At 37.6% G+C, this 144,179-nt stretch overlaps 1 protein-coding gene across 2 annotated transcripts; it reads right to left on the bottom strand.

The window, feature by feature from the left end:
• Nucleotides 1-50,931: 50,931 nt before the first annotated feature.
• On the bottom strand, nucleotides 50,932-134,190 carry PLOD2 (procollagen-lysine,2-oxoglutarate 5-dioxygenase 2). Of its 2 annotated transcripts, XM_049785861.1 has the most exons (20): nucleotides 133,859-134,190; nucleotides 95,492-95,583; nucleotides 93,808-93,944; nucleotides 86,136-86,299; nucleotides 80,734-80,846; nucleotides 78,285-78,348; nucleotides 76,771-76,868; nucleotides 69,409-69,510; nucleotides 65,756-65,881; nucleotides 63,688-63,809; nucleotides 62,592-62,696; nucleotides 62,102-62,227; nucleotides 60,120-60,261; nucleotides 58,911-58,973; nucleotides 57,625-57,738; nucleotides 54,818-54,883; nucleotides 52,978-53,082; nucleotides 51,646-51,792; nucleotides 51,407-51,532; nucleotides 50,932-51,231 (listed from the first exon to the last, which is right to left on the bottom strand). In XM_049785861.1, the coding sequence occupies exons 1-20, from the start codon at nucleotides 133,965-133,967 to the stop codon at nucleotides 51,076-51,078; spliced, it is 2,277 nt and encodes a 758-aa protein (XP_049641818.1). In that variant the 5' UTR covers nucleotides 133,968-134,190; the 3' UTR covers nucleotides 50,932-51,075. The 2 variants fall into 2 exon arrangements, with proteins under 2 accessions (XP_049641818.1, XP_049641819.1); XM_049785862.1 differs by lacking the exon at nucleotides 58,911-58,973.
• Between the last annotated feature and the right edge of the window lie 9,989 nt (nucleotides 134,191-144,179).

Below are 144,179 nucleotides of genomic sequence, written 5' to 3'. Positions count from 1 at the left end.
CTGAACTGAGTTACATGTTTGTCTTATTCTTTTTCTAACATACTTAACATACTGAAAACATTCACCTGGATAAACTCTTTGTTCTAAATCTATGTTGAAACTTCAAGGAAAATTCAAATTGAGCTCTGGGAAACACATCCCAGAAGATAAACAATCTGAATGAAAAGAATTCATATATATTTTTTTATTTTCATTTTTATCTTTTTATTGTTCATCCCATACACAAAGGCATGTCTTCTACCATAAAGTCCTGGTATAAGAATCCTTATCTCTTAATGCAGAACCAAAAGCAACAGGCTAGGCATGAAAATATCCTATCCAGAACAATTTGAACAATTCTAGCCTCTAGAATCAAGAAAAAAATCACAGAATACAGCCTGCTCCTACAGGACAGCAACAGTTTGACTTTGAGTGACAGGATAATTTACATCAATTTACAAATTAACTACTAGTCTGACAAACATAAAATCATTCAGTATTCGATGTGGTGATATTATTAAATAACTATCATCTGGTAGTATGTTTAAATTAGTTAATTTGTTTCCGTTCATTAATTTTTAAATTCATCATTTCTATATGTTCTTTGCAAAAACACTGTGGCAAGGATTTTTCCCACAGCTCAACATTGCCCTCCTATGGACTGAATGTCATAAAATGTGGAAACCACATTTCAGTGGCACAGATACTTATTGGGGGAAAAACATTAAGGACATAACTGGAAGTACTCAGAAGTACTCAGACCTTTCAAATGGCTCTGTGCTCAGAAGTCACTGCTATCACTGTGGGACCAGAGCTCAAAGACAGGTCAGTTTTATGAAAGGATAAAAACCTTACCAGCATCCCTTCACCATGCACAACTCCCAAAATTCTAAAAGGCAGTTTTATTACTAAGCTGCCTTCATCTTACTTGACCTCTTCCCTCCATAGTTTATTTTGTACTTTGGAGAATTGCCAACCTTAGACTAAGATGTAGGCCTGTGGATCAGCAATTATTTGAGGAAAAAAAAAAGCAACCTCTTGAAATGCCACTTAGTTAACTGTACTTAAATAATTCTTGGCAGATAAAAGCCAAGAGTATTGTCACGGGGCATCTGTTATCACCTAAGTTGAAAAATTATAGAAATTGATAGATTTTTTTTTAGAAATGAGGGAAACTCTTTGACTTAGAGAACTTTTTGCAAGTTCTTACAGCAGATAGAGTATTTGCCATACACTTGGCCAACCTAGATTCGATCCCTGGCAACACATATGGGTCCCTGAGCACATAGCCAGAAGTAAGCCAAAAGTACTGCAGGGTATGGCCCAATACCTATATCTATATCTATATCTATATCTATATCTATATCTATATCTATATCTATCTATCTATCTATCTATCTATCTATGTATATATATGTATATATATGTATGTATATACATTTACATAGAGAGAGGAATATATATACCCATAAAACCTATATTTAGGGAGAAAAAATATATAGGTTGCATATATATATATACATAAAAGCAAGTATATATACATATGTATATATAAGTACATACATACATATGTATATATACTTGCTTTTATAGTGCTGGCTGTTAGAAATAACTCAGTCCTACTAAGAATTTAACTAGACCTCTGAACTGCCTATGGAAAAGTCAAACACAAAAGATAATGCAAAATAAAGAAAGCAGGGGTTACATAAAATTATTTTTATAAGCTGCTACAAATTCATTGTCCTCTTAAGACTGCAAATTAAAAAAATGTGTGTATGCAGAGTTTGGTAATAAATGAGTAACTAGCTTGAGAGCAGTGATTTCCAGACAACTGTTCTGTAATAATTACACAAATAATAAGTTACTTTAAATTCTATGAGCTTCAGCTTCCTCATGTGTAAACTAGTATTCTTTCTATTTTGTAAATTTGAAGATATAAATGAGAAATAAATGGGTACTATTCCTTACGAAGCACATAAACTTTATAGAGAAGCGTAACTTTATAAAAAGTGACTAATAAATAAGCATATTGTTACCTTTGATTTTAAAGCCTGACATACCCTTTCACATATAAAATTTTTTTTTATTTTTTGGGAGTTTTGGGGCCACACTCAGTGGTACTCAGGGGTTACTCCCGGATCTGTACTCAGGAATCATTACTGGTGGGGTTGGTGGACCATACGGAATTACACGGTGTGGCATTCTATACTATATATTGAACTTGGGTCAGCCACGTACAAAGTAAATGCTCTGCCATCTGGACTGTGACTCTAGCTCCTATATTTACTTTTACTTTATTAAATACAGGGCTTTTATTGGGTGGTCTTCATGTTCAGTGATATGACTTTCCAAATTCTTATAGACAAAAACAAGAAGATCTACCTAGCTTAAGAAAGATTAAGAAATCAAATGGGAGTATGCATCAAATTCGTCATCTTAAGATCACCTTTCGAGATCATAAACTTTCATGAAGGCCTTCTTATAAAACTCATATTCTAAAAAGCATATGCTGAGTAAAATGAATTAGAGAGGTAGAGATATACATAGAATGCCTATTATATCATTATATGTTATATCGTGTATACTGTATCTACATATGTGTACATATTATATATACTTATTTGTGGAATAAAAAATAGTAATGCAGGAAGGGAATGGGGGTGGAGGGAGGACAAACTTGGTGATGGAAATTCCCCTGATTCAATGATACTATGAACCTAAAATACTACTGTGAAAGATATGTAAGCCAATATGGTCAAAATAAAAATTAAAAAAATGTATATTAATAATACCCCAAAACAAAATATATGAGGACCAGGAGGATTGATCTATGGTAGGAAGAGCTCTTGCCACAAAGAAGAGTGCAATTAGGCCAGAGAAAGGACAACTCAGACAATGATAGTTGGCAATGATCACTCTTGATAAGAACTCGATGCTGAAAGGAGGTAAAGTGGTATGCATGTTACACCTTCAGTAACCATATTTCAAACCAAGTTTAAAAAGAAAATAAGGAAGAGTGAGAGAGAGAAAAGAAAATTGTCTTTCATTAGAGCCAAGCAGGGGAGAAGCACCTGGGATTGGGAGCAAGGAAACTGGAGATATTAGTAGCAGAAAATGTGCAATGATGAAGGGATGGATTTTGGATACTCTAACTAAAACTCAATCATGAACAACTATGTAACTATCTCATGGTGATTCAAAATAAATAAAAAATAATAAAGACAAGTCCAGAATTGAACACAATTTTAACAACCTTCCACTATAGTGCCTTCTAATCACCACTAAAATGTTTATCCAAAATAAAATGGTGAGAGCCATTGGGAAGGGATGTTAGAGAAATTAATGTAAAATCTTTATATCCAAATCAAAGTTGCTTTGGGAATATTTTCTGGAAATGTCATATTTGCCCTTTAGGTTCTCAGTTGCCAGTATAGATAGCTTAGCTATTTAATCTAACAAACTTCCTTGGGACTAAAAATTTGCAATCGTGTTATTTTCAAAGATATCAGTTATACCATATATATCCTCTTGCACATCCAAAATGCTTAGGTAAATCAAGTACTAACTGCCAATAAACATGGTAAAAGAGATTATGATTTACTATTCTCCAGTGAAAAAGGTAGCAAGTAAATCTGAAGGAAGAGAAAACATAGAAAGTTACCTACAGAATTTACACAGGTTCATTAACATTAATATTTGCAGGTAGTATTCATCTTCTAAAACAGTGCTTCCTCAAGTAATTTGTACTGTCCCCTGAGAGGGTTCTGGAAAGATCTGGTGGTAGTGTGAGGTATACGTTGGAAAACTTTCTGTTTGCTCACTTTTAGAAGGTAGGTTTCCTGAAGGGCACTATATAATTTAATCTCTGAAAAAAAATGGACAATTGGCTAAATTTGGGGATCTCTCTAATTTACTCTGTCAAGAAAACAAGGATAATAAAAATCAAGTCTAAAAAAAAGGTTTGAAATAATAAGTTGTTTTGATTAATCCTAATTTGTAATTTTAAGTTATTCATGTATTCTATATATCAATTCACTACAACAAACATAATATTTGAATATTTTACTAGTTTAAAAAGGGATTACCACAAAGAGTAGTTTCCCTATTTAAGATTAAACATATGGTCAGTGTGTAAACCCAAAAAGACAGACCAAAGATGCCATCAATATAAAAATCAAAGGTGTCCATCTGGTTCCAGAAGTTGAGCCCTTCCCACTTCATAATAAAACCTTTCCAAATTAGGGTGCATATATGTATATATGTATATAAGCATATGGTTTTATCTTAAAATATACCACAGATCAAAGACACATTTAAGATACTTTTAAGTAAGACTTCTTAAAATGTTTCATACAGTGTAAAGCTTTGTGCTGAGATTATCAAATTTTACCTTATTGAGAAATGAGACAATTAAAAATCATGTCTTCAGCTTGAGGAAGTGGTACCAAGAAGTTAGTTGGCTTCCTTTGAATGGGACGATTCTACTAAAGCAAGTTGGATCTGCTCCTGAGTCGCAAGACCTAGGTGCTGGAGATGGTGGTATTCAGTTTCTGTATATGTGCCACCAGAGACCCATCTGCTCTCTTTGATACTAGAAGGCAGCTTTTAATTCCTAGAAGGGAGTCTCACAACTAGCATCTCTAGAAATCCGTAAATGGAAGTTGTATCTTGAAACTAACTGAGGGTTGGAAATGTCAGAAAAGAGTTAATGGCACTTTTTTGTTTGTTTGTTTATGATACTCAAATAGATAGAACTCTTCCTGTATTTAGTGTCAGAGATGAGAGTTACTTATCTGAACTTTTGGTTTGGTCTTGGAAAAATTACATCAACTCTTAGAAAACCAGTCAATCTATTCTGAACACCCAACCTCAATTCCCACTTCCCAAAAGAGCCTCTGTAACAGAATTCTAGAAGACTTGAAAAGTGGAGGCAGCAGGGGCTCCTGCAGGTGTGTGTGTGTGTGTGTGTGTGTGTGTGTGTGTGTGTGTGTGTGTGTGTGTGTGTATGTGTTAATTTTAGAAAAGTTTCCAAGAGCAAAAAGTTAAAGGAGGCATTTATTATGGTAATCAAGTTTGTTCAAAAGCAAACTAATACATATGAGAAATCAGTTTTCCCAAGGCTTTGGAAGATAGGTTTTTTAAATTAAAAAAAAAAACCCTCCAAATTCTATCATAAAATGAATCCATTTATATGTAAATGGGTTAGTAAAAAAACAATTATTGGTGTCAGAATAATAATGATTTGTCAATGCTGACCAGGAAATATTTTATATTAAAATTTGCCTACTTCTAGGGAGCTTAAACACATTACTTTAAAAATGCAAATTTGGGGGGTATAGGGGATATTACAAAGCATGTTTTACATGCTGTCAACCCTGGTTCAATTAATAACACCATATAAACTCTCCTAAGCTCTAAGAGGAGTGAGACCTAAACTTAGAGCAAGAAGTAAGCCCTGACACTGTTGGCATGGCCCCATCAAATTTTTTTAACCAAGCTTCTATCCCTGATAGGAACATGAAAACTATCTCAGCCTGGCATCTTTTGTTTCGGCCACATATCTAATAATGCAGAAGGCAGAGAGAGAGGTTGAACAGAGAAATTAGTATGGGGGAGGGGTAAAATGGGTACATGACCCTCATTAACTCTTTTCCTTCCTATACTTCCTATAGTCCTATAGCCCTACATAGGTGCCTCTCAGGAAAATACAATCAAAATTACAAAGAGCATCATGTTACACGATACAGGAAAAGATGGGTATTAAAATGCCTGGAAACTATCAGTGCTCGTAGAAATAGGAATATGGGGAAAAGGTAACTTTAATTCATTGCTAGTAGGTCTAGCCTAGTTCAGCTTTATGAAAGACTGGTATAGGGAATCTTTTTAAAACTTAAATACAAAAATTCCATATGACTTAGTGATTCAACTTTTGGGGATTTACTCCATCCCACAAAAGCACTAATTCACAAGGATCACAAGAATCTAGGCATCCTATGTTCCTGGCAGCATTATTAATTATAGCCAATATATAAAAATCACCCCATTTTGGAGGCTTACTCCCTAGCTTTGGGGGGGGGGGTGCTGGGAGGCTTGGCAGTCCTGCAGCCATTCCGCTATTTCTCCCCTGGACTCTAAGCCTCGCCTGAGTGCCACCTCGGGTGGCCTGCTGTGGGCTCCAGGTGGGCTCTATTAGGGGTCCCCAGGCTTCCCCCCTCCCTACTCTAGGGGGGAGGAGCAGAGGGAGGGGCCGGGCAGATAGCTGGCTTCTGATGCCTTGATTCTAGAGGCCAGCTCTTCGCAGGTATGGGTTAGGGGACACCCCATTCCGGAGGCTTACTCCCTGGCTTGGGGGTGTTGGGAGGCTTGGAAGGCCCCAGCCATTCCCCTATTTCTCCCCTACTCCAGGCCTTCCCTGGTTGCCGGCCCAGGTGGACTCTATAGTGGTCCTCACGCTTTTCCCCTTTCTCTCCCTACACTAAGGGGGGGGGGCACATGGGATGTATGGCGGGCCGATGCAGCACTGGTGTATGTCGGGACATTATGTCATGACATTCACTGGTATTTTTTTTCTCATTAGTCTCAATTTCAAAAACCACGCGGGGTACCATATATATTTAAAATAAAATGGGAGGATGAACTCTCAGGCTGGGAAGAGACCAGTTTGGGTGGGGGTACCATATTTGAATATTTTAGATATATTCCCTCAACCACTATAACTGTTATTGAATATTCCCTTAAACCAATGGTCCTCAAACTAAGGCCTGTAGGCCACATATTTTATTTATTCCCATTTTGTTTTTTCACTTCTAAATAAGATATATGCAGTGTGCATAGAAATCTGTTCATCATTTTTGTTTTTACTATAATCTGGCCCTCCAACAGTCTGAAGGACAGTGAACTGGCCCCCTGTTTAAAAAGGTTTGAGGACCCCTGCCTTAAACAGTGACAATTGTGTCCACTATCTTAAGTTAGATTGTTTATTTTCCCCACTTTTTATCTTTTTTTTCTCTTTGTGAACTGTTCAATAAGGAATTTTGGTGAAAGAGTCCCTCAGTTTAATGCTTATGTTTGAACCAGGTCACGAGGATTATTGGACTTGTTCTTGTGGCCCCCTTATGCACTGATAGCGTGAGGTGGCATTATTTCTTGTTTGCATGGGCACATTAAAATGGAAAATGCTATACATACAAATAAATTCTTATCTAATAGAGATAGGAACACACAAATCCTGTGGTGCAATGAGACCTTACACCTGAACATTGGTATGATGACCTGGCACAGGCCTCAGAGGTTTGGGCATTCTTCATTCACCCCTGAACCAGGGAAGCCAGCTATGAAACATCCAAAGTTGTCTATGACATCACCTGGAAGCAATTCTCTACCAGGGAAGACCCTACTGCTGCTCTGACATTGATTTACTCAAAAGAGTCTTCCCTTAACACTGAGAAGATTTAAACAACAACAATGACCTGCATAATGGACAGAGCTTTCTGCATTGCCCTTTAATTGTAAGTTGAAATTAGACGATGCTACACACCATCCTGACTTCAATGTAGGATATACAGATTCCAGGAACTTCAATACAGAAACATGATACCAACAATAGAGACTGTGTGAAAATTAAAACTGTATTGGCACTACAGACAATGACCTGTTTGGACAAACTAGTTTTCCTGGAGTCTATAATTGGACTTATGTCAGGAAACCTCAGGGGTAAAGTCTCCTTGTATTTAGGTCAATGTTTTTTCTTTCCATGTCCCCCATACTTTGGTGGGCCTATGCAAACAATAATTGCCACTCTAACACTGTTTTTACAGTGCTCCTTTGACTCTAAACCTTTAAGAAACCACTTGTAAAACCATCTGGAACTGCTCTTTTGTTTTTGTTTAGTTTAAATTTTCATTCTTGAATATGTCTGTTGGTGTTTTTTTGCCATTTATTCCATTAAGTTTTGAATGGCTGTGAGATTCTAAAACAATGTTTATTTCCTCTGGATGATTCAATTTAGTTATATAAAATTGTGCATACTAATCTAAAAGAAAAAAAAAGATTGCTCAAGGAAAAACAGCAAACAGACTGTCTCCTACTTTCCTAGTTGTTTTCCATTCCTGTTTTTCAGATGGGTTTTCTGCAGTCCAGAGGGGAAGGTAGTACTGTATTTCTGTTCTGTGGTGATGAGGCTGAAGTCTAGGAAGTGGTTTCCTCATAAAAATTAGTCCAGACATTCTGGATGGGGAGAGAGAGAGGGAGAAGAGGGAGAAGAGGAGAGGAGAGAGTAGGGGAGTGGAGGAGAGGAGAGAAAAGAAAAAATGTATGTCCGAGAGACAGGCAGGGGAGAAGGCATAAAGGAGAATGGGAGAGAAATTGGAGACACTAGTCGTGGGAAATGTGCACTGGTAAAGGGTATTGTATATTGTATGACTTTAACTTTGGAAAAACAACACATGTATTATGAACAATCTTATAGCCATGTGTTTAAATAAAGTAATTAATAAAAAAAGTCACCCAAATGCCACAATGGATAAGTAGATAAAGAAAGTGTGATCTGGGGTCAAGGTGGTGGTGCAAGCAGTAGGACATCTGCCTTGCATGCACTAACCTAGGATGGACCACAGTTTGATCCCCCAGCATCTCATATTTTCCCCCAAGCCAGGAGTGATTTCTGAGAGCATAGCCAGGAATAATCCCTGAGTGTCACCAGGTGTAGCTGAAAACTCAAAATAAATAAATAAATAAATGAATAAAGTGTGATATAATATGTAATGAGATTCTAATCAGCTATCAAAAATAATAAACTCTTGCATCCTGCTTCAAACTGGAAGAAACTGGAGGGTGTCAGAAAAAATTAAATGAGTCAGAAGAGAAGGACAAGAGTTAATCTCACTAAAAGGTGAAGTACAAAGAAACAAAGCAATGAAGACAACCCTCATATTCAATCATTGTCAGAAATTTGAACTGAGGCTATTAAGGTGGAAGGGAGATTGGATCAGGGACACTAAGGGAGGGATTCAAACACTGGGGAGATGTGTGATGTAGTAGCACTCTGAGCATCGGACAGTAGTGAAACTATTGTCAACCATGGTACCTCAATCAAAATAATGTCCTACAGGTAAAAGGAAACATAAAGAAACTAAAAGAAATAGAAAAAGGAATAGGAATTGATGTTGGGAATGAAGAAAGGTGAAGAAATGAATGGGAAAAGCAAAGAATAAAGGAGATAGTCTAGGGAGCTTCTCATCTGTCTTGAAGCATCAGGTCATATTAGGAGTGAAACCTGATTAAAATAAAAACTATTACATTGTTTTATAATTTCATACTTGGGCTAGAGTATTATAGTGGGAGGGCCAGGAGTAAATCCTGAGCACTGCGATGTGTCTCTCCATAACCACAAAAAATAAAAATAAGATAAAATGTCATACTTAGTTAATTCAAATTACAAAGTACTTTTTTTCACATCACTTAGGAGTACCCTCCTCACTAGCATATGGGGTCTGCCAAAGCCACACCTGGTAATGTTTGGGGAACCACAATCCACCTATGCACCCCAGTGTCACTCACTTTTATCCAAAAGAGTCTAAACCCCATTTATTTTAAGAATAGCTACTTGATTATGAGGTTGACAAAAAAAGAAGAAGTAATGACATCAAAGGAAAATGTGGGGAGATGTGTGGTATAGACTGTCATTCATTTTCAAGGAAAATCTGGAGAAAAGAAGCTTCTGGTTATATTAATTAAGTCTGGTCTTGTACTAAGGTTTTCCAACATAGCTACCCAGCTGCAAAAAATGGCAACATAAGTAAAATATCAGGTTTGGTTTGACCACTGTGAATTGAAGGTTTGGTGGTGGCTTTTTTTTTTTTTAAGATGAAAGAAAAGCACTGGAATGATGGCAAACCAAGAATTTTTCAGGGCACAGACCAAAATGATGTGAGCTAAATCTACAAAGTCCAGAGACATGCGTGTGGACAGAGGCTAGTGATACAATGGTAATGTCCCACATCACAGAGATGGACAACATTTTTGAGCTCCAAACTGGCTTTTCCTGGTAGAAAAGGCTTGTATGCCTCATTTTCTCATTTCTCATGAGAAATGAAAACTCTATTTTTTTTTCATGCACACCTCTCCCATTGGTTTAGATTCAAATGTCTCTCTGATTCCACTGATCCAGTGATTTCCAATGGCTTCTCAATCTTAAATATCTATCAGAATAAACTGAATCAGACATACAGTCCTCTTTGTGATGCGTAAGAGCCATTTTCACCTCAGGTCATTGTACCCTAAAAAGACTGCAGTCTTTTGACCCCCAAGAGTGTGCATTTCTTCCGATCTGTGAGTCTCAACAAAACACATAAAAAGCACCACCAAACTGAAACTGTCACAAAGGAAATGCAAGGCAGAACCCCACTATACTTAGTGAATGAATATTTTAGTGCTAAAGACTCAACTCGTATGAGCCACCTATATAGCTTTTCCAATAAGGACTTTAGATAAGAAATACTGAGGATGTCCAATGAAGTCAAAGATACCATGGAATGGATTGAGGCAACAAGGGTCAAGAGAATATGAGAGTAGAAATGAGAAAACTTCAGACAAAAATGAACGAACTGAAAAACTTGGTAGATGAAATTAAACACTCACTTGAAGGCCTCACCAGCAGAGTAACAGTTGCTGAGGCTATAATCCATAAACTTAAAGATGAGATGGAAAGTATTTCCAGACAACAGTAGAAGATGAAAAACAATCTTAAACAGATGATGGAAAATATTCTCAAAATAAACAAACCTATGACAATATAACTTTGGGATAAATTCAACTAAAACAACTTAAGAATCATTGGGGTACCAGAGAGTCAAAAATAAAAACCCTATGAAGAAGCAATAGTCTAAGACATCATTACTTAGAAGTTCCCAGAACTGATTAGTGCTTGTGCCTACATCCTGGATGCCCTATGAGTACCAGATAAAAGAGAACCAAAGAAAAATATACTCCTAGGTACAACCTATTCATAATGATGAAAAACATAGCTATGGAATACTGAAAATGGAAATAAGAAAAAGAAAATTTTATACAAAGGAGCATCCTTAAGATTTACAGCAGGTTTATCACAGGCTCAGACTTATCTTTAGGCTCAAAAGCAGTGATGAGATATAGTAAAAACACTCAATGAAATTAAAAACCTTACCAAAAATATTTCACCAAGCTAGACTCTCATTCCAGTATGAAGGAACTACATACAGCTTCATAGATAAATAACAGCTCAGGAGTGTTACAAAACAAACTCAAAACAAACTTTAAAAATATTAAAGGTGGTACTATAAGGTAAAACAATCACTACAAATACACCAAACTTCTAAAAAGAGATGACAAAAAATATAAAAATAATAAAAATCATGTTCTCAATGTTAATGGAACAATGTAGAGACATGGAGTGGAAAAAAAGAAAAAGATAAAATTGAATTCAACATTCTTCTACCTGAAAGAAACACAATTGAATAATCAGAGAAAATACAAATTCAAAGTCAAAGGTTGAGAGATAAACATTCAAACAAACAACTCTCTTTAAAAGGCTCAGGTGACAATACTAATATCAGCTGACATAGACTTCAATTTCAAAGGGTTATAAGAGACAGGGAGGATCATTTTTTTAATAATCAAGGCACAGGCATATCAGGAAGAAATCATACTCCTAAAAATATATACACCCAATGAAAGGCCAACAAAATATTTAAAACAGCTGCTAAAAATTTGAAGAAAATCATCAATAGCAATACAATAGTAGATGAAAGTTTTTAATATATCAACAGGCTAAAACTTAACAAGGATATACTAGCTTTGAATGAAGAAATGAAAAAGAGTGGTTAAATAAATATATAGAGATTTTTATTCCCCAAAAGTCGAATATGCATTCTTCTCAAGTGTACATGGGACATTCTTCAAGATAGACTACCTGCTGGCACAGAAAACATACCTCTGTAAAATCAAAAGTATAGAAATTGTTTCAACTACCTTCTTATACAATTATTTACAGAAAATAGAAGAGAATCACAAACAGAAACTTAAAATAACTCTAACACCTGGAAGTTAAACAGCGTCTAGCTTTGCAAGAATTCTTCAGGAAGAAAGGAAGTACATAAATAACATACACATAAATAACAACTACACAGGTTAAGAAATTCAAAGATAATAAACAAAATGAGCTAAAAGCAGGAAGAAAGAAGGAAATACTAAAACATAAAGCTGAAATTAATGAACTGAAACACAAAATTAATTCAAATTATCAATGAAAGCTATAGCTGTTCTTTGATAAAATAAACAAGATCAATAACTTTAGCAATACTCACTAAAATAGAAAACCCTAATAAACCAAATCAAAAAAAGAAAGAGAGATGTCACCACAAACATTACATAACTACAAAGGTAACAAGAGATTATGTTGAGAATCCATATGCCACAAAGCTAGAGAACCTAAAAGAAATAAAGAAGTTCTTGGACTCTAATATCCTCCCAAGAATGAACCAAGATGATTTGAACAAACCTCACTATTGAAATTATAATGTTGCCCCAAATCAAAAGCACAGGTCCAGATGGATTCACTTGTAAAATATTTTAAAATATTTAAAGAGGACAAACTGTCAATCCTTTTCAAGCTCTTCCAGGAAATCGAAGAAACAGAAACACTCCCAAACAGTTTTTATGAAGTTAACCTCACCCTGATACCAAAAGCAGACAGAGATACCATAAATAAAAGAAGTGCAAGCCAATATTGAAGAATATAAATGCAAAGATCCTCAACAAATTGCTATCAAATAGAATCCAATAATTTATCAAAAAGGTCATACACCATGACCCTGGAATGCATCCCAGGAATACAATGATAGTTTAACATATGCAAGTCAATCAATACAATACACCATATTAATAAATAAATATATATGATCATATCAATAGGTGCAGAGAATAAATTGATAAGATCCAGCACCCATTATGATAAAATCTCTCAACAAGATGGGAATTAAATTTGACTCAACATAGTCAAAGCCACAAACCATATTTGCCCATGGCAAATATACTCATTGGGGAAAAAAATGAAAGCCTTTTCTCAAAGATCAGGCACATGATAAGTTTGTCCCCTAACTTTGACATCACCACTAAAGAAGTTCCTTAGTTACAACCAGTAAATCAATATAATTACAATACTGTTCTCTAGAATCCAAAGATTAATTTGGAGTTCTACATTCTATAGGTTTGGACAAATGGCATATTATAACACCAGTACCCAGAGTATGATCACTGAGCTGTTATCCCTGTCTTCCTCTAATCCCTGGAACTCACTACTAATATATTTTCACCGCCAACATAGTTTTGTCTTTTCCAGATTACATTCCAGTTTCCAGCATTTCAGACTGGCTCTTTTAAATGTATTTAAGTTCCTCCATGTCATTTCATGGCTTGAAAATTCATTTCCTTTTTAGCACTTAATAACAATATTCTTTTGGCAAGATGAAATACACTTTATTTATCCACACGCCTACCTAAGCCATTTTATGTACTTCCAAAATTTAGCATTTATGAATAATCCAGCTATCAACATTCATGTTCAGATTTTTGTGTTTGAATATGAATTTTCACTTCTTGGGTAATTACCAAAGAGCAGAGTTGGATATTATGATGAGAGGGTGTTTTACTTTTGTGGAAAACCACCAACCCCTTTTCCAAAGTGGCTGCACTAGTTTGCCTTATTCCAGAAATGAGGAAAATGATATCTACATAGTCTCAAGCATCTGTTGGTATCAGAGTTCTACATTTTGGTCATTCACATAGATATGCAGTGGAATCTAACTGAGAACAAGAATTTTGAATGAGGACCAAAGCATTAGTGTAGTGGGGACAGCATTCTCGTGCATGTGCCTGACCTGGGTTCCACTACCAGTATCACATAAGGTTCCCCCCAAGAACCTCCAGGAGGGATTCCTTAGCACAGAGTCAGGAATAACTCCAAACATTACTGTTCAGGATGGGAAAGAAGGGAGGGAGGGAGGAAGGAAGGGAGGAAGGAAGGAAGGAAGGAAGAAGGAAGGAAGGAAGGAAGGAAGGAAGGAAGGAAGGAAGGAAGGAAGGAAGGAAGGAAGGAAGGAAGGAAGGAAGGAAGGAAGGAAGGAAGGAAGGAAGGAAGGAAGGAAGGAAGGAAGGGAGGGAGGAAGGGAGGGAGGGAGGGAGAGAGGGAGGGAGGGAGGGAGGGAAGGAGGGAGGGAGGGAAGGAGGGAGGGAGGGAGGAAAAGGAAGGGAGGGAGGGAGGGAGGGAGGAAAAGGAAGGAAGGAAAGGAAGGGAAGGAGGGGAAGGGAGAAGGGAAAGGAGGGGATGGAAGGTAGGAGGGAAAGGAGGGGGAGTGAAGGAGGGGAAGAGGGAAAAGAGAGAAGGGAGTGAAGGACGGAGAGAGGAAGGAAAGTAAGACGGTTTAGGGCAAGAGGAGACAGGTCAGGGCAGAACAGGAAATGGAAGCAGCTATGGATATAAGAGAATGAGGGAGCATGGGAAGAAGTAAGTACAGGACATGCATTATATCACTTGCTACAAGAGTTCCAACTTCATCTGAACGTTCAAAGATGAGATTCTGCAGAAGAGAAGGGTTTGGCAAAGTTGACCAAGTTACTCATAAAGGAGAGACCACTTAGGCTGCAGTCTTCTTTCCCCTGCTAAGTGGTCTCTGACTCAGGCAAATAATCTCACACACTTACTGCACCTCTCACTTTGGCAGTCGCTTTGCCTGTGTGCTTCTCTCTCCTTGGCAGCTTGGTTGAAAAGTCTCCAGATTCACTCTAGCTCCATGGCCAATGTTGCTCTGGTCCATCAAGTAAATTTCTCAAATCTGGGAGGCAAGTTAAAAAAAGAAGTTAAGCACTCGGGTTTTAAAGAGGTTTTAAGCACTGAAATGAAGTAACTGGAATCTTTGCTTCATGCTGGGCCTAATGTTTTGGAATCTATGTCTTTTTTTTTCTATTAACCATTTCTAATGGTTGCTGCTGAACTGAATATAAAAACTGCTCCCTAAGTAAGGATTTCATAAAGATTTTAGTTTTTTGTTTGATTACAGTTGATTTTTTTCAATATTCTGATTTAACTTTGCAGGTAAAACTTGAAGTCAAAAAGTCCAGAAACATCAACTCTCAGGTAGTCAGAAACTTTTAATAGGTTACATAAAATAAAAATGATCAAAAATCAAAGGTGGATCCGGAGAGATAGCACAGCGGTGTTTGCCTTGCAAGCAGCCGATCCAGAACCTAAGGTGGTTGGTTCAAATCCCGGTGTCCCATATGGTCCCCCGTGCCTGCCAGGAGCTATTTCTGAGCAGACAGCCAGAAGTAATCCCTGAGCACTGCTGGGTGTAACCCAAAAACAAAAACAAAAAAAAAAAACAAAGGTAAATGTGGAGCAATAGTGCAGTAGATATGGCATTTGCCTTTCACGTAATTGACTGAGTTGGTACCTGAATCTTATATGGTTCTTTGAGCCCACCAGGATTAATTTTTGAAAACAGAGCCAGGGGTAAACCCTAGTATTTCTGCATGTGGTCCACCCCCATAAAAAATAGTCAGAAGAAGAAAGTGAAGGAGATAACATTTGAGAGGAAGAACTCAGAGAGCAAGAATTAACAGTAAGAATACATATTTCAGGAGTGATCATATTTTATTCAATTACAAATTGGACTCATTTGCAGGAAAAAGCAAGTTTTAAGACAGCATTTGAAAAGTAATTATGCAAAATAAGTAGAAAAGCATCTACAATTTATAACACCTTTTATGTCAAAACACATTCTTAGGATCACCCAGTGTGTAGGCTACAAGTGTAGACTTTATATGACTCTCAAGGCACTGTCTGCGTGGAATTCTAGAAATGCCTGTCCATTCATAATTAAGAATTATGAAAATGATGGTAGTAGAAAGCCTGTCTAGAGTACAGGCCTGTGTGGGGTGGAGAGGAGGAACACTTGGGAGATTGGTGATGGGAATGTTGCATGAAGGGTTTTTGAAAAAAAGAAAAAGAATTATAAAGATGATGGGTTATATTTACATGACTGCTTGCAACCCAAGATGTTTACCATTGAAATGCATTCAGAGCATTGAGAAGAACACTATTTTATACGAGGAAAGGGAAGCCCTTAACCACCAATGCTCCTGCACCCTTTTTCACTTGGGAGTTAGTTAATGTGGTTCTTGCCTTCAGTTATCTCCTTTAAAGTTTTGATAAAAAGCTACATGGAACTATGTAAAAATGGAAAATTCTTTCATGTGATTTCAACCAAAATAATTTAATTAAACATGGTCCATATGCTTTATATTTTTGTAAACCTAGTCTTCAGAGTCCCCTAGTTATGGACAGCTTTAATTAGCAGACAATGACACATTTATGTTAAATATTTACTACTAAACTCAAGAAAGAAAAGGAAAAAAAGGCCAAAGTAACATGGAAATTTGGACCTAAAATTTTTTTCTGCCAGATTTGTAAACGAACAACTTTCTAATAACCAAATTTGTTTTCTTGGAATGTCATAATAAAGACAAAATAATTTAGGAATGTATTTTAAAATAAAGAATACCTTTTATCATACTTCTCTTGCAAAGTCCTATCCCTACCCCTTTTCTTTCTCAGTGAAATGAGTCAAGGTGGGAAAGGATGAGGGTGCAGGGAGATAATTAGAACTTTTTATTCAAAATATTAGAACTGTTCTATCTTTGAGACACTTGCTCTTGCCCCATCCTTAAATCTTTCAACCATTAGATTCGTGGGCACTAGTTTCATCCGTTAATAACACTCCTGGGGTAGAGGGGAGGACAAAGGGATCAGACATCTAACTCATGAGCTAAATATCATTTTTATGTCAGATTCCCACATCCATCCTCTCTTAGGAGACCATAAGTTTATATATATAACAACCTTGAAGAGACCACAATCCCAGCACATCCAAATGGGGTTGTTATTGTCCCTTAAACAAAACATGCTTGTCTCTGTAGCAATAACTACCATTCAACGAGTAGCCAAGGACAGAAACCTATTGTGTTGTTTCCTGTTGTTGTCTTCCTGCTCACTCGTCTGCCTATATCCAATTAAGTATTTCTGCTTTAGTCTTTATTCTTATTGGACTCTAATCTGCCCAATTGTTTCAACACATATTAAAGAAGGCTGTGATACAGCTACCGAATTATTGCAATGCTGTATTATTTCCAGGGCAAGAATGGAACTTTCAAAATATGTTGAGGATTTCTGAGGGTCAATTATGGTTATAATTATGTTCAGTAGTATAGGTCTATATCCATTGCTCAGGTAAGAATGTATTAGGGACCATCATGGCTACATCGGACAATGTTCATATAATGTAAGGGGCTGAATGTATATATTCTAGTTCTTTGAATTATTCCCTAGACTAGTGGTCGGCAACCTGCGGTTCGCGAGCCACATGTGGCTCTTTACACTTTTAATTTGGCTCTTCTGTGTGCCGGGTGGCCGCTCCAGGAGTCAGGACTCTGCTCCTAGCCTCTGTCAGTGTGCGCCCTGTGCGGCTTTCAAAATAAATTTTAATCGTGGTTTTGGCGAGATTTGGCTCAGTTGAAAAAAAAGGTTGCCGAGAGCATAAAAACCGGCTATCCTTTGCAAAAGCTGGCTCCCTGTGTGTGACACCAGGCGGGGAAAATCCGCGAAAGTACACCGGCCCAGTGGGGCTCAGCTGTGAAAGACTGTGAGTGTGACCTGTCTATGTCTGTCTACTGTCCTCTTGCGTGAAACTCTTGCGAGTGGGGAAAAAAGAGCCTCCAGAAACCTCGCTCGCCCAGACGCCATTTTCAGGGAGGGACTTCAGAGCATAAAAACCGGCTATCCTTTGCAAAAGCTGGCTCCCTGTGTGTGACACCAGGCGGGGAAAATCCGCGAAAGTACACCGGCCCAGTGGGGCTCAGCTGTGAAAGACTGTGAGTGTGACCTGTCTATGTCTGTCTACTGTCCTCTTGCGTGAAACTCTTGCGAGTGGGGCAAAAAGAGGCTCAGAGGAGCACGGCCGCTCCGCTTCGCTACGCGGCCGTGCACTCTTTCTAAGGAAAGAACTCCATTGCAACAAGAAGGAAAAATCACACTAAGAACGGCGCTATATCACAGAAGCAAACATTTCTCTCTGGACTGTCTTCTCTGTTGCATGCTCGGGCCTAAGATTTGACCCAGTGTGAGGCTTCATCCACGGAGGACTCCTCTCCCTTAGAGGCAAGTCAGCCCATCCAGAAAGGGAGGAGCCAGAGGAGTGTGCTGCCTACATCATATAGACAATGAATACCACTACAACACGTAGAAAAACCCACAATACAAATGTGACAATGGGGAAACAGCGCAGGCCAGCATCAGACATAGAGAATGAAGATGACAATTCTGAGGACCAGATAATGACTGAACAACTAATCAACCTCTCAGATAAGGACTTTAGACTAGCAATATGGAAGGTGCTCAACAGACTCCAAGAAACCATGGATCGAGTTGAACAGAACACTAATAAGAACCAAGAAAATATGAAGGCAGAAATGACAAAACTCCAAACTGAAATAACATGTCAACTAACAGGCCTGAAAAACTCAGTAAACGAAGTGAATGACAAAATGGATAAGCTCTGGGACAGGGTATCAGAAGCTGAGAATAGACTTGGTGCTGTGGAAGATGAGATACATAACAATTCCATACAGCAGGAGAGATTGGACAAAAAACTTAAAGCAAATGAGCAGACAATGGAAAAATTAGTCAAAGAATGGGAACAGACGAAAATAGAAGTCTATGATAAGATCAACAGAAACAACTAAAGAATCATTGGAGTCCCAGAGACCCAGGAAGAAAATTTCCAGGAAGAATCAATGGTCAAGAACATCATTAAAGAGAAACTTCCAGAGCTAAAGAATATATGTGATCAAATCCTGCATGCCCGAAGAGTACCAACCAAAAGAGACCCCAGAAAAACCACCCCAAGACACATCCTAGTCACAATGACAAATCCCACAGATAGAGACAGAATTCTGAAAACAGCAAGATCAAAAGGGGAAATCATGTTCAAGCAAGCTTCCCTGAGATTTACAGCAGACCTGTCACCAGAAACGCTCAATGCCAGAAAGCAGTGGTGGGATATTGTGACAAGACTGAATGAAATGAATGCTTCACCCAGAATACTATACCCAGCAAAACTCACTTTCCGGTTTGATGGAAGAATACATGGTTTCACAGACAAAAAACAGCTCAGAAACTTCATAGACACAAAACCAGTCTTAAGAGAAAAACTGAAAGACCTAATCTAAGACAAGACTACCCAAAAGACACACCAAATTTTGAAATAAAGATGGCGTTAAATCCCAGGACAATTCTTTCTCTCAACGTCAATGGACTAAATGCACCAGTTAAGAGACACAGAGTGGCTAAATGGATCAAAAAACTCAATCCAACCTTCTGCTGCCTACAAGAAACGCACCTGAATAGTCAGAACAAACATAGACTCAAAATAAAAGGCTGGAGAAAAGTTATCCAAGCAAACAACACCCATAAAAAAGCTGGAGAGGCCATACTAATATCAGATAATGCAAACATTATACTCAGGAAGGTTGTAAGGGACAAAGACGGACATTTTATATTAATCAAGGGGTACGTAGAGCAGGAAGAATTCACTCTCCTAAACATATATGCACCGAATGAGGGGCCAGCAAAATATTTAATACAACTGCTGACAAATCTGAAAAATAATATCAACAACAACACAATAATTGTGGGGGACCTTAACATGGCTTTGTCAACACTGGACAGGTCAACCAGACTGAAACCCAACAAGAATATACTAGACCTGAGGAGAGAAATGGAAGAAAAAGGCCTAGTGGATATATATAGGACACTCCATCCCCAGAAACCTGGATACACATTCTTCTCCAATGTACATGGGACATTCTCCAGGATAGACTACATGCTGGCACATAAAACATACCTCCATAAGATCAAGAGGATAGAAATTTTGCAGACTACCTTCGCTGACCACAAGGCTCTGAAATTATTTGTGAACTCCAAAGGGACTCAGAAGAAACACTTTAACACCTGGAAGTTAAACAGCCTCATGCTCAATAACCAGTGGGTCCGAGATGAAATCAAGGAGGAAATAAAAAGGTTCCTGGAAACAAATGACAATAAAGACACAAACTCTCAGAACTTATGGGACACAGCAAAAGCAGTACTGAGAGGAAAATTTATAGCTTTGCAAGCACACATCAGGAAGGAAGAAGGAGCTTACCTGAGTAGCTTAATGACACAGCTAATAGAACTAGAAAATGCTCAACAAAAGGACCCAAGAACAGGAAGACAGAAGGAAATAACAAAGCTGAGAGCAGAAATCAACGAAGTGGAAACTCAAAAAACAATCCGAAAGATCAACGAAAGCAGAAGTTGGTTCTTTGAAAAAATAAACAAGATTGATAGACCACTGGCAAACCTAACAAAGAAAGAGAGAGAGAGAAACTTGATAACTCGTATCAGGAATGAAAAAGGAGAGATCACTACTGATATGACAGAGATTCAAAGGGTAATCAGAAACTACTTTGAAAAACTCTACGCCACTAAAAATGAGAACCTGGAAGAAATGGATAAATTCTTGGACTCTTATAATCTTCCACGGTTGAAGGAAGAGGATGTAGCATATCTAAACACCCCCATCACCATTGATGAAATTAAAACAGTAATCAAATGTCTGCCGAAAAACAAAAGCCCAGGTCCAGATGGATTCACTAATGAATTCTATCAAACTTTCCAAGAGGAACTACTGCCAATCTTGGCAAGACTCTTTCATGAAATTGAACAAACAGAAACACTCCCAAATAGCTTTTATGAAGCCAACATCACCTTGATACCTAAACCAGACAGAGACGCTACCAAAAAAGAAAATTACAGACCAATATCACTGATGAATGCAGATGCAAAGATCCTCAACAAAATCCTGGCAAATAGGATTCAATGCCTCATTAAGAAGATCATCCACTACGATCAAGTAGGTTTCATCCCAGGAATGCAAGGCTGGTTTAACATCCGTAAATCTATCAACATAATACACAACATCAATAACAAGAAAAATAAAAACCACATGATCATATCAATAGATGCAGAGAAAGCATTTGATAAGGTCCAACACCCATTCTTGATCAAAACTCTCAGCAAGATGGGAATGGAGGGAACCTTTCTCAATATAGTGAAGGCCATCTACCACAAGCCAGTGGCAAATATTATCCTCAATGGAGAAAAACTGAAAGCCTTCCCTCTAAATTCTGGCACAAGACAAGGCTGTCCTCTCTCACCACTCCTATTCAACATAGCACTGGAAGTACTTGCTATAGCGATTAGGCAAGAAAAGGATATCAAGGGAATCCAGATAGGAAAGGAAGAAGTCAAGCTCTCACTGTTTGCAGATGACATGATACTCTACTTAGAAAACCCTAAAGACTCTATCAAAAAGCTTCTAGAAACAATAGACTCATATAGCAAGGTGGCAGGCTACAAAATTAACACACAAAAATCAATGGCCTTTCTATACACCAACAGTAATAAAGAAGAAATGGACATTAAGAAAACAACCCCATTCACAATAGTACCACACAAACTCAAATATCTTGGAATCAACTTGACTAAATATGTGAAGGACCTATACAAAGAAAACTATAAAACTCTGCTCCAAGAAATAAGAGAGGACACACGGAAATGGAAACACATACCCTGCTCATGGATTGGCAGGATTAACATCATCAAAATGTCAATACTCCCCAAGGCATTATACAGATTTAATGCCATCCCTCTAAAGATACCCATGACATTCTTCAAAGAAGTGGATCAGACACTTTTGAAATTCATTTGGAACAATAAACACCCTCGAATAGCTAAAGCAATCATTGGGAAAAAGAATATGGGAGGAATTACTTTTCCCAACTTTAAACTGTACTACAAAGCAACAGTTATCAAAACAGCATGGTATTGGAATAAGGATAGGTCCTCAGATCAGTGGAATAGGCTTGAATACTCAGAAAATGTTCCCCAGAGATACAACCATCTAATTTTTGATAAAGGAGCAGGAAATCCTAAATGGAGCAGGGAAAGCCTCTTCAACAAGTGGTGTTGGCACAATTGGATAGCCACTTGCAAAAAATTAAACTTAGACCCCCAGCTAACATCATGTACAAAGGTAAAATCCAAATGGATTAAAGACCTCGATATCAGCCCCAAAACCATAAGATATATAGAACAGCACATAGGCAAAACACTCCAGGACATTACAGGCATCTTCAAGGAGGAAACTGCACTCTCCAAGCAAGTGAAAGCAGAGATTAACAGATGGGAATATATTAAGCTGAGAAGCTTCTGCACCTCAAAGGAAATAGTGCCCAGGATACAAGAGCCCCCCACTGAGTGGGAGAAACTATTCACCCAATACCCATCAGATAAGGGGCTAATCTCCAAAATATACAAGGCACTGACAGAACTTTACAAGAAAAAAACATCTAACCCCATCAAAAAATGGGGAGAAGAAATGAACAGACACTTTGACAAAGAAGAAATACGCATGGCCAAAAGACACATGAAAAAATGTTCCACATCACTAATCATCAGGGAGATGCAAATCAAAACAACGATGAGATACCACCTCACACCCCAGAGAATGGCACACATCACAAAGAATGAGAATAAACAGTGTTGGCGGGGATGTGGAGAGAAAGGAACTCTTATCCACTGCTGGTGGGAATGCTGTCTAGTTCAACCTTTATGGAAAGCGATATGGAGATTCCTCCAAAAACTGGAAATCGAGCTCCCATACGATCCAGCTATACCACTCCTAGGAATATACCCTAGGAACACAAAAATACAATACAAAAACCCCTTCCTTACACCTATATTCATTGCAGCTCTATTTACCATAGCAAGACTCTGGAAACAACCAAGATGCCCTTCAACAGACGAATGGCTAAAGAAACTGTGGTACATATACACAATGGAATATTATGCAGCTGTCAGGAGAGATGAAGTCATGAAATTTTCCTATACATGGATGTACATGGAATCTATTATGCTGAGTGAAATAAGTCAGAGAGAGAGAGAAAAACGCAGAATGGTCTCACTCATCTATGGGTTTTAAGAAAAATGAAAGACACCCTTGTAATAATAATTTTCAGACACAAAAGAGAAAAGAGCTGGAAGTTCCAGCTCACCTCAGGAAGCTCACCACAAAGCGTGATGAGTTTAGTTAGAGAAATAACTACATTTTGAACTGTCCTAATATTGAGAATGTATGAGGGAAATGTAGAGCCTGTTTAGGGTACAGGCGGGGGTTGGGTGGGGAGGAGGGTGATTTGGGACTTGGGTGATGGGAATGTTGCACTGGTGATGGGTGGTGTTCCTTTTATGACTGAAACCCAAACACAATCATGTATGTAATCAAGGTGTTTAAATAAAAAAAAAATTAAAAAAAAAAAAAAGAAAAAAAAAGGTTGCCGACCACTGCGCCTAGACCAAGATATGCATGTTTCATTAGCATGTCATTCCTTCTTTCCTTCTTTCCCTCTTTTCCTCCCTCCTTCCCTTTCTCCCTTTTTATTTTTTGGTTATTGTTAAAGTCACGAATATATTTTTATAGGCAGATTGACCATTAACAATGTACATGGACCATGCCTATCTGGTCAACTGTGTCAATATTTCTATTGCTCTTAATGTCCAATTAAGATCAGCATGTCTCCTCCTGAGTCCTGTCAAAGAACTTCCAATCTCCTAATCTTCTCCCCACTGCATTCACTCCCTCTTCCAGGCTGACATGCTAATCCTTGAGAACTCAGCTTCTGTATCACTTGCTTTGGAAGCTTTTCTTGGCCTTCCCTATGTTTTTTGCACATTCCACAGATCTCTATATCAAGACTCAATGTTTTTCCATTTCTTTATTTATCCAAGATTTGATTTAGGTTCATTACATAACAAGTGCTATATAAGATCTTCTAAGTATAACTCTGAGCCAGACAAGTTCCTATCCTCATGGGTTCTATTCAGCAAAGGCTATCAACTCAACAAATGCATGCTTGTATAAAAGACATCTTTTTAACAGGAATGGAGCAGGTTGTAAAGATAGCATTGCACAGGATCCTGAAGAAAACTTGGGTTCAGGCCAATATGGAAAGTGAGAGACATAGGGAAAAGTAAGTAGTATGAGTTTCTGAGGAAGAAAATGTCAGATAAAGAAAAACACAGTATAGAAAGACACTAAGACATTTGTGAACTGGGCATAATGCAGGTGAGAGGAGAACCAGGGAGGCAAGTATCCACAAATAAAAATTAAGAGGATTGGGGCCAGAGAGATAACATGGAGGTAAGGTGTTTGCCTAGCATGCAGAAGGTCGGTGGTTTGAATCCCGGCATCCAATATGGTCCCCCGAGCCTGCCAGGAGTTATTTCTGACCGTAGAGCCAGGAGGAACCCCTGAGCGCTGCCGGATGTGACCCAAAAACCAAAAAACAAAAACAAAAACAAAAACAAAGGAAGAGGATCAAGAAGAACACAGAGAACTGGACAGGAAAATGGACAGAAAAACTGGACAGGATGGCACTGACAGCCCTCATCCAGACTTGGAATTCTGACCTAAACTAACAGACAAGGAAAAGTTTGGACAGAGAAGAGATACAGGTGATCTGACTTTTAACCATTACTCTGTCTTCTGTTTAGAGAAGAAGCTGTAAGTAAAAATTAAAAAAACAACAATTATTTGGTAGTCTATTGCAGAAAATACTCCTGACAAGGGATGTTGGTGACTTAAATTGCATTACATTAAACCTTACATTGAACGTCAAGTCAAGAGCATTTGCTGGTGCATATACAAATCAGATGTCAAAGAGCAGGGTCAAATGATATTCTATATATGTTTTGTCTGAGCAATGGGCAGATGAGATAAATGATCCTGAGATGGAAAGATTATGGCAGGAGTTTTACTCTATTATGGGGCCACAGAAATAATACAGTGGGTAGGGCATTTGCCTTGCACAGGCCAAAGGTTTTATTTTTGGCATCCCACGTAGTCCCCAAACACTAACAGAGTGTAGAGCTAAGAGTGAGCCCTGAGCACTGTCAATTGTGACCATCAAAACAAACAAAAATAATTCAGTTTATTATGTGGTATGTTTGAATTGCCCATTGAAGGGTCAAATGTGAAGTTAAGCGTCTATAATGAAGTTTTTGGGGGCTTTGTACTTTTCTCATTCCTGATGCTTTTTTGCCCAAGAATCACAGCACTGGAAAGCACTAATCCTTGGATTCAGGATATAGTTGATTTTTAATTGTTGGTAATGGCACATTACGACACATTTACCTCTGACCAAATTTTCACAACCCCCATATTTGGTTACACACTCTAATAAGGGTTCCCAACCTACAGTTTAAGAAGCTAGAATATAAAATTCCATTTGTTCATATAAAGCATAGTAAATGTAGTTTACAAGTGGCTTAATCCTGTTCTGAAATTAATGAGCATAAGGATCTGTGTTATGATTACTGTTATTTTTGTTTTTGTCATTCATGATTTCATATATATATATATATATATATATATATATCTGTACTATATATACCTGTCACTGAAAAAAAGTTCAATAAAAAATTCATACTTTTTTCTAAATATCAGACTACAATAGTTCTGATACTTTTGTTATTTCAAATTTGCAATTCCCTGTCCCTTTTCTGCATGGCAGGAATCTGCAGAAGGTGCTGAGATCAAGCAGGGCACTGCATGTAAAATAATCCACAAAGCAAACTCCCTCTGGTGTCTGAGTTCTTTTGAACTGATTTAACAAAATGTGATTGACCAGGTGGCTTATACACAGCAAATGTATTCCTTACCCTCTGAAGGTTGGGGCTTCTGAGATCAGGTGTCAGCAGAATTCTTATAGAAAGAACTATCTTGTGCTGCATAGATGGCTGTAGCTGTATTTTCCAAGTGCAATGTTCTCACATAGTAGAGGGGGAAGGCTTTGAACTAACTAGTTCTTCAAAAGAATTTTTATTCCACTCCAGAATCTTCCAACTGCTTAATCAAATTTTCTCTCCCAAATCCCACCTCCTAATAATTTTTTTTGTTTGTTTGTTTGTTTTTTTTTTGTTTTTGGTCCACACCCGGCGGTGCTCAGGGGTTCCTCCTGGCTGTCTGCTCAGAAATAGCTCCTGGCAGGCATGGGGGACCATATGGGACACCTGGATTCGAACCAACCACCTTTGGTCCTGGATCGGCTGCTTGCAAGGCAAATGCCGCTGTGCTATCTCTCCGGGCCCACCTCCTAATAATTTTAATGTCGAGTTTCAACAGACACATTTTAGTGACCCAGTTTCTGTCTGTACCATTCAATTAGAGATTTTCTAGAAACTTTGTGCCTGCATTCTGGTAGCCTGTCTACCCAGCCTCTGAATGCTAATTTTATTTATTTAAACAACTTTATTACATACATGATTGTGTTTGGGTTTCAGTCATGTAATGAACACCACCCATCACCAGTGCAAAGAAATGTCTGAAATAAACTCAAACTTAAAGTGCTTTAACACTTTTCATCTGCTGCTGTGAAGAGCAACTAAAAACTTGCAACTCTTACCAGTTTGCTTTTCCACATGGGCACCTTCTGAAACTGCGTGAAGTAGAGCTCAGTAGACTCAAGTAGCTACTTTGCATATAGGAAACCTGGGTTCAATCCCCATTGCTGCATATTATCAACTTGAGCACTATTAGGAGTAGACCATGAGATCTAGTGAGTGTTGGCCCCTGAGCAAAATATTGTTACATTAACTTTCCAAAGAAAATACCACCTTTTCTTAATGTATTTGAATACCAAAAGTCTAAAAGCCCAGATTTTTGTTCATAATATATGAAGAATTTTACTGGGATCTCAGTTATCTCAGCAGTTTTTCATATTCCATTCTTTCCTAAATATTGGCTTTTCATGCAGCGATCAGTTATTTCAGGAGCACATGGTGCTCTTCCTAAGAAAAATTGGAGCAATTGCCCAGCCTAACTACAGGAAGCAAAGAATGTGAAAGGCATATAGTCAAGAGCAAATTTACATAAGCCCATAAACTGAGATTTGGGGACAATTTGATGATGAAGGAAACAAGGCAGCAAAACTTATTATGCAGAATTTATGTTTTTCATGCTATAGAATTTTTTTTAATTTTTACATGCAGTATCATTAATGTTTTAGCCCTGTTTAGAACAAAAACAATAAATTATGTAAACTGATTAAACAGAAAATAAACTGGACTATTTGCAAACTACTCTCAGATAGTGTCCATAAAATATTGTTCTATGAAATATACAGAACATCACTCAGGAACAAGATGAGATATTTGGGGGGGAGTCAGACTCTTGATATAGCCAGACCTGAACATATGACCTTTATGTCCTTGTGGGCAAGCTTGGATTCCTCTTCCCTATGCTTTCTTTAACTAGGGCTTGTAAACTGGCAAGTAATCATAGTTTATGCTCTCAAAATGTTTGGGTGGAAAACCAAGAGTTGTCTGCGTGGCATAAACTGCAAGCACAAAGGGCTGATGAATTTCTCCCAGGACAACTGGTGGTGAGTGAGAACCATAATTAGAACTGGATTATAATGTGATAAAATGCATAATGATGATCTTTTCAAAAGTTGGTTTTTGATGCAAGTTAGATCTTTGGCAAATGTAAACGCCTCTACTTATTACCTTTCAGAGGAATAAAAATGGTTAGGTCTGTGGCCCAAGAGTAAAATACATTCTTTGGAAACATGACACATAAATTCAATCCACAACAATAGAGAAAAATTGGGGTAATTATTACCTTTAAAGGGACGCAAATAACCCATAACTGGCAATTCAGTAAACTTGGTCTAGAATGACTTCTCTCTGAGTATATCTCAGTTTTTAAACTGATGTATAACTTAACTTCTATATGTTGCTTCCAAGATGCCAAATTCTACCAGGAATAATGTTATACTGTTATCATTTCCTTTTATAATAATATACATTCTGCTCATACATTTTGTTTTCATAAACTTATTAACACAAAAATCAAAGGGGAAAGAAAGAAATCATGTTGAAGTGTGCCCCATTTTGACTTCTATAGATAAGTAATAGAGAGAGGTCCAAAACTAGAATGGGATGTGGAATCATACCAGGATTTATAAAACACATTCTAAATACCTTAATTTTTTGATACAATAAAAAATTCAATGCAAGCACACAGCTGAATCTTCAGGATAATGCAATTCTCAGAGTATTAGTCTTCAACCTCTTACGTTTAGATATCATGATTTGGAAAACAAAGCTACAAAGTAATACTTGGAAGTAACTTCAGAATATTATCTATAGTTCTATTATTTTGTGTTATGTTTATAGATTTCTATAAAACCTCATATTCTACCCAAATCTTTCCTCTGCAAATCCTCTTGACTTTTTGTCTACAAGTCTTACAGTTTGACAGGCAAATAACTGGAGGATGAATAAAGGTTTGCAAAGCTTAATCTACTGATACTAATGTTTAAATTGCCATATCAGTTGTCCTAAAATGTGCTTCTAGTACAGTGAATAGACCAGCTTCCAATGATATAGTGAGAGCTCAAACTATCCATCAGTCACAGATAAATCTACTTCAGGAAGTCTACTTGGGGAAACTGGTTCACTTTGTGCAGCACAGGGTTCATGATCTTCTGTAGTATTGTATAAAGAGGAGATATCTGATATGGAAAAAGTTTTCAGTGTCCATGTAGGTATTCAAAGGTCAGTGGACTACCATCACCCTAAACATAAGGTAAAATTTACAATTCACAAAATACTTTCAAATATGTCAGATCATTTCTATAAACATGCTAGGAGATGAAATTAACTTTGAAGAAAAGTGACAGAAATTTGCAGAAATTAAGTAAAGATCAAGTAATACCCTATATGAGCTTTTGTCTGTGTTCAGTCTTGCAACTAAAAGGAGACGATGCCTTTTGCAGAATGTATGAGGCACCCTTATGCCAACTTTAGGTCAAAGGAATAAACAAGTGGTTGGGAAGAAAATTAGAAGCCAAAGAATAAACAAGTTGATAAGGAGTTTGTTTTATACATCTTATACTTATATGTCTTTGCCTGAGTTGGCATGAATCCAAGAAGATTACACAGACCATAATACACACACACACACAGAAATTCCTCTTCTTTTAGGTCTCCTCTGGGAGAACAGCCCATGGTTCATTGCCAGTGCCCAAGGATCCAAGGATGTGGTTTTACTGGAGGTCTGTGGTGTCAGGGATGACCAGGCAACTGTGCAGTACTTAAAAGTCTCTAGGACTCAACCCAACAATTAAAAATACATGAAGCTGGACCAAAATAGTAGTATTGTTGGCAAGGTATTTGTTTTGCATACAGCAATCTGGGTTCCCTGGAACCCCATTGTGATCTCTTGAGCACCACCAGGAATGGATGGTTTCTGAGTGAAAAAGCATGCGTATGTCCTGAATATTGCAAGCTGTGCTCACCCCCAAAATACACAAAACAAAAATAGATAAAACAAGACCAACAAGTAAATTTACTCTAAACTTGGAGTTTTTAGCTATCTCTTCTCAAGAAAATAAAAGCAAACACAATTATAACAACATGAAAAAATAGAGAAATCACCAGATTGACATTAAAGAGCATTCCATCATACAACCTCATTTGGGCGTTATGTGTGTAGAACATTCAGCTTAACTGATGTGTCATAGTACAAGTTTTAACCAGGCTTAAAAAATAAATATACAAATGTGGCCAGTACAGCACATAGGGCATTTGCCTTGCATGTGGCCAACTTAGGTTAGAACTTCTAACTGCTATATGTTCCACTAATCTCTCCAATTATTTGGCAATGCATCAGTTAACTCTTTGAATTGCCAGCATTATTTTTAATGTGTGTAATTAAACTTTTGAAAATCTTTGCCACTTCAACACACACCTCCAGGAGGGGACTTTGATTTTTTCACAAAAATTCCAAATGTAATTCTCTACTCTTAATCTGGGTTCAGCTTCATGCCTTCCTCTGGCTGAAGAATAAGGATGAAGTGATGAATTGCTAATTACTAGCCTAGAACCCAAGGAAGGTCTCAAAATGAGCCTCTTAGAGAATCTAGTGCTGTCTGGAAGAAAACAGATTGGGTTGAACTTTCTATTCTCCAGCTGGCAAGTAGACCTAGAGATCTAATCCATGAGAATTGTGAGAAAAGTCACTGCATTTTGGAAGTGATTTGATAAATCTTTTGAATGGAAAGACTACGTGGTATTCAACTTTTAGCATCTGTTGGAATCTAGTCCTTTAGTGAGACTCAAAATACATAGAAAGAGGAGTTGCTTAATTAACACAACTAGTAGAACTTTTGCCTCACATGCAATAGATCTGAGTTTGATCTCTAGCATCTTCTATGGTTCTCATAGGCTGCCTGGAGTAATTTCTGAGCTCAAAGCCAGAAAGAAGCCCTGATCACCACTGGATGGTCATAAAACAAACACACAAAAATATATCTATGAAGGCTTTGTATATAAAAGGAACAAGTTATATCCTGTTGGAGCAAATAGAGTTTCTCTCCATGTACTCAAAATAAAATGATTAATAGTTCTAATCAGAAAGTCAAACCAAAGTAAGCATCCACAGTAATTTATATGATCTACCCTGGGGTCCGTAAGCACAGACAGCATTCGTTAGAACAGAGTTGAAAGCAGCAAAATTGAATCTCAAGGTGGTATGTTGGAGAAGGCAAAACGATGACTAACTGCAGAGAGGAGAATGTTTTTGTGACACTATAAAGAGTCTTCTTCCTATACATATCACCAATGCATTTCTCTTGACTCATCAAGAGAACTTAATAATTCATTCGGTGTGCACTACAGTCAAGAGAAATCTATGCTAGGCAACTTCTCATTCTTGAATCTAATTTTTTCCTTATCTCTGTTTTAATGACATTAACAGTTTCTCTGGGCTCATTTAAATTCTTTAAGTGAGAAGGACAAATATTATGAAGAACATTTTCTTTCTTTCTTTCTTTTTTTTTTTTTTTTTTTTTTGTGGTTTTTGGGTCATACCCAGCAGTGCTCAGGGGTTATTCCTGGCTCCAGGCTCAGAAATTGCTCCTGGCAAACACGGGGGACCATATGGGACGCCAGGATTCGAACCGATGATCTCCTGCATGAAAGGCAAAGGCCTTACCTCCATACTATCTCTCTGGCCCCATGAAGAACATTTTCATCATGATCTTGGGCCTTCAAACTTGCTCATCATAGTGAGCATCAACAATATCGAAGCAGGAATGGAGTCACAAAAGAAGTGCTATTTCTTGCTTGTAAATAAAAGATCAATAGTCTTGTCATTGATAAAAATTGAATTTATCTTTTTGTGAGGTACATACACAACAATGCTTTCACCAGATGACCAGAAAAGATGATCCCTGCCATCAATGCATTGAATTCTACAACTCTTTTTTTTTTTGGTTTTTGGGCCACACCCAGCGATGCTAAGGGGTGACTCCTGGCTGTCTGCTCAGAAATAGCTCCTGGCAGGCACAGGGGACCATATGGGACACTGGGATTCGAACCAACCACCTTTGGTCTTGGATCGGCTGCTTGCAAGGCAAACGCCGCTGTGCTATCTCTCCAGGCCCTGAATTCTACAACTCTTAATACTGTGACTAATTTCAGATGTACCAGATTGAAACCTCACTCATTTAACATTAGAGTCTAAGGAATAAAAAGTAGTGTTATTTGAATATGCCTTAAAACCTAGTATCATAAATAAGAAAGAGGATTAAAGTTCATTTTATTTGGGAAGGCCTGTGTAAAATAAATCCCCAAAGTTGTGAGAGTGCTCCAGGCACCATATATCTACCCCCCACATAGACAAGTCTGAAAAAGCAGAGTGAAGGATTAATAAACCAAGCCAGTTAGGAGAGAATCAAGAAGCCCATAGCTTTTTATCTTGTCATCTCTTTGCCTCAGCCAAAAGCCAGAATTGCTCTTTAATAACCCATTTCCAATTCATCAGGAGGGGGAAGGTCAAGAGAGAGACAAAAGTACCTATCTATTCAGGTGGACTTTTACATATCAAAAGAGATTTAATAGAAAGAGGGAGATGAGGGAATGCCTCTGTTTTGAGTTAATAGTTGGGTGTCACTTTACAGTCTTGCATTAAAAAACATTGGGGCCAGAGAGATAGCATGGATGTAAGGCATTCGCCTTGCATGCAGAAGAATGGTGGTCCGAATCCCGGCATCCCATATGGTCCCCCGAGCCTGCCAGGAGCGATTTCTGAGCGTAGAGCCAGAGTGTACACCCTGAGCACTGCCAGGTGTGACCAAAAACCAAAAAAATAAAACATTTCCTATACATGGATGTACACGGAATCCATTATGCTGAGTGAAATAAGTCAGAGAGAGAGAGAAAAACGCAGAATGGTCTCACTCATCTATAGGTTTTAAGAAAAATGAAAGACATTCTTGCAATAATAATTTTTAGACACAAAAGAGAAAAGAGCTGGAAGTTCCAGCTCACCTCAGGAAGCTCACCACAAAGAGTGATGAGTTTAGTTAGAGAAATAACTACATTTTGAACTGTCCTAATAATGAGAATGTATGAGGGAAATGGAGAGCCTGTTTAGAGTACAGGCGGGGGTCGGGTGGGGAGGAGGGAGACTTGGGACATTGGTGATGGGAATGTTGCACTGGTGATGGGTCGTGTTCTTTACATGACTGAAACCCAAACACAATCATGTATGTAATCAAAGTGTTTAAATAAAAATAAAAAAAATTAAAAAAAACATTCTGATATCCCATACAAACTTTACCCTCTGTTTGTGGTGATTACCAAGATTATTTTTGAGGGTATGTATCAGTCCATGAAGACCATATGGGGTGAAGACAATAAAATCCTGTTGACTATGTTCAAGATAAGTGTTATACCTGCTGTATTATCTCTCTAGCTTTGAAATTACCCAGATTTCTTTAAGGGGTAACTATAGAATGCTTTATATAACAGTGCAATATTAATCAAATTGTGGTAGGCATTAAATATAATTATATAAGGAATGTTACATTGAAATGTATTTATTTAATTTAATCATGTTTGTTTTCAGGGTGCTTAAATAAAGATATTATTAAAAAAGAAAAATAACCATTTATAATATATTCTAAATGTTGGAGGCTGGAAGAGAGTATTCAGGTAGTGTGCTTGCACACAGCCAATCCAGGCTCAATCTCTTGCACCCCATATGGTCTTCTGAACTCCACTAGAAGAATCTCTGAGTACAGACAGGAGTAAACCCTGAACACAGCTGGGTGTGACCTAAAAACAAAAGAAATAAAAAAAACAAAAACACTGTATGGTCATAAATAGTAATTTTAATGTTTTAGCTTTTTGAATAGATTAAAAATTACACTTGAAGAGCCCGAGAGATAGTTCAATAGGCTGAGCATTTATAAAATATGCTTTCTATGTGGGAGGTCTGAGTTTAACCTCTAGCACTTTATAGTTCCTGAGCATAGAACCTGTAATAACCTCAGTGCATCACCAAGTGTAGTTCCAAAACAAAAACAGAATTATGTTTTAAATTCTGGGATCACTACTATCAGAGATTATCAAACTGGAAGGAGCCCAAAGTCTAAAATTTTGAATTAAATGTAAAAATGCACTTATAAAACAGATGAAAAAATCTTTTTTAAGAGCAAAAATCATTTGGTTACACATTATATGTACCAAATCACTTTGGAAAAGGTGAGTCTGTGAGCATTCCCTCCAGAGACTGAACCAGAGCATAGAAATTTTGAAAGCTTGTCCCTTGACATTCTCTGAAATGTGGTCTAGATCAGATGCCTCAAATTTTTTCCACTCACAACTCTTTTTGGTCTGAGAAATTTTCACACAACCCCAGGTGTTTGATGCAAACCAAACACACTGACATAAAAAAAAACTTAAGTTACCCTATGGAGTCATAATCCACAGTGGATGAAACTACTGTGTAAAAAAAGGAGAGAAGGGCAAGGATGTAGTGATGACAAGTTGACGAGATGATTATAAAACCTTACAGGCTTTTCTGGGGAGCAGAGTAAGAAAAATTCCAATACATCATCAGCATTGCTAATACATGGAAAAGGTATTCGGCGCCACTGTGTGCCTCCAAGAGGAAATCAAGAAGGAAGAAATTAGGAGAGCAACAATGATAAGACATTGTATTAAAAAAGGAGTTTGTCAGCTCTTGAAAAGATATGAGAACAGCTTGAAGCTTCCTGACATTTCCTTGTGCTTTAGTGTTTGAGGAGTAAATGCAGAAGTAATAGCTGAGCTAGGGAACTCAAGTCCTATTGGCCTTCTTGTTTGAAAGCCTCCAAACCCCAGTGGCTCACCATTCAAAGCTTTACTTTTCTGTCGTCGTCTTTGTCTGCTGTGGGTTTGGCATCTTCAAAGGAAAACTCCAGACCAAGTGATGATTCAAAATGCAGACATCTGCTTCAGGGAGTTCTCTATATCCTTTCTGTTCCACAGGTCGCAGGCCAAAAGCAGACAGAGCCCCACGGATTTACAAGCGGGTGAGAAAGTAGCTATTGGAGAAAAGTTCAGGTAACACTACAACTGAATACTTTGCTTCTGGGCTTCTGCAACTGAGAGCAGATACCAATAACTAATATCACAAGCAGACAGTCTCTGCTTGTTCTACCTTCATTTAAACTCTTACAAAATAAAGTGGAAAATTTGGCGAAAACTTTGCAAGAAAGATCTGCTGGAGGATGGAACTGAAAAACAGTGTGATGACTTTCCAAAATAGAATCATCTAAATTCTCTACAACCCAGCAAATGTGCCAAACTAGTAGATAAAAATCCTTCTACTTAAAGGCAGTTTAGGATATGAATATGGTGTTAATGGTGATTGCTCAGATTATTTCTTTGAAATCTAACTTGATTTTACCTCCTAATTCTCCTAGTTCTTTCCTAACACTTTATTATTTTACACACTTGAGTTTAGTTCCCTTCTAAATATTTTAGACCTACCAAATCCCTATCAGTGCTATACTGCTAAATTATTTATGTGAAAATATTTCTCAAGTCTCTTTTATACAAACGATATTTGACACACAAGTTAAGAAGTTTTGGGGTTTGGTTTTTTTCTTTTGGATATCACCCAAGTTAAACATTTCCTAAGCAACTCGTTTCTGATGAAATGTTCAAGTTTTAATTCTATTATTCACCACAGTTCAAGGCTGGCACTTAAAGGATGTGAAAATGGTGTTTGCTTAAAATCAACAAGTTACATTTAGGGAGCAAGTCGATCTGTAGCCATGACAACGCAGCAGTTCCAGTGAAAATACATATCAAGGACATATTCTCCTTGGCATTTGAAAATGTTTGCACATGTTTTGATTTTAGAACTATTTTTCAGGAAGAGGGAGAATGTCAAGCTTTGCATATATATAGCATATATAACAGAGTACTTTTGCTTTTATTTTTGTTTTTCAGCCACACCTGCTGATACTCAGGGTTACTCCTGGCTTTACTCTCACTCCTGGCTCAAGGAACCACATGGGACCCTACAGATCGAACCCAGTTCAGTCCTGGGTCAGCCACTTGCAAGGCAAACACCCTACTGCTGTGTTATTGCTCCGGCCCTGACAGAGTATTTTTAAAAGCATTTTGCCAAAACCAAATTTGTTCCATTCAAAATATCAACTAAAATTCTAACACTCGTGGTCACTAGGCAGGTTACTCAGAAACTGACCACTCCCTGTCTCAGAGACAGAATTTAACCCAGAATATTAAGTTTAACATTGCTGACAAATTTTTTTCTGCCATTTCATTACCTACTTTGTCCCTACAAAACTCAGACTTCATTTCATTCTTCCAGAGTACCTGTGGCCTTACTTTTTTATTTTAAAATAATAGAATTCCAGACCCTTGTTCCAGGTCCTACTTTGATTCAAATACAATAAAATTCCAGACATAAAACCAAATCCACATTCTCAATCACAAAAAAGAACCTCTGTATCTTTTTTTTTATTTATTTAAACACCTTGATTACATACATGATTGTGTTTGGGTTTCAGTCATGTAAAGAACACCACCCATCACCAGTGCAACATTCCCATCACCAATGTCCCAAGTCTCCCTCCTCCCCACCCGACCCCCTCCTGTACTCTAAACAGGTTCTCAATTTCCCTCATACATTCTCATTATTAGGACAGTTCAAAATGTAGTTATTTATCCAGCTAAACTCATCACTCTTTGTGATGAGCTTCCTGAGGTGAGCTGGAACTTCCAGCTCTTTTCTCTTTTGTGTCTGAAAGTTATTATTGCAAGAATGTCTTTCATTTTTCTTAAAACCCATAAATGTGTGAGACCATTCTGCGTTTTTCTCTCTCTCTCTGACTTATTTCACTCAGCATAATAGATTCCATGTACATCCATGTATAGGAAAATTTCATGACTTCATCTCTCCTGACAGCTGCATAATATTCCATTGTGTATATGTACCACAGTTTCTTTAGCCATTCGTCTGTTGAAGGGCATCTTGGTTGTTTCCAGAGTCTTGCTATGGTAAGTAGTGCTGCAATGAATATAGGTGTAAGGAAGGGGCTTTTGTATTGTATTTTTGTGTTTCTAGGGTATATTCCTAGGAGTGGTATAGCTGGATCGTATGGGAGCTCGATTTCCAGTTTTGGAGGAATCTCCATATCGCTTTCCATAAAGGTTGAACTAGACGTCATTCCCACCAGCAGTGGATAAGAGTTAGAACCTCTGTATCTTGTGCTGCTTTTGGTGGGAGCAGGAATGACAGACACCAGGGAAACTAGAACTGACAAGAAGGTTTTCTATTATATGGTCAAATTATACAATACAGTGTCTGGGGTGGAGTGGGGGAGATCTATAAGATGAAGAAAACCTCAAGCCAGGAAACCTTCATTTATATCCTGACAGAGGCAGGATAGCTGAGGTTCTCATCCACATGCATGTGGCCATGGTCACATAGAAAGCCAAATGTGGAAATTTTCACATGGAAAAATCATGGAAAGAAAAAAGGAGAGGAAGAGGCTGGGTCACAGTCCTAGAGGCCCAGTGAAGATTATAGAGCAACAGGTCTCAGCACCAGGATATAGTTCAGAGGGTTCCAATTATATATTTCAGGCTAAGAACATGTGTACTAGGCAGAGAAGTTAGGGACAAGACCAGGACATTGTAATTCTGGATAGGACAGCTGACACAACAAAGGGCCAGGATGTTGCAAATCAGACAGGGCATCAAGGCAATGATTTCTGTTTCCATTTTCTATAGTATGGAACAAAGTACATAGAATTAAGACTTCAAATCACATCTTTCTCTCTCTTGGTTTTGAAGAATGACTGCTTGAGCCAGGAGATCCTTACTGGAGGCCTCATTATGTTGATGCAGGGAGGAATTACTGGCAACAACAGTTATCTGAGGGTTCAGCTGGGCGACTATAGGACACTAATTTATTCATCTGGTACCCACCACCAGATGAGGTCTATGTCAGCTTTTGACCTGAGGTGGACTTGCAACAAAATGGATTCCAAAATATTTGGTGTAGTGTATCCAGAGTTGAAAGCCATAAGTTATCTCCTGATTCAGTCTGGAAATTCTAGGACCACACTTCCTCTGGATTATGGAAGACACCCCCAGAACCACTCTGGAAAGAAACTGCAGAGATAAGAAATTTGACAATCTTGGTTCCTAGGTGATCGATCATCTCAGGAGACTGGCTATCAAAATTCCAACTCATTTAGGGTTTTAAAAATACAGCAGTACTTTTTCTTTATCTCTATTGTTAGTTCATTAATGGCTAGCTGTTTTGGGGTAAGAAGAAAATGAACAAATCTACTCCAGAATTGATAAAGAATTCTAGAATCCAATCACAGGGACATGGCACAAAAATGAGCAAAGAAGGAGAAAGGCATGAGACATTCTATAGCAAATTATTAGCTTACCGTTCATGTGGCAGAGTAGGTTTGAATCCCTGGCACCCCTTATATAGTCTGAGTATGACCAAGAATGATTCGTGAACAAAAAGTAAGATGAGAGTACATGGGGTGTGGCAAAAATCTAAACTAAAACAATAACAATAATTAAAAAAAACCAAAGCAAGGAGTGGATCTACATGGATGAATGTTCAACATTTGCCAAGGGGAGAGCTGGTGTAAATTAGAATTACTACAGTAGTGCTCCCAACCACAACTTCAGCAGGAATAAAGAGTCCTTAACCCACAACTTGCCACACAGAAAATGAGCTTCTCACTTTTTAGGAGTCACCAAACTTCTATCCACTGAATCCTGTTCTCAATGGCCCTATGCTGATTCAATAGAAAAAAAAAAAGGTACTATAATTTATCTTTCCATGCTACAAAGCTATTTTGTAAAAGTGTATGTTTGCACAATCATACCCTATGGAATTTTTCTAATGTTGTGTACTCTGTTTTCTTATCTATTCAATAGTAATAGTTGTCTTAATATAATTAAAGAGTTCTAGTGTTGATAGGGGGATGGTGAGGCCTTTCTGGGCTCGACCTGGCTCCTGCAGCCCCTACGGTCTGGCAGGTCTGTATGTTGCAGGGTGAGGGTAGAGAGACTCAGAAAGCAGTCAGATGAAGTTCCAGGAGTCAGCCAGCTTTATTTCACAGTCCTTACCACCATGTATGTATGTACCTCCTCACATGACCTCTTATACTAAGCCTTTTCCTAGCAGCTACTCACTACTCCTTCTGACTCTCTCCGCCTCTGCTTTCAGCTGCTTTTCCAGGCTTCCTCACTGGCTTCCAGGGCTGACTAACTCCCTATGGTGATGCTACTGCTGCTGCTTCTTTGATGATGCTCAAGTGATAATGCTGAATCTGATGCTGAATCTCTGATGATGATGCCTCTCCTACACTACTCTAACTCTCCTTCTTATTCCCTCTTTCTCCACCCATTCCAGGTGTGGGCAGTTCTAATCATTCAGGTGGGATAAATAAGAAGCTGGGGGAGGAGATATCCACATAACTGTTTTATTTGTTTTAATAAAGCCTGACACTTTTACTATTTTGGAGATTTTACTATCAGTGTAGATTTACACTTTTCAGTGAACATAGATTAACAAATGAGACAAAAAGAACAAAGTATTTCCACAGAATGAACTGAAATACATCAATTATTTAAGGACAAGAGATGGTAATCCTCCCTATTTTTAAAAATTTTTTTTTGTGACCAAAGTGAATTACGAATCTTTCACAGTAATATTTAAGGTACAGAGTGACAATGAATCAGGAGCATGCCAACCATAATAGTTGTCCTCCTTCCACCCCTGTTCCCAGCATGCATCCCGTATCTTCCACCTTTGCCCCCCGAACTGCTACTATAACTGGTTCCCTCTGTGTATAGCTTGTTGTAGATCGGATATCAATTATGTTGTCATTGACTTTGGGTTTGTTGTTTAAGTTTGATCATTTTTTTAATTTCTACTCAATGTTCATACAACTGCTTGATCCTGGTACCATCCATTTCTCCTCTCAATTTATGAGGCAGAACAAGATGTTTCAAGTTATGTGGTTCTATTTAAAAAGAAAAAAAAGAAAGAAAAACTGGGAAGAGTCTGTCTAGGGGTTATAACTATCAATTTAAAAAAAGAAAGGGAAAAAAGAAGAAAAACCTAACAACAACAAACAAACAAACAACAAACAAAACAAAAGATCAAACAAAAAACAAAAACAGCAACTACAAAAAAGGCACCACAGCACAAAGACAACAACCAAACAATAACCACCATGAGAACGAAAAAGATAAAAATAATAATTAAAATAAAAAATAAAAAAAGAAAGAGGGCTGGTGTGGCAGGTAGTTCTATATATGAGGTAGAAGATTGCCATATTATGTGTGTTTCACCCTCAGCCTGATCTGTATTTTTTTCATGCACTACTCTGCTTTAAACTTGTTCACCTGGGTTTGGAGAAATGGTATATGGAGTTATTTACAGTCATTGATACATATTTATACTTTATCTGGGAACACCAATGACTTCTGAAAGAGCCAAAGCTGTTTTAATCGTCATGCTGCAATGTTGTTCTGTCATGGGCATCCCCCAATTCATAAAAATGGATAATTACCCCACTTACACCAGTAAAACTTCTCAATCATTTTACAAAGAATGGCAAATCAAACATATCACTGGAAAACCCTATAATCCATAGGGACAAGCTATATTGAAAGAGCTTACAGAACCCTCAAAAATAAATTATTAACTTATAGGAAATGGGATGTGTAAAGATAGACATTTTATGCTTAACATAATTTTCTCTAAACTTTCTGAATTTAACTCAGAAGAGCCCCTACTCAGCTTCAGAAAGACATTTTCAGGAGATGCTCATGTGCAATAATAACAATAATAATAATACAATGAATTGGCGCCTAGATATAGCACTTTTGCCTTAAAAGTGACTGACCCTGCCCTGGGTTCGATTCTTGGCATCCCATATGGTTTCCCAATCCTACCAGGACCAATTTCTGAGTGCAGAGCTGGGAGTAACCCCTGAGCACTGCTAGATATGATCCAAAATACCTCCAACACTTAATTTACCTATTTGGGTAAAATTTGATAATGGATGGATTGCTACTAATCACATTTGAGGAAATGATATGCTTATGTTTCCACAGATGGTAACCCTGCATGGAGGTATGGCGTTTGCCTTGCATGCAGAAGGACAGTCGTTCGAATCCTGGCATCCCATATGGTCCCCTGAGCTTGCAGGGATGATTTCTGAGCATAGAGCCAGGAGTAATCACCGAGCACCACTGGGTGTGACCCCAAAACAAACAAAAAAGTCACAAAACAAGCTTGACAGAGACACAAGCACTTTAATGAGTATCATTGCTACACTTTCCAAGATCAATTTAAATCCACAGGTCAATGTCTTATCTGTCATCAAGAATCTCAGACATTTGAAATCTTCACTCATTTATCTTTGCTTTTGACATCTACAGAGAAATGAGCACTGCAAAATTACCTTGTTATATCTTTTTTTTTTTTTTTGAGGGGATTACACCCAGCAGTGCTCAGGGTTACTCCTAGCTCTATGCTCAGAAATTGCTCCTGGCAGGTTCAGGGGACCCTATGGGATGCCGGGATTTAAACCACCGTTCTTCTGCATGCAAGGCAAATGCTTTCCTCCATGCTATCTCTCTGGCCCCACCTTGTTATTTTTCAAGGAACAAAAGTTTATACACAATAATAGGATTTATTGCAGCCACTACAACACACAGAAGGATTCTCTAGAAAGGACTGAAATTTGGAAATTACCACCTGTGTTTGTAATACATCTAAAATGCTTTTTCCTATGATAAGATGAAAAACGTACAAACCCATGTGAACTTTCCTTAAGAAAACTTTGACTTGTCACAGTACACTATGGATTCTAGGAAAACCCCGAAGAGTACAACGTATTCTCTGTTTTGAACCATTCTGATGAAATGAAAGAGGGTCATTACACAACCTATTGTAAAAATACAGCAAGAAAACATTGGTTTAAATTTGATTATCAAGAAGTTTCAGAAATCTTCAATACATCTATGAAATCTTCAGAGCCATATGTTCTTTTTCATACTTCAAAGAGACCTGCAGCAACTGATACAGCTCTTTATATTAACCAGATGTTCAACTAAACGTTTTCTATAGATGCCTCTAATAGTGTTCTCATGTTTTTACTCACAGAAGTAGTGGTAGAATGCATTGGGAAAAACATGGACTCCCACTATAATGCTCACTATGAGAATGTTTTAGCATCATAATTTCTAATCTATTATGTTTATAGTAACTTTTTAATGCTTTTGTTTAGAATGATCCTTGAAGATATAGTTTGGTTACCCTAATTTCACATTGTAGTGGTATATTCCATTGGACTCCGAATACAGTGCTCATTATGATAATGTCTTAACACATATTTTAAATTATTCATCTTAAAGTTTGATTATACTTGCTTGTAGGATCTAATGTCTCCACAGATATCCTCAAATCAGGCATATGAATGTCATGTACTCTTGCTACAGTGTTCAGTCATTGAGTATGTTTTTTTTTCTGTATTTTTGTGTGTGTGTGTGTTCCTAGGGTATATCCCTAGAAATGGTGTAGCTGGATCATATGGGAGCTCAAATTCCAGTTTTTTGAGGCATCTCCATAATGTTTGCATTGAGTATGTTTTTGCATTTTATTTTAATTAATACTATTTTTCTACTATATCATATGGCTTTGTTCACAGTTTGCCTTCAGGAAATGAGCCTAGATGTTCAAGACATGAAATACAATATTCCAAGGTATAGACTCTTTTTAGAGTGCTTATCACCATATAACTTAGTATTCTAGCCTAGAATATTATGATTGTTTTAATAATGTTTTCTGCACATTCTAAATCATGAAGCCTTTTTCATCAAACATCTATTCTATCAACATTGATTACTCCAAGAAATTGGAAAACTTTTCCACTTGACATGCTGACTACATTTTGAAACACTTTGACCCTTTCCACCTGGCTCAATTTTTTCTATGACTAGATATTTCTTATCCATCTATGTGAGAATGTAAGCTTGTGTTTGGTGCTCAACTATATATATATATATATATATATATATATATATATATATATATATATGTTTAGTGTCCATCAGTATGTATGTATGTCTGTTTATGTTGTTTATAACCCTTCCTTCTTGTTTATAGCCATTTCTTCTGGGAAGAGGATGATACAACAAATGCTGCTGCTGTATTCTCGGCAGCCTCCTTTTCTCCCACTTCCCTTCCTAAAACCACACAACTGTTTTTGCCTTTTAAGAAAGTCTTAGCTCTAGAACATTTCCTGTTCCAAGACTGCTGTGAGCCATTTTTCAGACTCCACAAGACCACCTTGCTGGCTGAAGATGTGATCCATAATTTATTTTCCTTCAGACTATTTCAAAAGACTATAAGGGGATAAGTATACCATCTTTTGTATATTTCTTAGGCGTATTTCCTCAATATGTATAATTCTTTATGGTAAATTTATTATATAAATGTAGTTTCCCCCTTCTCTTTTGGATTTGCTAGTAGGAATTCATAGTCGATAGTATAGATAGCATCCTTTGAGTTTTTGATAGAACTAGGTTTTAGGGAATTGTTTTGTTATTATTTCCCTTTAGGCTCCAATAGTATACTGTGGCACTATCTTTTTGCATGGCACATTAAATTGGGGGAAATTGCAGATATAGAGAGGAGTTACTATGCATTAGGGATGCGAACTTCAAAATCTTTGTTACAGGAGGGCCTTCCACCCTGAACATTCTCCATAGTGTTCTTGCTCGGATATTGGCCAATAACCCCTGAAACTTGAGTTTGATATTTGGATCCAGCATGGGTTTCTGCACCTACACCAGGAATAGAACTTCTTTTATTGTTTGCTTGTTTTTTAGGCCACACCTGGTGATCCTTAGGGGTTACTCCTGGCTATACGCTCCGAAATCGCTCCTGGCTTGGGGGACCATATGAGACTCTGGGAGATCGAACCGCGGTTCACCCTAGGCTAGTGCCAGCAAGGCAGGCACCTTACCACTATGAGCCACTGCTCTGCCACTGGTAGAAGAATTAACTACTACCAGGACAGGACCTAGAACAGTCTTGACACCTACTTGCCCCCAGGTGGGTTCATATGCCATTCTAATAACGCCTTGAAAATCAGCAATGACTTGCTTTCAAGGCAGATAATTTCCCTGCCTCGCCACAAAACAGAGATGATACAGAGGTGCATCAAGACATCCTGACTTTAACATAGGATCTGTACAAACAAAACATCTCTAATAAAACCTGAATGCAACACCAGTGATTGAGACAACCTTTCTTGGAACCATGAAGAAAGACTTGGGGTTAGACAAATTAGTATGCCTGGAGCCTATTGTTGGTCTTATGGCAGGATGCTTCCTGGGTAGGAACACCCAGTTTTTAAGCCAAAGGTTTTTTTCTATTTTTCCCAACTTTTGCTGTGATGATACAAAAAAACTGCCAGCCCTTTTATATTTTAGAAGCATCCACCTTTTTCTTAGAATCAGGAAGCATGAATTATTTTGTTTTATCTCATATTTCTGCATCTGTCTATAAATTCAAGAAGAAATTTAACTAATCATCTTAATACACACCCTGTTTTAACATCCAGAGCACATACCCCACTTTTGTTAATCCCATTCCTCTGTCTTTCTTAAACACAGAAACACACATCCTGTTGTAATCCCCTCTCACATCCTTCCAGATTGGCTGATAGAGTTCAAACCTTACTCTCCCCTAAGATAAATATCCCTTTTCCACCTAAAATAAACAGTTACTTTCCCAAAGTGGCTGGTGGATGCTTGTTTGTGAGTGCTCTACTCTCCTGAGATACAACTTCACCAGTGACTTCTACATCCAGCGACTCTAATCTCACCGGTGACTGACCTCATCAGTGACTTGTACATCTTGGGATCTGATCTTACCAGTTTTATTTACACAACTCTGCTTAAATCCTTGCAAATGTTCTCCTGTAAGCTGCCAGAAGTAAGACTAGGTATGGCCCCAAAACCAACAAATAAGATACATTTTGCTGAAAAATTAATTCCTGAAAAAAATTGCCTAATCTATAACATTTATGTGATGTTAAGAAAACATTGAAAGTATGAGGTTTTTTTTTTTAAAGTGCTTGCTTTTTCGTTGAAATGTATGACTGTTATTTATATTGACCAGAAGGTGGGGCTATGATATTAACATTGGCAAGATTTATAAAATACAGACAAATTTTATTTATGTATTTGAAAATAATAAAACTAAGACAAAAATTATTTAATGTCGGTTAGTAATATAGTGTCACTTAAAAGCAGGCTCTCTTATGAAAAGAGAATTATCTATTCCTGCTCAATGTAAGTAAAATATACCTTACCTTGTCCATTACTCATTCACAAAAGTTGGTGTTCTTTCTGAAATATAATATCCAGAATAGATGCAAACTTATCTATGACCATGACATTTCCTTATATATTCTGAACTTTCAGCCGCATGCAAGGTAAACGCCTTACTGCGGTGCTATCACTCTGGTCCAGATTCTATACTTTCTTTTTATTTAAAGACAGCATTGCAGTCCTAGAGAAAAAAAATATTGAACTTAAGTCCTCGATGTGAAAACTAAAAGTATTCTTCAATTAAATAAAAAGTTACTCAGGAAAGTATTATATTTTTCCCTCCTTATCCTTTTAGTAAGTCTAATATTTTCCTTTGTATGAAAATTATTTGAAACCAATAATTTTTCTTTGTGGATGGCATGATATTTCATCTGTTCAAACTATTGCTTTAATTTATATATGTTTAGTTGTTTTGTTAACAATGAAGAAATTCCTTTAATTTTTAAGGTTACTAATATTCAGGTGTTTTTAGTCAAACATGTTTCACTAAGGACAGATTAACATGCCAAACTTTAGCATTAGCACCTCAGAAATCAGTAAAGAAACTACATGAACTTTTCTATATCAATACAGAATAAAACAAAAGTGGTTTATAATTAAAATAAAAATAAAAATGTTTAGGAATATTTACAGAATTTCCTAATTCCTGATTCATCTTATATTCATGCAATTTTTTTCACTTTTTTAATATTTATAAATAAATATTTGCTTTTTTAATTTAATTTTAATTTTTTGTTTCTAGGTCACACTCAGTGATGCTCAGGGGTTACTTCTGGTCTTGCATTCAGTGATCCCTTCTGGCTGGGGGTCTGTATGAGAGGCTGAACTTTGAACTCAGTTTGTCCATGTACAAGGCAAGTGCACTGATTCCTAAGCATTTGCATTTTAAGCATGTCTACATGTCGAGGTTTTTACTTTTCCAATTGCTTCTTAAGCATTCTGTCTTCAAATTTAATTTTAAAATTCATCACTTTCCCTTAAACAGTTTTAGACATCTCACTATTCACTTCCCCCAAAGGCTTCTTTTTAACAAAGAGTTATTCTAATGCCTGTAGTTGGAAATTCTAAAAGAGCACAGACACCCCTATTCATAAAGACTGCTTTCATGAAGACTAAAAGACTGAATTTTTTCCTGTCAACATCAGAAGAGGTATTTACTGGGACAGACTCTCAACTGTGACTGAGAAACTCATAACTTGAAATACCCCATTGAATACTCCACTCCATATTGGAAATTAATGACAGGTCCCCTAAATCATCAAACACACAAGATAGGTTTTAGGGCTCAGCAAGCAAATATGTTCACAGGGAAAAGAGAGTGAGGGACTAAACAGAGAGGTTATATTTCAAGGAGTCAATTCTTGTATATTGTTCTCTATGTTGATTCTTTTTACTCCTCTTTGGTTTTTGGATCATTTCTGGAGATGCTCTGGGGCAACTACTTGCAGTGCTCAGGAGATCATATGAGATGCAAGGATTGAACCTAGGTTGTCTGCATGGAAGGTAAATTTCCTCCCCCACTGAACTATCTAGGCTGCTCCCCTCATGTTGATTCTTTAAAGAAGAATCTGATCTCCCAGCTAAGCTATCAACACAGATACATCACTCACATTTCTCAAACATTGAAGCAAAGTAGAGAAAATGAATATACTCAACTACTAATATACACTGCAAAAAAATAATCACATGAGTGCCACGTACATTTAGAATCAAGAAAAATTACTACCTCCATGAGTACAGGCAGGGGTTGGGTGAGGAGGAGGGAGATTTGGGTCACTGGTGATGGGAATGTTGCACTGGTGGTGGGTGGTGTTCTTTACATGATTGAAACCCAAACACAATCATGTATGTAATCAAGGTGTTTAAATAAAATATATATTAAAAAATGAGTGCTAAAACTTTTTTGTGCCATATGTATACATGCATATACACATTACTTAGTATATATGACTTTTTAAAATTAGGAAATTCTATCCTTCCAGCAAATTAAACAATTAATATATATTTTTATAGAAAAAAATTTAGTTCCTAAACAAATGACAAAGAACAATAATTTGACCTAGCTATTCCAAATCTGGGTATCTGATGGAAGAAAAATCTTTTTCTCAAAAAGTACCTGAACTTCTGTTGCAGAATATCTCTATGTAACCTCTGGTAACAGAATTATTGCTATATTTACCATTGTTAAGACATGGGTTATTGACTTTCTATGCCAGGAAAACAAAGGAAGTGTAGCATTATATTTATACAAATATATAAACTTATATAGATATACATAGCATACACATGTGTATTATCAAATACACATATTTAACCATACACATGTGTATGTGGTTAAATATTATTGTCATTAAAAACCCTGACATTCGTAATGAAATGAATGAGTGATTAGAGTATTGATCACTGGAAATTAGTCAGTTGGAAAAAAGAGAAAAGTTGCATTTCGTCATTTCTAAGTGGAATTTCAAAATAAACAAAACACAAATGGAACATATTTGTGACTGGTGAGATTTGATGTCTCAAGCTGCAACTTTCTCATCCATCCAATCCTGCCTATTTTCCATCTTCAAAATTTTCTAACCTACCTATGGGAATTTTCCAGCTTCCCTCAATAATTATAAATTATTCCTTTTATACAAGTATTTCATATGAATTTTTTTTGTTTGTTTTTTTTTCGGGCCACACCTGTTTGATGCTCAGGGGTTACTCCTGGCTACGCGCTCAGAAATTGCCCCTGGCTTGGGGGACCATATGGGACACCAGGGGATCGAACTGTGGTCCTTTCCTTGGCTAGCTCTTGCAAGGCAGACACCTTACCTCTAGTGCCACCTCACCATCCCCATTTCATATGAATTTTGGTCATTCTGGGGAAAGGTGAAGAAAGGTAATATCCTCAATTAGCTGCCTTGATCCAAGCTTTTTTTTTTTGGGGGGGGGGCACCTCCTGTGATGCACAGGGGTTAGTCCTGGCTGTGCACTCAGTAATCGCTACTGGCTTGGGGAACCATAAGGGATGCCAAGGGATTGAACTGCGGTCAGTTCTAGGTTAGTGCATGAAAGGCAAACACCCTACCACTTGTGCCACCACTCTGGCTGCTTGGTCCAAGTTTTTAAAAACTGGTAAAAGATTAAAAATAAACAAAAAGTAGAAGTTGTTAGAAATCATGTTAGAAATCTTTTCCACAAGGGACATTAAGCTAATTTATAGCAGAATATTGATTCCATAAACAGAGTTGTTCTGATAACGGGCAACTGATGTCAAAAGCAACTGTAAAATTTCTGGAATACGAAAAAGGTAATTGAAACACTACAACAATACAGAAAAAATCAAATTAAATATCCAGTGAGCACTACAGCAATAAAGACAAGTGCCACACAATAGTCTCGGTTCTGAACTCATATCATGCCGGAGTGCAAAAAGAGAAAGATAAGATAAAATAAAGTGAAATAAAATAATATTGGAGACATCAACTTCAATCTCTACAGCAAAATAAAGATGTCAAAAAATTGATCAATCGATAAATATGTGAAAAAATGATTGTTTTGTGCTTTTGTTTTCCTTTTCCCCCTTGCATAGGCACAATAACTATTGAGGATATTATAGAGGAAATTCCCTTGGTTTAGGAGATACATGGTTTCTCCACCCCTGAAGTATACTCATGTCCTCTCTCACACTGAGGTTGAAAGCCTCTAGGATTCCGCCCATTTTCAGCATATTTGACTTCTTTTTTTTATTTATTTTTTCCTATTTTGTACCCCATTCTATTGCTTTTCTTTCCTTCAAACAAAACCACATAACTCGATTTATCTAGCTCTGCCTTTTAAATAGAGGGGGAAACAAGGGAGGGTGCCAGGACCAAACAGATATATGATCACTAATAGTAAGCTAGACAAAGAGGGGACCGCCTACTCTAGCAGCCTGGGGGGTGATGGTGGAGTATATGGGTTGCAGAAAGCGAACTGGGATGGGGAGAGGACAAATTTGGTGATGGGTATTCCCCTGATTCAATGTTAATATGTATCTAAAGTACTACTGTGAAAGATATATAAGTCATTCTGATCAAAATAAAAATTAAAAAAATATTTGAAATACTATTACTGAAGGGTATTAATATAACTCACAAACCATTACTATAATCTGTCCTTCACCAAGTTGGTGAATAACAGAGTTTTAATTTAGGCTTTAAATGCCACCAAAGAGCAGGAAAGAGACAGAAACCAGTTATCTTCTTTCTTTAGACCGTTTCCCATGATACTCATTGTTATATGCTATTCACATCAGGCATCAAAGCTGGCACAGGGCCTGGCTTATAGTAGGAACTTAAAAAATCACCCTTGCATGCATCTATATCAAATAAATATGTAGGGCCTATGTCCACACTTGGAAAATAACTTAGGTCAATTCCCTGAGACTACAGTCATTATTATTCAACTGGTAATTTCATAGAATTTGACTGATACTATAAGTATATTTACAGGTAAGCCAGATAAAATAAATTACTATCATTATACCCAAGCATTCTTTCAGACCACTCTATCATACAATCATACAACCTTCTTTTTTGTTTGTTTGTTTGTTTTTTGATTTTGTTTCTGGGCCACACTTGGTGACGCTCAGGGGTTACTCCTGGCCATGCGCTCAGAAATCACCCCTGGCTTGGGGGGCCATATGGGATGCTGGGGGATCAAACCACGGTCTACCCAAGGTTAGCATGCAAGGCAAATGCCCTACCACTTGTGCCACTGCTCCACCCCCCCATCATGCAATCTTCTACAGCAAACAAATACGAGTATAACAGAAATGTATTTAAATTATTTTATTTCTCATAGTTTTCTAACACATGGTGTTAGAACAATGAATTTTGGCACCATGACTTAAAGTTTTTCAAGTTTAACCTTAAATTAGAAACAGTAGCTACAGTAAAGATGTTTGATTTTCACTCAGAGATAATGAGAAGAGCCAATCATGTTTTATTTTCTTCCCTGTGGGGATAAGTTTTTGAAGTGGGATAAAGAAGCCGTAATTGAGAATAATAAGTCAGATAAGTGGGGAGCCAGAGATCGAATAACTCTCCCCCAAGGCAAAATAAATAGAGCAGTACTGGGCAGAAAAGAAGACTATGCACCAACTTTATTTTTCAAATATAAAATTCAAGTACTCAAAAGTCTGTACTTTTCTTCATCATAAAACGTTATAGCTAAAGTAGAAATTTTCTTTTCTTCATTATTTCCTAAATTTTCTAAAGAGCCAAAACCTTATCTGGTAAAAGGGCAATCAGTAATCTTGACAAGAGATCTAAAAGAAGGAAGCTTGAAAAGCTTTCCAAGTCTAGTATCTACAGACTATAATCCACCTGGAAAAATTCATTTGCAGAACACAGGGTTTGATTTCAAATACAAATATAAAACTATCTAACAATCCAAAAAAAGTCTAAAATTAGATATGTGCTTCAGTTATTCTCTATACTCACTTTTTTTTTTAAAGGAAAATAAGGTTCTTTGTTCCCTCAGTAACTACTACAAAAAAGTACCAGTGTGGTTAGTCAAAAAACCACTCACACTCTGTTGCATAAAAAGTCAGACTAAACCCCAATTTTCAAACATTTTATAAAACCAGCCAGGTTTTATGGATATCAATTTTGTCTAGGTCTTAATAAATAAAACAACTCCAGCCTCTGTTAAATAAGAAAATATCATTATTTTCCAAGTGAACATTTGCACCTGAATATTTTATCAACTGAAACACAATGCAGAATTTCCATTGTTCTCCAAAACATAGCAAAGAAATAAATATTGGCTTGAACTTCTTTTCCTTCTTCCATCTGCATTTTAAGGCTCAGAGCAGATATTAGAAATAATTCTTTTTAAATAAGAAGTTTTTTGTTCCATATTTGGCCCAAGAGCGGACATTTAAGAAACCATTTTTTTTTTATAAAATGTTTTTTTTTTTCCTGAATCTTTGGCCCAAAGTGAAGTTCTTCTATTGAAGTTATTTAAATATTCTTCCCATCTTTTCATATCCAACTTCAAAGTCATGTTTATGGCAGCCATCTATTTCAGGAGAAAATCCAGTTTCGCAAACAGTGAATAGCTCAGGGGTCTATAAAAGACACAGCAATGTACCGGGTTCCATTCTTCACAGGAAGCCCTTCATGTAAATGAGTGAGTCTCCCTGGATGCATGAAGCTCCAGCCTTTCCTCGGTGATTCAATGGAACAATTGTACCTTAGAAATTTGCAGCCACCTCCCTAAAAAAGATGGAAGAAATATATACGTCAGCCAATGATGTTTGATTTTTTTTTAATTGTACCAAAATTCTATGAGCCCAGACAGTGAACCTAAAAACAGAGAAGGAAAGCTAAATCCTTTTCCTAGTGATATCTTCTTTTGAGGAAAGTGGAAAATGCTAAAAGCCACAATGACCTGGAAGTCTTCTCCCACGTTATTGAGGGCGATGTTGATAGTAAAAGTAGAAGCATCGTGATGAGGACGAAGAGAACGCTGCCGTTCAGGGGAGTATTTCACGACAAAGTTCAATAATGCAAATCCCTGCAAAAGCCAAGACAACCAAATGTATGTGCTGATCATACAGATCAAACAGATAAAACTGGGCATTAGTGTAAAGATGGGTGGAAGGCAGGAAAAAATGTGAGAGCAACTACCTTAGTGTAATATCCTGCAAAGACCTTCAATGTGACTGGTGCAATGAACTCCCGGATGAAGTGAAGCCATACAGTCTCCAAGCCAATTTGCTTCATGTGGATATCATCAGTTGGGACATTTTCATAACCACCAGATATGCGGCTATCCTAGAAACAGCAGTCATAAAGTCACAAAGTACGCTCTAAATATAAATGGAGCCCATTTATAAATGGCAATGCCCATTTATATCATCTCTTGGAGTTCTTTTCAGCCAGCAGAACATTGTAAACCATCAAAAGAGCAGTTGCTAAATTTGGGTATACCATCTGCTTTAACTGTAGGCAATCAGAGAAACTTAGGTCAGTATAGCTTTCTAAATCTACCAAGTAGTATATCAGTCAGCAGAATCCCCCCTAACTTAATGAACACGTTGGCACTGGTTCCTACTACTGGTGACTCACACTTCAGATGTGGTTTAATTAACATTAATTGCATTATATGCAGGCACCATATACATAGGAGCCCTGATATCAGGGAAATAAATTTGATTTACAAAGGCCTTCCTACATCCTTCCTCATATCGTGACTCTTCTCTAAAGTGGGTTTAGTTTTAGCTTCTTTCACCAAACAGAAGATCCATTTATCTACTCTGTAGACTCCCTACCACTGAAAACTTTTGCTCCTGCTAAGTTCCATAGTCCATATTACGACATCTGAAGTCCTTCTAGGATTATTTCTGATGATCCTACAACCTGAAGCCATCAAGGACCTCCTCATATTTTGAACTCTTCCTCTCCATGTTGCTAAAATCCAAAGCATTTGACTTCACTTCCATAAAATTTTGAAACAGGCATACATGGTGATCTCCCAAGAGATCATTAATGCTAAATGTGAAAGCCAAACAGATATATAGCCATGATGCTGTAACAAATTCCTCCTTATTACATTGACACACACACACTCACGCACACACAAACACACACAGATTTGGTAGTTGCCTAGAAAAGCTTTGGCTTTTCAAATCAGGTCAATGTAAAAACACAGAAGATAAAGATAGCTTTGGAGAGAGAAATATTACCCAATACCATCTTACCTTGACAGTCTGGATATTCTGTCCCCTAAAGACCACTGCCAGTGGCAATACATACATAAATGAGAACATGAGAAGAGGCTCAAAGAGAGAAACTATGAATGATTAGTGGCAGAATCAGAGTTCTGACTACCAGTCAGACCTGATGAGATATCTAAGCTTCAGAGATGGCTGGCAATAGGCCCTGTTCCTTTTAGCCTTTATATCTCAACTTCTCCAAGGCTACAAAGACAATTTTGATATTTGTGAGAAAACAACTTACATGGTGCTTTCCCCCAGACCATTTGCCATAGTGTTCCATTTCTTGTACCAACTCATCACAGGCTTTTTCAGAGAATATGGGGAACCAAAAGACATCAGGACATGGCTAGAAAAGAGGACATACCATTAAGAGAACCAGCATTCAGTATCTTTAGTAGACACTTTAAAGAGAAAAGGCGGGCCCGGAGAGATAGCACAGTGGCGTTTGCCTTGCAAGCAGCCGATCCAGGACCAAAGGTGGTTGGTTTGAATCCCGGTGTCCCATATGGTCCCCCGTGCCTACCAGGAGCTATTTCTGAGCAGACAGCCAGGAGTAATCCCTGAGCAACACCCGGTGTGGCCCAAAAAACAAACAAAAGAAACCAAAACAAATAAAGAGAAAAGGCAAGAATAGTCCATGTTCATCTTGCTGTGGCATTTACTGAGTAGATCTGCCTCTAGGCATGTCTGTTTAAATTATTCGCAGTGTGACTGGCCATTAAAACAAAGAGTTACAGCATCTACAATAACACACTTCAGGGTCTGAAAGGACTCCATCAGCATGTATGATCTACAACACTCTAAGAGGCTAGAAAGAAGTAGGCCATAGTTCAATTGGCAGTAGTTATACTACTTTCTCAAAATATATCACATAATCTCAGAAGTGAGAACACTTTGCATTCCCTGAAACAGAGCATTAGCAATAGTTCAATGCCGAAATGTTTAGAACAAAATTTGATTTTCTTTCTATGGAAACTCTGAGGAGAGACATTATATATCCAGCAGTGCTCAGGCGCTACTCCTGGATCTATGTTTAGAAGTGAATCCTGGCAGACTCAAGGCATATATATGATGCCACATGTAAGGCTTATACCCTGTATTATCTGGCCTATTTCTTTCAAATATAAACTCACTGAACGAGGTATTTATCAGGGATCTACTTCATTTTCAGTGGTTTGAGAAAGTACATTTAAAAGCATATTTAAAAGACATGATATGAGTCTTTAAATATAAGAATCTGATACCAACAATAGCTAAAGTGTGAAAAAGTTTCACCAGGACCTTGAGAATGACTGGAGTTGGACGGACTGGTATGCCTGGAACTCAGAGTCTGTCTTATGCCAATAAACTTCTAGGGTGAGGCCTTTTTGTAAACAGGTCAAGGAGTTTTTCTCCATTTTCCCATTTTTCTGGACCTATGCAAACAATGGCGATTCCCACTATCACACCTTTACTATATATTTTTTTTTACTCTTATCCTTTAAGGAAAAAAAAATACAATTTACTGAACTTAAAAACAAATAACTGTAGTAGAATGCCTGTCTCGAATACAGGCAGGGGATGGGAAGGGGGAGAGGGTAATGTTACACAGGTGAAGGGGGGTGTTCTGGTTATGACTGTAACCCAAATATGGTCATGTTACTTAAATAAAAATATATTTAAAAAAGCAAAAAATAAAAAAAATTTAAAAAGTTAAAAAAAAGATATGATCTGATAATTACTATTAATCTCAGGTTATCCATTTTTGGGAGGTGTTTTTGCCACACCCAGTGATGCTCGGGGGTTACTCCTAGCTCTGTACTCAGAAATTGCTCCTGGATTGAGGACCATATGGGACACCATGGTTCTTCCTGGGTTAGCCGCATGCAAGGCAAAAGGCTCTACCATTGCGCCATTGCTCCAGCCCCTCAGGTTATAAATTTTTTGCACACATCCTTAAGAGTGTGAAACCGGTAAGAAAACCACAAGAATGATATTCTTTTACAAATTTTACAAATTTCAACAGACTCTGCTCATACATTATATGCTCCCTTCAAAAATTAGAGCAAAAATAATCCATTTCTCATAGTATTCATACAAACCTGTTCAACTATATTTTCAGTGAAGATCTTTGAATACTCTTGGTTTATATACTTTTCTTTCCAGTCCTATCCAAAAATATAGAATAAGATTAAAGACAATTTTTGATAAAAACTTTAATGAGCATGTGATATCGGTAATTTTACAGATAGCTCAATGTATAAGTGACTAGGTAGCATATAGTTTTCTCAGGAATTTCAGAAATTGCAGTTAAATTGTAGCTTGTCTCTTAATTGTTGCCTAATTTGGTGTATGTCTATTTCTGTCTATGAAAAATCAAAAATATTTTTAATTCTAGGGACACTTTTGTTGCACTCAGAGTTGACTCCTGGCTCTGTGCTCAGAGAGTATTCCTAGTGGTATCTAGGGGACCAAATATGGTGCTGAAAATCAAACTTGTGCCAACACATGCAAGACCTTACCTGCTATCTTATTCATTCAGCTCCTGAATTATATTTTCGGGGTATATTTCAGAGTTGCCCTACAATTTGAGGTTTTTACATATCTGCTATTACTTAGCTTATATCTCTTTGATAGAGAAGACAATTGTCAAATTGTTTAATAAATTTCATGTATACATAAGGATCAAATTGCTATATATAACATGTAATTATTTCCTATTGATTAGTCATCTGTTGTCTAAATAAGAGGGGGAAATGGAAACAAATAATCATCTTTTAACATGTCAGAATCTTTATGTAATAATCTAATAATTTTTTGTCTTTTGAATTTTTTGTTTGTTTTATTATATTTGGGCCACATTGGCTGTGCTCAGGATTCCTTCCTATCTTTGTACTCAGGAATCACTCCTGGTGGTGCTTAGGGTACCATATGTGGGTACCAGGGATCAAAATCTGATCAGCCACATACAAGGCATGTACTCTCCCCCACTCTACTATCACAATAAACCTGAAATTTATTTTTGGATTTATGAGAAACCCTAAAGTTTTATATTAGCTAAGGTACCAACATAACTTTTAATTTTAGGTCACCTTTTCTTTCTTTCTTTTTTTTTGGTTTTTGGGCCACACCCGGCGGTGCTCAGGGGTTGCTCCTGGCTGTCTGCTCAGAAATAGCTCCTGGCAGGCACGGGGGACCATATGTGACACCGGGATTCGAACCAGCCACCTTTGGTTCTGGATCGGCTGCTTGCAAGGCAAGCGCCCCTGTGCTATCTCTCCGGGCCCTTAGGTCACCTTTTCAATAAAGTGTGCCTTAGCTATTTGCTGGAGTTCCTGGTAACAGGCACAATCATGCAATAGTTGCTAGGGTTCATCCTTCCTGAGTGAATCAATCAAGCTAATTTACCAAAAATTAAGTAAAGTTTACTTCTGATCATTTTTATTCTAAATTTAATTCTTACAGAAATATCCAAAATTTAGGACTTTTTTAAATGTTAATATTATTTAGGAAATGTCATAACTGCACATCTTCAAGATTCCAAAAAATAAAGTGACAAAAAATAAGAAAAGAAGTAAATTATGTAAGGCCCCCCAAAATTAAGTGATCTGAATCTCACCAGTAAAAGCCCAAATTTCAATTTCACTCTTGTTTGAGAAGAGATGCAATAAAATAAACATGAATTCTTTAGAAATACAAGTTAAAACAGTATTTTCCTACACAGCAGAGGATTCAGAAATAAAATTTACTAAGCCTGATATCAACTATTCCTAGAAATTAAAAGAGAATTTTAAACAGAGGAATAAAGAAAATTATTCAAGAAAGTATTTTCTCTTGGATAAATGTGTAAAATTAACCACAGAAAAAGGCCCTAGTGTGACTGAGTTAATTACTTTATGATTCAAATCATTAAGAAAATAAATATTTTGGGTTGTACAATTATGAAAAAATGTTCTTAAGACCTTCATTATAAACTGGATCCAATTCAAATTTCTCTCTGGTTTTCCCTGACAGACATTCATAAAACTATAATTAAAACATACAGGGGCCGGGCGGTGGCGCTAGAGGTAAGGTGCCTGCCTTGCCTGCGCTAGCCTTGGACGGACCGCGGTTCGATCCCCCGGTGTCCCATATGGTCCCCCAAGCCAGGAGCGACTTCTGAGCGCATAGCCAGGAGTAACCCCTGAGCATCACTGGGTGTGGCCCAAAAACCAAAAAAAAAAAAAAAAAAAAAACATACAGAAAATTATATATAAAATTATATACACAATTATATACATATAATATATTATATATAATATATAATTCTATAAATATATAAAATTATATATAAGCTAAAATATATTTCCCCAAACACATTTCTTGAATTTCCTTCCTCAATTATCAACAAGGAATATTGGCATAGGTGTGCTACTTGCAAGTCATTTTAAATCTTGCCAAATTTTCATATTATAAATCAAATGAACTGAAATCAACTTAAAAGTTATAGGAAAATATTTTGTGCTGCTTTCTCTTTTTCTTTCTGCATAGGCACAGTAATATTGGGGAATTAGTGGAGGGTACCAAGACTAAACTGTTGTATGATCACTAAGTGGTAATAAAAATGATCAGACTTAGGCACCAAACCCTAAGCCAGTACGGCAGAATTGATGCCCAATTTACAACAAGCTAGACATGGAGGGACCACTTATACTAGCAGCCTGAGGGGTAAGGGAGGGGTATAGGGGATGCAAGCTGGGAACGGGGGTGGAGGGAGGACAACTCTGGTGGTGGGAATTCCCCTGATTCAATGTCAATATGTATCTAAATATTACTCTGAAAGATTTGTAATCCACTTTGGTCAAAATAAAAATTATTATAATAAAAGTTATAGAAGAATAAATGATAAAGATTAATATAAAATACATACCACAGGATTTTCAAAAATCTGCCAGAGATCATTGTTATAGTGAGAAATATTGTAATTAGCCGTTGATAATAGTCTTCCAAATTCATGTCTATTTGAAATATACATGAATATACCCTAAAGGTCAAAAGACAACAGTGTCAAACATCTTAGAAGTGAGTACCCAAAATACATACAACTGTGTGAAAAATATATAAATGAAATGGCTTTCAACTTTTATTCTTCATTCATGCATTTCTTATTTCTCGCAAATAACATGCATGGCTTAAAATAAAAGAAACCAAATCTTGATTAATTGTGAATTCAGACACCACAGAAAACTAATTGATAGCACTGACACTCAACTGAAAATGAGAGGAGGAATTGGGACTGTTTGTATTTCTGATCCTAGAGGTAGGCAGCAGGTATGACATTCCTGTTTAAAAGCAGAAATAGTTTTGAGACACAAAAGTGCAAGCAACTGTACCTCTTTTGAGCTTCTTTCCCTTTCAAAGAATGATGCACATTTTCATAAGAATCAAAATATTAATTTTAGGTCATTGATCTATTATGTTTATTTTTCTGATATTTAAAAACTGAAGACAAAAATAACTAATGGATTATACTGCTACTATAATCAGTCCCATCTCTTTACCCCACACCATATAACTGTGGCAAATACCATTAATATTAGGTCACTTATTTCTGTATTAGGTCACTTATACCTGTTTTAAAGGTAAAGGGTTAGTTATTTTCTTTTAAAATTAAAAGCACCAAAATCTCATTTTAATTCAAGATACAATCTACAGTTTACTACTACCTTGTCTTTCCTTAAAATAAATAAATAAATAAATAAATAAATAAATAAATAAATAAATAAATAAAATATCTATGCCAGGGAACTAGCTCAATTGGTAAAATATCAACTTTCATATCTAGCTGGGTGAATTCCCAACTTAGACACTAAGCTATACTATACCATCCTTGAATGATGGCAATAGTCCTGATAGACCCAAGCACTGTAAAACATGACCCCTAATTTTAAAAATTTAGATTGAGTAAGAGACAGAATTGAGTTTAATCTTCTCATTTGTCAACCATCATCCCAAAGAACCAAGAGTTGCTGACCACTAAATGCACCCTCCCACACATCAAATATATACACAGGTAAATAGTTTAATAACCAATGAATATCAAAATCTTACCCAGCCAAATAGAAAGAGACTTAAAGAAACTTTACTGGTAGGCAAATTACCACGTCTCATATTTATCTATAATAACAAAATGAAAAAAAGAAATAAAAATAACACCTTTGGGGGGCTGAGCATTTGGAATGTTTCCGGAGTAGGGGAGTCTTTTTCCCTTTGTAAAGTCTAAAATAAAGAGAAGCATTGGGTAAGTTGACCTGTACACCCACTTTCTCAGGTAATCTTAGGTAAACAAAAAAACAGCAGCCTTTGATCAAAAGCTGACATTCCAAAAAAAAAAAAATCCTTCACAAATAACATGCAAAACAAGCAAAGCTTATAGCACACACAAAGAAGAAACTTTAGCCCTTTCTTTCTCTCTCTTTCTCTTTCTCTCCTTTTTTTTTTCCTTCTGGTCAAACATAAATCCAAGCTCATTCCTTAGCAGAACTCTCATTAGACACAAAATTAAGACAAAGGGAAATAAAAACATGTGAAAGGCCATTCCGGGATGCGCTGTTGAGAAATTAGCTGGAGCACAAGTTGTAATCACAGGTATTGAGGCTGTTCAATGCAATGTGCACATATAGGGAAAACAAATATGTTTAAACAATACATGCCTTATTAAACAAAGAGAAAAAATACTTGCCAACTCTTCTGGTTAGTCCTGAAATCCCACTTGCTAACACAAACGAGAATAAAATAGCCTAATCATTTATAAAACAAAATCATGAAAATATTTTCAATCCAATGGACACAGTGCGAAAGTATTCTGCAGTCACAATTCAAGTTTTACCAAGACTTTCATACTCTAATTTACTTTGCAGATGAGTACAGTATCATTAACTATTCACATATGTTAGATAGGCTAATATTGCTCAATCCATGTGGTTCAATGTGATGAATAATTTGTTTTAAAGGGGTGGAGTTGATAGTGATTCAAAACATATGTGCTCTAATTTCAAAAAAGTGTATTCTTAAAATATTTCACCAGGACATAGCCTAACTGAACTTATTAATGTCAGATTTTCATTACAAAATTTCATTTGAAATTTTAGAGAAATTCTTAAAAATGCAAAGCTGATTTACAACAAATCACAATGTTAACTATGAGTGAGCCTAACCATCAAAGATAAACTTTTTTTTCTATTGTTTCTATAAGTAAATATTCACCAATTCCTAATTACGCACACATTTTTGACATAAAACCAAAAAAATTGGCTAGTACTTTACAAATTAGAAAGAAAAAAGGCATCAAAACACATTGACATGTCACTGGGAAAGCAAGCCATTTGGTGAGTGCCTCCAAATGAACCCCCAATTATATCCTACCATTTCTCTAGCATTTCGACACAGAGCCATATCAGGATCCAACTTATCACGAACAAAATAGTTCCTTTCATTCATTTCTGACCGTAGAGTCTTCCCTTGAATTAAGTACACATTAGCCATGTACGGTACATTCCATATTCCTCTGCAAGTAAAGACAAGACAACCAAAATACCAAAAATGATAATGCCTAAAGTTCTATTGATTCTTATATAATAAGGACTTTTTAATTAAAGAAGCTTCAAAGCTAACCTAATAAATCTATCCTGGTATTACCACCACAGAAGTTTGTGGAATGATGAGACATCTCCTGCTCTAAGAACAAACTGCTAACTTATTCATTAGTAGGACCCTAAAATGTAGCGTAAACTCTCCAAAAATATCTGCTCTTGGGGAGGTGGCCCAAAGGGTGGAGTAGATGCTTTGCTTGCAGGATCTCTCGGGTATGATCTTTGCTAGCACCTGGTCCCACATGCACAAATGGGTGTTCCCTGAACCTTCCCTCAAAAATAAAAATTCTCTCTTGAAATTCAATAACCTATTAAATGTGTTTTAAAAAGTAAGATATTAAGAAATAAAATTGGACATATTTGAGGTACTATAGAGATTTGGGGCCATCCCCAAAAGTGTTCAGGCTTCATTCCTGGTTCTATACTCAAGATTACCCGTGGCGGGGCCAAAGTAACCATATGCATTACTAGAAATTAAACTTAGGTCAGTAGCATGCACAGTAAATGCCTGTCCCACTGTCCATCATTCCACCCTCTTTCTCCTCTTGATGTGATTTGTTTCCTAAAACAATGTAAAGAAAGTCTCACCGAAAGGATGTGTGAGTTGCTTTCAGAGAGTAGAAAGGGCTCCATGCTTATCAAGGAAATGGAGATAGATATTTGAAGGATACAGTACACTACCTTGCTGGATATGTCTCAAGGGAAATGAGTCATCAAAATATACAACATGTCAGAAATGAATCTCAGTGCATGCAGTTTCTGTTTTGATGGGGAATAGAGACATAGGCATACATCGGGAACATTCCTTCAGATAGCTTTGGAAACTGAAGTGCATTTTAGTAATTCAAGATAAAAAATCTCCCCTACATTTCTTTTATTAATTTTGTGAATAAATTTAATTTAAGGAGGTAATACTAGCTTACAAAATTGTCATTTTAGGGGTAGTATGTTGCACCACATTCACCATCAAAGTACCAATATTACTTCTTTCCATCACACTATAAATAAAACAGTCATACAAGCCATTTGGGACAGAAAAAATAACCTATGCCCAAAGTAATCTCTCTTTGTCTCTGTTTCCTTCCTCATCCCTCCCTAATTTGCTATTCTCTAAACAAAACTATTGTACTTGAAAAGTAAATCAACTGCTGGAGCAGAGATGGTACAGGGTGCAGCCAACCCCAGTTGATCCTTAGCACTACCTAAATACTTTCATGTACATACAACTCAAAATCAACATCCCAAAGTCAATATATTTATATAAAATAAATATCAATATTGCAAAATTTTATAATTAACACATTCTTTACAAACTAGACATGGGAGCTAAATACTGATAAAACAATTGATTTCTCTTCAAAGCACAATATTAGTTTTCCATACTGAAAATTCATGCAAGAAGAATTAATGGAAGATTTTGGTGACTGATAAAAATTTTGTTTACTTTAATTTGTAATTTTGTTCACTTATAACTTTTTTTTTTTTTTTTGGTTTTTGGGCCACACCCGGTAATGCGCAGGGGTTACTCCTGGCTATGCGCTCAGAAGTCGCTCCTGGCTTGGGGGACCATATGGGACGCCGGGGGATCGAACCGCGGTCCGTCTCCTAGGCTAGCGCAGGTAAGGCAGGCGCCTTACCTCCAGCGCCACCGCCCGGCCCCTCACTTATAACTTTTTAATAATGAAAATGATCTTAAAAAGAGCATGTGATTATAATATGGTATATGACACATAAAGATTAAATCAAGTAACTTACACTCTATTTCCCTGAACAATATCCACATAATCTTCAGATCGAGCATAGTAACCATCAGGACTCAACGCTCCCCAGAAGTTGGACCATAGCTTCCCATGACGTGTTACAAGAGGAGCAATAATCTTCCTAGCAACAATGAAAACAATCAGGTAACTATTTTTAAAAGACCGCAGGGCTATGAATTCTGCGCTTAACAGAACAGAGGAATAGAGTGAAATATAAGTAAAAACATAGGCCAAATATAATGAGCAAATATACCACATCTGTGATCATAATTAATACTGTGATTATAACTAATCTTTCTTATTGCCATCTTGTTTCTTGATTTGACTCCCATAAAAGAAAATAAGTCAATTACAATGGAAATTTTATAAGGAGGAAAACAGAGTATTCTTAATTGACTAGTATACAAGCAAAAAACTCCACACAGATGCAAAGTAAATGGTTATCACTTTAAGCAAAAAAAATTGACATAAATCTTCCATAGTACCTGTTTTGTTCAATCAACAGTTTTAGAGTCCTTGGATTTGTCAAAACCACATCTGCATCCACACTAAAGTAATAGTCACAGTTTTCATCTTGACGACAAAAATCCCTGACATTGAAAATAAGAAATAAAAAAAATAAATATAGGCTGGTTGACAGCTGTTTCCATAAAGTTTGCATCTAAAATAAGGTTTCACTATCAAAGTTTATTGGTGTTTTTCTAATCAAAACATTAAAGTAATGTCTAAAGGATGACTGCTAACTTCAAAATGGTAAATTTCCCAACACGTATTCATAGATTTACAGTAATTCTTAAGTCTAGTAAAAACAAATATTCACACTATCCACTATCAAACTGGTTATCAGAGAGGAAGGTGAGCAAAAAATGAGAGTAAATTAGTTTTGAATAAAGGTGTTAAGAGAACACCAATAATTGCATCATGGATCCATTACTAGTTACATTTGTTCAGCTTTCCTGGCATCTGTCTATCTGCCCCACCTCTGCTGGCAGTGTTTATCACTTTGGGTCCTGAGTTTCCACAGCCCCATCCAAAAATATGAGAAAATGTTAACTCAATACGCTTCTTAGAAGCAGCTCAACCCACAGTGCTGCATATTGTATTAACATTTACTTAGCAAATAGTTGGTTTTGCCATTACTGAAATTTTAGTAGCATAGCTGAAGTTACACTAAAGAGGTTTTACAAAGAACCTCTATCATTTCTTCTGAGGATTACATAATATTCCTGACAAGTAGATACTGGAAATTAATACCTCCCTCAGTACAAATGTCCCTATACAATCTTCAGACAGGAAACATGGGACTACTCTTTCACCAGTCACCCTAATGATGAGTCTAAGCATTATAAAATATCTGTCTGATGCTAAATTAATCATCTGGTAAAATAGATTACCTCTGAGATGTTAAACACTGTAAGTTTTCTGGTGAAAATACACATAAATATAAAGGGTAAAAATAGTCACACATAAATACGCTCCAATATACTCATGACACAAAAGTTGAGAAACCCAATTCTAAAGGAAACTGGTGGGATTTTTTTTTAGTGTTTTTAGTTAAAAATGTTTAAAGTTAACACATACATTCCCATGTTTCTAGCTTCAGCTTGATTTAGATTTTCTTCTGGTCCCACTATTTTTATAGTACTGATGGCAGGTTTAGCTTTATCAACAAATACTTTGATATCCTTTTCATGATAAACTTCCTGTGACATATTAAAGAAAAGTTAGGAAGTAAGAGAAGGTAATAAAGAATTCATAAGAGTAGCCACACAAAGTTGTGAACCATACATTCAATTACATACTCAATTGCATACTTAATTACAGGCAAAATGATAATAATATCTAACATGATATATGTGTTTATATATTAAATAATCACACAAGAAACCTAGAAGTAGGTAAAAACTATTTTTAAATAGAAATTACTTCAAATTTCTTTCAAAATCTATTTCTCTACAGGCTCTGCATAAATAATCAAATATTCTAACAAAACAAATGACTTGTGGCATAAGAATCTTAACACACTTGTAAAACATTCATTAAAAAGTCTAGCCAACCAAACAGACATTAATTGAAGCCTTTAATGCTTACATTTTACAAATTCTTGAATACCAGAGGAGAAAATTAATGATTACAAAGAAAGCTATGGGAATGTTTCATAAAACTGCACTGACAAGGAAATATACTGAAAAATTCATCAACAAAGTCATGAGAATGAGCACTGCTAGAATGTAGACAAGATGACCCATTTCCAACAGCAAGGCACTTCTGAGCTGCTTCTATAAATTAATTTATCTTTTGCAGTACTGGGATCTAGGCAAGAGTCCCACACTTGCAAGGGAAGCTCTTGGACAATGAGTCAAATCTCTAGCCCCTCAAATCTTTTTGCACATGAAACCTCTCTATGTATTTCTGAAAATGTCACAGATTCTAAAAATGACAACACATGGGGCTGGGGAGATAGTATAGAAGCTATGGGGCTAGCCTTGCACACAGATGACCTGGGTTTGATCCCTGGCACACTATGCAGACTCAGCATACTGAGAGTAATTCCTGAGCACAGAGCCAGGAGTAAGTACTGAACATTATCAGGTGTGGTCCAAAACCAAACTGGAAAAGATAAAAAAAATGACAGCAAATAAAAGTCACAGAGTTAATTTTAAATAATAGAGGAGAACAGAAAAGCTATCACCAAGGGGGTTGAGTTCCCCTAAAAAGGGGGACAAATATAAATGAGTGATAAAAAAGATGTCACACATAAAAATAAAAACACTGAAATGAAGTACAGATAGCTCAACATTTTACAAAATAAATATTCCATAATTCACCCTCTCTGTAAGTGACATTAGCACATTTTCTGCAAATGAGAGACTTTCCTCTGGCAAAGGCTGATTAAGACCTTTAGGAAGGAAGAGAATGGTAAACAAAAGGACAAGTTAACAATGTATATGAATGAGGGAACTGGAAAGCCTGTCTAGAGTACAGGTGGGGGTTGGGGGGGTAGAAGGAGATTTGGTGGTGGGAATGTTGCACTGGTGAAGTGGGGTGTTCTTTACATGACTGAAAACTAATCACAATCATGTTGTAATCAAGGTATTAAAATAAAGATATTATAAAAAAGGACAAGTTTAGAAGAGAAAGAATGGTCTTCAGTTACTGAGTTTTCCCAAAGGATGCTAAATATGAATGGATCTTATGTAGGAAGCATCTGGGAGACTGAGAAATTTTGAAGACAGGCATCCTAACCAAACTCTCTTGGGAAGATATGTCATTATGTAATTAAAACAATGCTCTTTCTGGAAGCTATTTCAAGTTCAATGCTTTTCCTTATCATAAGCTGCAAAGGATTTCAGTAAGCACTATCTAGGCAAAAGAAAGTAAGACCTCTGACAACACTTCAATATATATAAAAACATTAGTTAGAAAAATCGCTAATGTTAACCATTTCTAGTCTAGAAATAATAGTTCCCTGTGGCTCACCCCAATATAACAATATAACAATAGCTGTTACACTCTAAAACCTTTAGTCATACTAAAACCCGAACCATTCAGCGTATTTTTAGCTCAATGGATCTTATTTTTAGTCATAAGTAATTTGAAAGAAAAAAACATGGCTTTTACATATAATATTCATTGCTCAAAGACTTACCTTATTGTGAATAAATAATTTAAGGGCTTCTTTTGGGTAATCCAGAGCCAACAATAAGTCTAAAAACCGAGGCAGAAAAGGAGTTGGCTGCTCAATGAAAACTCCTATTGTCACTTTTGGATAGACCTTTGTTTCACGGCAAAACAAACAAACAAACAAACAAACAAAAATCACATCATGAGCAGCACAGTAGAACTTCAAATTCTACTCAGAGTAATAAATTTGAATTCTATTGTCTTAATCAGTACAATGTCAAATAAACTAGTGTATCATTTCAAAGCATGCTACCACATGTGAGATGCCCAAAGGCATTCTCTAACATGTGATATGAAATTCTATCGATTCCATCAATTCCAAAGATTTTCTGCAACCACATAATTGTATGATGATGGGTATGAAGAGGAAATACAACAATTCTATTATGCAAATATAATAAAAGCTACTGTTCACTTTAAATATGCAATATAATATATTTATATTTATATATTTAATATATGCATATATTATATATATGATATATATTATATATAATATATAAAAAAAGCTACTGTTCACTTTTTTAGTGCTCACTTTAACATTCAATACATCTTCCAAGATGGTCCTTAAACAAATTTCCTTTGGATTTAATCAAATGTGACAACTTCATCTGAGAACCCAAAATGCTAATTGTGTTTCCGTATCTGATTGATTGATTCCTTAGTTTAGTGCTTAATCAATCGGTAGGAAAGATACAGCATTCACAGTATACCTAAGCCATTATTTCTATACTTGGATATTCCCTTAATCTCATTTTAGTGACAAGACTTTATATTGTCCAGCTGAAATAGAATAAAAGCTATCCCCAATATCTATTTTATATGTTTTCTTAAATCCACTTTGGGTATATTTTAGGAAATAGTTCATTACAACTTCTAAAAAATCATTTTGTCAATTCTATAATCAGGACCACTTAGGAACAAGTGATAATGTTTTGACTTGAACATACAAATGTTTCCACAAGTTAGTATAAATAAAGTATCAAGTAGTCATATTATCATCAGAATATATGAAAAACTTCTTTATAAAATCTTATCAAACCAAGTCTTAAAATCTAAAGTCGAAAGGACTTTAAAAAGTACCATAAATAGTAAAGCCTGAAGTACATGGTTCTTTCATCTTCATTCATACTTTATATAGGAATCTACACTTTCTTCCGTTATCTGGATTATTGCACAACCATATTCTATTGCACTGCTATACCAATTCTCTTGTGCACAAATTGACTCAACAGTAATTTCATTTTATAATGAGAAAAATTGCAGACATCTAAAAAAAAAAGTATCTCACTGATAGAATTCTCAATTTTTTTGTTTGATTTTGGTCAACACCCCCACAGTGTTCTAGGGATAGTCTAGGTTCTGAACTAACAAATTATTCCTGGCAGGCTTGGGTGGCCATATGGGATGCCAGGGATCGAACCTGGGTTGGCTGCATGCAAGGCAAACTCCTTACTCACTGTGCTATTGTCTGGCATCATAAAGTCAATTTTTAAAAGGGAAAATAAGTGAGAAGTGGATCATAACCTTTCCTTATTAAATGAGATGATATATTTCATTTAAATGTCACAGTAACCATAAATGATATTATTTTTAAACTTACATATGAGGAAATGGGAATTTGAAGAAGCCAAATAACCCACAATGCATAAATTAGTAGGCAAAGAGTAGGGTTTCGATATGCAGTGTCAAAGTATAAAGTATATGCCATGCTATTAACAAAGTTTATTTTTATAAACCAATGATAACAAAGCAACAGTTAACAATTATTTAAAGCTTGGAATTTTATGTATTTATATAGACATATAATTCATACAATGAAAATAGCATTTATATGTACAATTTCAGGGCAGAAGCAATTGTACAGTAGGCTGGGCACTTGCCTTGCACACAACCAACCCAGCTTGGGTTCCTGTCACCACTCCTGTGGTGGGACAGTTCTCTTAACCCTGCCAATAGTGATCCCTCAGTACAGAGGCAGGAGTAAGACCTGAACACAATCTGTGTGAACCAAAATATCTCCCACCCAAAATAAATGTTATTTAACCAAACAAACCTTCTGATATATATATATATATATGTTATTTTTATTATTATTTTTTAAAATCTTGCCCTTGGTTTACCATTTAAAATTTGGTAGTATGTGATGTCAACTATTACCCACATATTTTTAACTTTCATATTTTTTCTGTAATTATAACATACAAAATGACTACAAAATTTAACTAAGATTTACATGATAGAATAGTTTCCTTTTGAGCATTTTTTAAGCAGGCTGTGAGAAAAAGAAATTTAAGGATCAAGTGATTTATTTCTCTCACACACAGACACATAAGAAAATAAATGTTTATATCTTTTCACTAAGAAGTTTATGTAAATATAACCAAATAGATAAAAAAGTATTTACACTGCCTCCAGGAGACAGCATTACTTTATTTAAACAGGATTGGGATGAACTCTTAAACCTCACAATACAACTTCATTCAGAAATATTTTGGCAATCTTTTCAGAAAGGAAACACTGAGTTTGCTATTTCAGAGACTGGCCACAAAGTCTTATTTTTCAAATAAAATAGGGCTCTATTCAAGAGGTACTGAATGTATGCAGAAGCTAATCTTTATACTTTTCTCAAAGGATAAACAGAAAAAATTTAATTCAAGAGCCTTATTGTCTTTCTGTGAGGATATTTTCTCTGGTATACATCTAGGGGTTGCCTGAAGTGCAGTACTGAGAAATTTACTTTGGTTACTCTTGTTGCTGCCTATCTTACATGATATATCTAATCAATAAACCTATCATGAATACAGAAAACAATTGGCCTTACTGAGAGTACCATCCAGAGAACACAACTATGTATATACACAATAGTCTTCCAAGTTATTAGTGCAAATTATGTAAGTTATTCTAAGACATCTTAAAATTTCCTTGATAGAGGACAGATAATGGGCTGAAAAATGTTTTATAAATGAATAATATCTATTTTCCAATTGCTTCTTTGTATAAATATCAATAAAAATGATTTACTTTATATTGTTAACTTTCCAAAGAATAAATGTTAAACTCTGGTATAAGATATTGATACAGGACACACCTGGCATATACTAATACATGTCATGTATGTGAAATTATACAGTGGTAATTCAAATCCCATCTCCAACACTTGAAAAAATGTATGTGTCCTTAAATATATCTGCAATTCAAATTACTCATTTGAAAAACTGTCCAAAGTAATACCTACTTAAGTGATTTTTGTGAAATGTCAGACTTATTCTATAAAAATACTGCAAATAGTTGTTCATTCTAGCACACTTGAAAATCAAACACAGTTGAATTTAAATTAGACTGATACACTACAATTATATTTTTCCTCCAGTGGTCAAGTCAGTAGACTAAAAATAAAAGAAATACAACCTAGGAAGTCCCTAGGGGGTTCATTATTACCTAGTTCAATTTCAAAAATAGTACAGAAATAGCATAATATGTCACTTTACACAATTATCTACCATATAATAGATATTAAAAATAATTATATATTTTCCCCTTTTTAATAAATCACTGAAATTTATGAGAAAATGTACTTATATTAACTATATTTCAGGGACAGTCAATTCCACTTACTTGTACTGCAGACAAGTCAATTGTATCCAACTCACAGAAAGTGCAGCCCTTATCCTGGGTCCATGTATTTGGTACATAGTTTCCAAAGTAATTCAGGAGAATCTAGTCAATAAGGAAAAATATTAACAAAAATAACCCATTCCCATCAATGTACCATAATAATATACACATCTAAGACACAGTATGTTTTCTACATATATATATTTTAAATAATCTTCCTAATATTGATCACCTAGAAGTAAACGCTTGTTTAACTCTGTCCAAACTATGGCATAGGGTGCAGTTTGTAAAGAAATGCCCCCAAACTGCATAGTAACTCATATGTCTTTTTATTTCATTCTGAAGAAATAGAACCAGAAGTGTTACAATGAAAGAAATATTTGGCACAAAGGAACTATGCTATTTATTAGTTGAACACAATATAAAGGAGAATAGTAGTATGTGAATTTAGTCCTAAGATCAATATGCAGATAGATCAGAGACTTCACTTAGATAGACTGGTATGTCAACACAGTTTACCATCATCAACACACTGAACGAATACTATAGCATAAGTGCTATCACCAAAAAGCACTCAACACTTAAGAGAACTGTGATTTATCAATTTGCCTTTGAGCAATGACTCAGGTCACAAACTTCAGAACAAGAAGACATATTAGTTTTGGTTTTTTTTTTTATTGTTGTTGTTTTGTTTTGTTTTTAGTTTTTGGGCCACACCCAGCAGCACTCAAGGGTTACTCAGCTCTGTGCTCAGAAGTTACTCCAGGAAGGCTCAGGGGATCATATGAGATGCTGGGGATTGAACTCAGTTCTGTCCCAGGTTAGCCACGTGCAAGACAAACACCCTACCACTATGCTATTACTCCAGCCTCAGAAAGACATATTAAAATAGATCTCCTGGACTGCAATGATAAGTACAGTGGGTAAGACATAGCCAACTTGGGTTTGAATCCTGGCACCTTATATGGTCCCCCAAGCACTGCCAGAAATAATTCCTGAGCACAGTTCCAGATGTAACTCAGCATTGCTGGGTGGCCCACCAAGAAAAAATAAAATAAAATATAATGATAGTAATAATAATAAACACATACATCTTGTGAATAATTGGTCTAGCATAATTTTACCAGACTCCTCCCAAATACCTGGGATTCCACCCAAATGCTTCTATTATATTCAATTGAAATAAATTCTGTTGAAATAAGTACAATATTACTCACAATAGGAAAATATTGTGCTATGCAGTCTATAAAGGTAATCTCATTTGGTTTATACTGACAAATAATTCATTAATATGCCTTAGATAATTCATGAAACAAATTCACAAGGTAGGAACTATGAAATAAAGCATTCACTAATATTTCAAGGACCAATGTAGTCATTTTGTTATGCCTCTAAAAACTACAATTTACTGTTATTTTATTACAAAGAGAAATATTCTTCATTTTCTAAACAATATATGTCTTGAAGATTCACAACTCTATTCCAGCCAAAGAATTATTTTGGGGTGATCAGGCATAACATGGATTTCTATCCTTCTTAAGACATATATTGTAATATTTTTAATGATCAAATTAAAAATATTAATTTTATCTTCTCTATTTCCTATGTTTTTCTTGTTTTGTTTTGTTTTGTTTTTGGGCCACACCTGGTGATGCTCAGAGTTTACTCCTGGCTATGTGCACAGAAATCACTCCTGGCTTGGGAGACTATGTGGGACGCTGGGGATTGAATTGAGATCTGTCCTGGGTTAGCCACATGCAAGGCAAATACCCTACCTACCTCTGTCCTACCACTCTGACCCCTCTACTTCCTATGTTTTACCTCAATTTGATATCTGGAGATACTTAAGATATTGTAAAAACATTATTTGGACCAGAAATGTCCTTACATTTTATGTCAATGTGATTTCCATTGACACCTGCTATATCTTACATCATTTCTTTCTACTAAAAACCTCCCGTCTTTGGATCACCAAGTACACAAACAGAAACTTTCAAATCCCCATCCCTACCCAAACAGAATTGTGTCTGTTTTCTTCATTAAAAGCTGGAGACATTTATGCTGGCAGCTTCAGAAAGTAAAAGAAACTGTTTTTGTAATTAAGCTGTTCTGGGCATCTCCGAGCTACTAGGTAACAGTATTTTCTTGATCCTTCTTTCACAAAATCAAAATATTTCCAAGTATGATGTCACTGCTTTGGCAGGCTAACTTTTCCAGCCAATTTTTACAGCCAACTTCTACCATTTTTTCTTTCCTTACTTGGTCCCCAAATCATCTAATTATTTCAAATCATAAAAGGTTAAGTTATATATGTAAAATTAGGGGTCACTAATTTTTTGCAGTCTAGAGTCTCAGAAATGATTTATTTTCATATGCAAATAAAACAACTTAATCTATTTCTCTTCTGTTTGCATAAAAGTATCATCTATTTGATAATGTGTACTCGATAATTAAAAGAAAATGTGGGGTAATAAAGTAAGTCCTCTGTGTTACTAACAATAAATGAGCTTCAACTTAAAGAAAAAAAATATAGAATGAAACTATTTCAAATACATACCATTGTAAATAAAAAGTTTAAAAACAATTATAAGGTGGAAAATATGACTGTATCCAGAGAAGTAGTACAGCAAATAGGGTGCTTATCTTATAAGCAACAGACATAGGTTCAATCCCTAGCACTCCATATGGAATCCTGAGCACCATCAAAAGGAATCCCTGAGGGGCTGGAGAGATAGCATGAAGGTAAGGTGTTTGCCTTGCATGCAGAAGGAAAGTGGTTCGAATCCCGGCATCCCATGTGGTCCCCTGAGCCTACCAGGAGCGATTTCTGAGAGTAGAGCCAGGAGTAGCCCCTGAGTGCTGCCGGAGTGGCCAAAAAACAAACAAACAAACAAACAAAAAGTAATCCCTGAGTGCAAACATAGAAAAAGCCCTCAATAATAACTAAACTGAGTGTGGTCCAAAAGGCTTACAAATAAATGCCATTTATAGAGATGTCTGATAGAACATTCATATTGAAAGCAGGCTTGCTCTCTCAGGCTCAAGTTCTCTCTTGAACATGTGTCTTTCTCTGTTTCTTTGCTTGCTGGCTTCTCTCCATTCTGGAGAAGCCCATGTTCTCTCTTTCTTTCTCCTTGTGTCTTTCCAAGTAAATTTTACTAAAAAATGATCTTGCTTCATTAAGAAAAAATACTGAAGGGCCAGAGTGGGGGTGCAAGCGGTAAGGCGTCTGACTTGCCCATGCTAGCCTAGGATGGACCACAATTTGATCCCTGGCGTCCCATATGGTCCCCCAAGCTAGGAGTGATTTCTGAGCACATAGCCAGGAGTAACCCTGATCATCACCAGGTGTGGCCCCCCAAAAAAACAAACAAAAAATACTGAGAGCAGTTATAAATGAAAAAAATTGAAAATGGGGTAGGTTCTTATGTGACTTTTTTGGGGGGTCCACACCCAGTGACACTCAGGGTTTACTCCTGGCACTCAGAAATCACTCCTGGCTTGGGGGACCATATGGGATGCTGGTGATCTAACAGAGGTTCGTCCTGGGTCATCTGCATGCAAGGCAAATGCCCTACTGTTAAGGTATTGTTCCAGCCCCTCTTATGTGATTTTCAAGATTATATTTTAAAAATAGTTTTTTTCAAATAGTATGAGATTAGAAAGCAATAACTAATAAAATATAAACTCTAGGAAGTATCTTTTTGTCCTGGCCACAATGGTAGAAAATCAACTCTAAGAAAACTGGAAACACAAGGGGAGGTTAAATAATGTGCTACCCAGCAACTACAGAATCACTTAGAGACACATGAGAAAGAATATATCACATATCAGACACTCTGGATACACAAAAGCAGTGCTAAGAAGAATGAAGCAATGGAGCCAGTGAGGTGGCGTTAGAGGTAAGGTATCTACCTTGCAAGCGCTAGCCAAGGAAGGACCTCAGTTTGATCCCCTGGTATCCCATATGATCCCTCCAAGCCAGGGGCAATTTCCGAGCACTTAGCCAGGAGTAACCCCTGAGCATCAAATGGGTGTGGCCCAAAAAACAAAAACAAACAAACAAACAAAAAATGAAGAATGAAGCAATGTAGGCTTACTTTCAAAAATAAGAACAATTACAATTAACCAGCTTTGGTGGTGGAAATTCCACTGATTCAATGTCAATATGCACAAAATATTACTGTGAAAGATCCACTTTGGCCAAAACAAAAATATTATTATGATAATAAAATAAAAAAGAAAATTAAAAAAAAATTAAAAAGAAGAGTCAGCAAAGCCTCCTCACTGCTCCCCTCAAAAAAAAAAAATTGAGCAGGTTCCTAATGATTTCTGTTTTCTGTTTTCAGGCCATACCTGGCTGCGCTGCTGTGCTTAGGGATTCCCCTGGCTCTGCACTCAAGAATCACAGCTGGTAGGCTCAGGGCTTAGGGGACCATACTGGATACCAGGATACAGACTGGATCAGCAATAGGCAAGGCTGTACTATCACTCCAGTTCTGTCTCCTATGATCTTAACATGCCAGAGAGTGAACTCCTAGAAGCATCTATTTCAGTGATTAAGGATATAAATTCAGGATCCTCTACTTTTGAGGTCTTTGTAATTATCACTTAATCAGCAATACCTTGGGAATGTGGCATGAGGACCATAATGAAACTGCTGGACATCAGAACTTTACTCCACTAGATTTTTAGGACCAATTTCCCTCTTAAGGACAGCAACAGGCAATTAGAACACCACAGTACTAAGAGAAAATAGTATAGTACTCAGTTATATTAATAACTAGAATATCAGGGCTCAAGAGATAGTACATCAGGTAGAGTATTTGCCTTGCACCAGCTGACCTGGGTTTGATCCCCAGCATTCCATATTGTCCCCAAGCACCACCAAGAATGATTTCTAATTAAAAAAAGAGAGTAGCCTCTGAGCACCACCAGGTGTGGCCCAAAGAATAATATAAAAATAATAACAATAAAGTAGAACATCCCACTGTACCGCTGTATTGTCAGGTACTGGGACTATGAATAGAGCCTTTGGTATGCAATGACATGTAAGAATACAGCAACATACAACAGCTGTCCACCCCTTGGAGAATGTTATAGTGACCTTCAGGATTTTGATGAGCAGATAAGCAACCACTTATCACTTACAAGAACGATGCCCATTCTGTTTATAGATCCTGACACTCAACCACGATTAGAACAACAGATTCTATATACAGCAGGACCCTCAGAAAACCAAATCAAAGGGCCAGAAATAGTTCTGGGAATTCCCAGGTTGAGGCCCAGTCAAGAAGAGAGATGAAAGTAGGCCAATTCATTTCTGTTCAGCATATGTACTGTGGGGGAAGAAGGATCAGCTATTAGAAAAACACTCTCTAGGAGACAAAGCAACAAGACAGTCAGCAAGGCATACGCCCAGCATTTGGCTGACCTCAGTTTGGTCTCGGCACCATATGGTCCCCCAAACACTGTTGGGTGCAGCCTGGATTCTGATCACCACCAGATGTGGCCCTAGATATCCCCAAAGTACCACTAGGGTGGCCCATCTGGGTATGAGCAGCATCATATCCTCTGGCCCAGATGTCAAGAATCATTGGGAATGATCCCTGGATTTACTGAGCCACATCTGCAAGGTTGTTTAAAATATAATAAAATAAAATACACTTTAAGGGCTTGCAAAAGACAAAACTGACACCTAAATGATAAGCAGCTCTTAGTAGGTGAAGATAAATGGGCATTTCACAATGAGTGAAATGAACAGCATAGAAGACTCGCAAACGCATGAAACATGATATTTTTGCAAAGCTGGAAGGCATTCTGTACAGCAGGAAGTGAGGGAGAGAAGATGAGAAATGGGTGTGAGTGGGCAGATCTAGTGTTGGGGAGTGCAAAATTGCTTGGTCTAGCCAAGGTATGACAGAGCAGAAACAAAATTTTAAAAGATCCTGATAAGGCAAGTGGAGAATCTAGAACTTCAGGGCTAAGGGCATGAAGGAGGTAGAAAATGTAACACATGTCACTCAGCAAAATACACTGGTTCCATATTGTGTGGACTCTTGTTGCTAATGAGCAAAGGAAGATATATCAGGCACTGAGAAAAACAAACAAAAACACCACACACAAAACTCAGGAAGAAAGGCCCTTCAATCGTGGAGCCATATCATAATTCAATTCTGTCTGGCTATAAAAAGGACAGTGTGGAAGGTCATGAGTTCTTTTTGTAGTAGACTTCTTTTTTGTAGTAGATCATAGACTGATCTACTAGGTGGGTATCAGATGTGCAGGAGAGCAGCAGAAATTCAGATCAAGTATTTGATAATCATCTGCATTAAGGTTTGTTGACATGGAAGCAAATCAAATCACACAAAAATGCATATAGGAAAATACAGTCATGAATCATTTAACAGTATGAATTACTTCTACCTTTAGCCTATACACAGTGTTCAAATTTAAAGTTGTATAAAGAATCTGGAGAGTCAAATCAATGGTTCCTGCATTACTCTCCATCTGTACGTACACAGATGGTGGAAGACTGAAAACACTGACAGCCCTGGTTACAACTGTCAGTCTATGGACTTGTATGTAAGGCAGCTGCTGGTGTACAAGTGTGAAAAGTCAAAGGACACTCGGTGATGGTGTGTACTTTGCATTCAAGAAGCCCAGACTCAATCCCCAGCACCACAAGTCCCCTGAGCATGTCCAGGAGGGATACTTTTAAAAGCTTAGCATATAGATTTACTGTATATATCAGCAGATTAACATATATTTGTACACATAAATATTGTATTTATTTATATCTATATTCATCTACATTAATTCAGTTCAAAATCCATTTTAATTAGATAACAGGAATACAAAATTTCCTATGAATTTTGCAGTCAATAACACTTTCAGTAAACTCAATACTATATATGTATATGTATTTTTTCCATCAAAAATGTTATCAGACCATCAAAGTCTTGGTTAACTATAAGTCATCAGCCTTAGTATAAAAACAAATATAAGTTTGTCAAGTTATCTTAGAAATCAGATGAGAGGCTGGGTAAAAAAAGAAATCAATGAATCAGGTCAAATTTAACCCCTCTTTACCCTCCATAATTCCTCTTTAGAGATTCCCCTTTATTAGGAAAATGTGTTTCAATTTAAAGTTAGATGTTACTATTAAACACCAGAGAGAATAAAATAGCTGAGGTCAAATGATCAGTTTGATTTATCCAAATGAACTCTAAAATGATGAGTAAAAGATTAAACCAGAAACTTAACACCAAATTAAGCTTCTTACAGGTGGCTGGGAAGACACTGGACATTTGCTTCAAGTCTGGCTCTGAGAAACAAGGGAGCAGCATGATTACAACTCACCTTGGTGGGTCCATTGCCATTAAGCATCACGGGGAGTGTTTCATAAAATGTATTCTTCACTCTGGCTTTACCATTTTCAAATTTCAAAACGACTTCATCTGGGTTACAAAGGAAAAGCAGGCTTTAAGAATTTAGAGTATGTGATTATCCAGTTGAACATCCATGCATTGGAGCCAAAAACCTGCTCAGGTATGTTATTCCTCAGGCTCAGTTGCTCTGAGAAACTTTGCTGCTCAAAGATCTGTAAGCATCCCACACTCTACATACCCTACATCGGCCAAGGGACTGAGAAATGAAGCCAGAGAGAGGAGCTCTGGTGATTGCGGGCAGCATCTTTGTTAGCCACCCTGACCTTATGCAGCAATGTGATTCTGGATGAATCACTGTCTCCATTTACTCATCCGTAAAAATGGAGCTGCTATGAGCATCTATGAGAGTTATTATGAAGATAGGAACAATACAGGTATGTGGGTTTGAGGAGGCATTAGCGAGGCTTTGAATCATCACTACCTTCAAGTATTCTCAGTTCTCTAAAGCAGGTGTAACACAAATTCCAGAAACTCACAGGCCACAAGAGGGCAAAAGACCTGGCTTTTGTCAGGTTTTTCCTGTTTCTCATACTTTCTGAACTAAATTCTTTACATTCTGAGAACCTTTTTCCTGTATAAACTTGAAGAATACACTGAAATACCATTTGTTTGTGTGTAGGTTTTAAAGCATGACTATACAATTGAGTGTTGATCAAAGTTACAGGTTTTGGCTCACAATATGCACATGGTTAAGGCTCTAATACGTAAAGCATAAGTATAGGCACAATCCCTAAAAGGTAATTTGTTAAATTCTAAGTTACCTGAGATAAAAAAAATATTTAACAGTATCAAGGTAGGGGCTGGAGTGTTAGCACAGCAGGTAGGGTGTTTGCCTTGAATGTGGCCAACCTAGGTTCAATCTCTGACATCAAATACGGTCCCCCAAATCTGCCAAGTGTAATTTCTGACTGCAGAGCCAGAAATAACTTGAGTGCCACCAGTTGTGCCCCCCAGCCAAAAAAAAAGTAAAAGAAATTCTAGTTTGGGGACTGAAGCAATAGTAGAGCAGGTAGGGTGTCTTGCTTTGTATGTGGCAGACCTGAGTTGGATCCCTGGCATCCATAATCACCAGGAGTGAATCCTAAGGACCTCTGGTGTGGTTAAAAAAAATTTCAAAAACAATCAAGCTAAACTTGATTTCAGTATATTTTTATATATTTTTTTTGTTTGTTTGTTTGGTTTGGTTTTGGAGCAACACACGGTGACACTCAGGGGTTACTCCTGGCTATGCACTCAGAAATCACTCCTGGCTCGGAGGACCATATGGGATGTTGGGGTCAGCCACATGTAAGGCAAACGCATTCCCACTGCGCTATCGCTCCGGCCCCATGTCAGTATATTTTTAAAATTGTAATTTACCTTAGTTACAACCTCAGAATGTGATTCATTGTAGGCTTGAGCAATCTATTACTATAGAAAACATACCTACAGCTCCATTTAAGGTCTGGAATATCTTGCATTTATGATCCAAAGTGATATTGATAGCTTCCTGAAAATGAAATAAAGTGAAGAGTAAATATGGCAAACAAACCTAGCAAATTCTATAGTTTGGGGAGGAAATCAGAAGACTCACTATGCAAACCCTTCTAAGAATATTCTGCAGAAAAGCAGAAAGAAAGTCCCGATAGAGTGATAGAGAACAAAGTCAATGCTAAACATTCATGCTGCTGTCTGAAGAGCTCCACTTCTCCACTTCTAGATTAGTTGTAACTAGGGAATGGTTAGCAGAAGAAAACCAATCATTTCCAACCTAGAGATTGTCACTTCCCACCCAGGGCTTAAGTATGCCCTTTTCCCACTGGTGTATGGCTCAGGAAAGTTTGGGGTAGCTTCTCCTTCATCCAGGTCAGATTAGTAATGATGGAATATAGGCAGAACAAACAACCTTTATGGGTAGCTACTAAAGGTGAAATAAGTTTACCCATGTGACATCTTTTATAGGTCAAGAATCAATCAGTTTCACTCTAAAGCTGTACCTGCCTTGGACCTTTAAAGATCATCATGCAGCAGCTCTTTCAGCTAGATTTCCTTCTCATAATAATATCCCTAAGACTGTCTTTTCATGTCTTGTGGAAGAAATGTTTATGTTCTCCCCACCATCATAGGCTAAACCCCTAACATGCAGTGTCCTATTATTTGTAGATAAAACTTGGGGAGTTAATTAGGGTTAAACTGAAGTCTATGAGAACTGAGGCCTTCAAAATGCATTAGTGCCCTTAGAATAACTCTCTTCTCCCCTCATCACTATATGAAGACACATCAAGATCGCTGTCATGTATGAAGTAATAGAAACAGCTTTCAACATGGGTCAGAACATAGGGTGCTTGCCTTGCAAGAGGCCAACTTGGATTCAATCCCCAGCATTCTATATTTTGCCAAGCCAGTCAGGAATGATCACAGAATATATTCAAGAGTAGACTCTGAGCTTTACCAAGTATGACCCAAAACTCAAAAGAAAAATTCAAAATAAATAAATAAAAAAAGCAACCCTGCTGTAAACCTATACTGGCCTTGTATCCTGCAGAGAAGTAAGAAACAGTGTTCTCTTTAAAATCTCTGCTTGTCATCTTTTCATCACAGGTGAAAATCTTACACTTATAGAGAAACTAAATCAAATTTCTGCAACTAAAATTATTATAAGTCAAGCAGTGATATTTCAGAGGTAATCTCCTGAAGCAGAAAAACAACCAAATAAAATTCTGAGTGCTTTCTGAGGTGAATTACACTCAGAAGGAACAAGATCAAGATTGGGGTTGTCCAGTTTACACACAGCCCAAAGATTTTTTTTTTCTTCTTTGAGATAAAAGACCACATCCTCAGGTTTTGCTGTGTTACATGCATGAGGAACAATTACAATATAGAGATAAAGAATCATAACATTTTTTATTTTTGGTTTTTGGGTCACACCCAGCAGTGCTCAGCAGTTACTCCTGGATCTATGCTCAGAAATCGCTCCTGGCAGGCTCAGGGTACCATATGGGATGCCAGGATTCAAACTACAGTCCTTCTGCATGCAAGGCAAATGCCTTACCTCCATGCTATCTTTCTGGCTCAGAAGCATAACATTTTAAGAATTAAAGTTGTTCAGTATTTTCTTTGGAAAATATTTAAATGACTAAAGTATGACTAATCTAAGAAAAAGAAGCAAGCAATGATATCTTCGAGCTCACAGTTAAATGTGCTTAAAACAATATTTTTGCTGTTGTTTTGTTTTGGAGCCACATTAGCAATTTACAGAGGTTTCTTTTGGCTGAATGTTGATCAGGGATCAAAGCAAGATTGAGTACAAAGTAATTCCTCCATATCCCATATCAGCTCTCTGGGCTCTCTCCCATAAATTCTTGTTTCCTAAGTACAATATCCACAAACAGTTCAATAAATTTTATAATAGTATTTATTACATACTCAATTTAGCCTCTTATGCTCAAATAATTAGAGCATCAGCCTTACTTGGATTCAAAGTTATAGAAAGTCATAGAACTTTTTTATTTTATTTTTGTTCATGGTAGCACTAAAGTCAATATCAGGAATGTTTTCTCTAGGGTCTTTATGATAAACTATTATCCGTAACATTTCCTGTCACTTAAAAAAAAGATGTTTTCAATAGAGTATACAGATTTTAAATAAAAACACATAAAAGAAAAAAGTATTTCCTTGGGCTGTTATGTGGCTGTAAAGATTTTGGCTAAATTAAAGTATGAAAAGGCATTTTATGAGGCATCTAGAAAGGCTAATTTAAAAGATCTGATACAACTTAATGGCCCGTTATTTATTATATTGTCTGTTAAGTGCCAGAAAGATGTATGCAATAGTTAAAGCCCTAGAAGCCATTTTGAACAAGGAGGTTACACAGAAAATAGCAACTATTACATACCCTCTTCAGTGGATCAATGTAAATTTTAGTGTAAAATAACTGATCATCATCATTATCCTGCAGATTCCACTGCTGAACTATGCGGTTGATGTGCGATGCATAACCAATAAATCCTGCATTACAACAGAGAATATTTAGTATTCAAAGATCCAAACCCATGTACCAAAGTTTCAAACTATGCATCTATGATTAATTCTATTGATAAAAGAATTATGAAGTCATTAGGCCTAATTCTCAGGATAAAATTTCATAGTCCACTACAAGAATATTAGGAGTTATTGAATGGTATGTTTTATGTATAAATTACAGTAGATTTATTTTTTGCTATGAAAAAAAAATCAAAGAATCTTCAAATTAACACAAGATGAAAACAATATTTTCCAAAGCACCTAGAGGGAAAGAAAGTTACTAAAACTAAATAAATACATACATATAAATAAATAAATAAATAAATAAATAAATAAATAAATAAATATTCTCTGTAGAATAGTCACTATCTTTATAAAAAAAAGGAAAGAAAATTTCTTACAATGGTTTTTATGTCAGGGTCAGAGATGCTAACGTAATCAATGGAATGTTGGATTTGTTACTGACTACAAACATTCCCAAGACATTCTTTTATCTAGGGCATTTTAGAACTTTCATTTTACTTGACCTATCATTAGTGTGCCTGTTCCATTTCCTGGCTAGTCATTATTTGTCATAGTCTGAAGAAAGTCTAAAATTGGATTGCTCTCCTTGGCCATAGAACACAAGCATTAAATTTGCAACAGCAGTTGTCTAGAAAAGACACAAACAGTATCATTTTTTCCCTTGTTCAATTCTTACTCTGAATTTCAGAAAGCAGCCAAGTTGTTATGTTACAATGACCAACAGTACATTTTAAAAGAAACCAAAACCACTGCTGTGAATTGAAAGGAAAAGTTAACCTTTATTTTCAACTATATATCAGTTATTTAAAAAAAAATGTTCCCCCATTCCAAGAGTAAAAAGGGAAAGGATAACCTTTAAAATAAAGTTCCATGAATAGAACTGCTACCTAACATATTAAAGAAAATAAAGATAAAACAAAAGCATGGCTAAAGCAGCCATGGTTGCTCAATTTTTCTTATTTTTGGCAAATACAAAACTATGAAGTGTAGTGCATTTTAAAATTCTTATAAACAACTTTCAAAGAAAGCTATATCTGAGAAACACATAACAATTCCTATATTTTGTATTAGCTTTCAAAATCCATCTTTATCCTTTCTACGTCTACATTTTATCCTTTTCTACTTTGAAACATCCTACAAAAAAGGAAATGGTACTATTTTTTACTGGATATTATCTATATGACATACAATCTATGCTTTTTGACTAAATTGTTCTGTTCTTTGAAACCAACAAAGTTTTCAACATTTTAAAATTCCACCTGAAATAGAGTAACTCTGCTTATGAATATATATTTAAAATGAAATAATATACCCACAAAACTTGAACCCTTAAGCTATTCTCAATATGTTTTCCATGAAATTACATAAATATTTTATTTAACTCCGAACTATTTTCTACCATCTCATTGATTATCGTATTTTCCGGTGTATAAGACGACTTATGAAACAAAAAAAAAGTCAACCGAAAATCGGGGTTGTCTTATACACCGAGTATATCCCGAAAAATGTTTCAATATGCCGCTAAACAAAAATTGTCTAAATATTGCCACAAAATGAATTTTCCAACTTGATCCTGCACCAATCACTGCCAGGCTGCTCGGACTGCCTCTCTAACTCAGCCAATCCAAGCAGACTTTTTATGCATGCAAATTAGACAATGTTCTGGACTCGAATCTACACTGTCAAAAGCCTGCTCAGATGGGCCAGAGTCAGAGAGGAAGTCTATGACAGTATAACCTTTGAACCTGTGCTTGTTGTGATTGGCTCACTGTGGTACATACAGTTGCAGCACAGGAACTGTCTGATACAGTGAATATAGGCCTAAACCTATGTTTTAACAGCAAAATTAGGGGGTCATCTTATACGCCCAGTCGTCTTATACGCCCACAAATATGGTATTTTGTGTATAGAATAAATATGGTAAATATTTGATGATCATTCATGATCTCATTCTCTTTTATGAGGGGGAAGTGGACAGGTTGAAGGGTTGTGCCTCACTCAGCAATGCTCATGCACTATTCCCTGGTGGTACTTAAGGGACCAAATGTGTCTCCTGGAACTGAACCAGGGTCTTAGGTGACTATTTGCAGTATCACGTATTGGACTTGGATCAGTCAAGTACAAAAGTTAAAAAAAAAAAAAAAAGCATGGTCATCAGAGACGTAGTACAGCAGTTGTTGCTTTGCACTTAGTTGACCCAGGTCCAATCCTTGACACTGCAAATCGTCTTCTGAGCAGTATCAGGAGTAACTCCTGAGTACAGAGTTAAGTGCAAGTCTAAGCACTGGTGGAAGTCCCCCACAAACTCTTTAACCTGAACTTTTTGGTCCTTCTTTCCTTCTTAAAAGCACCTTTTCTTCTAATTAATCTGCTCTCAATGTCACTAATTTGTTACAATTTTTTGTGTTTTTTTATTATTAATCTTTTATTTTTAATTAGGAGAACAAAGATGCGAAGAAAGAGGACAAGGTAAAGTTACAGTGGAAGGACAATCACCAATAAACAGAATTCTCAGTAGTCCCATTGCTGATATATTAACTTTGAACTTTCAGTCAAAGAACATTAAGAAACATAAAAACAGAACCCATGTATAATTACTTTGTCCCTCAAGTTTCCAGATTGTAGTACATAATATTTCTTAGCAGCACACAAAGCAATCTAAAGCCATAAAACTTATGTAACTCCTTAAACATTGAAGGCAAAGTACTGTTTTACATTTCCATGCACATGTATATTAGTTTAAGTTAACCTCAAAAGCTTAAGTGAGTTTTTTTTTTCTTAAGGATTAGTCAAAGGAGCACAGGTCTTGCCCATCTGTCTGAAATTGGGGACATAGAAATTTTGAAATTTCTAGTCAGTTATATAATAATAAGTCACTTTCCACATCATGTTCAAAAACATTACTAAAGGAAAGATAAAAGGTCTCACAGAGTGTCCACAAGGAGATGGGTTTCAAACCACCTCATGCTTATGTTTGGTTTGAGATAGGACCTGTGTTAACACATTTTGTGTTACAGGTTGGAAGTGGAGAAAGCAGAGTCACAAATCACGGGTTCACAGAGCGTGAAGACCAGAGAGCAGCTTCTGGGAGAGGACCTGACAGAGCTTACTAATATAAGCAGAGAGAGGCTGAGACAAGATACTGGTGATCTGATAAACCCTAAGTTCTACATGTATAGCTCCTAATTATAGCCAAATAATGAACAGTGATGTTTCCATAACTAGTTCAAGTTAAATCATTCGTGTATAAATAAATTTAATACAGATAAAATTAAGTAAAAAACTGTTTTATGGTGGGGGGACATACATCATAAAAAAAAAAAAGAACAACCAGAGTTGTTGTGGATGTGGGGAGAAAGGAACTCTCATTCACTGTTGGGGACGTCAACTGTCCAGCTTTTTTGGAAAACAATATGGACATTCTTCAAAAAACTAGAAATTGGGCCGGAGAGATAGCATGGAGGCAAGGGAGTTTGCCTTGCATGCAGAAGGATGGTGGTTCAAATCCTGGCATCCGATATGGTCTCCTGAGCCTGCCAGGAGAGATTTCTGAGCATAGAGCCAGGAGCAACTCCTGAGCACTGCCGGGTGTGACCCAAAAACCAAAAAAAAAAAAAAAAATCCTTAGAAATTGAGCTTCCATATGTCCCAGCAATACCACTCCTAGGAATACACTAATACACCAAGGAGCCCAAAATCACAATGTACAAAAACTCTCTGCATTCCTAGCCAGAATCTAAAACAATCCAAGTGCCCAAGAACAGATGAGTATATAAAGAAACTGTGGTACATCTACACAATAGAATAGAATACTATGCAGCTTTTAGAAAAAAATATAGTCTTGAAATCTGCTTATACATGGATGAATATGAAGACTATTATGCTCAACAAAATGAGTCAGAAGAAAGTGATAGACATAGAACGATTACACACATTTATGTATAAATAAATGTATGTTATGGTAATAATATCCAGGGAAAATAGAGTTGAGGATCAGGAGGACTAGTTCATGGTAGAAAGCTTGCCTCAAATACAAGGGGGTGTAGTTCATGCCGATAGGGCAAATAAAAGACTACTACGATAATGATAGTTGGAAATAATTACTGTGGACAAGAACTGGGTGCCTAATGGACGTAAAATGATAGACATAATACCCCTCAATAACAATACTGCATTTAAACCACACTGTCAAAATGGGAGGAAGAGGGTAGGAAGGTAGGTAGAGAGAGAAAGAGAAAGAGAGAGAGAGAGAAAAAGAGAGAGAGTGAAAGAGAGAGGGGGTCTAACCCAGAAAGTGGAAGGGAAATGGGGATATTGGATACAGGAAATACCTGGTCACCAATATACCTTCACCAATGTACAACCGGTGAAGGGTGTTTTACATTGCATGACTTAATCATGAATAGCTCTGTACCTGAGAAAATATTCAACTTTATTATGAAAAAACTGGTAACCAAAAGGTTAGAGTGATTAATTTTTTTAAAAAAAAATCTACATTTTAAATGTAAATGAAGAATGACAGTTTTTTCAAAACAAAATAAATTACACATTATCTTACTTAGAAATTTCTTAATAAAACCATGTTCAGAACATGTAAGTCCATATTGTTTTCCTTTATATAAATATCTTTAGATAAAAGTATCTAAATTTGAGAATATAGGCTTTTCTCACTCACAAAATAAAGCCAGGATCATTTCCTAGAATTATAAGGATCACTGTGAGAATGAGATACAAAAAAATATTTTCTTGTTATGAAAAAGCACTGTAGAATTTAAACTGATTTCATTTGTTCATAGTAATAAAAATAATGTTTAGGGGCCAGCACAATACCTCAGTGGTAGGGCATTTGCCTTGCACATGGCTGATACAGGATGGATTTGGATTCGATCCCCAGCATCCCATATGGTCCCCCAAACCACAAAGGATTTCTGAGCGAATAGCCAAGAGTAACCCCTGAGCTTAATGGGGGTGGCTCAAAAACAAACAAACAAAAAAAAGAATATTGTTTAGTTAAATCTCCTGTACACGGTACCCTATGTGAGGGAATAGATTGTTTCATCAAAATTTATACTATAACTTCAATATTTTCTTCCTGTTTTTGTCAGGGGGTGCCTTCCCCACGCCCAATGGTCCCAGAGGTTACTCTCATTTCTGTACTCAGGGGTTGCTCCTGGCAGTGCTAGGGATTTAACTCCGATCTCTTACATGCTTTGCACATGTGTATTTGAACATTTTTTCTGCCTTACTCACCTCCTGAATTTAAGTAACGCTTTCCAATGTGTACCACGGGGTATTTGTCTGCTAGTCTCTTGTCTGGCCACAGAATTCCATCTGCTGAAAAGACCACTTTGTGGTTTGACTTTTGAAATTTTTTTAGAACCTCTTCTGGACCACCAGAAAATATTACATCAAAGCTGTTTAAGGAGAGAAGAGAAATATTAACAATACTCTTTAGGCATACAAACCAAAACCCAGCATACAGGGAAAGCTCAGAACTAAGAACCTAGCACAATTCTGTAAAATAACGTTTATAGATATTTGTCATGTATCTCTTTTTGTCATTATTAGTGTCTTCCTCTATATGATTCCTTTAGAATTCTAATTGTCTTTTAATAGAATTATATCTTTTATAATGAAGTGTTTTCCTCAAGACTGCCAGCTGTTACATGCAAGAAACTAAACTTTCTTACACTATGCACAAAAGTTCAAATCAAAATGGATTAAAGACCTTGATGTCAGACCTCAAACCAGGAGATACATAAACACAAACATAGGCAGGACTCTATATGACATTAAAGCTAAAGGTACCTTCAAGGATGAAACACCACTGACCAAGCAAGTATAAGAAAAATAAACAAATGGGATTATATTAAATCTAGAAGTTCTGCACACCAAGGAAATAAGGACCAGGATACAAAAACTGCCACAGAATAATAGAAATCATTCACTCCATCCCTATCTGTTAAAGGGTTAATATACATAAGATACATAAAGTACAAGTTGAGCTTAACAAGAAGAAAAAATATAAACCCATCAAAAATAGGGAAAAGAGATGAACAGACATTTCCTCAAAGAAGAAACACAGATGGCCTTTTGAAAAATATTCAACATCATTAATCAACAGGAAGATGTAAGTCAAAACAATTAAATATTATCTCACATCACAGAGACTGGCATCAAAAACAATAAGAATAATCAGTGCAGTTACAGAGACTCTAGTTCACTGCTGGTGGAAATGCAACAGTCCAGGCTTTTTGGAAAACAATATGTACAACCCTCAGAAAACTAGAAATTGAGGTCCCATGTTAACCAGTAATACAACTTCTGGAAATATACCCATATACCCTAGGGTACCAAAAACACAATGCAGAAAAGATTTTTGCAAGTATATGGTCATTTCAGCACTATTCACAACAGCCAACATGTGAAAACAACTCATGTGTCTGTTAACAGATGAGTCATAAAGAAATTGTGGTACATCTACACAATGAAATACTATGCAAATATTAGGAAAATGGATCATAAAATTTTCTTATACATAAACAGATAGAGAGAATTATGAGTGAATAAGTCAGAGGGAGAGGGAGAGACATAGAATGATTTCACTCATCATGGACATAAAAAATATTGTGGCGTCAATACCCAATGACAAGAGTTATGAGGGTATAGAGGACTGGTCCATTGTAGGGAGCTTGCCACAAAGTGTGAGAGGATGCAGCTAGGGCAGAGAAGGGACCACTATACTAATAACAGTTGGTAATAACTACTCTAGACAAGAACTGGGTGCTGAAATAGGTAAAGTGATAGACATGATACTCCTTCAGTAACCATAGTGTAAACCACAGTGTTTAAATGGAGAGAAAAAAGGAAGAGTGAGACAGAGAGAAGAAAAATGTCTGCCATAAAGGGGAGTGGAGAATGCCTATCACTTTACCTATTTCAGCACCCAGTCCAGAGCACATATACACAATGGAATATTATGCAGCTGTCAGGAGAGATGAAGTCATGAAATTTTCCTATACATGGATGGACATGGACTCTATTATGCTGAGTAAAATTAGTCAGAGGGAGAGAGAGAGAGACACACACAGAATAGTCTCACTCATCTATGGGTTTTAAAAAAAATTAAAGACATTGAAATAATTTCCTGAGATGAGGGCCCAAAAGACTGGCTGAAGATATGAAGCTTACCACAAAGAGTGGTGAGTGCAGTTAGAGAAATAACTATGCTGAGAAATAGGATAACAGTGTCAGTGAGTGAAGGATGTAGAAAGCCTGTCTCAGAATGGGGATGGGAGAGGGAAGAGATGGGGGCATTGGTGATGGGAAAGTTGCACGGGTGAAGGGAGGTGTTCTTGTTATGACTGAAAACCAACTACAATTATGTTTGTAATCATGGTGTTTAAATAAAGGAATTATTTAATTAAAAAAGTTTCACTTCTGGTGTTGTTTAGAGAACCATATGCTGTATCAAAGAGTAAACCTGGGTGGTGTGCTCAACTATCCTTATAGCTCCAAAAACTCATTTAGAGAGTGTTTTCTGTCTCTGCTACTCTATGAAGGAGAGTCAATCTACACTACTAGCTATTATCAGAAATCATAGCTTGAAAAAGTGGTGCCAAGATTTTATCACTAGTATTTTATTAGCACGCATTACACTTATATAACAAAGAGCAATCATCTAAAGTCAACAAATAAAGAGAGAAACCATCTTCATCTAATGCATATAAGAATCTGACATTGAATAGACACAGTACAGTAGTCAGAATGTTCACATTTTATTCTAGTTGTACTATGTGTGCCTGTGTTTAAGAACTGCACAAAAGTTCATTGAACTTAAACTTTCTCAAAAGTCCAGAAAGACGTTCTACTTAAAATTGCTCTGGCCACAAAAGCTCAAATAGTCAAACTAAAAAACACATTCGAGCCATAAAATTAAAATTAAAAATAAATAAATAATAAATAAATTAATAAATAAATAAAATTAAAGTAGTTCTGGGAGGAATCAGTGTCTGGGAAGGATTCCTGGTGTCCAGGCAGCAGATTGGGACACAGTGCTGGGATTGGTGTTGGGGCACTTTAAACTAGAAATAACTAAAAATCATGGCGCATCTCTCTCTCTCCTCTCTCTCTTTTTTTCTTCCCTTTGTCTCTTGTCTTTCTCCTTTCTCTCTAGATAAATACACAACTAAAGAATATTGGAGGTGAACTGTGCTTAATGTTTATGGTTCCGGAGGCAGCCATAATTGGTCCCCTTTGTGGTTCATGGAGTTCTCCATCAATGGTATGAGTGCCATCTGTGGCACGTCAGCGACACTGTTTCAAGTGTCTGCTTCCTGCACTTGTTTCTGGAGTACTCACACTGCCAATCTTTCCACCTTGACTCTTCCCTTTCTGTGATCTGTCAAATTTTGACCAGATACTTCAGATTCCATCAACTGGATCACTTTAATCTTCCCCTCCACCCCTAGCTTCCAGCCAGGAGAAACTCCTATAGCCTACTTCTACCTGACCTAGCGAGGTCTGTTGCAGCAAACTCTGGAAAACCAAGTCCACGCCAGGTCCCAGACAATGACTAAGAGACAGAGTCAGCAAATCTGCAGAAAATGCTATCTGCTCTCCATAGTGGCCAATGACTCAACTCTGCCTAGCTTGTGGTGCAGAAGAGCCCCAGGTCATTGGTAAACAAATGAGACGAACTGTCTTCCCAGAAGTCTCTTCACCCAAACTGGTAGTGGGTCACATCAGTTTACCAAGCCCAGCCCTCAGGAGAGAATGTGAGGAGCAAAGTTTCATCCTACTGACTATTCTAAGGACAAACTGAATGCTGATGAAACCTGCTTGCTCCTCTGTTGCTGTATATTTATGTTCTCAAGGCTCATTTGAAAGGCATGCCCAGGACAAAAGCTTTAGTTGATCAGCATAAACAAATAAAATTGTTTCCTTTCGTTAATACCATGTCCAGTCCTACTACCAGAACCTTTTCCTCTCTGCTCTTCATGTATTGGGCTATCTAGAAATCCAGAGTGTGTGATGAGAATCTTCTATCTTATCTACTTTAATTCATTTGAATATTAAATATATTAAATATACTCCTTTGAATTAAACCTTTACTTCATTGAATAATATTCTCCTAGCTTTTTATTCTGAGGTTAGTCAACACAGAGAAATATGCACTAAGGAAATGTCTGAATTATCCCAAATCTCAGTAAGTAGCAAAAGTCAAGGGAAGCAAAGGAAGAAATACAAACTAATCTTATTGATTTGCTTCTCCCCAGCTCCACCATTTTTTTTCATTGTTACTGACACAAAATGAAGCCCAAAGTTATGACCACTCAATATTAATAACTACAATTTAAAAACAAAGTCTAATTAAAATGATCAAAGTTATTGAAAGAATAGAGAAAAGGTCTGAGAATGAGCTCAAATAAAGTGGCTATATTTTAGAAGTCAGATATATTGGGGCAAATTTTGTCTATATGGTAATCATTATCTTTCCAGAATACAAAATTCTCAGAGGATAAAATGAGTAAAAGTATGAATAATATTTAAGGAATTATGAAAAAACTTAGTGACTTTTGTTGTGTGGTCATACCCAATGACGCAAAGGGTTTACTCCTATCGGAAGAGAGAAAAAGTAATGTTCCTATATCATCATATACAGGATGAAATTGTCTACGATGTGTATTGTGTGTGTATCCATTAATGACAGTTTACACATGATAAAATGGGTAAAAGTATGAATCTATGAAGATGCCATGAAACTTAGATGTGGTTTTCTCCTAATCACTCTCAGTATCTGACACCCAACAGAGAGGGTAAGTGGGGGTGGGACAGTTGGGGAGGTGAAGGCTAACAAGGGCCAGGAACTGCCAGTTCTTGGTGTTTCCAAGAATGAGCATCTCTTCTTGTCTCTGGGTAAGTCTCTATTTCAAAATCAATGGTGGCTCAATGGTTGGTGAAATGGAAAGTTCCCTCTAGTTTTAAGATGATTATGATTATTTTGATCTTTGTGACTTTAGAACATTCTCACCTGACACATATTCATCACACCAAGTATATTCACTATACTTATTGAAGACTGAAGATCTAACTAAACCCATTTTTCAGTTCTTAGCAGTTACTATGTCAGTACAACATGCCAAATATAACTCAAAGGGAAACAATTTGAGCAGTAAATAATTTGGAAAACAGGCATATACGCACACATCACAATATACATCCTAGACAAATTCATCCTATATATGATGACACAGGAACATTTCTTTTTCTCTTTTACATTAGGAGTAAACCCTTTGCATTGTTGGGTATGACCCTACAACAAAAGTCACTAAGTTCTTTCATAGTTCCTTAAATCTCAGACTATTTTGGGTTTCTCTGGGGGATGGGAATTAGGATCACACCTGCTGCTACTCAGGGTTTACTACTAGTTGTATACTAAGGTATCACTCCTTGTGGTCTCTGAGAGCCATGTGGAATGCTGGGATCAAACCTGGGTCAGTCACATGCAAGGCAAGTGCCCTATCTGCTGGATTATCTCTCAGATCCAGTTTCATTTAAATGACAGCTAATGGTTCCACTTATCCATATATATATAATGTTATTTTAGGTAATATATTATATAATATCTATATAGTATAAATTATATAAATTTATGGAAATATATCATAATAATCATACTATTTATTATATATGATTATATTATTTATACATACACAGAAAAAAAAAGAATCTGTAGAGAAACTGAAATCACTGCTATATTGTATTTTCTTTCTTCCTAGGAATGTAAGTACAAACTGCCCATCTCAAGTAACTGAGTACTCTGTGTCTACATATTAAACTGCCATCACTGCCAAGATGAGGAATTTGTCAGATCAATTTACGATAGTTGGTTAAGTTTACATTGCTGCATTTGGAAAGTTTAGCTTCCAGAAAACATTTACTCTGCCTTCTGTATAATTATTCGATGCAGGCCTACAGGGCAATTACTCAGAATTCTGAGAGATAGAAAATGTTTGCTTTAAGCAAGATAAATAAAATCTAATAGACTACAGAATTAGCTCACATAAATTATAATACCTCTTACAATAACAACAAAATTATGACAGCTAAAATTTTCACAATTAGGAAAATGATCCAATAAAACATGAATGTAAATGATTCTAAAGAGATTATGCTAATATTCAAGTTTTTCAGGAAGACACATTTTACCCCCAAGATATGCTTATTCAGTTTTTCTGGCATAATGAGTATAAAAGGAGAATTCCCAGAGGGCAATTAATCTCTTTTTCAATTGTGTAAGCTAATGTTTAGAGCATGTTTTATATCCAAGAAGTGCATGATGAATGCAAAATAAAAAATCAGCCTGAAACATTTTATTAGAAAAACAATATTTAACTAGATGCCAAAATAAGCAAACACTGGCTGATACATATATATCAGCATCATTCTTCAATGTTTCTAATCAAAATTCCATTTTTAAACAATTTTAGTCTTTGATATTTAGAAAATCTGGATGCTTTCTCACCTTTCTTAGTCATGTTATTTCTCCAAATAGCTAAAGAAGAATTATCTGCAAAAACTGGTTCAAAGTATCCATTGAATTTATCCCTCTTACAAAGTCTATTTCCCTTCACACAATGTAAATTATTAATATCTAATATTTATTGATTCCTTGCTATTTTCACTAATGATATATAAATTAGTATACTCCCCACACATAGGCAATTCTAGTACAGGAAGTACATCACGTACAGCTTATCATGAGAAAGATCTGAAGCCAGAGAGAAACAAAGGAGTAAATCACATAAGCTAGTGGCAGATATTTAAAGAGTAAATTTTTTTTCTTTTCAATGTTTACTTGTCCTGAACAAGTATCCAAGACAGAAATACCTAAATTACAACTAAAATAACAACTTTATTTTGTATTTTTAACTCTCTTTTTTATTTAATTTTAGTTTTCTATTGTAACATTACTTATTATTATTTTATATTAATGTCTGCACTTTCAAAATTCAAACTCAAATTAATTGCACTATCTTTATTTTTTATACTGTTATAATAAAGACTTTTCTTGTGTCAGAAAAATAAACAATGAAAGCATTTATTAAACATTTATTTGATCTCCAAAGCTTTCCACAGGTATTTATTTTTCGGTTAGGAATTTGCTGGTCTATTTACAGCACCCAACAAAAAACAAGTCTACCAGGATATTTAGTGTGTGTCGAATGTGATCATACTAACAAAAGCATGTTTTATACGTGCCTTTTATATATGTTAAAGAAAATTTCTGTCTATATAATAAATATGCATAAACATTTTTGTCTTCCTTATGATGAGATTTTTTAATTAAATTCTTTTTCAAAGTAAACCTAAAAGTACACAGAGTATGAAAATTACACAATCAAAAATTATGTTCACTTTGAGGATGGTAAATTATAAAATCATAATGCAATACTTTTTAATATAAGGGAATCTACAGCTACCAAGTTATTTGTCTACATAATTATTTTGAACCTAGTTCAAAAGATCTTACTGCACTCTGTTCATTAAAAATTATCAAATCCATTGTACCTTTGGACAGTCCAGTCAAGAAGAGACTGTCAGTTTTGTAGCCTATCTTCATCATGAACACCACATAATACAAACACAAACTACAATTCAAAATAAATGTTGAAAAATGCTTGTGGTTTTTCAAAAGAAAAGTTTCAGTTTTCCATTTGTTTGAAAAGAATCCAAACTCTTGAGAAATACTGTTTTATTTGGGTTTCATTTGAGTTTGAAGCCTACCAGGTAATGCTCAGAGAATCAAATAAAGTATCAGGAATTGAATCCAGACCAAACTAAGTCACCACCAACAGACCCTCAAAAATCTTAGAAATAATGTTATCAGATTTACAAAGCCACAGATTATTTGTCTCACCATTCAGTGAACAGGACAACCAGATCTTCTTGACTGGCATATTGCTCCATGGCTTCTTTCAGTAATCTTACTTTTTGGCCCCCTCCAATACTGTTGATTCCAGAACCACCTCTCCACTCCTCTCCTTGACCAAGGACCTATGAAGGAAATCAACATGGCACTTGAGGAAAACTCAAACTAATGTGGTATCATAAAAAATAGAAGTCTTCGGGACCGGGAAGGTGGCGCTAGAGGTAAGGTGTCTGCCTTGCAAGCGCTAGCGTAGGACGGACCGCGGTTCAATCCCCCGGCGTCCCATATGGTCCCCCCAAGCCAGGGCCGATTTCTGAGCGCATAGCCAGGAGTAACCCCTGAGCGTCAAACGGGTGTGGTCCAAAAAAAACAAAAAAAAACAAACAAAAGAAGTCTTTGGCAGTGTGGAGGGTGTCACATATGAGCCACTCAATGCTTCAAGTCTCAGTACCCCAAAGTGAACACACACACAAACATGAACACACACACATACCACTACCACCAACAATAACAACTTGAAGCCACAGTAAAGTCTAATTCTATCTACATAAAATATTATGCAGCCATTAGGAAAAACAAAGTTGTTAAGCAAAATCAAAGGACTTGAGGCATATCAGGCAAATATTAACTTCTTAGGTTTTTTGGGAGGTGAATGGATGATCACATGTCCAGATGTGATCAGAACTTATTCCTGTATTTGTGCTCAGGGGTCACACCTCTCCCTGCAGGACTTGGAAGACCATATGTGGTGTTAGAGATCGTCTGGGATCAGCTATGTGCACTGCAAGAGCATTAGCTATTGTCCTTTAATCTGGCCGAAATTTACCTTCTTTATCAGATAAACCTTAAACTTGTGTAATGTTCAAAAACCTAATCAGGATTGATCATGGCAAAAAATGGCCTAGATCACAGTAAGAGAAAATGAGTAGCTTCAAATAAAGAAAGAGGATAAAAGACATTTAGGAAAAAGAACTCTTAGTACTTGATTTTTGAGTCAAGCTGGCAAAACTAGGAAAAATAGGTAGCCTTTCACCACCAGCCTTAAAGTAAGAGCATAAAAGTCAATTTAAAGTGATGTGAATTTGAACTAACACTGGGGTAATCCAAAATAGTCAGGAGCTTAGACACATAATTTTTGATTTTGGGTGAATTCCTCCATCCCACAATGCCTCTAGACTTGTCTGATAACTGGCACTCCCTACCAACCTTCCATCCAAGAGCTGACACTGTGCACAGCCCTTGGGAAGCTCCTCTGCTTTTTTGCTTCACAAGCATCTGCATGTCCAATTCCAGTGTTTCCAGAACCACATAAAGAAAATACACACAGACAGCTGGATCTTACCCCATAGTTCACAAATCAGCAGGGCTAGGGTGGGCCCAAGAACTTTATTTTAACCCTTTGTTAATTATGCTGATGGTCTGTCATGCAGATTTTGAGAACTTCACAATGAAAAGACAGCAGAACATTCAAATTTCAAAAACAGTCAAATGGAGCTGGGGTCCAAGGTTTGATCATTTATAATTTGATAACCTAGGTCATTGTCTTCACTTATAATGAGAGGATTTTTCTACCTGATATAACTCATATATTGAATCAAAAGCATGTCAGTTATGTAGACATTAACTACTACTATTGATTAAAAACATAAAAACATAAAAAAATACATCTTACCTTCACAGTGTAGTTAAAGTATTTGGCAGACTGCAGAAATCGATGGAATCCATCACTTTCTTTTGTTGCTACAGTGATGACTAATAATTTATCTGTAAAGACAAAATAAATGGCATGTTGATGTTTTTACCAAGGGTTACTTTACAGCTCATGACAAACCTTATAGTTGAGGGTATTTTCTTGTCATTCTACATAGGACTGAGCTAAGAACTGTTGGAGGAAAAAAGTATCCAATTCAAATGTGTTTTATCTTACAAAGCAACATACCACCAAGTGATGAATTATAGTAGAAGGTACAATAATATGTAAGGGAAAACATATTCTCCTCAGAGAATTACAATATCAAGACACACACTTAAAAAAAAGACACACACACTTCATCAACTGCGCAGTTTTATCTATAAAGACAAACAATCTTTGCATTATCTAATCCAGCTTCACTGCCACCTCTAATTGCTGATTTATTATATATTTTATGAGATCTGGGAGCACATTCTTTGTGTTAAGACGTGTGATTAATAAAAATATACAGTCCCAGGACTGATCCTGACATTTTAAAATAAATTAAAATAAACTTGGAGCAAATATTAGAAATGGAATCTAATTTTTTTTATTACAATCAATGATAACATCTGAAAAAAGCAAATTTAAAGTACCATCAATATTTTTTAAAGAACTAAAAACATATAAGCTAGAGTGATTGTATATGAGCAGGTATCAGCAATACAATATTTTGTTAGAACCAATTAAAACCAATTTCATATGATTCAAAAAACTGGGAGAGAGGCCAGAGTAGTGGTGCAAGTGGTAAGGCATCTGCCTTGCATGCACTAGCCTAAGATGGACTGCGGTTTGATCCCCCAGCATCCCATATGGTCCCCCAAGCCAGGAGCAATTTCTGAGCACATAGCTAGGAGTAACCCCTGAGTGTCACAGGGTGTGGCCCAAAAACCAAAAAAAAAAAAATTGGGAGAAAATATTAAAATAGAAATAAATAAAATAATTATAAAGAAAGAATAAATTGGAGAAGAAAATATATCCATGAAGAAGACTAAAAAACCCAATAATTTTAGAATTATAACAATGTTTCTCATATCACTTCTACCACTCTGAGAAATAATTATTCAAGAAAATTTCCATTAAAATCATTTTTGTCAAAGCTGTCCAATGCAAAGTTAGAATTTTTTCAGCCCTGCTGTCTGAGGATTGGAGAGATAGTATAGAGATTTGAGTGAAAGAGTTGTGAGCACTAGTGGCAAATTATATCTCCATCACCACAGTTTTCCACATCTGTTTTGATCTTGGAAGGAGAATAGGGAATCCCAGAAACACAGTGACCGTCCCTTTAGTGCCCCTTTAGTGACTCCAGACAACCCGACTGAAGCCACTGGGACCCCAGAGCATTGCTTGGAAGCCCTCCAATAGAGTCTTTTTCCAGTGAGACACTAACAAGAACAACAGAGCACTGATAAAGTTCAACTGAAGCTTAATATATTATTTTTTCAAAACTTGACACTAATTGTACATATTAACACTTTTTTCATAATTAATTTTGAAACAAGACTACATTTTACCCTAGTAAGAGGCATGTATTTTTAAGATCCATTTTCTCTGTCATAAAATAAATCTTTAAAGAGAGCTTTAGGATTTTTTCTACATAAACTTAAAGTAGCCACCAGATTGGATTTTGTCTAGATAAAGTGTTCCACACTTGCCATTTCCAGTAGAAAGTTAACAGCAAGGATTTCAACATCCTCAATGGGAAAAGTAATGTTGTCCAGAGTCATGAGCACACAGAAATATTACCTAACACAATGACTCAGAAGGCAAAACTGAAAAATGTGTATCGGGCTATGTCTAGAATGAATCCAATGCCAAATAAGGAATCTTACTGTGTCAGTGCTACTGCTAATTGCACAAGACCACATCCCTATAACAAAGATTAATTTTGCTGAAAAAATGTATGTTACTATCATTACATAGAAACATCTGGTTTTTCTTCTGCTTCTTGTGATGATTACTTGTATGAAAATTACTTTTTAATGTAAGAAGTTATAAAAAGAAAATAATGAATAAATCAATGTCACTGTGTACCTAAAAAATTACTGTGAAAGATTTGTAATCCACTTTGGTCAAAATAAAAATTAAAAAAAAAAAAGTAGGGGGAAGTAGGGGCCAGAGCAGTGGCTCAGCGGTAGGGCACTGCATGCCTTGCATGCAACTGACCTAGGAAGAACCGTGGTTCTATCCCACTGTGTCCCATATGGTTCCCCAAGCCAGGAGCGATTTCTGAGCACAGAGCCAGGAGTAATCCCTGAGCATCACCAGATGTGGCCCAAAAACCAAAAGATGTAAAGGGCGGTAGTTATAAGAAATATGTTAACGTGTATAAGCATAGGATCTTCCAAACTAGGCCGAAGGCCCAACTCATTCCATTTATGAGTGTTTCTTTGCAAAAATAATTAAATTTGACAAACATTTTTTATTTCACTACAATTTACTCTACACTTATATATTGAAAGATAAAAGGAGTGAAGAAAACATATCTGAACAGAACTTGAGGGACTAAACAGGGTGTGAATCTGGTACTTGAATTGAATCTCAATTCCAAACAGGTCAAATTAGGTAAATGGAAAGCTAATTAAATACTTCCAGATACTGAGGAATTATTGTTCAGTCCATATCTCTGAAAAGATCTTTTAAACCTAAAGACACACTTATATTTACCCAGTGGGAGAGATGGGGGGAAGACTATGTGTGATTTGTTTTCAAATTATTTTGGGCAAAAAGAAAGCAATGGAGGAAGAAAATAAAGTAAAAAAGGGACCCAAGGTATATGGGAAGAGGAATTCCTCTCAGACCTTCTTGGAGATCCCAACAACTGAAAAAACCCATGTGTCTGTACAATCCATAGTATTTCCATCAGAAAATAATAGAAAAATGTTCAATATAGGCCATTTATAATAGCCTGAATAATTTAGAAAAAGGCAAAGATGAAATGGTCCTTGGAAAATGTCTAACTAAAGAAAATTGTAATAACTAAAATTGGTACCTTCACCAATCTATCATCCCAAACTACAGTGATAAAAGGAGATATATAAGGAAATTGACTTAAATAATAGTCTCTCATTGGCCCGACCAACATCAATACCAATCCACAATGATTTCCATAAACCAAACAGTTCAACTATAGCAAAAGCAATTGCTTGTTTGACTCTAAAACAGACTAAGGAATAAGTCGAAAGTAATAGATGAGAACTACCAGGCATTAAGTAAAATTTACAGTAACAATAATGAAAACCAAATTTGTCTCTTTTTTACCTTAAGAAATCCTCTTCCCAAATGACTATAGCAATAGCAAGATTTATTCAAATTAGTGGGTGTGCAATTTTTAGGTTAGCCATAATCAATCCCAATCAGAGTTGCACATTAAAAAAACTACATTATTTCATCCAATCCTCCACATTTTATAATGATACTAGTGAGAGGTCAGCAAAAATAGCTCAAGATGAAATGTTTAAATAATCAAGCAAGTAACTAGGGATATCTTTTCTCAAATACCTGCCATCTCTCCATCTCCAAACTAACTAGAGCATTAACTCAGGTTACAACCAATGGAACTCAGGTTTCTGCAAAGGCTTCCTAAGCTGTTACCTGTTCCAATCAAATCTAACCATGGTGTTCTTTCCAAAACAAATAATCCACCCAGCTCTGATCACAAACTGCTAAACACCTTTAGAAAGCCTCCCACAGCACCTGACAGCATCCAAGCTGCCAAGCTACATTATGTAGCTTGGATGTGGTCTTCGACTCCATCTTGTCTACCTCCTTCACTCACACTGGCCTGCTTTCTCTTTCCAGTGGCGCCTCTCTCTGTCCCAGAGATGTCTGGGCAAAATACCACTTAATGCTCCCCTGATCTGACTGTTAATCAGAGATTATATTGGCAGTTTCTGCAGTGAATTTGGTCCTTCACTTGGGGGGGTAGTCCATGTCAGTGTCCATCATACATTTCACTTGCATCTTGCTGTTCATTTACCACAAATTTGAATTACATATAAATTTGAAGGTTAGATTATAAATTACATAAAGCAGGGCCTCAGTGGCTCAGTGAACTAACCTCGAAGTATTATCAGTGTTTAACTCAAAGAAATTGTGCTCAATTGCAATTACAGAGTGAGTGAGTTTTGGTTTATGCATGCATGAAACAAGAAACAATCAACAAAATTCCTAAACAATTTATTAGTATTACTATCTCCAATTCACATAGGTAAAATGTATACTATTTAATAGTAACAAACAGTGAGGTTTGTGGAAGTAGAATTTGGAAATATGTATATGTATGTGTGTGTATAAAGTTAGGAAAAGGCATGTTTAGAATATAGTAATTAAGGCCTTGCAATAACTTGTAATGCTTAAGCCAGACTCCTGTTCAAGTTAAACTTTTGCTGAGCTCTTGCTTAAGTCAAACTCTTGCTGAACTCTGGCTAAAGTTCTGTTAATTGTCTGAGCCCCTCCTTATCATAAGGACTGTGATGTTCCTGACACAGGGTGCAGATGAACCAACAGAATGCTCCTGACACAGAATGGTTCTCCCTTATCATAAGATGTATGATGTACCAACAAAATATTCCTGACACGACACCAAGATCCCTAGATACAGAGGTCTGGTTTTATCACCACCGACGAAGCAGAAGTCTTCCATACACCAAAAAAGCACTGAGGGGAGAGTAAATGAACATGCAAGGAATCTATAGTTAATCCCGTGACAGTATACTTCAAGGGTGGAGAAACCCTGTATCTCCTAGGCCAAGGGAATTCCCTCTCTAATGCCCCCAATATTTACTGTGCCTATGCAGGAAGAAATAAAAAGCACAAAATAATCTTTTTCACTACTTATCTATTTATTTATTTTTTGACTTTTCTGTTTTGGTGTAGATATTGAAGTTGATGTCTCCAATTTTATTTTATTTATTTTATCTTTTTCTTTTTGCACTCTCGCATGGTTTTATTTCAGGATCGAGACTATTATGTGGTGCTTGTCTTTATTGCTGTAGTGCTCATTGGATATTTTATTTATATTTCTTTTTGTATTGTTATGGTGTTTCAATTCCTTTTTTCCTGACCTCTCTCAAACTGAGGTCGATAGCCTCAAACTCCACCCATTTTCGGCTTATCTGATTTTTACCCCCATTTTATTGCTTTCCTTTTCTTCAAACAAAACCATATAACTTGAACTACCTAGTTCCGTCTCTCAAAAAGAGGGGGGGAAATAAGGGAGGGTACCAGGAGAAAACAGATATATGATCACTAAGTAGAAAGCTAGACACAAGTGGACCACTTACTCTAGCAGCCCAGTATGAGGGTTGGGGATATGGGATGCAAGATGGGAATGGGGGTGGAGGGAGGACAAATTTGGTGATGGGAATTCCTCTGAATCAATGTTAATATGTACCTAAAATACTACTGTGAAAGATATGTAAGCCAATATGGTCAAAATAAAAATTATATATATAAAAAAAGAAAATATTCCTGACACAAGGTGGTCCCACCACCAATCAGCCAACCATCAAACATTTGGCAGGAAGGGCAACCTACATCAGCAAAGTCAAAATGTGCTATAACAAAGTTGCTTTGTAGTGCCCCCCACCCGAACCTGAGCCATATTAGGAGAAGAAAGCTAAATTGAACTCTTGATTGGACATTGCCTAGCCCCCTGCTTTATAAGCCTAAACCCTATAGCCCAAACCCTATATATATATAAAAAAAAAAAAAAAAAAAAAAAACCTTCTTTCTTTGCTATTCAGGGCTCTGGTCCTCTGTCTGTTGACAGATCCACAGCCCTGACTAGTCAGTCAATAAATCTGCCCTTGCTAATTGCATTCTTGCAGTTGTCGTGGTCTCTCATTGAGTGGTAGACTAGCATGGACTCTTTCAATGTTCAGTAAGTTAATAAAAAAAAGTTGCCCAAGAAGATACTAGCAAAAGAATATGTAAAACTTCAGTTATTCCTCAAAGTCCTCTGTGTATAAATACTGCATCAATGTGAACTTCTAGAAATACAAAATTTAGGAACAGAGGCTGGTATGTGACCAGCACTATATCTCAGCAATAACATTTCCCAGGGGTTGTTATTATTGGTTGGGGCAACAGAACAAACCTTGCATGGTTTCACTAAGAAAGAATTGTTGGAAATTAGTTCTTTTTACTTAGCTGCTTCTGCCTGTGACACTTTTTCTGGAAGAAATCACAGATCATACTGAATGCTGGCTCAGCCAAGTTTTCCTATTGAACTGTGGGATCTGAAGTAGACTTGGAAATCCTCAACCTATCATCTCCAACATGATCTTGACCTGGAGATATGATAGTTCTTACTTGCTTTGTGTCTAACTGAGGCCTTAGCTTTAATGCTCAGCTTCCAGACCAGGCTGCAGAAATATAGAAAAAAAAATCCAAGTGCTCTTGGCAAAACATGGGTGCATATGGTCTGCATTCTCTAGACTCTGTTCCACCACCCACAGAGAGTCATTTAATTTGCACAGAAACTGGTACTTCTGAGGCAAACCATGCTCCTGAGGGAAACCAAAGCTGTTTCTGAGTCAGGGGCTCCTGTAGGCCTGTAACTTAGTATTTCCAGTAGAGTCAAAAGCTAGGCCCTTCTGGGTCTTCAGATCCAATCCTGCCACTTTGGTTAAGTACCGAGTCACCCAAACATTCTCCCAAACACCACCACTTTAATTTTATGGAACCCTTGAAAAAAATTCAGACAAAGAAAAATATTCCTAGAAAAATTCACACCATCTTTTTAACCAGGAATAGGAAGAAACCCTAAAAACAGATGTTCTGAGGAGACCTCTGGAGAGCATTTCTCAAGGAAAAAGGAAAGGAAAGGGAACACTAAAGAAACACAAAGTTTCATCCAAACCACGTTGTTACTACACTGGGAACAGAGCCATACCTTTTGGCATCAGATAACTGGGTCTCCAGAGGACACTTAGAGCTAAAATAGATCTAAAATACATTAAATGTGGCCAGAAACAGGATGAATCTCCATCCTAAAGGACCAGAAATGAACTGTATCCCATAAAACAGAATGGACAGTTCTCCAAAAAACTAAAAATAGAGCTGTCATAGGATCCTGTAATCCTACTACTTACCATCTTTCACAAGGACCCAAGTACTCTAATCAGAAAAGACCTTACAGCTCCTATATTTGTTGCAGCTCTATTCACAATAGCCAAAATCTGGAAACCACCCAAGTGTCCAAGAAGTGAAGCTACAGTACATCATACAGTGGTACATACCTTGGCTATAATAAAAAAAAAGCATACAGTTTGCTGCTAGATGCATGAATCTGGAGACCATCAGGCTGAGTGATAGTAAAAAGGGAGGGACAGACACAGAATGAACTTTCTCATGTGTGGAATAAAGACAGCAAAAAGTACAGGAACAACAACCAAAAAATGACCTAAGACAACAGAACTTGAGAACTGGATTTCAAAAGTGAGCTTCAAAAATGAGTTAATGTGGGCAGAGGGAGTTGAGACACTCAAGTGGAGGATGTGGTGGGAACATAGCACACATGAAGCCTGCTCACTGCAGTACAAATAAAGGTGACTACATAACTTTAAGCTAAAATGAGAACCTCCCCTGAATCAACTCAATGCCAGGGGCCAAATGGAGCAAGAGCTCTGACAGCCTCTCTGTCTCTCTACCAAGTACTTCAAATTATAGTAGACATATTTGTAACCAGGATGTTATTTTTATTTTAAAATAAAAAATTAAAAATAAACAACCAAGATCTCTAATTCCAGTGGTCTGATTGAGACAACTGCAACTGAGTAGAACTTCTGGAAACATAAGGAAAGGCTCTATCCTAGGCTTCGTCCTAGGATCGGTGCAAAAACCAAGACCAGCAACTATAGAATACTGATTAAAACAACAGTGATAGAACAGACCTTCTGGAAAGACTCCATCCTAGGCTCCATTCTATGACATGTGCAAATAATAAGGTCACTAGCTACAGAGGACTGATTTTATCATCCTTAATAGAGTGGAAAACTTCCAGACATCACAAAAAGACCTAGGGGAGAGTAAAAGAGCATGTACACAGCCTACAATAATACCCATGACAGTATACTTCAAGGACGAAGAAACACTGTATCTCTTCGGCTAGGGGAATTCTCTTTATAATCTCCCCAATTTTACTGTACCTATGCAAAAAAATAGCACAAATAAAAAAAATTTTTTTGTAACTGTTGTTGCCTTTTTTTCTTTCCTTTGCCTTTTTTTTCCCCTATGCTTTGATTTGTCTTTATTTCGGGACCGTGGTTAGATTTTGGTTGTTGTCTTTATTGCTGTGGTGCTCTTCAGGGTGTTTCTTTGTTTTTGTTTGTTTTAGTTTTGTTTTGTTGTTTTGTTTCATTTTGGGGGGGATTGATTTTTTTTGTATTATTTTTATGTTTTCCTTCCTTTTTCCCTTTCTTTTCTTAAACTCACTTTTATAGTCTCTAGAAGGACTCTTCCCATTTTTTGCTTGTTAGAATTTTTGGTCCCCCCTTTTTTTATTTTCAAACCTTCAAACAGAACCACATAACTTGAACCATCTTGTTCTGCCTCACAAATTGAGGGGGAAATATAGAGGGCACCAAGACCAAATAGTCATATGAACATCGAGTAGAAATAAAAAATGATCAGACATAAACACCAAACCCAAAGCCAATTACAACAGAATCAATCGATACCCAATCTACAACATGCTAGACACAGAAGGGACCACTTATACTAGCAGCCTGGGGAGCAAAAAAGGGGCAATATGGGATGCATGATAGGAACAGGGGTGAAGGAGGATAACATTGGTGGTGGGAATTCCCCTCATTTAATGTCACTATTTACTTAAAATACTACTGTGAATGATTTGTAATCCACTTTGGTCAAAATAAAAATTATTAATAAAAAATAAAAAATAGCAGGGAAATGTAGTGTCAGGCAAGCCACTTCATATTGTGCTGCTTCTCTATTGCTTCTTTCTCTGCTTCTGAGACACTGAATTTAGATTGAGGGGTAGAGAGGTAACAGGACTTGAACCCAGCTTTGATACAAAATATCTAAGCTCAACCACTGAGATTTATCATTATTATTGGTTCATTTAACACATACCTTATCCTTTTATTCTAATGCAACATTGTACATGTGCCAACATGGTATTAAAAAAAATAAGATAGAGCTGGAGTGATAGCACAGCAGTAGGGCATTTACCTTGCACATGGCTGACCAGGTTCATTTTTATATAGTCCCCTGAGCTTGCCAGGAGTGATTTCTGAACTCAAAGCCAGAAGTAACCCCTGAGCACCACTGGGTGTGGCACAAAATTGAAATAAAATAAAAAGATGCCCTGATTTGCCTTTCTAATGATCTACTCATGGGCTAAGTTGATCTACTGGGTTACCTGGAGTTGAATGGTAGCAGAACAATTGTCCATAAGAATCATAAATATAATAATGGTAATAAATTCCTAGCACTGAATTGCTTTGAAAGCACTTTAAATTGCACTTGAATAGATGATTATAACCTAAAACATCAAAATGAGAGGATCTTGTCAGTAATAGTTGAATTATGATTAGGATACAATTAAAAACTTAGAATGACAATCCAGGTGTTCATTATTTGGGGTTATTATTTGGGGAGGGGTCACACCTGGTGGCGCTCAGGGGTTACTCCTGGTTCTGCACTCAGAAATCTCTCCTGGCAGGCTTGAGGGACCATATGGGATGCTGGGAATTGAACCACCATCAGTCCTGGGTGGGCTGCATGAAAGGCAAATGCCCTAATGCTGTGCTATGTCTCTAGTCCTCAGGTGTTCACTTTTAATAGAAAAACTGCAGGCCTCATAGCTGAAAATTGATCACCAGCACAGTCTCAAGGCTCTTGCCATTCATGTATTGCCAGAATTAAGTAGCCTGAAGGACAGAGGCCAGGAGTTTCCTGGGTCCTCCTCTATAAGAGCAATAATCACACTTAGAATTCTACTCCTTAAAGCATTGATACCCAATTTCTGATACTGTCACCTTTGGGTGTTAGGATTTCAACATAAATTCGAGATGGTGAAGAGAACATTTCAGCCATGGAAAATACGAAATGCAATGAAAAGCTTCACAAAGGCCCAAGGAACTAGCTCAGAGGGCTCACAGCATATATGCTGCATGTACAGGATCTAGATTTAAGTGCTGAAAATGCATGGTACCTTGAGTACTCCAGGAGAGACACCTGAGCACCCTCATAAGAATAGACATTGAGTAGTATCAGGTGTGTCCCCAAAAGCACCCGCAATGCATAAACTACTGTATTTTCCAGCGTATAAGACAACTTTTGAAACAAACACACAAAAAGAAAACAAAAATTGGGGGTCGTCTTATACACCGACTATATCCCGAAAAAACGTTTAGATATGCCACTAAACGAAAATCGTCTGGATATTGCTGTGAAACGAGTTTTCCAACTCGATCCTGCACCTATCACTGCAGAGCTGCTCGGACTGCCTCTCTAACTCAGCCAATCCAAGCAAGCTTTTTACGCATGCAAATTAGACAATGTTCTGGACCCGAATCTACACTGTAAAAAGCCTGCTCAGATTGGCTACAGTCAAAGAGGAAGCGAGTCAGAGAGGAAGTCTATTACAGTGAATATAGGCCTAAACCTATGTTTTAACTGTAAAATTAATTAGGGGATTGTCTTATACGCCTGGTCGTCTTTTACACCAGAAAATACAGGACACTGGAAAAGCACCACATCCTGTACATATTAATAGAAGGCATACCATATCACCTAATAGTACTTGAAATCTAATACAAAGCATGGGATTGACAATTTGGAGACACATTTGATCCTTTCAAAACTGATGAAATTTATACCCTGAATACAATGGAGGGAAGAGTCCCCTTCAACTACAGAACAGACGGCTGAATTCTAAGGTTCAAAGATGCACACAGAAAAGATAAGCTAGTAATGAGAACCTCTTGGAGTGGCACATCTGTTAGTCACCTGCTTCAGCAGATGACAGGCTGTCTACAAGAAATTAGGTCCTAAGTTTTTATAGTATGTTTAAACAGACTATAAACATTTATCATTATATAAATACATATATAGATATAAACATACAGATCTGCTGCTCTTTCAGTTCACATTTTACACAGGCATTAAAATGCTGTCAAACTCAGAAGCAAAGGGCATCATAGAGAAGTTAACAGCCAGGTGGAAGCTTCAAGAAACTAAAATCACAGATATTCTGCTAATTTGTATGCAGTGATAAGTAGCCTGGGCAGATAAGGACCCAGGTTTGAGGCCTGATACTCTGAAGGTGCTGAGAGGGCCATTTCTGGGCCAAAAGGACTCCCTCTCCAGACTTCTTTCTGCCAAAGTCTGCTTAGTCTAAGGAAAAAACAAATTCACAAATGAGGAAAGCAAAACAAATTCACAAATGAGGAAAGCAAAATGAAAGCAAGCCTGATAAAAGTATGTATGGTGTCACTTAAATGGAAATGAGGGAAACATCCCACTTCATTATCATTAAGTGACTTCTGTGAATATCTTGTCATCTACTTGGAAAGAGGACATTTTCATGGTATCCACCAATCAAGTGAGTCAAGCAAGATGAAAATGTTGAACAAAGCTGTGAACAGTCCTCTTAGTCTAAGGAGCTCAAAGGCATTTTTTTTCTGATAGCTCCTAACCCTCTCATACAACATTTAAATTCTTCATTTCATCAAATCAGTAGAAGTTACCAAGACAGAGATTATTGGTGGCTAAATCAGTAAATAAGACAATAAAATATAATTATATATCAATGATTTGGTACTTACAACTAGATATTTCATCTAAAAAATTATTAGAGGGTTCGAAAAGAAGGAGCTGTTTTACTCAGAGAATGAATTATCATGAACTGACATCTTGATGTAAGACATGCTTTTGATTATGGACAGAGGGTAGGAAAATATAAAAATGTTCTAATGCCAATTTAGAGATAATTTTAATTACCTATACTTATGATATATGTAATTAAGTTTATTTCATTAGATATCCATAAACTTCTTCCTTGTCCACTTTGTAATTCAAAAATTTTAGACCAGATAATAAAGTCTAAGTTATAATAAAGGGAATTATTATTTTTTCCAGAAATCTGGCAGACTTTCCCTCAGGATCTACCAATAAAGTCATCTTAACAAAGGTTCTTTCAACTGGTCTTACTGTACTGACCAGCAAATGCTTGCAACTCATATATTTTATTTCAATTAACTTTATTTTTAAATATTTTCCAGTGAAATTCAGGTGCATGATATTCCACCATATGGGTGCACTGCAACATTTCATTAACCAGCAATCTAATGATACTAACTTTTTCTATCCTTGGCTGCACACACACATTCATACATACATACATACATACACACACACATTCATACATACATACATACATACACACACACACACACACACACACACACACACACACACACACACACACACATTGGAATAGCTATTGGCTCCCTACTCGGGTTATTCCTGACAATGCTCAGTGAGCCATATGCAGTGCTATAGATCAAACTGGGGTTGGTCACATACAAGGTAAGCACCTTAAACCCTGTACTACCTCTCCACCAATTCCTGAAGGTCACAGAAAAAAACTCAAGAGCAACAGGCTAAAGTACTATGAGATGCTGCTGAGGGTTAACAGAGATGCTGGACCAGCACTGCAGGTATACAAATCAATTCAACATCTGTATGTCTAGTTCTAGAGAACAGCTTGATCAAAGCATAAATAGTGAAGGAAGAAATTGTGTAGCACAAATTAGACCATAGGAAATAAAATAGATCATGTAGCTTCCAAGATGTGATAATTTGACTTGCCAGAAATGGGTAGTTGGTATTATGAGAGAGAAAGAGAGAAGCTGCAAGTAAGGATGGAACAGCCAGAATAGAGGTGCAAAAAAATCACTTCATTCACTCCTGCAAAAACAGAGACTATGTGCACCTCGTAGATGTCCAAAACTGTTCGAGAAACTGATGTCTTCAGGGTAAACAAAACAAAGATCAAGTCTATAGCTGTTTTACAGCACTACAGTCCTCTGAGCTCCACAAGATACCATACAGACGGCCACAAGCATCAGGTCCTAAGGCCTCTGCACTCAATTGCAGGTCTGGTTAGCCAAGAACCACTGGAAATGGGCCCTGGCTACCCTGAGAAATCTATTTTACAACAACAAAAAAAAAAGAAGATAAAAAGTTTTATAGGTTTGCCTAAAAGTAGGCTGAACAAGACTAAAAGATTAAACGCGGGGTTTGAGAGAAAGAAGTAAAGGATTTAAGGTCATTTAAGAAAACAATTTAAGGTTAGTTTGGGATATGAGTAAAATGGTATGGTAGTTTAAATCAAGAGTATTTCTGTCAGCTTCTAGAGAAGCTAACTGCCCTATTCCAGAGCCTGGAGGAAATAAATACTGTCTTACTTCCTTTTTGGTAGCTCCTTGGAACTTATAGACCAATGATCAACAACCTAAAGGCAGAGAAGATGCTTTTTGAGGAGCCAGAGTGATAGTATAGTACAGTGGGTAGGGCACTTGCCTTGCACAGAATGACCTAAATTCACCCCCTAATACCCTATATGTTCCCATGAAACCATAAAAGTGATCCCTGAGGGCAGAGCCAGGAGTAAGCCTGAGCAAAACTGGGTGAGGCCCCAAGACAAAATAAAAACAAAATTGGGCCAGAGCAATAGCACAGTGGGTAGGCTGTTTGCCTTGCACATGACAAACATGGTGGATCCCTGACAGAAATGGTTTCTGAGTGCAGAGCCAGGAGTAACCCTTTAGTGCCAATGGATGTAGCCCCCAAACCAAAACCAAACCAAACCAAAAAAAACCAAAAAACAAAAATACAATGCTTTTTCAAAATGCATAAAAAGTGGATATTAATAACTGTTCTTATCCTAAATGCCAAGCTTTCTGCACTACACAATATTTCATTTATACTGTCACTGGGTTTAGACATAAATCAAGATGCAGAGTCCCTTCTCTCCTTTTAAATGCTCTTTGTAGAAGCAAATTAATTATGTAGCCTAGGAGAAAAGCTGTTCCTTTATATCATCAGACAGAAATGTGCATTCCAATTAGATTTTATACTGAAAATCAACCCAGAAATGAAATATCAGCTGGTGGCAGGGAGACAACCAGGAGCTGGAGTTGTGGAGACTGGATTTTCCTTTCCTGTTTCCCCTTCTCTTATTCATATTTAATTATCACTTTAGGAGCAAAACATTAGAAACAGGTGTCACCATCCTCACTTCCCTACTTGACTTTCAGGGAAAATCAGCAAGACTAGAAGTTGTCAACAAGGTACACTCCAGGATTAGATTTCAGGACAGCTGAAGACAAACTCACTATAGACTGGCTGCCTGGTTGAATCTGGGCCTCCAGCGTTTCAAGAAATTTTTGCAGTAAGAAACAAATTCCTAGTTGCAAAAGCTTCACCAGCCCCTCATATGGGCAGTTGTGAGGAGTCCCTGAAAGCTTACACCTCCTCTGCCCAGTGAGAAAGGGAGACAGTGCCAGGGTGTCAGCCACTCACAAGAGAACACTCTTCCATGCCCTACAACCAAGGGCATTCATGAGTTTCCTCAGATGACATCACACACCTCTCACTTGCCATAAAACACTGAATCTCTCCAAAGAAGAGAAAACTCACAATAACATCAGAAACTGGTACACTGTGATCTCTCTCTCTCTCTCTCTCTCTCTCTCTCTCTCTCTCTCTCTCTCTCTCTCTCTCTCTCTTTCTCTCTCTCTCTCTCTCTCTCTCTCTCACACACACACACACACACACACATACTCACACACACAGCACAAATAAACACCTTTAAAAATCTGGTATGAACCAGATTATTACATACATTATTTTTTCAGAATACATTATATGACTTAGAGAAAAGATTTCTCCAACACACAAAATGTTCCTGTTTAGCATCAGTCTTCACTGGATATTAGACATTTTGTTGGCTAATCCAAGGAATCTCAAAGGTGCATTTTCTAAGCACCTTTGATGAGGAAAAAAAATTCTATAAAATAGGAGAAGAAAATAAAAGAGAAGAAAATGTCAAAACAAAGATCACATCCTCCTGGTGATCCTTTTTGTTGCATCTTCCAATGATAGGGAAATTCTCCAAAGTATCTAATTATTTGTAGCTATTTGTGCCCCATACTAAGTGGCTTTAGATAAGTTTTTCACATGCTACTTCTGTCCTTGGCTACTTTTTTCTGATGATTGCAAGTCAGAATCCTGATTGTATCATGAATACAATGCATTTTTCCAGTTACTATCTCTTTATAACTTCTAGAATATGTGCTGAAAGGTAGAAATATCATTTGTTCATGTCAATAAATCATTTCCCTATCTTTACTCACAAAAACTATAAAGGAACAGTTGGATATTCAGATTAATTATGGTCAAAAAGGACAAAGAAACCTACATCAAAATAGCACAATTTTACAGCTGTTCAATAATTGGGGGAGGGGCGCTATACCCAGTAGTAGTCAGAACTTAGTACTGGTTCTGTTCTCTAGGATTACTCCTGCCAGAGCTTGGGAAACATATGAAGTACCGAGGATCAAACCAAGGTGCATATCAAGCACCCCACCTAACTATACCATCTCTCCAGATCAATCAATATTGGGCAGGGGGAGTCCTCTGGGTTTACTTCTCACTCTGCTCAGAGATCACTCCCAGCAATGCTCAGGAACTAGGGATTTAACCAGGTCTGGTTATATGCAAGGAAAGTGACTTAATATAAATATAATATAAATATTATAAATATATAATTATATATATAAATATATTATATTATATTATATATAAATATATAATATAAATAATATACAAATAATAATAAAATATATAAATAATATAAATAAATATAATATAAATAGAAATATAAAATGCCCTATATAATTTCTCTGAACCACCAAAGGTTATTTTGTTTTTTTTTTTGGTTTTCATTTTGTTTCCAGATCCAGGACTCACTTCAGATCAGTTTATCCTTCAGAATCTCTAGGAAATTTTTATTTTCATTTTCAGAGTGCTAGAGCCCTGTGAACAGAAAGTAACTCTAACAATGGAAAAGTTTGGTGCAACAAAAGAAACAACCACAGAGGCCAGGCATATGGATCTTTCAGCCTGTCACAGAAAAGGAATCCCTAGCCTCAGAAGCATATGGCCCTCAACCAGCTTTAAACATGGGCTCTATTCCAACTTCAATCTAAGCAAATAGTCCTCAGTGGCTTCTATCTTGACTGAATATTCTCTGGGAACCACGTTTTGTGTTATCACTGACACAACAGCAACAACACAAACACTAAGATTTGAAACGAGGCATACCTCAAGAGATGATGTTTCCACAGTAAGCATCTAAAAAGTATTATTAGAAGGAAAAACACTCACTGAATATTGGGGACTGGGGACCACCCTCTTCAAGGATTGTACAGTATAGAGGGGCACCAAATAGGCAAAAAAAGAAGCAAAAATATAAACAAAAATCTCCATGTCAAGATATAAATGAAAAGTGGGATGACCATTAGCAATGAATTCAAAGCAAGAGAAATTTTAACGGCAGTAGCTCTTTTAAGTTGGAGACTTTAGAAAGAACTCAGAGAACTTCAACCTCAAATGAGCCTGCAGGAAAGATAGACTTGGGGGAAACCAAGAGCCAACTGTTTAGATTTTCAAGAGTGGAATTTAATATAATCCAGTAAAATCCTTATCTCAGGGACTCAGTCTTTGCCATCTCTTCTGGGTATTTTCATTTCTTTCCCAATAAATTACACAAGTGGATAACAATATCCCTGTTTGTTTCACTGCCCAAACACTCCTGCCAGAAATGCAATTACCGAGTTACAACTTAATATGACTTATTCCTTACTTTTCAAGAAGATAATACTTATCCCTCTGAACTCAATGAATGAGCTACAACTGCAGCTACTCTCTTGCTCTTTAATGCCCTTTCATCAAAGAACCTTTTCACACAGCTCTATCTGACTTCATCGACGTGCATATGGTATTTCCTTCTTCCAATAAACAGTGAAGAATAGAGCCCAACTTCCCTCTTTGAAAGTATTGGCAAACGCCCTGACCAGCTGTATACAGTCAGCTCTTTCCGCTTTTCTAGTGCTTTCCCCCTCTTTGGCTCATCATCTTTAGTCTTCCTCCAGACTTTTCTTCCTCCATCTGCTTCCAGAAATGAGAAACAACACAGAGCCATTAAGGATCCCTGCAACAACAGAAGAGCTGTTTTTATTGCACAAGTGAAAACAATATGAAGCCCAACACAATTGCCTTACAAGATCCACTTTCCCACTTGAACTAAGTGAGAACAGTTGGAGCTAAGAGAAGGTTCCAGGTTCAGAGATCTCCTTGTGCTTCTGGATTCTACAGAGTGCTCTGGCCCCATCTCATAGCTCTGAGAACTTGAGCAGCTTCTCTGGCTTCCTCCCAAAGGTTCACACTCCAAATATTCTTGAAAATGTACAGCATGCAGCTGTGGTTCCATCAACTTTAATAACCAGACCCAGGCACACACAGAGACAGACACACACAAATGAATTATAATTTTAAAATAGTCACCCAAGGCTCTCAAGAAAATGCCAACTCATGAAAACAAGAAAACCTAATGAATGTCTGGGAAAAAGTATATTTCCATGGACAGTCTTAGGCAGATGTAAACTTGTTAAGGGCATCATGGTCATTTCTACTTTTGGGTTTACGCTGATAGTGGTATTTAGGGGACCCTACACAGATTCAGAGATCAAATCATGGTCAGCTGAGTGTAAGGCAAGAATAAGACCCCCTGATAATCCTTCTCACTCATGGGTGACAAGTCTTCTGTGTCTCTTTCTCTTCACAAGTAATCGAAGTGTAAATGGAATATTCCAGAACTCAGCATTCCTAGCTACCTTTGCTTTTATTGTCATTACCTAAACATAAGCACCTTCTCTCTGCTCTGTGCTCCAGGATCTCCTCGCATGGACCCCATCTAGCACCTAACCTACACTATCACCAGGATGACACTCTGTCAGGAAAGAACGCTGAGGAGAGTAGATGGGAAGAGGAATGCCAACCCAGAGGAGCCAGTGGGGCTGGCAACTTTCACTCACTGCTGAGAATGTCACTCAGTTCTTCTCTCTTGGATCCCAAAAATATCATAAAGATTTCCTTTATGTTCTCAATAACTTCCAGGTCCCCACCCCCCGATTCTGCATCCCAAAGGCATGTGGTCCTGTTTCATTCTGCTCTCTCCTGGGGATGCTAATGGCACAGGCCACCTGGGTATATTCGCCCATAGGGAACCATGGGGACAGGCTCACTGTCCCAAATACTCTTGTTTCATCAATATCTCTCCTCAAAAAGAACCAATGTGAAAAGCCTTTCTGCAAAAAGCCCTGAAAAGCATGTGAACACAAACATTCAACCTCCAGCTGTATGGGATTTCTCTACTGAATATATACAGACACCCCATACAGCTGTTTCTTCTCCTTCCACACTTTCCCACGGTAATCACAGCATGGAGAAGAAATGTATGGTGCTGCTATCTGAAAGTGTAAGTTCTCTGAAGAAAATAATCAATTTAAGAATAAAAAGAAAGGACCAAAGTGATAGTTTAGAGGGTGTTTATCTTTCCTACAAGCAACCTGGGTTCAAGATCTAGCACCCCCACAGGGTGTCCTGAGCACTACCAAGAGAGATCTCTAAGCACAGGGCCAGGTATAAGCCTGAGCATAAATGTAGGCCTAAATAAATAAATAAAACCATACCCCCGATACATGCACTGAAATTTGAAAGATATTCTTTCAAATATTAAGCCGTGAATAAGTGAGTTTCTTTTGAATTTGTTCTCTTGCCTCTGACTTCTTCTCACCATCATCCCCTACAATTCCATCATGAATCTATTTTTCTTGTGGCTGCAGAGTATTCCAGTATGGAGGTGTCACAGGGTTGAGTGGGCAGGAATGATGAACATCAATCCCAGAAACATAAATACTACTGTAAACTTGTTGCCTAAACTATCATAATAATAACATGAATAATTAAGCTATAAAGAATTCCAAACTGCACTGCTGATTACTTGGAATCCTGATGGTAGGGAGCACAATCTATCCAACTTTCATGAAAGCAATTTGTTCATCTTCAGTGAAAGGTATGAAAGTTAAAGTTCATGTATGTATATATGTTTAGGGTCCCTTTTGGTGTTTTTGTTTGTTGGTTAATTGGTTTGGGGGCTACCCTCTGCAGTGGTCAGGTATTAGTCCTGATTCTGTGCTTAATGATCACTCTTGACAAGCATAGGATATTATATGAAATGTCAAGGATGGAACTCGGGTCAGCTGTGCACAAGACAAGCACTCTACAACATTGTACTGTTGCTCTAGCCCCATTGATGTTTTGTTTTTAGCATTAAAAAAATGGAATCACAGAGTCCAGATATGAGTGATCCATGAGAACAAAGCCAGAAGTAATCCTTAACAGCACTTTATGTACTCCAGATCACAACCAGATTGTAACTAAAGACAAACTGCATTACACTGTCCCCATAAATTATGACCCACTGACTGAACAAAGGGGTGGGGGCAGAGATAGTGAGGCAATAAAACCTTCCTTTCCTTGAATGCTGTTAACCTAGGTTCACTTTCCCATCACCACATATAATCCCCCCAACAAGCATCACCAGAAGTAATCCTTGAGTACATCAGATGGGGTCCAAACCCCAGCCCCAACAGGAAAGAAAGAAGAAAACTAGATTCATTTTATTGAGCTACCCCTCATATAATTTTTTTCATGTTTTTTGTGATTTTTGTCAGTAATTTTTTTTTGAAGCAGCATTCAACATCCTAGGTAGGCTTTATAACAGAGTTCACTTAATAAGTTTAGTGTGTTTCACTTTGTGCTGGACCCATATTTGTATCCCCACTTATATCTTTTAAAGACTTATAAAATTATGACTTATAGAATGATGTGTCAAACTGCAAGATGAGAAGTCACTAAACAAAGTTATGGGAAAAAATATATCAAAGCATGATCTTGTTCCCAACTCTTTTTGAGCTCAACTTCTAAAAGAAAATCAAGCGTTTCTGAGACTGGAGCAATAGCACAGCGGTAGAGCATTTGCCTTGCAAACGCTGCCAAGCCAGGACAGACACTGCATCCATATGATCCCCTGAGCCTGCCAAGATTGATTTCTGAGTGTGGAGACAGGAGTTTTCCAGTCTTCCATGGTGAAGGGAGGGAGGGGAATAGAAGGAGGAGAAAAGTAAAAAGACAAAGAGAAGCAGAGAAATGGGTGCACAGGTAGAGAAGCTGCAAACGCAGAAGATTCTGCTCATTGAAGACTAGCTACTCCTTTCTAGAATGTGTCCTCATCCCCCAATTATACTTATGACAAATTACATTCCCAATAGTCTATAATCATGATATTTTATTACTCCATAGATTAACTAGAAGCCTTCTAATTCTGCCTTAGAAACATTAAGGTGCAACTTCCTCCTTGGTCAATTGTCTCTGTTCATCTAGAAATCAAAGTTGGGGGTCTAGGCTAAGAGCACAAACTTGCAGCCTTCCAAGTTATTCACAATCCCTGGCACCACCCCAATTCCTGTCTCCAAAATGAATTTTCTTTCTTGGAAGCCAACTTGACAGAACCAGGGGCCTCATTCCCTGCCATGAGAATTTGGGGTTGCCCAATTATGCCTCCGAAGGAAGAAAGGTAGTGCAGTCTCTGGATACCTGGGCTTTCAGGAGAGGGAGTCTATGCCCAGGAGAACCTCCTGGCAATACCCAACCAACTGGCTGGTGATTCAGTGGAAGGGTACACAGATGTGGTGCTGCTTGAGTTCTGCGATGCTGATGGTTGGCAATAGTCAGGGCCTCCAGGGCTACACCCCTTGATTCTTAGCACACAATGTGCTGTTGAAAGTCAACTAAGAGTCACCTGAATGCAAAGCATGAGTCTTCCTCCCTGCACTATCTCTCCCATCTGAAACTTGGGTTCTGAAGCATGTCTATTCAGACTTGGCACCACCAAGCAACAGCAATCTCTTTTCTGCTGTGGCTTAAGATCCAGTGGAGAATGTGAAGTAAATAAAAAGACAGAGAGCAGAATAACAATACATTCATTTTCTTGGTTAGAAAAGCAGTGACTTTGGTGAGAGTAAACATCTGTCTCAAAGCTAGTTTCAGCTTCCAAGAAAATAACAATAATACTGAGATAAAGTATTAGCAAAAAGGGAAGAGCTTGAAATTGGCACCCTTCCCAAAGCACTACACAGATTCAGCATAGTCCCTTTAAAAATATCCATGACATTTTATAAGACATAGGCCAAATGCTGTTAAATTTGTAATGGACTAATAAAAAAAAATGAAGTTGAAAAATCACAGGGAAAAGAAGATAGGAAACTTTTGTCTACCCAACTTAAAAATTATACTTTAATGCTACAGTAATCAAGACAGTGCAGCACAGTAATAAAGACCAAATATATATAAAAGATGGATCCTCAGGTATATGAAACAGTTAATATTTTTAAAAGAAACTAGGGGCCACAGAAATAGTCAAGTAGTTAGGGTGCTTGCCTTATATACAGAAAATGAGTATTTGAATCTTGGTATCCCATACGGTCCCATAACTCCACTCCCCAGGAGTAAAGCCAGAAATAATGCAAGCACTGCCAGGTGTGGCCCCAAAGTTAAAGTAATTATTAATACTATTAATAATTTATAATATACATAAATATGTTTATATATAATCGATAATAATTTAACTCCAAGAGGAGCTTGGGTGGAGTGAATGGGATGAGGAAGCCCTATTCAACAAATGATATGAGAAATCTGGTTGGTCACATGTGATAAATGAACTCAGACCATAATTTCATACCTTCCACAAATGTAAGTTCAAAATGAACTAAAGACCTCAATATCAGACCTGAATCCAGATATTATATTGAGGAATACATGAGTAGAACCTTTCGTAAAATTGAACCTAGAGACATCTTCAACGACTCAATGCCACTGACCATGCAAACACAATAAAAAAATAAACAATGGAGATTATATCAAATTAAAGGAACTTCTGTGCCACAAAAGAAAGAATGACTAGAATAAAAAGAGAAGCCATGGATTGAGAAAAAAATAACTCACAAAGAGGTAATATAAAATGCATATACAGCATTTCTATTTTTTTTTTTTTTTTTGGTTTTTGGGCCACACCCGGTAACGCTCAGGGATTACTCCTGGCTATGTGCTCAGAAATTGCTCCTGGCTTGGGGGACCATATGGGACATCGGGGGATCGAACCGCGGTCCGTCCAAGGCTAGCGCAGGCAAGGCAGGCACCTTACCTTTAGCGCCACTGCCTGGCCCCCAGCATTTCTATTTTTTTTAATTTTTCAATACCTGGCATCCCAAGTAGTTCCCTGAGCCACTGATGCCAGGAGTGATTCCTGAACACAGAGCCAAGAGGCTATATGAAGCATTTCTAAAACATAGCAAACAAAACCAAACAACCATCTCAAATAAAAAGGGAATAATATATACATTTCCTTAAGTCAAACAGATGACCTATCATAGTTCTATATGCCTATAGTCTATAGGCATATGAAAAAATGTTCTTTATCACTTATCATTGGGGAAGTGCAAATCAACATAACAATCAACAGAACCTCATCCACTACTGGTAGTAATATCAAGTAATTAAACCTTTGATCTGAAAATACTACTTTCTGGCAAATAGACCAGGAGCACCAAAACCCTACGCCCAAAAGATATTTATGCTTCTATTTGTTGTATTAAATAATTAAGGATTGAGCTGGATGGTGAAGGATGGAGGCCTTTGTGCTTAGGCCCCAGCCACGTGGCTTCATTCCCCATTCAGCCGGCGAGTCCCAGGCCCAGGTGAAAGGCAGAAATCAGACTCATCCAGAGACAGGCATCAGGAAGCATTAACTTTATTCATGCCCTATCTACCACATGTGTGTGGTCTATCTCATAACCTTTCAAGCACTAGTTATTCTTGGCCCTGCATCTTAAACTCCTTTCAGCCATCTTCCCTTTGGGCTCCATGCTGGCCAAAAACCAGAATGCAGAGACCCAAAAGCCAGAGCGCCCAGCAGCGCTGAAAGGGCAGAGCCCCCTTGGTCCAAGGCTTATCTAACTTTTCCAAGACCCCTCCCAGGAATGGGCCGGGTCTTGCAGGTAAGGTCACACCTAATATCCGGTTCCCAAGACCCCTCCCAGAAATGGGTGGGTCTTAGGTATCTACACCCAAATTCAGAGTCTCAGCTAGGTACACCAACACTATTGACTCTGATTCATAATAGCCAATATCTAAAAAAAAAACCAAATGCCCAAGAGCAGGTAAAGAAATGGTGGTATATATACACAATCAAATACTACTAGGCTAAAAGAAAAAAAATGAATTGATGCATGGCTCATTAGCAGTAATGTAAATTGTGGTATGTGTATAAAAATAAAGAAAATGTGCCATATATACATAGTAAAATGGGATGTCTAGATCATCCTTGACCAAAGATTATACAGAGGATGGAAAAGAAAGAAATCAAAGAGCAAAGGAAGAAGAGAAAAGGAAGTAATGGGGAAACAGAGGTCATGAGTTTGGCGTATTCTTTTTTTTTTAATAAAATTTTTATTTTAATCATAGTGGCTTAAATATCGTTGACAATAATATTTTAGGTACATATTAACATAAAATCAGGGGAATTCCCATCACCGAATTGTCCTCCCTCCACCTCCCCATATCCTATTTCCTCACCCCCGGGGCTGCTAGAGTAAGTGGTCCCCTCTGTGCCTAGCTTACTACTTAGTGGTCTTACACCTGTTTGGTCTTGGTACCTCCCTTAATCCCCCCCCCAATTGGGAGGCGGGACTAGATAGCTCAATTTATGTGGTTTTGTTTGAAGAAGAGAAAAGTAATAACCTAGAGAAAAAAAGAGAAAAAAAAGATCAAATACTCCGGAAATGGGCGGAGTCCTTCTAGAGGCTTTCATCTTTGATTTGAGAGATGAAGGGGAAAAAGAAGGTGAAACACCACAACAGTACATAAAGAACTGTCAAATAAAATATCCAGTGAGCATTCCAAAAAAAAAAAAAGGGGGGGGGTAAGCACCATATAAAAGCCATGGTATTGAGATAAAAAAAAAAATGTGGCAGAGCACATAAGTAAAGAAAAGAAGAAAATAAATAAATAAATATAAAGACATCCACTTCAATAGCCAAACCACAACAATGAAATCAACAAAAAAAATAGGTAAGTAAATAATAATAATAAAAAATTGTTTTGTGCTTTTTTTCCCTCCTGCAGATGCACAGTAAATATTGTGGTTATTCAAAAAGAAATTTCCTTTGCCTAAGAGATACAGGGTTTCTCCACCCTTGAAGTATATTGTCATGGGATTAACTATAGACTCCTTTTAGGTTCATTTATTCTCCCCTTGGTGCTTTTGTGGTGTATGGAAGACTTCTGCTCCATCCTGGGGGATAAAATCAGACCTCTGTATCTTGGCATATTCTGGTGAAGTAGGATAGCTACAATATATCCAAAGCACCAGAGTAGGTAGCACTGAAAACATGACATCTAAACTAAAATCACAGAACTTTGATATGTGCCTGTCAAGGTAGCAGAGAACAGCATGGGAACACTGCAGGTAGGATTGGTACGAAAATATTGCAAGGTTAAAACCAGGCTATCAATAACTCTGTAAATCTTGGCTCTTTGATTAAAGTTAAAAAAAAATAACAAGGAGGGGCAGGAGAGTTAGCATGGAGGTAGGGCATTTGCCTTGCATGCAGAAGAATGGTGGTTCGAAACACGGCATTCCATATGTCCCCCAAGCCTGCCAGGAGCAATTTCTGAGCATAGAGCCAGGAGTAACCCCTGAGCGCTACTGGGTGTGACACACACACAAAAAAACCAACCAAATAAATAAATAATGGGGAAAATATCACAAATTATAATATCCAAGCCTACAGCAAGAAGTCTAGGAAATGGGAGGTGATGAGAAATACATTTGAAAACAGGAAGATGATTTTCAGAAGCTTCAAACCATATTTCAAAATCAGCAACGTGCCATCAGACAAGAGCAAAGTCTTTCAGCATCAGTTGTACTGACATCTGGAAGCAGAAGGAACTTAGTTGTGGGCTCTGTGCCATGCACTTGGGAGTATGCCAGGTCTCCAGTCAGGGCATGCCAGCAGCTCACTTCCATGACAATACTGACTCCAGACAACGCACAACTATTTCAGGGGAATCCACTTCCACAGCAGTCAGTGGAAGGAGATAATATTCACATGAGAACAATGATGCAACAGGAGCAATTTAAGAAATAATCCTAAAGAACTGGAGAAATAGTACAGAGGGGAAGACACTTGCCTTGCATGCAACTGACCCAAGTTTGAACCCCAGTACCCACTATGATCCCCAAGTACTGCCAGGAGTAATTCCTGGGCACAGAGCCAAAAGTAACCCTAACCACTGCTGAAGGTGTCTCAAAAACAACAACAAAAATGGCCTTATCAGCTTGAAACACTATATCAGCACTGCAATGATTTAAATATATGTAGTTCATATAGCATATATTTGCATTTGTACACATATAAACAAACATATGAGGAAAAAAATAACTTCAAAGGTTTGTATGCAAGGAATTAATCTAAGAACACATCAAAGGGACGACAAAATAAAATTTACATTAATTAAGGCCAGAGCGATAGCACAGCAGTAGGGTTTTTCACTTGCACAGGGCTGAGCCAGTACAGTCCATGGTTCGATCCCTGGCATCCCATACGGTCCCCTAAGCCAGGAGCGATTTTTGAGTGCCTAGCCAGGAGTAACCCCTGAACGTCACCACGTGTGACCCCCAAAAAATTTACAGTTATTTTTGGTTCCTCTGGAAAAAAAAGAAGTCTTTTAATCATTCTTTTAGAAAGGGGGAACACCTCACATCTTACTCTTGACTCTGTGCTCATAAGTCACTTCTGAAAGACTGATGGGAAAGCCAGAGAGTGAACGCAGGTGTGCTCTGTATCCCTTGAAGTCCTTTTATCTTACCTTTATATCTCACTTTAAAATTAATTTCAGGGGCTAGCAATATAGTTCAATAGGCTGCAGCAAATATTTTGCATGCAGGAAGCCCAGGTTCAATCTTTAGCACTTTATGGTCCTCGCATGAGCTCTGTCTGGTGCCACAGCAAAGCATCAGATTGGGAGGACCCCCCTCAAAAATGCAATCAATACTCTTCTCACTGTTACCAATCAAATCACAAGAATTGATGCCAAGCATCGTAAACAACACATTAGAATCACAGAAGTTTAAGTATATAGTTTAAAATAGTAATAGTTAGGAACACTCATTGAGCAATTTCTGTCCATGACCTTGTGACAAGTCTTTTGCTGCCATTATCATGTTTAGTTTTTCATTGGATAATGGAAGTCATCTAGTGCTAAGCTATGGAGAAGAGTGTGGCTGTTTAGTCAAAAGTAAGCCCTGAATTTATATTTGAAGGACAAAAAAAATTTAACTACTTTCTGCTCTATAGCAATAAAATAGTTAGCTTCTCATTTTAACCAAACAGACTCTTTTTTATTTATTTTATTGCTGTTGTTTAGGAGACCTATCCAGCTGTGCTCAAGATGTACTTCTGGCTCTGTGCTCAAGGATCACTCCTGGCAATTCACCAGGGAGGAATTATAGTGTCAAGCATCAAACCTAGTACATCTAAGGCAAATGCTCCTGCTTAGCATTCAGTAAATACTATTTAGAACCCTAGCATTGCATATGGCCCCTGGAGCCCCATTAGGGATGATCTCTAGCCACAACTAAGTGAGGTCCAATATCTACCAGTGCAGAAAGAAAACTTTCGAAGCACTTAAATAATTTGAAGGGGGATATGGAGAGGGATCTAAAGTTTATTTTAAAACTACTAATATTTCTTAAAAATATTAAGGAGCACAAGCTTCCTTAGAAGACAGAAAGGGGCTTCCTGAAAGCAATCAACTGCTTTCTCCTTTCATTGCTCTAGAATATTCTTTTGTGCAAATCTAATTCTAGCTATTCTTGGCATTGCTTTCTTACCTCTAAATCAAAAGTAAATTAGGCGGAAATCTTTATTCAGGCCTGTACAAGAGGCAGCTCCAGACAGAATAACTAGAATATCAAATTACCAAACAACTTTCCCTGTCTCCACCACCTCTATCCCACAAACAGGAACCAGCTTCCTGAAAACAGCCACTCTCTGAGTTCCAGTGCTTGGTCTCACCACATAGCCTGACATTTAAAACTCAAGGGACATCAAATTAAAGAGTTTTGAAACACAAATTACAAAGGAAGTCCCCGGAGAAGAGGCTAAATGGTTCGAGATTGGTGAGTGGAAAGCATAGACATTAGTGCCTTTCATTCAAGTTTCCTGATGCCCAGATGTCTCTGCCCCTTTCCCAAGAGGTAAGTCATCTCTTCTAAGTGCATCCTGAACTTGTTTGGTTCTACACGTGCACTATTTCCTTTCAAGGTTCGCAAAATTTCAAGTCAATGATGAAGTGGAAATTTGTATGTGTGCAAATGGTGTTGTGTGTGTGCAATGGGGACAGTTCTTGTTTTTTTGTTTGTTTGTTTGTTTTGTTTTGTTTCTTTTGCAAAAGGGACTAATTGCAGAGTAACTATTCACAGATCCAAATTAAACTTGGTCTTAAACATTTCAGGTTTAGTAAAATGAGAACTATTCATAGTATCCATATGAATTTGAGAAAGTACAGTATTGTTATTGCTATAAAAATGTATTCTGAAACCTGGAGAGATAATATATGGGTAAGGTACTCATCTTGCACAAGTCCACCTGAGTTCTATGTCCATACCATATATGGTCCCCAAATAAAAAACTACGAGAATTGATCCTTGAGCACAGAATCAAGAGAAAGCCCTGAGCACTTTAGATATGCCTCCCCAAGCCAAATGAAAAGTATTTGGGTATAAAGAAATAGCACAAACATTAAGGGTGTTGCCTTTGATACCACCATCTCTGGATTCAATCCCCAGAACTATCAGAAGTAATCCTTCAGACAAGTCAAGAATAAAGCCTGAGCACAGGTAGGTGTGGAAAAAATAGGAGAGGAAGGGAGAGAGGAAAGGGAAAAAGAATAGAGAGAAAGAAAGAGAGAAAGAAAGGAAGGAAGGAAGGAAGGAAGGAAGGAAGGAAGGAAGGAAGGAAGGAAGGAAGGAAGGAAGGAAGGAAGGAAGGAAGGAAGGAAGGAAGGAAGGAAGGAAGGAAGGAAGGAAGGAAGGAAGGAAGAAAGAAAGAGAAAGAAAGAAAGAAAGAAAGAAAGAAAGAAAGAAAGAAAGAAAGAAAGAAAGAAAGAAAGAAAGAAAGAAAGAAAGAAAGAAAGAAAGAAAGAAAGAAAGAAGAAAAGAAAGAAAGAAAGAGAGAGAGAAAGAGAGAGAGAGAGAGAAAGAAAGAGAGAGAGAAAGAAAGAAAGAAAGAAAGAAAGAAAGAAAGAAAGAAAGAAAGAAAGAAAGAAAGAAAGAAAGAAAGAAAGAAAGAAAGAAAGAAAGAAAGAAAGAAAGAAAGAAAGAAAGAATAAGAAAAAGAGGGATGAATAAAGAGAGAAGGGTAGAGAGGTAGAAGAGGAGGGAGGGAGAAAGGACGGACGTGAGGAATGGAGATGGATGGGAGTAAGAAAGGAAGAAAGGAAGAAAGAGGGAACGAAAAAGGAAAGTGGGAGGAAAGGAGGGAGGAAGGCCCTCCTTCTGCTTTCTGGTTCCAGCCAAGATACTCTTCACAGCTGAATTTCAGGGACTTTGAGGGAAGCTCCAACCAAGAAATAGATTGGCAGGCTGTGGTGTACATTTCCCATCTATGTCCCCTTAGCAAGTGTCGCCCCCTAGCAAGTTGGGAGAGTATGGTCTGGCTGGGGTAGGGAGAAGGGACAGGAAGAACACGGCATAAAAGCTTCAAGTTTCCCATCACAGCTTTGATGCTTTGGTGACTAGCCCTCTCTGAGAGCCTGCACAGGATTATCATGAGAACCAGAAATTCCAATCACCACTCCCCAAAATTCTAAGGGATTTGGGGGGCTTTAGATCACATAATATCTTATCACTTAGAATTTACCATGATTTGAGGCACTGTGTGCCAAACCAGGATCAGTGATGAACCTCAGAGAGCAAGATGCCTATTTGCCATTCTTTGACCAGCTACTCACAGAATATTCCACCTAGGAATTCCATCCACTTGGCCCTAGACAGAAAAAAACTGAGCCAAAAGAACTGACCAAAAGAAAGGCTGAGAATGATCACACAACGAGGAGTATCCAAGATGTGTCAGGACTCCCCGAAACTAAAGACAAAGTGGCCAGAAAAGCATAGTCTCTGACCTCTTTGGTCACACATTTGCTGGTTTTTTTGCTTCACTGGTTTTCCATTTGGAGGCTTTGTTTTGCTTTGCTCTTGGTTACCAAGTAAAGAGTAAAGTCAACAGCAGAAGAAAAAATAAATCATAATCATGCCTGTCTTGCCGGATCTGAATCGAGCAGCTCTGGGCAAAAATTCACAAGTGTGGCTAAGCAGAGAGCTCTGCTGGCCCAAATGGTAGCAGTTAGGACTCCAGGAATCTAGAGCAAGAGAGATGGGGGTGCACAGGGGGTCTCAGAGTTGGCCAGGTTGCAAAATCTCTTCAGAGATACTTCTGTAAAGCAGCCTGGCCTGCAGACTACAAACCAGTTGTTATTCTGTTTTATTATTATTGTAATTGTTTTCAGGAAAATATTTAAATTCCTATTGGCTGAATTATTAATTTTCTTTAAGGGATGTTCACATCATGTCGTGTTGCTTAAATGGCTGGCATCAGGCAGAAAGGATGGAATGAGTTGTTTGCTGATTGGAAAATGCACTTGAAATGAGAACCCCAGTTCACAGATTAAACCTGTAGGGAGCACTCCAAAGAATGAGCACCCAAAAGCCCTGTGAAAATTGTGGCTTCCTGTCAGCAGAAAAGACCATTTCATGGCAAGACCTCACTGGTGGGTCAAGTTTGATAGCTTGTCCACAACTCAGTGCCTATTATTAATGAGATAAAAATGAGATAAACATGTGGGGCTTTTTCTCCAGTGGACGTTTCGATTAGAAATCAAAGAAAAGGGCTTCAAGAACAGAGAGATAACATGGCCTTAGAGTTTCTTACATGCAGAATCATCTGGTTCCTTAAGCATCATCAAACATAGCACTGAAGATCCACGGAGTAAGTGGATCTGGCATTGCTAGCCCAAAAGGAACTGAAGCATCATAATCTGGGCACTTGCTATGGACAGGGTGGCCAAAAATTACAGGGAGGGTGGTAGGCCTTCTGGGAAGCATGCCCTCTCCACCACCCCCCAAAAAAGTACAGGGTTTCTTTTAGAACTATGTGCTTTTTGGCCTAAATGAAGAATGCTCAGCTGGAGCCTGGAGGTAGTCACTGAGCCTCATTTTTTTCTTTTAACCCATGAATAGAATCTCTACCTTGCACAGATAACTGCTTTGTTGTAGGAAGTGGAGAAGTTAAAAAGAAACTATTTCAGTACTGGCTATTCTTAAAGGCAAAGACAAAAATCGATGTATTTGTTTAAAGTTTTCTTGCTAGAAAAAATATTTATATTCATTTATATTCAAAGCTAAATGAAAGTAAACTTTGAACCAGACTTCAAAGAATAAAATTGGAAACACTAACAAATTAGGCATTTTATAATTTAATTAAATCTTATTTAAGGAAGAAATTTATGGGAGGATAGATCCATATTCTAATAAAAATTTTTAAGAAAATTATTTCCATATGCTAATACGAGGCCTGAAAATTACTTCAAATTCAATCCAGTAACTATATTTGTAAGTGCATTAATATAAATTAGTTGATAGAGCTTTGTATTGCAAAACTAATCTAATATCAATCACAGAAGTTAATTTTACTGCATTAACAATTTTGGGTCTACTAATTCTGGGTATATTTTTAAAATGTTTTTTAACAAGCATTCTCAATGGGAAACTTATATGAACACTTACTTAAAAATGTATTTTTCCATTATAAACAGCATTTGGAAGGTAATTGTTTCATTCTAATTGAGTTATTTCAACTTAAAAACATTCATTTATTGATGGTAGTGCTGGGAATCAATGCCAGGGTCTCATAGCAGCTAGACAAGAGCTGAAGCACACAGCTCCATGACCAATCCCTGAGAAGTTTTTCTATAACAGAAGTAAAGTGACGATAATGAATTCCATACTGATACATAATCTTCTATAACATCATTACAAAATATTGGTTAAAATCTCTAAATCTTCAGGTCAAAAGTAGGACAATAACCAATCATAAGACACTATTGATAAACAACTACTCAAATAACTATTTCCTGGCTAAGTAAACTCTCGGTAACTCTTATATGTTTCATTACACCAGTGCTTCTCAATTATTTTCTGTCATGCCCCCTTAGGAAGAAGAAAACATTTTTCATGCCCCCCATGCAACTGTAAATAGTATCTTTATTAAAAAAAAAAACTTTAATCTGCAAAACAAAAATATATAAAATAATTTGAGCGGATTTTTTGATCAGAGGTGATGTCTGAATTAATGGCTACATTTTGCAATGCATAGCTTTTCGAGGTGGGGTTTGAAGCAGGACACAGCAACTCTCAGCTCCAGAGATATACAGAGACATAAACACGGGGCTTAGCTTGCTATGACAGTGTTTACTGAGGTCAAATGTACCCCTCCTTTATGGAGCCTCACACCCCCCTCCTCTGGGGAGGACATGCCCCACTATTTGAAAAGCACTGCATTACACTAAGTTTAGTAAGCAAGCACGTGAACAGCAAATAGAAAGTAAAGGAATGTATGAGGAAAATGTCAACAGGTATTCAGTTAAGCCTAATTCATATCAATGGCCAAATTATCAGGATTCTTTGATTAAAAAAAATACCTGTTGCTTCCCACCCAGAAGCAAAGTCACAAATTCATCACACAGTTTCTAGGCCAAATTTCAGAATACACACAAGCTCTGAGGCAAAATAGGCACCTCCCTGTTCAACAAACCAGAATTCTCCTCATTTTTTAACTAAGAAAACACTAGTTCCACCAAATTTCACAACTCTTTAACATCAAGCACCATGTATAAAAAGCTGCAACAGAGGAGCTCTATAGTTTAAGTTCAAAACACCATAGAAATTACTGTGACAAAGTCTAAAATGAAAACAGTCCTTCCAAATACCCAGAACCAGATGCTACCATCCAGAATCTGGCTCCATCCAATTGTATACAGCTACAGCTTCAGGGGCCTCATCTCCTAAGCAACACCCAGTTAAATCTGCATGAACCCAGAAGAGTGATAAAGACTTCACAAGCCATCACCATTTCACAAGCCAGCCCTGGTCTTCATGAAAACTCCACTCTGTCTTGCATTACTAGAGCATCCAAGTTGTGAGGTGCGGAAAAGTGTGGTGCAGAGCCACTAAAACTGTATGTATGCTGGGGCCTGGGAGAAAGAATAGATTTTAGGGTGCTTGCAAAATGAGACAAAGATTGAGTCCCCCAGCACTGCCATTCTAGACATAGCCCCAAAATAAAACAAAAAAATGGAGTACTATATGTACCCAGAGCACTACATATCACTTTCAATGGCACTCACTATGTGAGTGAGTGAATATAACTACATATTAATTTATATATGATATATAGTGAATAACTATATATTATTTTCCTAATGTAGTCATCATTTAAAAGTATAAAAAATAAATTAAAAGAACAAATACCCATTAGCTCCGGACCATAAAAAAATAGCTACTGGGCATCCAGCTCACACAGCCTATTTTTGCCACCCTGGTACCCTTCAGCAGTGCCTACTGCTTTTTTCTCTATTTCCAGAAGTCTGAAAGTACTGCTCTTCTTTCTCTAAGCAAAGCATTCCTTTTGCTTCTTGAGATCTTTGCCATCAAGATACTATAGCCTTTCCAAAAGTACCAAGAGAATGATAAAGAGGTCTGGAAAGCCAGGACCACAGTCTGTAGAACTGGCATAGGCCGCTTGCTGCAACCCAGCTTTATGCTCTTCTGTGAGTTTTATGCTCACGTGTACAAATCTCGACTCCACCAATGAGAAAGGGGAGCTTGGTATTCAAGCCCCTGAGTATATTTCTGATGGTCCAACTTTCTACTGAGTAAGAACGATTGAATGGAAAATAAAAACTAGCAAATTCCCAACCACAGCTCAAAATAAGGCCTTGCCTGAGGTCTCCTTGGTAAGACCATGGTAATATGTGGTTCCCTGGGTAGGACAAAGGCAGCTCAGTGAAGTTAGCTTAACTCCTGTGAAAAGAAGCAGTTAACAACCTTACTAACTGGGGGCCATTTTCCAGAACTCTCTGTGCCAGAAACACAACTAATAGTCATTGAGCAGCCAGAATAACAGGAACTGCACTGTGACAAGAGCCCCTTCCCCAAATAAGTAAAACCTGACCCATCAACAAATTTATAATTTTTTGAACACAGGCAGCATTATACAAAGCAACTGTTTAAATAACTTAGAAACTGAGCCAAGCAAAAGACAGCTAGGAAAGAATTTCCTTTCCTGGGGAGTGGGGGGACATTTTACCAAAACTCAAATTTCAAATACAGGCAGACAGAAGACAGTGAGAAGCATTCCAGACAGATGCTTCTCTCTGATTGCTGGGTCCAAGAATGTTCAGATTCATTAACGACTAGACTATTCTCCAAAGATGGACTTGCACCAACAGCTATAGGCTTTACATCCTCACTGGAGTTAGTGAGATCAGTTCATTTTCAAAATGTGATACACAGAAAAAGGATAAAAAGAATCAACAACTCAGTTCTCCCAAGTGTTATTAAAGGAACTCAGTGGAGACACACAGTAAATGCCAACAAAACAAGGGCTCCTGTGGTGTCAGGGTCTGTAAAGCTGTGTCCAGCAGTGCTTTGGGAATATGTGATAGTAAGACAGATTGAACCCAAGTTGGCCACATGAAAGGTTTGTTCATTACCACTCCCCACCATACTATCTCTCTGGCCCCTGTATATGCTCTTGTTTATTTTGCGCCCTATCCAGTTGTGCTCAAAGAACACTCATGCGTGTTCAGGACAGAAGCGGGTCAGTCATGTGCAGGGCAAGCACCTTACTTGCTGTGTTATCTTTCCAACCTTGTATGTACTTTTATATTAGGACATAAAAAGCATCATTAAGAATGAAAAGCAGCTCTGTGTTGCTAAAGCTCAGGGCACAAGCTTGAAGACAAGCCTCTCTCTCTTCCTTCTAGCGGTTTCTCTGGGACCTTGCTCTTTTCCTCTCCACCCAGTAAATTGCCAGTTTGCCTCAGTAGATAGAGAAGGACCTTTTACTTCCTTCCCAAGTGTGCCAGCATAAATTAAAGAGTTTATAAATGAACATGGTTGAAAAATACAAGTCTTGACAAAAACATCTGAAACCATTTCCTCCATTTTTACCCAAAACTTGGTTTCTGCCCAATTTAGACCATGGAACAGTCAAAGTACCTAAGAAAATAAACACATTCACATAGGCACATAAGGGCACACAAAGACTGACTTCTGCTTGCTGAACTGGGAGCAAATGCTTGTAGAGAAAACTCTGCTCATTGAAAAGGTAGAACTGACAGGGAATGGGACTAGAAAGATAGTAGAAGGGTAAGGTATTTGCCTTGCATGCTGCTGACCCAGGTTCGATCCCCCAGTGCTCCATATGGTCCTTCTGAGTCCCACAAGAATTGATCCCTTAGCACAGAGCCAGAAATAAGCCCTGAGCACTACAGGGCATGCCCCCTCAAAAATAAAAAGAAATGAGCACAAAAGGTAAACTTAGATACTGACAATGGTCCTGGTTCTGTCTAGAAAGGTCCATGAGAAAAAAAAAATAACTTCAGGTAAAATTCCACTAAGTGATTCTTGAAGAAAAAATAATAAATAATAACAATTGCTTTTCATCACAGTCATATTTCGAATTTTTTTTTCTTGCTAAGAACAACAGAAAGACAACTTAAAACAAATGAACAACAAAGAATCATCAGAGCACTTGGTCTCAACTAAGCCACTTCCTAGTCCCTGGCAAATACAGTATAGAAGCATGGAAAAACTGTCTTCCAAAACTTGATTAATGTGATTCAAAGAGCAGAGTCTCTGCTATGGTGGCAAATAAATAGAAAATCACTGTAACTACTAGCCTTCAAATAGAGAGTTGCTATTATTATTCCAGTAAGACTATAAATGCCTGATTGCCTCAAATACACATAAATTTGCCTCTGCTAAGTATCTTGCTACCCTGAGCAACTGTGCCTTCTGAGGACATGTAGCCATTCCTATTTGGGGGCCTATTTTCATTCTTACACCTAGGAAATGTTTGCCCTGGAACTGAGAGGGCCAGTAAATAGCCTCATGACCACTAACTAGCCTAAAGAGCCTGAGACAGAGTGTACTCCAAAGAATTATCTGTGCAAAATGCTAAGAGCACCTAGAAACCTTGTTGTTTTTTTTTTGTTTGTTTTTATCTACTTTTCCACTGTTAGATGAGACATGGTGGCAAATACATGAGGTTAAGAAATGAGAAGCCCTCTCCTTAAACATTTTCTAGTGATGGGATCGGAGAGATAGCGTGGAGGTACAGCATTTGCCTTGTATGCAGAAGGACAGTGGTTCAAATCCTGGCATCCCATATGGTCTCCTGTGCCTGCCAGAGGTGATTTCTGAGCGTAGACCAGGAGGGACCCCTGAGCGCTGCTGGGTGTGACCCAAAAACCAAAAAAAAAATTTTTTTTCCTAGTGCCCACCACTACATAGAAATCCTAAATCCCCTTGGTATTTTCATATATAAACAAAAAAATTTTAACTTAGCAATTGTGAGTAGAAATACTTTAGAGAGAAAACAGAATTTGGTCTGTATCCTCACCATGTTTCTAAGCCTCCCATCCATGTTATTAGCTTATCACATTTGCCTACAAAAGTTCGAGATCAAACTGAGATCAAATTTGAGCTCCAATTACTACAAAATAGCATAGCCCGAATTGAGTTAAATAAGTCAAATAATTCAAATAATTCATACCACCTCACTGAGCCAGTCCTGGATTTCAGCAGAGGCTTTTATGTGATCGTGAATGAGGAAAACATTCTCCCTTTCTCTGATTATTTTTTTTTATAAACCATAAAACTATACTGTGTAGCTCCACTGAAATTTTAAAACCAGTGAGAGAAAGCTTGCTATTTTGATTATAAACTGAAAAGCAGCTACAGAGATGCTATTTATTTTTAAAAAAATTATTTTTTTTACAGTGTGAATAACAACGTGAAAGGCTGAAGCAGTTTCTTTGAAAGGAGTAAAAGCGTTAGTGGTTATTTCATTTCTCAGTTAAGTTTGGGGGTTGGGGGATAGTACAGTAAGGTTCTTGCCTTGCTTCAGGCAACCGGGTTAAAAGCTGGCATCTTATATGGTCTCTGTGCTTGCCAGGAATGATTCCTGAGTACAGAGCAATGAAGAGGCCCTTAGCACCACCAGGTATGGCCCATAGCCAAAAAAAAATACAAAATAGTTTTTAAAGAAAAAGTTTCTCTAGGAGTTTAGATAACGTAATCCAGGCCAAAAGAAAAAAAAAGTCTCCATTTCCATGTTTGCTGAATGCATTTACTTGTCTCTTTTCCAAGTGCTGCACTAAAAACAAAAAATTAGGTTAAGGAAACCCTGAACCACATAGGGTACAGAAATTCTGAAGCCTTCATTTATACCCCCAGAGAAACAAAACTGACAGCAGTCCGTTAGAGTACTGAGGTTTCTCAAGCTAACAAAGCAGGAACTGTTTGGCAGGAATGGAGTGGGGGGGAAAGACGGGCAACTGAATCCGATCAAGTTCTCCCAAACTCATAGAGAAGACAAAGCTATAGCTATATAGATCCAGCTGACAATTGGTGATTTTAAGCCTGAAATACGCCTTCCTGAGCTGGCAGCTTAAGTAAAATTCAAGCCCAAAGCGCCCTCCCTGCCTATCATTCCCACTAATTGGCTTGCAAAAAGCAAAAGTGTTAAAATGCTACTGACTGTAAAAAGAAACGGGAGCCACCGCAGACAGGCATTTCAACAAAATGCAAGATGAGAATTCCAGGGACGACGGAAGCACTGAGTTAGGTGGTGCACGAAAGCGGAAAAGTCGGGGACTCCCAGGCCCGAGGCAACTGGCAAGAAAAGTTATTTAGACAAACGTGTGATGGTGAGATTCTGAGCTCAAAGTCAGTTTGCGCTGGGATTCCAGAGACTGTAAGTGAGCGCGGGTCCTGGCGGGGAAGGAAAATAAAGGGTGTCCCGGGGGACAAGCTTGCCTGCAGCTTCCCCAGGAAACCTCCCCGAAGGCGGCCCTGCATCCGCTCCTGGCAGCCACCCCGAAACAACCCAGACCTGCGGCGCTTTCTTTGGCCCAAGGTAGGTGTAACATTTAGGCGGCTTCTTGGGGCGCTGGAAGGAATGTGTCAGAAAGTACACGGGGCCCCGCATGTAGGTCACCCCTGGGGGAGCAGCCTGGGAGGGCAGTGCCAACTCTAGCTGGGCAGAAAAAGCGAGCTACCTACATGCAGAAGAGGATGGGAGCCCTGTGTCCCTCCAGACCCCACTTCTCTCCCCCCAAGGAATCAAGAAGCCTAGTGCAGTACAGACGCCCAGGCTCTCTGGAGTCACTGAGAACTAGCTGGAAGAAGGGGTCATGCTGAGGGGCCCCCAATTCCTCTGAAGCGAGGCCAGCCCAGCCCTGGGAACATCCTGATGGGCAGTAGGCACCCCCCCTACACGCCCAGGCCATTTGGGGGTGCAGTGGCCACTATCCAGGCTTCCATCCCTGGAGTGGGGGCAGATCTCAGTACGCAAAAGGCTTAAAATGCAGGAATGCATGAACCCCACTTTCTCTGAGAGGGCCCAGCCTACCCCTTGGAAGGTCTTGAGGAGCAGTAGGCGCCCCCCTATACGCCCAGGCAATTTGGAGGTGTAGTGGCCACTCTCCGGACGTCCTTCCCTGGAGTGGGGGCAGATCTCAGGGCGCGAAAGGCATAAAATGCAGGCATGCATGAACCCCTCTTTCTCTGAGGCGGGCCCAGCCCAACCTTGGAAGGTCCTGAAGAGCAGTAGGCGTCCCCCTACACGCCCAGGCAATTTGGGGGTGCAGTGGCCACTCTCCAGGCGTCCTCCCTGGAGTGAGGCGAGTCTCGGGGAATGGAATGCAGGAATGCATGAACCCCAAGACATGCAGCTGGCTCACCTGTAGGGATCCCCAAGGGTTTCTCCGAGTCTTCCCCCAGGCAAGGGGTCCAGGGCTGTAGGGCGAGCGCCAGTAGCAGCAGCAGCTGCTCCCGGGCGCGCCAGCCCATCTTAGGGCCCTCGAGGATGCACGCTGGCTCTGGCACCCCGGCCGGGCCGGCTGCGGCGGCGGAGATCACGCGAGACGAAAGTGCCGGGACGGATGGACGTACCCCTCAGAGCGGATGGGCGGGCGGCCCCGGCACCACCGGAGACTTATAGGCCAGGGGAGGAGCGGGCGACGGGATCGGGGCGGTCCGCATCGCGGCTATTGGCCGCCCGCTGACCAGCCGCCGCCGCCGCCCGCGCCCACTGCTAGCCCTGGAGCCCCGCGACGTGGAGCGCGTGCGGCACGGAGGCGGCTTCCCTGCTCCCCCGGGGAGGAGGAACAGGGGCCGGCTTTTGGGGGGGAGCAGGCCGGGCCTGTGCTTTTACTTCTTTCCAGTTTTGCTGTGTCCCTGCGACATCCATCAGGTGCCAGACTGTTGGATGCCAAAGGAAACCTGATCCCCTCCACTTCCACCCCCTTGCAGGACTCCTGCTGGAGGTGCTGTGGCTGGAGCTTGATGGTTTTTCTTTTGTTTTTGTTCCTTTGTTTGTTTTATTTGTTTTGGTAAACAGCCTTCCCTCTTTTTTTTTTCTTAATAACCATTTTTATTTTGTCCAAAGTGGATTACAAATCTTTCAGAGTAATATTTTAGATACATATTGACATTGCTTCAGGAGAATTCCCTCTTGAGCTTTGAGAATCAAAGGAGCCTCAAATATTCAACTCCCTGAGCTGGGGATCAATCCCAGCTTCTCCTGAGCATTTTCTGCTGCTCCAAGATCTGTGGGTTCCTGCTTGTTGGAATTGGAGTGAGTGTGGGGTGTTAGCCCCTCTTTTCTTCCCCACACCCACCCCCATGCTCTTTCTATTCTTTTCTGCCCCAGTCCCTGCGAAGGATGAGAATTTGCTCTTCGCTGAATTAGGAATCTACACTGTAAATCCCACCTCTAATCTCTCCAAGATTCTTTTTTTTTTTGTTTTGTTTTTTTTGTTTTTTTTGGCCACATCTGGCGTTGCTCAGGAGTTACTCCTGGCTGTCTGCTCAGAAATAGCTCCTGGCAGGCACGGGGGACCATATGGGACACCGGGATTCGAACCAATCACCTTTGATCCTGGATCAGCTGCTTGCAAGGCAAACACCGCTATGCTATCTCTCCGGGCCCTCTCCAAGATTCTTAAACAAGGATTTGGATTCCACCACACACACACACACACACACACACACACACACACACACACACTTTATCTCCCCACTTTCCCTTTACCCTTCCTTTTCTCCTTCTTCTTCTTCCTCCTCCTCCTTTTTTTGCCACACCCAGTGACGCTCAAGGGTTACTCCTGGCTAGGGGGACCATAAGGGACACTGGGGTTCGAATCAAGTTCATCCTGGGCGTGCAAGAAAAACGCCCTTCAGCTGTGCTATGGCTCCGGCCCCTGGTTTTCCTTCCTTTTCCTTTCTTTCCTTTGCTACCAACACTTAATTCCAGAAGCAAGTTACATCACCCTCATAAAAGGAGAGAACCGTTTTGAAAGCCAGAAACTGATCATTTCTATCCTCCATCTATTGGAGGGCCTTTTCTAGGCTCGCCTGCAGCCTTACAAGGTCTCCCTGTGTATAGTCACCAACCCACTCTCGCCACCTGGCGTGTCCTCCCTGGCATTCAGCGTCGAATTCCCGTGCAAGCAAAGTACTTCCAGCCAGGTGAAACTGTTCCAGACTGTAAACGTGTGGACTTAAAAGTTTCCTTAGTTGTTTTAAAATAAGCAGATCCATCTATATGCTGTTTGAGAGCCCCGGCCTACAACCAAATCCTTCCTGCCTTCTTGTTTTTAGATGTCTGGAAAATTTTCCTCCCTGGACATTCTACTGGCTCCAATATCAAATCTGTAATGTTACTACTCAACTCTGCTCGCCAACTTCTCGACCCAGACATTGTTCTTTCCTCCCAATTAGGGTTGCAACACAGTTAGACACCAAACCCTCCCACCTCTTTCCTTCACATGTTCTTTCTGTCTGTTCTTTTCTATGCTGGCTGCTACCTCACTAATGTACTCCTGATTGTATCCCAGATGTGAAGTTTGAACAACTGCCTAATAGTTCACCAGCCCACAGACCACAATGTATTTTATGCAGGTATAAGCAATCAGAAATCTTTCTCTCTTAAGCTAGAATTTTAACTTCTTTGCTACCAAAGAAATAAATTCAGCCATGAAATAAATCCACCCTCACGGCTTCCTTTACAACAGGGGTCTCAAACTCAATTTACCTGGGGGCCGCAGGAGGCAAAGTCTGGTTAGGCAGGGCCGCATAAGGGATTTCGCTTACCGAATATTCACAATAAAAAATCGCATTTGTAAGAAAAAAAATCGCAAAACATTGCATTAAACATTTGCATACCCCGAACAAAACTGCTCAGGGTATGCGAATGTTTAATGCGATTTTTTTCTTACGAATGCGATTTTTCTCGCGATTATTCGGTAAGAGAATAATTGCGAATACTGCGATATTTGAAGGTCGGCTGCGGGCCACAAAATGTTGTATGGAGGGCCGCAAACGGCCCGAGGGCCGCGAGTTTGAGACCCCTGCTTTACAATCTTCCAAAGTAAAAAAGATTATTTTCCTGAATTTGGGTGAGAGTGGATGGGACCATTCACTAGGGGACAAGATGAGGCAAAATTCAAGGATCAGCAGTTGGTGGGAGTTTTAAGAGAAGATAAATAACAGTAAATAATATAAGAAGCATGGATTAAGAAATTTTCCACAGTACAGAACCAGAGACATCACATCAAGTTGCATATAGACAAAATAAAAAAAATAAGTCCACAGAAATGATTTCATGGTTACTCCTGCCTGACTATAGAAGGGAAGAATGGGGGAATATATACCTCATCAGAAACTTCTGCATATAACTCTATCTACATCACTCTGGAAAAAAACCTCCTCTGGGTCAGAAAGGTGTGACAGGGATTAACTTTCCTGGCATGCAGGAGACCCTGGTTTTATCTGATCCACATTGATGTCTTTAACCCTAACTCAGCCTGTGTTAGTTATCTCTGTTTCATGCTCTCTAACTCCTTAAATAAACTTCTGTATGTGTTGGGTTAAGAGTCATTATTGGGGGCCGGGCGGTGGCACTGGAGGTAAGGTGCCTGCCTTACCTGCGCTAGCCTTGGACGGACCGAGGTTCGATCCCCTGGCGTCCCATATGGTCCCCCAAGCCAGGAGCGACTTCTGAGCGCATAGCCAGGAGTAACCTCTGAGCGTCACTGGGTGGGGCCCAAAAACCAAAAAAAAAAAAAAAAAAAAAAGAGTCATTATTGGGCCAGCAATTCTCATTACTTACTCCTGACTCCATATTCAGGGGTCATTCCTGGTGATGCTCCAGAAACTCTATCTAGAGGTGGAGTGCTGGGGGATCAAACCAGGCTCAACTGTATACAATGCAAATGCCTTAAACCTGTTATCTCTCAGACCCAATAAGCCTGTTTTTGACAATAGCTCCCTGATCTTACATAGTTTTACACAGTCAAACACCAAGTGGATCAAGAAAGTGTGATTCATACACAGAGGTATTTGCAACACCACCAGAAACTATTATGCTGAGAAAAAAAAGTTGGACAAAGATACATACCGAACAGTATTACTCAGAAGTGGTATATAGAGAAAACAAAATACTAAATAAAAACAAATTAAGATTGATTAGTGATTACTAGTAAAGTAGGGGACAGAAGATGAGTAATTGTGGCCCAAGGGGTCAATAATAAAAAAGATCAAATTGGATTTGAAGTGATCAACTTAATGAGACATTATGCATATCTAAATCTTTTATAATATTAGATTCAGTATTACTTCAATAAAAATAAAGTCAAGATAGAGAAGTGGAAACTAGAATTTTCCCATAGGCTGGGGAAGGAGATGAAAAAAGAAGCGTTGATCAATATAGGGTAAAATTTCAATAATACTAGAAACAATCTATTCTAAACATCTCCTAAGCAACACTCTGTACATAAAGATATTATATTATTCCCTTAATAGTCTGTGAAGTCAGTCATTTTCTTATTAACTATTCTACCACAATATATTTTCAACAGAGAATTTTGGTTAGTTGTAAGCAGAGCAACGACATGAACCCATGTAGGGTTTGAAAATGTTGGCTAAATTCAGAAGCTGGGTTTGGCTAAGACTACAGAGGGGAAACTGAGAGGGAAAATAAAGCAAAAAGTCTGGGCATTTATTTGGGTATTAATGCAACAGTCAACCATGCCTTGGTGAGTTAACTAGGTTGGTAGTAATGAGAGCAATAGAACCATAGTAACTCCATAAATTTCTATGGTAGAGCCAATAAATTTTCAGCAGAAGAGCCAAGAGGGGGGTCCGGAGAGATAGCACAGCAGTGTTTGCCTTGCAAGCAGCCAATCCAGGACCAAAGGTAGTTGGTTCTAATCCCAGTGTCCCACATGGTCCCCCGTGCCTGCCAGGAGCAATTTATGAGCAGACAGCCAGGAGTAACCCCTGAGCACCGCCGGGTGTGGCCCAAAAAACAAAACAAAAAAAAAAAAAAAAGAAGAAGAAGAGCCAAGAGGGGCAAATAACCACAGGGGATTATTCATTGAATATTAGTTGAATGAATGGAAAGACATGCAATAGTTCTGGAGGTGAGGAGGAGAAAGAGATTACATAAAATAGATGAGAAGAAAAATAATTAGATACTTAAAGTATCTGAAACTCAGAGAAAAACAGACCCTTTTTTTCTTGTTTGAATAGGTAAAGGAAGAAGAGATTGAGAAGAGCAATCATCATGAAGAATGAAAGACTTCAGACTTTCGGTCAGAAATATAGGAGCAGACTTTGGAAGACTGAGGGGTCTGGCATCATGGGGAGGGAAGCTTTGAATACTAACACTTAGGTCAAACTCAATTAGAAGCAGCCACCACTTTGAGTGAAAGATCTAAACAGGAGGTAAGGGCAGCAGCCCAGTGAAACAAGAATGTGGAGATGAGATACTCTAATGAGGTCTATCTGGTAGATAACAGGCCAGGCTCTCCAATTGTAGGGGGAGTCCATTGCCCTTGTGCTAAAAATACCATTTCCACCTTAAAGACTGGTGGTCTAAGAAAAACCTTGGATTCTAACAGTTTTCCCTTTAAATTCTTGAAATTTCCAGGGCCTTGAAGATAGTGTAATAGGTAACATGTTTGCTTTGCACACCTTTACCTGGATTTAATCCTTGGCACCCTATACAGTCTCCTGAAGAGAACCACCATGGTCTTTAAGAACACAGCCAGGAATAAGCCTTGCACACAGTTGGATGTGTGACTCAACCCAATAAGGAAATAACTAGATTATTTAAGCTGCAACTTGAAGAAGACAATTACTAAGTCACTTTATTTTTTCTCCCAGAGTTAGATATCCTGACAAAACTGCTAGGAGAAAAATCCAGCAAATTGTTTCACCAATGCCTAGCAAAGCAATATCTTCACTCAACAAAAATTTCCTCATAAAGTAAATGTATATGTATATCTTCTAAAAACTTTTTTTTTCTCTTTGTTTTCTTAACATCTTCAAGAAAGGACAAGAACCCTATCTTTAAAGATCCCAATTCAGCATTTCTAACCAAGGTACCATTTTCTTCTAACTTTCATTATAGGTTTCAGTTCTCTAAATTATATGGAATCATCTCCCAGGTAAACATGAATTGTGCAGCCTGTGTCCAATTGTGCAAAATGATGTCCAATGTCAGAGAAAACTCTGCCAAATTAAAAGGTAGCAGGCCCAGAGTTAGAGACACTGAGGCTAAACACACAAGCATTCCACAATGATCCTTAGAGTTGCTTTGTGACTAGTCGCCAATTAGAACGAAGATAGCTAATCCATGACTTATCAGCAAGGTAAGCAGTCCAATGTGGACTTCTGCAGGTCTTCCAAGAAAATACTTTTTACCCCAAGTTAAAATATATAACATACTAATTAATAAGGTATATTTTTCCAGAATAATATTGGCTATGTTTTAACTACATAAAGAATCAAAAAATTCTGGAGCAGGCTATAATTAGTTGCAGATCCTTTTAGTGGAGTTTTCTGCCCATTTAGTCCCATGTCTTTCTCCTTTTTTACAGCTACTTAACAGCTTTCTCTGGAATCATCTCTACCCAGAGGCTGATTTTGTCTGGCAGTTAATAAGACCTCAGCACCTTTCCTTTAATAGAACCTCAGTGAACATTATGAATGACCAAATTGTAGGATACCCAACATGAAACCAATTTGTAATCAGGAATAACTATTCAGGAAGCATTTCTAAGAAACAACTAAAGAAATCCTAGGAGGAAAGGGCCCTGTACTTTAAAATTCAGCAAATTGATTATCTTTTTTATTCCTAAATATTTATTTTAAGTAGCTTGTTTTGTCTTCGTTCTTGTTATTTTGGTTTTATGTATTTTATTTTTGATTCACACCCAGAAATTTGCAGGGGTTACTCCTGGTTTGCACTCAGGAATTACTCCTGTGGTGCTCACAGATTGAACTCATGTTAATTGAATACAAGGCAAAAGCCCTATACACTGATAATACAGAAAATAAGAAGTTTCTGCCTAGTAGTCTAGGGCTTAGCATGGAGTTTGTAGCTATAGAATTACCTCTACAAACTGTGCCAACTTTTCTGTTTCCCAGTAACTAAGCTTTTTCTTACACAGTTTATCTCATTAAAGACCTTAGGTCTTTGACAGCATAGCTCATGTAAGACTGAGACCTCTCTGTCCTCTTGAGTTACTCTGAGCCTCTAATGATCCATTTTAGACCTGTTATCAGGTCTTCCTAACCATCTCTGCCCACTGGCTGGTCTCATGTTTGAGGTATCTTGCTCACCAGGTGTAGGGCACCTACTTGTTATGGTAGAACTGAACTGAAAACACATTACTCAAGTGTCTAATTCAACCAGAACACTCAGTGAAGTCTTTGGTCTATATGGTCAAGTGTTCAGCTCTTCAGAGATGCTTCCTGAAAATGAAGCACTCCCTAAGAAAATATCTACATGGTCTACTCCCAGGACTTAAAATCATTCTTTTGAAAGAATTGAATGCACACCATTATTCGTTGTTGCACTTATTATAATAGCTAAGAGATGGAATCAACCTAGGTATCTAACAACACATGAATGATCATGAAGATGTGGTAGATACACACAAAAGAATACTATTCAATTTCAATGAAGGTTAAAATCATGCCAACTGGGGCCAGAGAGATAGCACAGAGGCGTTTGCCTTGCAAGCAGCCAATCCAGGCCTAAGGTGGTTGGTTTGAATCCCAGTGTCCTACATGGTCCCCCATGCCTGCCAGGAGCTATTTCTGAGCAGATAGCCAGGAGTAACCCCTAAGCACCACCGGGTGTGGCCCAAACCACCCCCCAGAAAAGAAAAATCATGTCAATTCCTGCAACCTGATTGGACTAGAAGATATCATGTAGTGTGAAGTTAGCCAGAAGAAGAAAGACAAACAGAATGGTTGCTCTTATATATGGCATATAGAACAACCGAATGAAGAAATTTAACGAGTAAACTGTGGATGCATAGATCACCCTTGACCCCAGAATTTAGGGAGGAGAAGGACAGAAAAGAAATCAAGGAAGGAAGGAGGAAGATGAGAAAGGAAAGTAATGGGGAAACAGGTATCAGAAATTTTACTATACTGATGACATAGGAGAGTGATATAGCTATGTATCCAAACCACAGACTAAACAACACTGAAACAATAAATCTAAGCTGCAGCTACCAAACTTTGTAATGTGCTTGCCAAAGTAGCAGGGATAGGTGAGAGGTGGGGGATGATAGAGTCTGGGAACACTGCTGATAGATAGGAGCTAACACTGTTGGTGAAGTTGGTGTTGAGATATTGTATGCCTAAAACTCAATAATCAATAGCTTTCTAAATTATGGTTCTTTAATTAAAGAAAAATTAAAATGAATGCATCTACCTATTTTTCAGCAGGAGGATAAAAGTGAATAGTAAGATATCATAAAATGAATAATGGGGCCGGGCGGTGGCGCTGGAGGTAAAGGTGCCTGCCTTGCCTGCGCTAGCCTAGGATGGACCGCGGTTCAATCCCCCGGCGTCCCATATGGTCCCCCAAGTAGTCAGGAGCAACTTCTGAGCGCATAGCCAGGAGTAACCCCTGAGCGTCACAGGGTGTGCCCCCCCCCCAAAAAAAAGAATACGTAATAGAAAGGCATTATAAAGTTTTGACCCTCTATTTAGAAAAATAGCAATATGCTAAAAAAATTCCATAAGTGCTAGAGAGATAACATAGTAGGTCATTTGCCTTGTATATGGCCAATCTAGTGTTGATTCCTGGCACTATATATGGACCTCTAAAATCCAACCAAAAATGTCCTCTGAGCATAGAGCTAAAAGTAACAGCTGAGCACTTCTGGATATATCACAAAACAAAACAAAAATTATAATACAAAGGAAAATAGATAGTACAGGTATTTTGGCATTTGAATTCAGCCAAACCAGGTTTGATATTCAGCATGTATGTTCTTCCAAGCAAAGATAGCTTTAACCCCTGGGCAAAAATATTAGCATTAAGACCTGAGCACTGCTTGGGTGGCCCCCAAAGCTAAAGAAAAAAAATATGCCCTAAAACACTAATAATGTTTTTATCAATCATTTCTAAAAGTTGGGAAATAAATGATATGATATACATTAACTGATAACTGTTTGCAAAAGAACTGAAAGGAAATTTTATGTTAAAGTGATTGCCAATAGGGAAAAACCTGGCATGCACCCACATGCAATGTTGGAATTCTGCCCAAGAACTTTGTTGATGTCTTTAGACATTTTTACATTATAGACTTCTAGAATGATGAGTGCACCAGGTATAATTTTCTGAATTATAGACACAGGTCACAATTTTCAGAACTTCCCTCTTCTTCCTTTTTCAAAGATCACCTCATAATAATCATGAAACCCATTTGCTGACTGCCTCAAAGCCACTTTCATTGGTATGTGAGTGCTCCACAGACTTCTTGCAGACATCAATATATTTTGCAAAACTCTGACATTTTCATAATGCTGCACTCCTATCTGAAGGCAGCCATTTGCCAGCTTCCCTCTAATTTATTTTTTATTTCAATCATAGTGTTTTTCGTAAGTATTGCCCTAGTGTTCTTTGTTAATGTGTGGCTCGCTCTCCTTCCATTTCTTACTATGATTCTTAAAAATTATAATTTAGAGTAATTGACATCTCTTTTAGCCTAAAGTGAAAACACTAGGTGCAAAAAAATATCAGTATTTTGTTTAAGTGTAGATGTAGTTGATAGTAGACAAATAATCATGTCAAGATTGAATTTTTCAACAAAAACGGCTTACCACCTTAAAAATTCTGAACATAGAAATACTGTCAAAATAATTTCTCATTCTCCTTTGAACCCATCTGTTTTTCAATAATTATAATTTATTATCCAAATATAAACATAAATATTATACCTATTCTGCCCACAGCAAAATAATCCAAAATCAGTTTTTAAAGGGGAAAATGTTTTTCTTTATAATGCATGCTGTTTCCTTTCTTTAAAAGTTGGTTCATTTATGGGGCCAGAGAGATAGCATGGAGGTAAGGTGTTTGCCTTTCATGCAGAAGGTCATTGTTTCGAATCCCGGCATCCCACATGGTCTCCCGAGCCAGAAGTAACCCCTGAGCACTGCCGGGTATGACCCAAAACCAAAAACAACAACAACAACAAAAAAAACCCAAAACAAAACAAAACAAAAAACGTTGGTTCATTGGGTGCTGAAATAATAGCACAGTAGGTAGAGCATTTGTCTTGCACTCAGTGATACAAGTATCTTTGGTATCCTCTTTGGTCTCCTGAATGCAGAGCCAGGAATAACCCCTGAGTGCCATGAGGTATGGCCCCCAAACCAAAAACCAAAAAGAGATTTTTTAAATTTTTACTTTGACCATATTGGCTTACATATCTTTCACAGTAGTATTTTAGGTACATATTATCATTGAACAAAAATAATTTTAAATGAATCATATTCATTCATTCCATAATGACAGCATCTGTATTTATCTATAGGATTCCCAGATGTTTGACTCTTATCTCTAATTGAAGATCATTGTGCCTGTGAAAATCACTGTGCAAAATTAAATAAGTCAAATTAGTTGTTTCTACAACTAAACAAAATTTCATGAAAGAAAAATATAGAACTCTGGATTCTAATCAGTCTTTTTTA

Source organism: Suncus etruscus, chromosome 13 (assembly GCF_024139225.1).
Source record: "Suncus etruscus isolate mSunEtr1 chromosome 13, mSunEtr1.pri.cur, whole genome shotgun sequence".
Classification (NCBI taxonomy): Eukaryota; Metazoa; Chordata; class Mammalia; order Eulipotyphla; family Soricidae; genus Suncus; species Suncus etruscus.
This window is presented reverse-complemented; position numbering and strand designations above follow the sequence as displayed.

Coding starts and splice junctions, on each gene's coding strand:
- PLOD2 (XM_049785861.1), bottom strand. CDS start 133,967: ATGGGCTGGCGCGCCCGGGAGCAGCTGCTGCTGCTACTGGCGCTCGCC. Junction 58,974..60,119: donor GTCGAAATGCTAGAGAAATG/GTAGGATATAAT, acceptor TCTTTATTTTAG/ACTTTACAAAGGGAAAAAGA. Junction 51,793..52,977: donor GGTCTGGGGGAAAGCACCAT/GTAAGTTGTTTT, acceptor TGCTGTTTCTAG/GATAGCCGCATATCTGGTGG.